General features: G+C 36.1%; 3 protein-coding genes across 6 annotated transcripts in view; 1 reads left to right on the top strand and 2 right to left on the bottom strand.

The window, feature by feature from the left end:
* The first annotated feature begins 50,900 nt into the window (after window positions 1-50,900).
* On the top strand, window positions 50,901-96,514 carry LOC146726308 (uncharacterized). Of its 2 annotated transcripts, none has more exons than XM_085496249.1 (6): window positions 50,901-51,030; window positions 51,312-51,494; window positions 53,331-53,375; window positions 86,873-86,993; window positions 93,446-93,567; window positions 94,894-96,514. In XM_085496249.1, the coding sequence occupies exons 1-6, from the start codon at window positions 51,007-51,009 to the stop codon at window positions 95,470-95,472; spliced, it is 1,074 nt and encodes a 357-aa protein (XP_085352375.1). In that variant the 5' UTR covers window positions 50,901-51,006; the 3' UTR covers window positions 95,473-96,514. The 2 variants fall into 2 exon arrangements, with proteins under 2 accessions (XP_085352375.1, XP_085352376.1); XM_085496250.1 differs by having other exon boundaries at window positions 50,941-51,026.
* Window positions 96,515-100,146: 3,632 nt separating this feature from the next.
* Window positions 100,147-126,440, bottom strand: LOC102800955 (uncharacterized). Of its 3 annotated transcripts, none has more exons than XM_085496246.1 (16): window positions 126,325-126,440; window positions 122,378-124,335; window positions 119,473-119,550; window positions 118,504-118,560; window positions 117,488-117,523; window positions 117,257-117,295; window positions 114,030-114,132; window positions 110,230-110,345; window positions 107,680-107,782; window positions 105,282-105,352; window positions 104,908-104,937; window positions 104,015-104,117; window positions 102,904-103,013; window positions 102,320-102,422; window positions 100,833-100,948; window positions 100,147-100,465 (listed from the first exon to the last, which is right to left on the bottom strand). In XM_085496246.1, the coding sequence occupies exons 2-16, from the start codon at window positions 124,319-124,321 to the stop codon at window positions 100,202-100,204; spliced, it is 3,273 nt and encodes a 1,090-aa protein (XP_085352372.1). In that variant the 5' UTR covers window positions 124,322-124,335; window positions 126,325-126,440; the 3' UTR covers window positions 100,147-100,201. The 3 variants fall into 3 exon arrangements, with proteins under 3 accessions (XP_085352372.1, XP_085352373.1, XP_085352374.1); XM_085496247.1 differs by having other exon boundaries at window positions 105,282-105,349; XM_085496248.1 differs by lacking the exons at window positions 100,147-100,465; window positions 100,833-100,948; window positions 102,320-102,422; window positions 102,904-103,013 and having other exon boundaries at window positions 104,063-104,614.
* A 15,225-nt stretch (window positions 126,441-141,665) lies between these two features.
* LOC102809179 (lysosomal alpha-glucosidase-like) overlaps window positions 141,666-144,179 on the bottom strand; it is an 8,058-nt gene continuing 5,544 nt past the window's right edge. The window contains exon 7 of the mRNA XM_085496257.1: window positions 141,666-142,770. Within this exon, the coding sequence (XP_085352383.1) occupies window positions 142,585-142,770 (186 nt within the window). The 3' untranslated portion in view covers window positions 141,666-142,584. The remainder of the gene's footprint in view (window positions 142,771-144,179) is intronic.

Genomic DNA, 144,179 nt, shown 5'->3' with positions numbered 1-144,179 from the left:
AAAGCACTGAAAAGTGTGGCAAAGTACTGAAAAGTTGTGGCAAAGTGCTGAAAAGTTGTGGCAAAGTGCTGAAAGTAGTGGCAAATAGAGAAAAGTAGTGGCAAAGTGCTGAAAAGTGTGGCAAAATACTGAAAAGTTGTGGCAGAGTGCTTAAAAGTAGTGGCAAAGTGCTGAAAAGTGTGGCAAAGTACTGAAAAGTTGAGGCAAAGTACTGAAAAGTGTGGCAAAGTACTGAAAAGTTGTGGCAAAGTGCTGAAAAGTAGTGACAAAGTACTGACAAGTGTGGCAAAGTACTGAAAGTTGTGGCAGAGTGCTTAAAAGATAGTGGCAAAGTGCTGAAAAGTGTGGCAAAGTACTGAAAAGTTGTGGCAAAGTAGTGGCAAAGTACTGAAAAGTGTGGCAAAGTACTGAAAAGTTGTGGCAAAGTGCTGAAAAGTAGTGACAAAGTACTGACAAGTGTGGCAAAGTACTGAAAAGTTGTGGCACAGTGCTCAAAAAGTAGTGGCAAAGTACTGAAAAGTGTGGCAAAGTACTAACAAGTTGTGGCAAAGTACTGAAAAGTTGTGGCAAAGTGCTGAAAAGTAATGGCAAAGTACTGAAAACTAGTGGCAAAGTGCTGAAAAGTGTGGCAAAGTACTGACAAGTTGTGGCAAAGTAGTGGCAAAGTACTGAAAAGTGTGGCAAAGTACTGAAAAGTTGTGGCAAAGTAGTGGCTAAGTACTGAAAAGTGCGGCAAATTACTGAAAAGTTGTGGCAAAGTGCTGAAAAATAAAGGCAAAGTACTGAAAACTAGTGGCAAAGTGCTGAAAAGTGTGGCAAAGTACTGAAAAGTTGTGGCAAAGTAGTGGCAAAGTACTGAAAAGTGTGGCAAAGTACTGAAAAGTTGTGGCAAAGTACTGAAAAGTCGTGGCAAAGTGCTGAAAAGTAATGGCAAAGTACTGAAAACTAGTGGCAAAGTGCTGAAAAGTGTGGCAAAGTACTGACAAGTTGTGGCAAAGTAGTGGCAAAGTACTGAAAAGTGTGGCAAAGTACTGAAAAGTTGTGGCAAAGTATTGAAAAGTAGTGACAAAGTACTGAAAAGTAGTGGTAAAGTGCTGAAAAGTGTGGCAAAGTACTGAAAAGTTGTGGCAAAGTGCTGAAAAGTACTGGCAAAGCACTGAAAAGTGTGGCAAAGTATTGAAAAGTAGTGGCAAAGTGCTGAAAAGTGTGGCATAGTACTGAAAAGTTGTGGCAAAGTAGTGAAAAGTAGTGGCAAAGTGCTGAAAAATGTGGCAAAGTACTGAAAAGTTGTGGCAAAGTAGTGGCAAAGTACTGAAAAGGGTGACAAAGTACTGAAAAGTTGTGGCAAAGTGCTGAAAAGTAGTGGCAAAGTACTGAAAAGTAGTGGCAAAGTGCTGAAAAGTGTGGCAAAGTACTGAAAAGTTGTGACAGAGTACTGAAAAGTAGTGGCAAAGTGCAGAAAAGTGTGGCAAAGTACTGAAAAGTTGTGGCAAAGTAGTGGCTAAGTACTGAAAAGTGCGGCAAAATACTGAAAAGTTGTGGCAAAGTGCTGAAAAATAAAGGCAAAGTACTGAAAACTAGTGGCAAAGTGCTGAAAAGTGTGGCAAAGTACTGAAAAGTTGTGGCAAAGTAGTGGCAAAGTACTGAAAAGTGTGGCAAAGTACTGAAAAGTTGTGGCAAAGTGCTGAAAAGTAGTGACAAAGTACTGACAAGTGTGGCAAAGTACTGAAAAGTTGTGGCACAGTGCTCAAAAAGTAGTGGCAAAGTACTGAAAAGTGTGGCAAAGTACTAAGAAGTTGTGGCAAAGTACTGAAAAGTTGTGGCAAAATGCTGAAAAGTAATGGCAACGTACTGAAAACTAGTGGCAAAGTGCTGAAAAGTGTGGCAAAGTACTGACAAGTTGTGGCAAAGTAGTGGCAAAGTACTGAAAAGTGTGGCAAAGTACTGAAAAGTTGTGGCAAAGTATTGAAAAGTAGTGACAAAGTACTGAAAAGTAGTGGTAAAGTGCTGAAAAGTGTGGCAAAGTACTGAAAAGTTGTGGCAAAGTGCTGAAAAGTAGTGGCAAAGTACTGAAAAGAAGTAGCAAAGTGCTGAAAAGTGTGGCAAAGTACTGAAAAGTTGTGGCAAAGTAGTGGCAAAGCACTGAAAAGTGTGGCAAAGTACTGAAAAGTTGTGGCAAAGTGCTGAAAAGTTGTGGCAAAGTGCTGAAAAGTAGTGGCAAATTAGAGAAAAGTAGTGGCAAAGTGCTGAAAAGTGTGGCAAAATACTGAAAAGTTGTGGCAGAGTGCTTAAAAGTAGTGGCAAAGTGCTGAAAAGTGTGGCAAAGTACTGAAAAGTTGAGGCAAATTACTGAAAAGTGTGGCAAAGTACTGAAAAGTTGTGGCAAAGTGCTGAAAAGTAGTGACAAAGTACTGACAAGTGTGGCAAAGTACTGAAAAGTTGTGGCAGAGTGCTTAAAAGTAGTGGCAAAGTGCTGAAAAGTGTGGCAAAGTACTGAAAAGTTGTGGCAAAGTAGTGGCAAAGTACTGAAAAGTGTGGCAAAGTACTGAAAAGTTGTGGCAAAGTGCTGAAAAGTAGTGACAAAGTACTGACAAGTGTGGCAAAGTACTGAAAAGTTGTGGCACAGTGCTCAAAAAGTAGTGGCAAAGTACTGAAAAGTGTGGCAAAGTACTAACAAGTTGTGGCAAAGTACTGAAAAGTTGTGGCAAAGTGCTGAAAAGTAATGGCAAAGTACTGAAAACTAGTGGCAAAGTGCTGAAAAGTGTGGCAAAGTACTGACAAGTTGTGGCAAAGTAGTGGCAAAGTACTGAAAAGTGTGGCAAAGTACTGAAAAGTTGTGGCAAAGTATTGAAAAGTAGTGACAAAGTACTGAAAAGTAGTGGTAAAGTGCTGAAAAGTGTGGCAAAGTACTGAAAAGTTGTGGCAAAGTGCTGAAAAGTACTGGCAAAGCACTGAAAAGTGTGGCAAAGTATTGAAAAGTAGTGGCAAAGTGCTGAAAAGTAGTGGCAAAGTACTGAAAAGAAGTAGCAAAGTGCTGAAAAGTGTGGCAAAGTACTGAAAAGTTGTGGCAAAGTAGTGGCAAAGCACTGAAAAGTGTGGCAAAGTACTGAAAAGTTGTGGCAAAGTAGCGGTAATGTACTGAAAAGTGTGGCAAAGTACTGAAAAGTTGTGGCAAAGTGCTGAAAATATGTGGCAACGTACTGAAAAGTAGTGGCAAAGTGCTGAAAAGTGTGGCAAAGTACGGAAAAGTTGTGGCAAAGTACTGAAAAGTAGTGGCAAAGTACTGAAAAGTAGTGGCAAAGTGCTGAAAAGTGTGGCAAAGTACTGAAAAGTTGCGGCAAAGTATTGAAAATTAGAGACAAAGTACTGAAAAGTAGTGGTAAAGTGCTGAAAAGTGTGGCAAAGTACTGAAAAGTTGTGGCAAAGTGCTGAAAAGTACTGGCAAAGCACTGAAAAGTGTGGCAAAGTATTGACAAGTAGTGGCAAAGTGCTGAAAAGTGTGGCAAAGTACTGAAAAGTAGTGGCAAAGTACTGAAAAGTGTGGCAAAGTACTGAAAAGAGTGGCAAAGTACTGAAAAGTTGTGGCAAAGTAGTGGCAAAGTACTGAAAAATGTGACAAAGTACTGAAAAGTTGTGGCAAAGTATTGAAAAGTAGTGACAAAGTACTGAAAAGTAGCGGTAAAGTGCTGAAAAGTGTGGCAAAGTACTGAAAAGTTGTGGCAAAGTGCTGAAAAGTATTGGCAAAGCACTGAAAAGTGTGGCAAAGTATTGACAAGTAGTGGCAAAGTGCTGAAAAGTGTGGCAAAGTACTGAAAAGTAGTGGCAAAGTACTGAAAAGTGTGGCAACGTACTGAAAAGAGTGGCAAAGTACTGAAAAGTTGTGGCAAAGTGCTGAAAAGTAGTGGCAAAGTACTGAAAAGTTGTGGCAAAGTAGTGGCAAAGTACTGAAAAGTGTGACAAAGTACGGAAAAGTTGTGGCAAAGTGCATAAAAGTAGTGGCAAAGTACTGAAAAGTAGTGGCAAAGTGCTGAAAAGTGTGGCAAAGTACTGAAAAGTTGTGACAGAGTACTGAAAAGTAGTGGCAAAGTGCAGAAAAGTGTGGCAAAGTACTGAAAAGTTGTGGCAAAGTAGTGGCTAAGTACTGAAAAGTGTGGCAAAATACTGAAAAGTTGTGGCAAAGTGCTGAAAAGTAAAGGCAAAGTACTGAAAACTAGAGGCAAAGTGCTGAAAAGTGTGGCAAAGTACTGAAAAGTTGTGGCAAAGTAGTGGCAAAGTACTGAAAAGTGTGGCAAAGTACTGAAAAGTTGTGGCAAAGTGCTGAAAAGTAGTGGCAAAGTAGTGAAAAGTAGTGGCAAAGTGCTGAAAAGTGTGGCAAAGTACTGAAAAGTGTGGCAAAGTACTGAAAAATTGTGGCAATGTGCTGAAAAGTAGTGGCACATACTGAAAAGTACTGGCAAAGCACTGAAAAGTGTGGCAAAGTATTGAAAAGTAGTGGCAAAGTGCTGAAAAGTGTGGCAAAGTACTGAAAAGTTGTGGCAAAGTAGCGGTAATGTACTGAAAAGTGTGGCAAAGTACTGAAAAGTTGTGGCAAAGTGCTGAAAATATGTGGCAAAGTACTGAAAATTAGTGGCAAAGTGCTGAAAAGTGAGGCAAAGTACGGAAAAGTTGTGGCAAAGTACTGAAAAGTAGTGGCAAAGTACTGAAAAGTAGTGGCAAAGTGCTGAAAAGTGTGGCAAAGTACTGAAAAGTTGTGGCAAAGTAGTGGCAAAGCACTGAAAAGTGTGGCATAGTACTGAAAAGTTGTGGCAAAGTGCTGAAAAGTAGTGGCAAATTAGTGAAAAATAGTGGCAAAGTGCTGAAAAATGTGGCAAAGTACTGAAAAGTTGTGGCAAAGTAGTGGCAAAGTACTGAAAAGTGTGACAAAGTACTGAAAAGTTGTGGCAAAGTGCTGAAAAGTAGTGGCAAAGTACTGAAAAGTAGTGGCAAAGTGCTGAAAAGTGTGGCAAAGTACTGAAAAGTTGTGACAGAGTACTGAAAAGTAGTGGCAAAGTGCAGAAAAGTGTGGCAAAGTACTGAAAAGTAGTGGCAAAGTAGTGGCTAAGTACTGAAAAGTGCGGCAAAGTACTGAAAACTAGTGGCAAAGTGCTGAAAAGTGTGGCAAAGTACTGAAAAGTTGTGGCAAAGTAGTGGCAAAGTACTGAAAAGTGTGGCAAAGTACTGAAAAGTTGTGGCAAAGTGCTGAAAAGTAGTGGCAAAGTACTGAAAAGTAGTGGCAAAGTGCTGAAACGTGTGGCAAAGTACTGAAAAGTTGTGACAGAGTACTGAAAAGTAGTGGCAAAGTGCAGAAAAGTGTGGCAAAGTACTGAAAAGTTGTGGCAAAGTAGTGGCTAAGTACTGAAAAGTGCGGCAAAGCACTGAAAAGTGTGGCAAAGTATTGAAAAGTAGTGGCAAAGTGCTGAAAAGTGTGGCATAGTACTGAAAAGTTGTGGCAAAGTGCTGAAAAGTAGTGGCAAAGTAGTGAAAAGTAGTGGCAATGTGCTGAAAAATGTGGCAAAGTACTGAAAAGTTGTGGCAAAGTAGTGGCAAAGTACTGAAAAGTGTGACAAAGTACTGAAAAGTTGTGGCAAAGTGCTGAAAAGTAGTGGCAAAGTACTGAAAAGTAGTGGCAAAGTGCTGAAACGTGTGGCAAAGTACTGAAAAGTTGTGACAGAGTACTGAAAAGTAGTGGCAAAGTGCAGAAAAGTGTGGCAAATTACTGAAAAGTTGTGGCAAAGTAGTGGCTAAGTACTGAAAAGTGCGGCAAAATACTGAAAAGTTGTGGCAAAGTGCTGAAAAATAAAGGCAAAGTACTGAAAACTAGTGGCAAAGTGCTGAAAAGTGTGGCAAAGTACTGAAAAGTTGTGGCAAAGTAGTGGCAAAGTACTGAAAAGTGTGGCAAAGTACTGAAAAGTTGTGGCAAAGTGCTGAAAAGTAGTGACAAAGTACTGACAAGTGTGGCAAAGTACTGAAAAGTTGTGGCACAGTGCTCAAAAAGTAGTGGCAAAGTACTGAAAAGTGTGGCAAAGTACTAAGAAGTTGTGGCAAAGTACTGAAAAGTTGTGGCAAAGTGCTGAAAAGTAATGGCAACGTACTGAAAACTAGTGGCAAAGTGCTGAAAAGTGTGGCAAAGTACTGACAAGTTGTGGCAAAGTAGTGGCAAAGTACTGAAAAGTGTGGCAAAGTACTGAAAAGTTGTGGCAAAGTATTGAAAATTAGTGACAAAGTACTGAAAAGTAGTGGTAAAGTGCTGAAAAGTGTGGCAAAGTACTAAAAAGTTGTGGCAAAGTGCTGAAAAGTACTGGCAAAGCACTGAAAAGTGTGGCAAAGTATTGAAAAGTAGTGGCAAAATGCTGAAAAGTGTGGCAAAGTACTGAAAAGTAGTGGCAAAGTACTGAAAAGTGTGGCAAAGTACTGAAAAGAGTGGCAAAGTACTGAAAAGTTGTGGCAAAGTGCTGAAAAGTAGTGGCGAAGTACTGAAAAGTAGTGGCAAAGTGCTGAAAAGTTTGGCAAAGTACTGAAAAGTTGTGGCAAAGTGCTGAAAAGTAGTGGCAAAGTACTGAAAAAAAGTAGCAAAGTGCTGAAAAGTGTGGCAAAGTACTGAAAAGTTGTGGCAAAGTAGTGGCAAAGCACTGAAAAGTGTGGCAAAGTACTGAAAAGTTGTGGCAAAGTGCTGAAAAGTTGTGGCAAAGTGCTGAAAAGTAGTGGCAAATTAGAGAAAAGTAGTGGCAAAGTGCTGAAAAGTGTGGCAAAATACTGAAAAGTTGTGGCAGAGTGCTTAAAAGTAGTGGCAAAGTGCTGAAAAGTGTGGCAAAGTACTGAAAAGTTGAGGCAATGTACTGAAAAGTGTGGCAAAGTACTGAAAAGTTGTGGCAAAGTGCTGAAAAGTAGTGACAAAGTACTGACAAGTGTGGCAAAGTACTGAAAAGTTGTGGCAGAGTGCTTAAAAGTAGTGGCAAAGTGCTGAAAAGTGTGGCAAAGTACTGAAAAGTTGTGGCAAAGTAGTGGCAAAGTACTGAAAAGTGTGGCAAAGTACTGAAAAGTTGTGGCAAAGTGCTGAAAAGTAGTGACAAAGTACTGACAAGTGTGGCAAAGTACTGAAAAGTTGTGGCACAGTGCTCAAAAAGTAGTGGCAAAGTACTGAAAAGTGTGGCAAAGTACTAACAAGTTGTGGCAAAGTACTGAAAAGTCGTGGCAAAGTGCTGAAAAGTAATGGCAAAGTACTGAAAACTAGTGACAAAGTGCTGAAAAGTGTGGCAAAGTACTGACAAGTTGTGGCAAAGTAGTGGCAAAGTACTGAAAAGTGTGGCAAAGTACTGAAAAGTTGTGGCAAAGTATTGAAAAGTAGTGACAAAGTACTGAAAAGTAGTGGTAAAGTGCTGAAAAGTGTGGCAAAGTACTGAAAAGTTGTGGCAAAGTGCTGAAAAGTACTGGCAAAGCACTGAAAAGTGTGGCAAAGTATTGAAAAGTAGTGGCAAAGTGCTGAAAAGTGTGGCATAGTACTGAAAAGTTGTGGCAAAGTAGTGAAAAGTAGTGGCAAAGTGCTGAAAAATGTGGCAAAGTACTGAAAAGTTGTGGCAAAGTAGTGGCAAAGTACTGAAAAGTGTGACAAAGTACTGAAAAGTTGTGGCAAAGTGCTGAAAAGTAGTGGCAAAGTACTGAAAAGTAGTGGCAAAGTGCTGAAAAGTGTGGCAAAGTACTGACAAGTTGTGACAGAGTAGTGGCTAAGTACTGAAAAGTGCGGCAAAATACTGAAAAGTTGTGGCAAAGTGCTGAAAAATAAAGGCAAAGTACTGAAAACTAGTGGCAAAGTGCTGAAAAGTGTGGCAAAGTACTGACAAGTTGTGGCAAAGTAGTGGCAAAGTACTGAAAAGTGTGGCAAAGTACTGAAAAGTTGTGGCAAAGTATTGAAAAGTAGTGACAAAGTACTGAAAAGTAGTGGTAAAGTGCTGAAAAGTGTGGCAAAGTACTGAAAAGTTGTGGCAAAGTGATGAAAAGTAGTGGCAAAGTACTGAAAAGAAGTAGCAAAGTGCTGAAAAGTGTGGCAAAGTAATGAAAAGTTGTGGCAAAGTAGTGGCAAAGCACTGAAAAGTGTGGCAAAGTACTGAAAAGTTGTGGCAAAGTGCTGAAAAGTTGTGGCAAAGTGCTGAAAAGTAGTGGCAAATTAGAGAAAAGTAGTGGCAAAGTGCTGAAAAGTGTGGCAAAATACTGAAAAGTTGTGGCAGAGTGCTTAAAAGTAGTGGCAAAGTGCTGAAAAGTGTGGCAAAGTACTGACAAGTTGAGGCAAAGTACTGAAAAGTGTGGCAAAGTACTGAAAAGTTGTGGCAAAGTGCTGAAAAGTAGTGACAAAGTACTGACAAGTGTGGCAAAGTACTGAAAAGTTGTGGCAGAGTGCTTAAAAGTAGTGGCAAAGTGCTGAAAAGTGTGGCAAAGTACTGAAAAGTTGTGGTAAAGTAGTGGCAAAGTACTGAAAAGTGTGGCAAAGTACTGAAAAGTTGTGGCAAAGTGCTGAAAAGTAGTGACAAAGTACTGACAAGTGTGGCAAAGTACTGAAAAGTTGTGGCACAGTGCTCAAAAAGTAGTGGCAAAGTACTGAAAAGTGTGGCAAAGTACTAACAAGTTGTGGCAAAGTACTGAAAAGTTGTGGCAAAGTGCTGAAAAGTAATGGCAAAGTACTGAAAACTAGTGGCAAAGTGCTGAAAAGTGTGGCAAAGTACTGACAAGTTGTGGCAAAGTAGTGGCAAAGTACTGAAAAGTGTGGCAAAGTACTGAAAAGTTGTGGCAAAGTATTGAAAAGTAGTGACAAAGTACTGAAAAGTAGTGGTAAAGTGCTGAAAAGTGTGGCAAAGTACTGAAAAGTTGTGGCAAAGTGCTGAAAAGTACTGGCAAAGCACTGAAAAGTGTGGCAAAGTATTGAAAAGTAGTGGCAAAGTGCTGAAAAGTGTGGCATAGTACTGAAAAGTTGTGGCAAAGTAGTGAAAAGTAGTGGCAAAGTAGTGGCAAAGTACTGAAAAGTGTGACAAAGTACTGAAAAGTTGTGGCAAAGTGCTGAAAAGTAGTGGCAAAGTACTGAAAAGTAGTGGCAAAGTGCTGAAAAGTGTGGCAAAGTACTGAAAAGTTGTGACAGAGTACTGAAAAGTAGTGGCAAAGTGCAGAAAAGTGTGGCAAAGTACTGAAATTGTGGCAAAGTAGTGGCTAAGTACTGAAAAGTGCGGCAAAATACTGAAAAGTTGTGGCAAAGTGCTGAAAATAAAAGCAAAGTACTGAAAACTAGTGGCAAAGTGCTGAAAAGTGTGGCAAAGTACTGAAAAGTTGTGCAAAGTAGTGGCAAAGTACTGAAAAGTGTGGCAAAGTACTGAAAAGTTGTGGCAAAGTGCTGAAAAGTAGTGACAAAGTACTGACAAGTGTGGCAAAGTACTGAAAAGTTGTGGCACAGTGCTCAAAAAGTAGTGGCAAAGTACTGAAAAGTGTGGCAAAGTACTAAGAAGTTGTGGCAAAGTACTGAAAAGTTGTGGCAAAATGCTGAAAAGTAATGGCAACGTACTGAAAACTAGTGGCAAAGTGCTGAAAGTGTGGCAAAGTCCTGACAAGTTTTGGCAAAGTAGTGGCAAAGTACTGAAAAGTGTGGCAAAGTACTGAAAAGTTGTGGCAAAGTATTGAAAAGTAGTGACAAAGTACTGAAAAGTAGTGGTAAAGTGCTGAAAGTGTGGCAAAGTACTGAAAAGTTGTGGCAAAGTGCTGAAAAGTACTGGCAAAGCACTGAAAAGTGTGGCAAAGTATTGAAAGTAGTGGCAAAGTGCTGAAAAGTGTGGCAAAGTACTGAAAAGTAGTGGCAAAGTACTGAAAGTGTGGCAAAGAACTGAAAAGAGTGGCAAAGTACTGAAAAGTTGGGGCAAAGTGCTGAAAAGTAGTGGCGAAGTACTGAAAAGTAGTGGCAAAGTGCTGAAAAGTTTGGCAAAGTACTGAAAAGTTGTGGCAAAGTGCTGAAAAGTAGTGGCAAAGTACTGAAAAGAAGTAGCAAAGTGCTGAAAAGTGTGCAAAGTACTGAAAAGTTGTGGCAAAGTAGTGGCAAAGCCACTGAAAGTGTGGCAAAGTACTGAAAAGTTGTTGCAAAGTGCTGAAAAGTTGTGGCAAAGTGCTGAAAAGTAGTGGCAAATTAGAGAAAAGTAGTGGCAAAGTGCTGAAAAGTGTGGCAAATACTGAAAAGTTGTGGCAGAGTGCTTAAAAGTAGTGGCAAAGTGCTGAAAAGTGTGGCAAAGTACTAACAAGTTGTGGTAAACCTAGTGGCAAAGTACTGAAAAGTGTGGCAAAGTACTGAAAAGTTGTGGCAAAGTAGCGGTAATGTACTGAAAAGTGTGGCAAAGTACTGAAAAGTTGTGGCAAAGTGCTGAAAATATGTGGCAAAGTACTGAAAAGTAGTGGCAAGTGCAGAAAAATGTGGCAAAGTACGGAAAAGTTGTGGCAAAGTACTGAGAAGTAGTGGCAAGTACTGGAAAAGAAGTGGCAAAGTGCTGAAAGTGTGGCAAAGTACTGAAAAGTTGTGGCAAAGTAGTGGCAAAGCACTGAAAACTGTGGCATAGTACTGAAAAGTTGTGGCAAAGTGCTGAAAGTAGTGGCAAAGTAGTGAAACGTAGTGGCAAAGTGCTGAAAAGTGTGGCAAAGTACTGACAAGTTGTGGCAAAGTAGTGGCAAAACACTGAAAATTGTCGCAAAGTACTGAAACATTGTGGCAAAGTGCTGAAAAGTAGTGGCAAACTACTGAAAAGCAGTGGCAAGTGCTCAAAAGTGTGGCAAAGTTCTGTAAAGTTGTGGCAAAGTGCTGAAAAGTAGTGGCAAAGTAATGAAAAGTAGTGGCAAAGTGCTGAAAAGCAGTGTGGCAAAAGTGCTCAAAAGTGTGGCAAAGTACTGAAAAGTTGTGGCAAAGTGGTGGCAAAGTACTGAAAAGTGTGGCAAAGTACAGAAAAGTTGTGGCAATGTGCTGAAAAGTAGTGGCAAAGTACTGAAAGCAGTGGCAAAGTGCTGAAAGTGTGGCAAAGTACTGAAAGGTTGTGGCAAAGTAGTGGCAAAGCACTGGAAATGTGTGGCAAAGTACTGAAAAGTTGTGGCAAAAGTATTGAAAAGTAGTGGCAAAAGTACTGAAAAGTAGTGGCAAAGTGCTGGAAAGTGTGGCATAGTACTGACAAGTTGTGGCAAAGTAGTGGCAAAGCACTGAAAAGTATGGCAAAGTAATGAAAAGTTGTGGTAAAGTGCTGAAAAGTAGTGGCAAACTACTGAAAAGCAGTGGTAAAGTGCTGAAAAAGTGTGGCAATGTAATGAAAAGTTGTGGCAAAGTGCTGAAAAGTAGTGGCAAAGTACTGAAAATTGTGGCAAAGTTCTGTAAAGTTTGTGGCAAAGTGCTGAAAGTAGTGGCAAAGTACTGAAAAGTAGTGGCAAAGTGCTGAAAAGCAGTGGCAAAGTGGTCAAAAGTGTGGCAAAGTACTGAAAAGTTGTGGCAAAGTGGTGGCAAAGTACTGAAAAGTGTGGCAAAGTACTGACAAGTTGTGGCAATGTGCTGAAAAGTTGTGGCAAAGTACTGAAAAGCAGTGGCAAAGTGCTGAAAAGTGTGGCAAAGTACTGAAATGTTGTGGCAAAGTAGTGGCAAAGCACTGAAATGTGTGGCAAAGTACTGAAAAGTTGTGGCAAAGTATTGAAAAGTAGTGGCAAAGTACTGAAAAGTAGTGGTAAAGTGCTGGAAAGTGTGGCATAGTACTGACAAGTTGTGGCAAAGTAGTGGCAAAGCACTGAAAAGTATGGCAAAGTATTGAAAAGTTGTGGTAAAGTGCTGAAAAGTAGTGGCAAACTACTGAAAAGCAGTGGTAAAGTGCTGAAAAGTGTGGCAATGTAATGAAAAGTTGTGGCAAAGTGCTGAAAAGTAGTGGCAAAGTACTGAAAAGTAGTGGCAAAGTGCTGAAAAGTGTGGCATAGTACTGACAAGTTGTGGCAAAGTAGTGACAAAGCACTGAAAAGTGTGGCAAAGTACTGACAAGTTGTGGCAAAGTGCTGAAAAGTAGTGGCAAACTATTTTAAAGGAGTGGTAAAGTTCTGAAAAGTGTGGCAAAGTACTGAAAAGTTGTGGCAAAGTAGTGGCAAAGTACTGAAAAGTAGTGGCAAAGTACTGAAAAGTGTGGCAAAGTACTGAAAAGTTGTTGCAAAGTCCTGGCAAAGTACTGAAAAGTATGGCAAAGTACTGAAAAGTTGTGGCAAAGTAGTGGCAAAGCACTGAAAAGTGTGGCAAAGTACTGAAAAGTTGAGGCAAAGTGCTGAAAAGTGGTGGCAAACTACTGAAAAGCAGTGGCAAATTGCTGAAAAGTGTGGCAAAGTACTGAAAAGTTGTGGCAAAGTCGTGGCAAAGTACTGAAAAGTGCGGCAAAGTGCTGAAAAGTAGTGGCAAGTACTGAAAAGTTGTGGCAAAGTAGTGGCAAAGCACTGAAAAGTGTGGCAAAGTACTGAAAAGTTGCGGTAAAGTGCTGAAAAGTAGTGGCAAACTACTGAAAAGCAGTGGTAAAGTGCTGAAAAGTGTGGCAAAGTAATGAAAAGTTGTGGCAAAGTAGTTGCAAAGCACTGAAAAGTGTGGCAAAGTGCTGAAAAGTAGTGGCAAAGTGCTGAAAAGTGTGGCATAGTACTGACAAGTTGTGGCAAAGTAGTGGCAAAGCACTGAAAAGTGTGGCAAATTACTGACAAGTTGTGGCAAAGTGCTGAAAAGTAGTGGCAAACTATTTTAAAGGAGTGGTAAAGTACAGAAAAGTGTGGCAAAGTACTGAAAAGTTGTGGCAAAGTGCTGAAAAGTAGTGGCAAAGTACTGAAAAATGTGGCAAAGTACTGAAAAGTAGTGGCAAAGTGAAGAAAAGTGTGGCACAGTACTGAAAAGTTGTGGCAGTGTACTGAAAAATGTGGCAAAGTACTGAAAAGTTGTGGCAAAGTGCTGAAAAGTAGTGGCAAAGTACTGAAAAGTTGTGGCAAAGTGCTGAAAAGTAGTGGCAAAGTACTGAAAAGTAGTGGCAAAGCACTGAAAAGTGTGGCAAAGTACTGAAAAATTGTTGCAAAGTGCTGAAAAGTAGTGGCAAAGTACTGAAAAGTTGTGGCAAAGTGCTGAAAAGTAGTGGCAAAGTACTGAAAAGTAGTGGCAAAGTGCTGAAAAGTGTGGCAAAGTACTGACAAGTAGTGGCAAAGTAGTGGCAAAGCACTGAAAAGTATGGCAAAGTACTGAAAAATTGTGGCAAAGTGCTGAAAAGTAGTGGCAGTGTACTGAAAAATGTGGCAAATTACTGAAAAGTTGTGGCAAAGTGCTGAAAAGTAGTGTCAAAGTACTGAAAAGTTGTGGCAAAGTGCTGAAAAGTAGTGGCAAAGTACTGAAAAGTAGTGGCAAAGTGCTGAAAAGTGTGGCAAAGTACTGACAAGTTGTGGCAAAGTAGTGGCAAAGCACTGAAAAGTGTGGCAAAGTACTGAAAAATTGTGGCAAAGTGCTGAAAAGTAGTGGCAAAGTAGTGGCAAAGCACTGAAAAGTGTGGCAAAGTACTGAAAAGTTGAGGCAAAGTGCTGAAAAGTGGTGGCAAACTACTGAAAAGCAGTGGCAAATTGCTGAAAAGTGTGGCAAAGTACTGAAAAGTTGTGGCAAAGTCGTGGCAAAGTACTGAAAAGTGCGGCAAAGTGCTGAAAAGTAGTGGCAAGTACTGAAAAGTTGTGGCAAAGTAGTGGCAAAGCACTGAAAAGTGTGGCAAAGTACTGAAAAGTTGCGGTAAAGTGCTGAAAAGTAGTGGCAAACTACTGAAAAGCAGTGGTAAAGTGCTGAAAAGTGTGGCAAAGTAATGAAAAGTTGTGGCAAAGTAGTTGCAAAGCACTGAAAAGTGTGGCAAAGTGCTGAAAAGTAGTGGCAAAGTGCTGAAAAGTGTGGCATAGTACTGACAAGTTGTGGCAAAGTAGTGGCAAAGCACTGAAAAGTGTGGCAAATTACTGACAAGTTGTGGCAAAGTGCTGAAAAGTAGTGGCAAACTATTTTAAAGGAGTGGTAAAGTACAGAAAAGTGTGGCAAAGTACTGAAAGTTGTGGCAAAGTGCTGAAAAGTAGTGGCAAAGTACTGAAAATGTGGCAAAGTACTGAAAAGTAGTGGCAAAGTGAAGAAAAGTGTGGCACAGTACTGAAAAGTTGTGGCAGTGTACTGAAAAATGTGGCAAAGTACTGAAAAGTTGTGGCAAAGTGCTGAAAAGTAGTGGCAAAGTACTGAAAAGTTGTGGCAAAGTAGTGGCAAAGCACTGAAAAGTGTGGCAAAGTACTGAAAAGTTGCGGTAAAGTCGTGGCAAGTACTGAAAAGTGCGGCAAGTGCTGAAAAGTAGTGGCAAGTACTGAAAAGTTGTGGCAAAGTAGTGGCAAAGCACTGAAAAGTGTGGCAAAGTACTGAAAAGTTGCGGTAAAGTGCTGAAAAGTAGTGGCAAACTACTGAAAAGCAGTGGTAAAGTGCTGAAAAGTGTGGCAAAGTAATGAAAAGTTGTGGCAAAGTAGTTGCAAAGCACTGAAAAGTGTGGCAAAGTGCTGAAAAGTAGTGGCAAAGTGCTGAAAAGTGTGGCATAGTACTGACAAGTTGTGGCAAAGTAGTGGCAAAGCACTGAAAAGTGTGGCAAATTACTGACAAGTTGTGGCAAAGTGCTGAAAAGTAGTGGCAAACTATTTTAAAGGAGTGGTAAAGAACAGAAAAGTGTGGCAAAGTACTGAAAAGTTGTGGCAAAGTGCTGAAAAGTAGTGGCAAAGTACTGAAAAATGTGGCAAAGTACTGAAAAGTAGTGGCAAAGTGAAGAAAAGTGTGGCACAGTACTGAAAAGTTGTGGCAGTGTACTGAAAAATGTGGCAAAGTACTGAAAAGTTGTGGCAAAGTGCTGAAAAGTAGTGGCAAAGTACTGAAAAGTTGTGGCAAAGTGCTGAAAAGTAGTGGCAAAGTACTGAAAAGTAGTGGCAAAGCACTGAAAAGTGTGGCAAAGTACTGAAAAATTGTTGCAAAGTGCTGAAAAGTAGTGGCAAAGTACTGAAAAGTTGTGGCAAAGTGCTGAAAAGTAGTGGCAAAGTACTGAAAAGTAGTGGCAAAGTGCTGAAAAGTGTGGCAAAGTACTGACAAGTAGTGGCAAAGTAGTGGCAAAGCACTGAAAAGTATGGCAAAGTACTGAAAAATTGTGGCAAAGTGCTGAAAAGTAGTGGCAGTGTACTGAAAAATGTGGCAAATTACTGAAAAGTTGTGGCAAAGTGCTGAAAAGTAGTGTCAAAGTACTGAAAAGTTGTGGCAAAGTGCTGAAAAGTAGTGGCAAAGTACTGAAAAGTAGTGGCAAAGTGCTGAAAAGTGTGGCAAAGTACTGACAAGTTGTGGCAAAGTAGTGGCAAAGCACTGAAAAGTGTGGCAAAGTACTGAAAAATTGTGGCAAAGTGCTGAAAAGTAGTGGCAAACTATTTTAAAGCAGTGGTAAAGTGCTGAAAAGTGTGGCAAAGTACTGAAAAGTTGTGGCAAAGTAGTGGCAAATTGCTGAAAAGTGTGGCAAAGTACTGAAAAGTGTGGCAAAGTACTGAAAAGTATAGCAAAGTACTGAAAAGTTGTGGCAAAGTGCTGAAAAGTAGTGGCAAAGTACTGAAAAATGTGGCAAAGTACTGAAAAGTTGTGGCAAAGTACTGAAAAGTAGTGGCAAAGTGAAGAAAAGTGTGGCACAGTACTGAAAAGTTGTGGCAAAGTACTGAAAAATGTGGCAAAGTACTGAAAAGTTGTGGCAAAGTAGTGGCAAAGCACTGAAATGTGTGGCAAAGTACTGAAAAGTTGTGGCAAAGTATTGAAAAGTAGTGGCAAAGTACTGAAAAGTAGTGGCAAAGTGCTGGAAAGTGTGGCATAGTACTGACAAGTTGTGGCAAACTAGTGGCAAAGCACTGAAAAGTATGGCAAAGTACTGAAAAGTTGTGGTAAAGTGCTGGAAAGTAGTGGCAAACTACTGAAAAGCAGTAGTAAAGTGCTGAAAAGTGTGGCAAAGTAATGAAAAATTGTGGCAAAGTGCTAAAAAGAAGTGGCAAAGTACTGAAAAGTAGTGGCAAAGTGCTGAAAAGTGTGGCATAGTACTGACAAGTTGTGGCAAAGTAGTGACAAAGCACTGCAAAGTGTGGCAAAGTACTGACAAGTTGTGGCAAAGTGCTGAAAAGTAGTGGCAAACTATTTTAAAGGAGTGGTAAAGTGCTGAAAAGTGTGGCAAAGTACTGAAAAGTTGTGGCAAAGTAGTGGCAAATTGCTGAAAAGTGTGGCAAAGTACTGAAAAGTGTGGCAAAGTACTGAAAAGTATAGCAAAGTACTGAAAAGTTGTGGCAAAGTGCTGAAAAGTAGTGGCAAAGTACTGAAAAATTGTGGCAAAGTGCTGAAAAGTAGTGGCAAACTATTTTAAAGGAGTGGTAAAGTGCTGAAAAGTGTGGCAAAGTACTGAAAAGTTGTGGCAAAGTAGTGGCAAATTGCTGAAAAGTGTGGCAAAGTACTGAAAAGTGTGGCAAAGTACTGAAAAGTATAGCAAAGTACTGAAAAGTTGTGGCAAAGTGCTGAAAAGTAGTGGCAAAGTACTGAAAAATGTGGCAAAGTACTGAAAAGTTGTGGCAAAGTACTGAAAAGTAGTGGCAAAGTGAAGAAACGTGTGGCACAGTACTGAAAAGTTGTGGCAAAGTACTGAAAAATGTGGCAAAGTACTGAAAAGTTGTGGCAAAGTGCTGAAAAGTAGTGGCAAAGTACTGAAACGTAGTGGCAAAGTGCTGAAAAGTGTGGCAAAGTACTGACAAGTTGTGGCAAAGTAGTGGCAAAACACTGAAAAGTGTGGCAAAGTACTGAAAAGCAGTGGCAAAGTGCTGAAAAGTGTGGCAAAGTACTGAAACGTTGTGGCAAAGTAGTGGCAAAGCACTGAAATGTGTGGCAAAGTACTGAAAAGTTGTGGCAAAGTATTGAAAAGTAGTGGCAAAGTACTGAAAAGTAGTGGCAAAGTGCTGGAAAGTGTGGTATAGTACTGACAAGTTGTGGCAAAGTAGTGGCAAAGCACTGAAAAGTATGGCAAAGTACTGAAAAGTTGTGGTAAAGTGCTGGAAAGTAGTGGCAAACTACTGAAAAGCAGTAGTAAAGTGCTGAAAAGTGTGGCAAAGTAATGAAAAATTGTGGCAAAGTGCTAAAAAGAAGTGGCAAAGTACTGAAAAGTTGTGGCAAAGTGCTGAAAAGTAGTGGCAAACTATTTTAAAGGAGTGGCAAAGTACTGAAAAGTGTGGCAAAGTACTGAAAAGTTGTTGCAAAGTCGTGGCAAAGTACTGAAAAGTATGGCAAAGTACTGAAAAGTTGTGGCAAAGCGCTGAAAAGTAGTGGCAAAGTACAGAAAAGTTGTGGCAAAGTGCTGAAAAGTAGTGGCAAAGTACTGAAACGTAGTGGCAAAGTGCTGAAAAGTGTGGCAAAGTACTGACAAGTTGTGGCAAAGTAGTGGCAACGCACTGAAAAGTGTGGCAAAGTACTGAAAAATTGTGGCAAAGTGCTGAAAAGTAGTGGCAAACTACTGAAAAACAGTGGCAAAGTGCTCAAAAGTGTAGCAAAGTACTGAAAAGTTGTGGCAAAATGGTGGCAAAGCACTGAAAAGTGTGGCAAAGTACTGAAAAGTTGTGGCAAAGTGCTGAAAAGTAGTGGTAAAGTACTGAAAAGTAGTGGCAAAGTGCTGAAAAGTGTGGCAAAGTACTGACAAGTAGTGGCAAAGTAGTGGCAAAGCACTGAAAAGTGTGGCAAAGTACTGAAAAATTGTGGCAAAGTGCTGAAAAGTAGTGGCAGTGTACTGAAAAATGTGGCAAATTACTGAAAAGTTGTGGCAAAGTACTGACAAGTAGTGGCAAAGTAGTGGCAAAGCACTAAAAAGTGTGGCAAAGTACTGAAAAATTGTGGCAGTGTACTGAAAAATGTGGCAAATTACTGAAAAGTTGTGGCAAAGTGCTGAAAAGTAGTGTCAAAGTACTGAAAAGTTGTAGCAAAGTGCTGAAAAGTAGTGGCAAAGTACTGAAAAGTAGTGGCAAAGTGCTGAAAAGTGTGGCAAAGTACTGACAAGTTGTGGCAAAGTAGTGGCAAAGCACTGAAAAGTGTGGCAAAGTACTGAAAAATTGTGGCAAAGTGCTGAAAAGTAGTGGCAAACTATTTTAAAGGAGTGGTAAAGTGCTGAAAAGTGTGGCAAAGTACTGAAAAGTGTGGCAAAGTACTGAAAAGTATAGCAAAGTACTGAAAAGTTGTGGCAAAGTGCTGAAAAGTGGTTGCGAAGTACTGAAAAATGTGGCAAAGTACTGAAAAGTTGTGGCAAAGTACTGAAAAGTAGTGGCAAAGTGAAGAAAAGTGTGGCACAGTACTGAAAAGTTGTGGCAAAGTACTGAAAAATGTGGCAAAGTACTGAAAAGTTGTGGCAAAGTGCTGAAAAGTAGTGGCAAAGTACTGAAACGTAGGGCAAAGTGCTGAAAAGTGTGGCAAAGTACTGACAAGTTGTGGCAAAGTAGTGGCAAAACACTGAAAAGTGTGGCAAAGTACTGAAATATTGTGGCAAAGTGCTGAAAAGTAGTGGCAAACTACTGAAAAGCAGTGGCAAGTGCTCAAAAGTGTGGCAAAGTTCTGTAAAGTTGTGGCAAAGTGCTGAAAAGTAGTGGCAAAGTAATGAAAAGTAGTGGCAAAGTGCTGAAAAGTGAGGCAAAGTACTGAAACGTTGTGGCAAAGTAGTGGCAAAGCACTGAAATGTGTGGCAAAGTACTGAAAAGTTGTGGCAAAGTATTGAAAAGTAGTGGCAAAGTGCTGAAAAGTAGTGGCAAACTACTGAAAAGCAGTGGCAAAGTGCTCAAAAGTGTAGCAAAGTACTGAAAAGTTGTGGCAAAATGGTGGCAAAGCACTGAAAAGTGTGGCAAAGTACTGAAAAGTTGTGGCAAAGTGCTGAAAAGTAGTGGTAAAGTACTGAAAAGTAGTGGCAAAGTGCTGAAAAGTGTGGCAAAGTACTGACAAGTAGTGGCAAAGTAGTGGCAAAGCACTGAAAAGTGTGGCAAAGTACTGAAAAATTGTGGCAAAGTGCTGAAAAGTAGTGGCAGTGTACTGAAAAATGTGGCAAATTACTGAAAAGTTGTGGCAAAGTACTGACAAGTAGTGGCAAAGTAGTGGCAAAGCACTAAAAAGTGTGGCAAAGTACTGAAAAATTGTGGCAGTGTACTGAAAAATGTGGCAAATTACTGAAAAGTTGTGGCAAAGTGCTGAAAAGTAGTGTCAAAGTACTGAAAAGTTGTAGCAAAGTGCTGAAAAGTAGTGGCAAAGTACTGAAAAGTAGTGGCAAAGTGCTGAAAAGTGTGGCAAAGTACTGACAAGTTGTGGCAAAGTAGTGGCAAAGCACTGAAAAGTGTGGCAAAGTACTGAAAAATTGTGGCAAAGTGCTGAAAAGTAGTGGCAAACTATTTTAAAGGAGTGGTAAAGTGCTGAAAAGTGTGGCAAAGTACTGAAAAGTGTGGCAAAGTACTGAAAAGTATAGCAAAGTACTGAAAAGTTGTGGCAAAGTGCTGAAAAGTGGTTGCGAAGTACTGAAAAATGTGGCAAAGTACTGAAAAGTTGTGGCAAAGTACTGAAAAGTAGTGGCAAAGTGAAGAAAAGTGTGGCACAGTACTGAAAAGTTGTGGCAAAGTACTGAAAAATGTGGCAAAGTACTGAAAAGTTGTGGCAAAGTGCTGAAAAGTAGTGGCAAAGTACTGAAACGTAGGGCAAAGTGCTGAAAAGTGTGGCAAAGTACTGACAAGTTGTGGCAAAGTAGTGGCAAAACACTGAAAAGTGTGGCAAAGTACTGAAATATTGTGGCAAAGTGCTGAAAAGTAGTGGCAAACTACTGAAAAGCAGTGGCAAGTGCTCAAAAGTGTGGCAAAGTTCTGTAAAGTTGTGGCAAAGTGCTGAAAAGTAGTGGCAAAGTAATGAAAAGTAGTGGCAAAGTGCTGAAAAGTGAGGCAAAGTACTGAAACGTTGTGGCAAAGTAGTGGCAAAGCACTGAAATGTGTGGCAAAGTACTGAAAAGTTGTGGCAAAGTATTGAAAAGTAGTGGCAAAGTACTGAAAAGTAGTGGCAAAGTGCTGGGAAGTGTGGCATAGTACTGACAAGTTGTGGCAAAGTAGTGGCAAAGCACTGAAAAGTATGGCAAAGTACTGAAAAGTTGTGGTAAAGTGCTGGAAAGTAGTGGCAAACTACTGAAAAGCAGTAGTAAAGTGCTGAAAAGTGTGGCAAAGTAATGAAAAATTGTGGCAAAGTGCTAAAAAGAAGTGGCAAAGTACTGAAAAGTAGTGGCAAAGTGCTGAAAAGTGTGGCATAGTACTGACAAGTTGTGGCAAAGTAGTGACAAAGCACTGAAAAGTGTGGCAAAGTACTGACAAGTTGTGGCAAAGTGCTGAAAAGTAGTGGCAAACTATTTTAAAGGAGTGGTAAAGTGCTGAAAAGTGTGGCAAAGTACTGAAAAGTTGTGGCAAAGTAGTGGCAAATTGCTGAAAAGTGTGGCAAAGTACTGAAAAGTGTGGCAAAGTACTGAAAAGTTGTTGCAAAGTCGTGGCAAAGTACTGAAAAGTATGGCAAAGTACTGAAAAGTTGTGGCAAAGTGCTGAAAAGTAGTGGCAAAGTACAGAAAAGTTGTGGCAAAGTGCTGAAAAGTAGTGGCAAAGTACTGAAACGTAGTGGCAAAGTGCTGAAAATTGTGGCAAAGTACTGACAAGTTGTGGCAAAGAAGTGGCAGAGCACTGAAAAGTGTGGCAAAGTACTGACAAATTGTGGCAAAGTGCTGAAAAGTAGTGGCATACTACTGAAAAGCAGTGGCAAAGTGCTCAAAAGTGTAGCAAAGTACTGAAAAGTTGTGGCAAAATGGTGGCAAAGCACTGAAAAGTGTGGCAAAGTACTGAAAAGTTGTGGCAAATTGCTGAAAAGTAGTGGCAAAGTACTGAAAAATAGTGGCAAAGTGCTGAAAAGTGTGGCAAAGTACTGACAAGTAGTGGCAAAGTAGTGGCAAAGCACTGAAAAGTGTGGCAAAGTACTGAAAAATTGTGGCAAAGTGCTGAAAAGTAGTGGCAGTGTACTGAAAAATGTGGCAAATTACTGAAAAGTTGTGGCAAAGTGCTGAAAAGTAGTGTCAAAGTACTGAAAAGTTGTGGCAAAGTGCTGAAAAGTAGTGGCAAAGTACTGAAAAGTAGTGGCAAAGTGCTGAAAAGTGTGGCAAAGTACTGACAAGTTGTGGCAAAGTAGTGGCAAAGCACTGAAAAGTGTGGCAAAGTACTGAAAAATTGTGGCAAAGTGCTGAAAAGTAGTGGCAAACTATTTTAAAGGAGTGGTAAAGTGCTGAAAAGTGTGGCAAAGTACTGAAAAGTTGTGGCAAAGTAGTGGCAAATTGCTGAAAAGTGTGGCAAAGTACTGAAAAGTGTGGCAAAGTACTGAAAAGTATAGCAAAGTACTGAAAAGTTGTGGCAAAGTGCTGAAAAGTAGTGGCAAAGTACTGAAATATGTGGCAAAGTACTGAAAAGTTGTGGCAAAGTACTGAAAAGTAGTGGCAAAGTGAAGAAAAGTGTGGCACAGTACTGAAAAGTTGTGGCAAAGTACTGAAAAATGTGGCAAAGTACTGAAAAGTTGTGGCAAAGTGCTGAAAAGTAGTGGCAAAGTACTGAAACGTAGTGGCAAAGTGCTGAAAAGTGTGGCAAAGTACTGACAAGTTGTGGCAAAGTAGTGGCAAAACACTGAAAAGTGTGGCAAAGTACTGAAAAATTGTGGCAAAGTGCTGAAAAGTAGTGGCAAACTACTGAAAAGCAGTGGCAAGTGCTCAAAAGTGTGGCAAAGTTCTGTAAAGTTGTGGCAAAGTGCTGAAAAGTAGTGGCAAAGTAATGAAAAGTAGTGGCAAAGTGCTGAAAAGCAGTGGCAAAGTGCTCAAAAGTGTGGCAAAGTACTGAAAAGTTGTGGCAAAGTGGTGGCAAAGTACAGAAAATTGTGGCAATGTGCTGAAAAGTAGTGGCAAAGTACTGAAAAGCAGTGGCAAAGTGCTGAAAAGTGTGGCAAAGTACTGAAACGTTGTGGCAAAGTAGTGGCAAAGCACTGAAATGTGTGGCAAAGTACTGAAAAGTTGTGGCAAAGTATTGAAAAGTAGTGGCAAAGTACTGAAAAGTAGTGGCAAAGTGCTGGAAAGTGTGGCATAGTACTGACAAGTTGTGGCAAAGTAGTGGCAAAGCACTGAAAAGTATGGCAAAGTACTGAAAAGTTGTGGTAAAGTGCTGGAAAGTAGTGGCAAACTACTGAAAAGCAGTAGTAAAGTGCTGAAAAGTGTGGCAAAGTAATGAAAAATTGTGGCAAAGTGCTAAAAACAAGTGGCAAAGTACTGAAAAGTAGTGGCAAAGTGCTGAAAAGTGTGGCATAGTACTGACAAGTTGTGGCAAAGTGTGACAAAGCACTGAAAAGTGTGGCAAAGTACTGACAAGTTGTGGCAAAGTGCTGAAAAGTAGTGGCAAACTATTTTAAAGGAGTGGTAAAGTGCTGAAAAGTGTGGCAAAGTACTGAAAAGTTGTGGCAAAGTAGTGGCAAATTGCTGAAAAGTGTGGCAAAGTACTGAAAAGTGTGGCAAAGTACTGAAAAGTATAGCAAAGTACTGAAAAGTTGTGGCAAAGTGCTGAAAAGTAGTGGCAAAGTACTGAAAAATTGTGGCAAAGTGCTGAAAAGTAGTGGCAAACTATTTTAAAGGAGTGGTAAAGTGCTGAAAAGTGTGGCAAAGTACTGAAAAGTTGTGGCAAAGTAGTGGCAAATTGCTGAAAAGTGTGGCAAAGTACTGAAAAGTGTGGCAAAGTACTGAAAAGTATAGCAAAGTACTGAAAAGTTGTGGCAAAGTGCTGAAAAGTAGTGGCAAAGTACTGAAAAATGTGGCAAAGTACTGAAAAGTTGTGGCAAAGTACTGAAAAGTGTGGCAAAGTACTGAAAAGTTGCGGTAAAGTGCTGAAAAGTAGTGGCAAACTACTGAAAAGCAGTGGTAAAGTGCTGAAAAGTGTGGCAAAGTAATGAAAAGTTGTGGCAAAGTAGTTGCAAAGCACTGAAAAGTGTGGCAAAGTGCTGAAAAGTAGTGGCAAAGTACTGAAAAGTAGTGGCAAAGTGCTGAAAAGTGTGGCATAGTACTGACAAGTTGAGGCAAAGTAGTGGAAAGCACTGAAAAGTGTGGCAAATTACTGACAAGTTGTGGCAAAGTACTGACAAGTAGTGGCAAAGTAGTGGCAAAGCACTGAAAAGTGTGGCAAAGTACTGAAAAATTGTGGCAAAGTGCTGAAAAGTAGTGGCAGTGTACTGAAAAATGTGGCAAATTACTGAAAAGTTGTGGCAAAGTGCTGAAAAGTAGTGTCAAAGTACTGAAAAGTTGTGGCAAAGTGCTGAAAAGTAGTGGCAAAGTACTGAAAAGTAGTGGCAAAGTGCTGAAAAGTGTGGCAAAGTACTGACAAGTTGTGGCAAAGTAGTGGCAAAGCACTGAAAAGTGTGGCAAAGTACTGAAAAATTGTGGCAAAGTGCTGAAAAGTAGTGGCAAACTATTTTAAAGGAGTGGTAAAGTGCTGAAAAGTGTGGCAAAGTACTGAAAAGTTGTGGCAAAGTAGTGGCAAATTGCTGAAAAGTGTGGCAAAGTACTGAAAAGTGTGGCAAAGTACTGAAAAGTATAGCAAAGTACTGAAAAGTTGTGGCAAAGTGCTGAAAAGTAGTGGCAAAGTACTGAAATATGTGGCAAAGTACTGAAAAGTTGTGGCAAAGTACTGAAAAGTAGTGGCAAAGTGAAGAAAAGTGTGGCACAGTACTGAAAAGTTGTGGCAAAGTACTGAAAAATGTGGCAAAGTACTGAAAAGTTGTGGCAAAGTGCTGAAAAGTAGTGGCAAAGTACTGAAACGTAGTGGCAAAGTGCTGAAAAGTGTGGCAAAGTACTGACAAGTTGTGGCAAAGTAGTGGCAAAACACTGAAAAGTGTGGCAAAGTACTGAAAAATTGTGGCAAAGTGCTGAAAAGTAGTGGCAAACTACTGAAAAGCAGTGGCAAGTGCTCAAAAGTGTGGCAAAGTTCTGTAAAGTTGTGGCAAAGTGCTGAAAAGTAGTGGCAAAGTAATGAAAAGTAGTGGCAAAGTGCTGAAAAGCAGTGGCAAAGTGCTCAAAAGTGTGGCAAAGTACTGAAAAGTTGTGGCAAAGTGGTGGCAAAGTACAGAAAATTGTGGCAATGTGCTGAAAAGTAGTGGCAAAGTACTGAAAAGCAGTGGCAAAGTGCTGAAAAGTGTGGCAAAGTACTGAAACGTTGTGGCAAAGTAGTGGCAAAGCACTGAAATGTGTGGCAAAGTACTGAAAAGTTGTGGCAAAGTATTGAAAAGTAGTGGCAAAGTACTGAAAAGTAGTGGCAAAGTGCTGGAAAGTGTGGCATAGTACTGACAAGTTGTGGCAAAGTAGTGGCAAAGCACTGAAAAGTATGGCAAAGTACTGAAAAGTTGTGGTAAAGTGCTGGAAAGTAGTGGCAAACTACTGAAAAGCAGTAGTAAAGTGCTGAAAAGTGTGGCAAAGTAATGAAAAATTGTGGCAAAGTGCTAAAAACAAGTGGCAAAGTACTGAAAAGTAGTGGCAAAGTGCTGAAAAGTGTGGCATAGTACTGACAAGTTGTGGCAAAGTGTGACAAAGCACTGAAAAGTGTGGCAAAGTACTGACAAGTTGTGGCAAAGTGCTGAAAAGTAGTGGCAAACTATTTTAAAGGAGTGGTAAAGTGCTGAAAAGTGTGGCAAAGTACTGAAAAGTTGTGGCAAAGTAGTGGCAAATTGCTGAAAAGTGTGGCAAAGTACTGAAAAGTGTGGCAAAGTACTGAAAAGTATAGCAAAGTACTGAAAAGTTGTGGCAAAGTGCTGAAAAGTAGTGGCAAAGTACTGAAAAATTGTGGCAAAGTGCTGAAAAGTAGTGGCAAACTATTTTAAAGGAGTGGTAAAGTGCTGAAAAGTGTGGCAAAGTACTGAAAAGTTGTGGCAAAGTAGTGGCAAATTGCTGAAAAGTGTGGCAAAGTACTGAAAAGTGTGGCAAAGTATTGAAAAGTATAGCAAAGTACTGAAAAGTTGTGGCAAAGTGCTGAAAAGTAGTGGCAAAGTACTGAAAAATGTGGCAAAGTACTGAAAAGTTGTGGCAAAGTACTGAAAAGTGTGGCAAAGTACTGAAAAGTTGCGGTAAAGTGCTGAAAAGTAGTGGCAAACTACTGAAAAGCAGTGGTAAAGTGCTGAAAAGTGTGGCAAAGTAATGAAAAGTTGTGGCAAAGTAGTTGCAAAGCACTGAAAAGTGTGGCAAAGTGCTGAAAAGTAGTGGCAAAGTACTGAAAAGTAGTGGCAAAGTGCTGAAAAGTGTGGCATAGTACTGACAAGTTGAGGCAAAGTAGTGGAAAGCACTGAAAAGTGTGGCAAATTACTGACAAGTTGTGGCAAAGTGCTGAAAAGTAGTGGCAAACTATTTTAAAGGAGTGGTAAAGTACAGAAAAGTGTGGCAAAGTACTGAAAAGTTGTGGCAAAGTGCTGAAAAGTAGTGGCAAAGTGCTGAAAAGTAGTGGCAAAGTACTGAAAAGTAGTGGCAAAGTGAAGAAAAGTGTGGCACAGTACTGAAAAGTTGTGGCAGTGTACTGAAAAATGTGGCAAAGTACTGAAAAGTTGTGGCAAAGTGCTGAAAAGTAGTGGCAAAATACTGAAAAGTTGTGGCAAAGTGCTGAAAAGTAGTGGCAAAGTACTGAAAAGTAGTGGCAAAGTGCTGAAAAGTGTGGCAAAGTACTGACAAGTAGTGGCAAAGTAGTGGCAAAGCACTGAAAAGTGTGGCAAAGTACTGAAAAATTGTGGCAAAGTGCTGAAAAGTAGTGGCAAAGTACTGAAAAGTTGTGGCAAAGTGCTGAAAAGTAGTGGCAAAGTACTGAAAAGTAGTGGCAAAGTGCTGAAAAGTGTGGCAAAGTACTGACAAGTAGTGGCAAAGTAGTGGCAAAGCACTGAAAAGTATGGCAAAGTACTGAAAAATTGTGGCAAAGTGCTGAAAAGTAGTGGCAGTGTACTGAAAAATGTGGCAAATTACTGAAAAGTTGTGGCAAAGTGCTGAAAAGTAGTGTCAAAGTACTGAAAAGTTGTGGCAAAGTGCTGAAAAGTAGTGGCAAAGTACTGAAAAGTAGTGGCAAAGTGCTGAAAAGTGTGGCAAAGTACTGACAAGTTGTGGCAAAGTAGTGGCAAAGCACTGAAAAGTGTGGCAAAGTACTGAAAAATTGTGGCAAAGTGCTGAAAAGTAGTGGCAAACTATTTTAAAGGAGTGGTAAAGTGCTGAAAAGTGTGGCAAAGTACTGAAAAGTTGTGGCAAAGTAGTGGCAAATTGCTGAAAAGTGTGGCAAAGTACTGAAAAGTGTGGCAAAGTACTGAAAAATTGTGGCAAAGTGCTGAAAAGTAGTGGCAAAGTGCTGAAAAGTGTGGCAAAGTACTGAAACGTTGTGGCAAAGTAGTGGCAAAGCACTGAAATGTGTGGCAAAGTACTGAAAAGTTGTGGCAAAGTATTGAAAAGTAGTGGCAAAGTACTGAAAAGTAGTGGCAAAGTGCTGGAAAGTTGTGGCAAAGTAGTGGCAAATTGCTGAAAAGTGTGGCAAAGTACTGAAAAGTGTGGCAAAGTACTGAAAAATTGTGGCAAAGTACTGAAAAGCAGTGGCAAAGTGCTGAAAAGTGTGGCAAAGTACTGAAACGTTGTGGCAAAGTAGTGGCAAAGCACTGAAATGTGTGGCAAAGTACTGAAAAGTTGTGGCAAAGTATTGAAAAGTAGTGGCAAAGTACTGAAAAGTAGTGGCAAAGTGCTGGAAAGTGTGGCATAGTACTGACAAGTTGTGGCAAAGTAGTGGCAAAGCACTGAAAAGTATGGCAAAGTACTGAAAAGTTGTGGTAAAGTGCTGGAAAGTAGTGGCAAACTACTGAAAAGCAGTAGTAAAGTGCTGAAAAGTGTGGCAAAGTAATGAAAAATTGTGGCAAAGTGCTAAAAACAAGTGGCAAAGTACTGAAAAGTAGTGGCAAAGTGCTGAAAAGTGTGGCATAGTACTGACAAGTTGTGGCAAAGTAGTGACAAAGCACTGAAAAGTGTGGCAAAGTACTGACAAGTTGTGGCAAAGTGCTGAAAAGTAGTGGCAAACTATTTTAAAGGAGTGGTAAAGTGCTGAAAAGTGTGGCAAAGTACTGAAAAGTTGTGGCAAAGTAGTGGCAAATTGCTGAAAAGTGTGGCAAAGTACTGAAAAGTGTGGCAAAGTACTGAAAAGTATAGCAAAGTACTGAAATGTTGTGGCAAAGTGCTGAAAAGTAGTGGCAAAGTACTGAAAAATTGTGGCAAAGTGCTGAAAAGTAGTGGCAAACTATTTTAAAGGAGTGGTAAAGTGCTGAAAAGTGTGGCAAAGTACTGAAAAGTTGTGGCAAAGTAGTGGCAAATTGCTGAAAAGTGTGGCAAAGTACTGAAAAGTGTGGCAAAGTACTGAAAAGTATAGCAAAGTACTGAAAAGTTGTGGCAAAGTGCTGAAAAGTAGTGGCAAAGTACTGAAAAATGTGGCAAAGTACTGAAAAGTTGTGGCAAAGTACTGAAAAGTGTGGCAAAGTACTGAAAAGTTGCGGTAAAGTGCTGAAAAGTAGTGGCAAACTACTGAAAAGCAGTGGTAAAGTGCTGAAAAGTGTGGCAAAGTAATGAAAAGTTGTGGCAAAGTAGTTGCAAAGCACTGAAAAGTGTGGCAAAGTGCTGAAAAGTAGTGGCAAAGTACTGAAAAGTAGTGGCAAAGTGCTGAAAAGTGTGGCATAGTACTGACAAGTTGAGGCAAAGTAGTGGAAAGCACTGAAAAGTGTGGCAAATTACTGACAAGTTGTGGCAAAGTGCTGAAAAGTAGTGGCAAACTATTTTAAAGGAGTGGTAAAGTACAGAAAAGTGTGGCAAAGTACTGAAAAGTTGTGGCAAAGTGCTGAAAAGTAGTGGCAAAGTGCTGAAAAGTAGTGGCAAAGTACTGAAAAGTAGTGGCAAAGTGAAGAAAAGTGTGGCACAGTACTGAAAAGTTGTGGCAGTGTACTGAAAAATGTGGCAAAGTACTGAAAAGTTGTGGCAAAGTGCTGAAAAGTAGTGGCAAAATACTGAAAAGTTGTGGCAAAGTGCTGAAAAGTAGTGGCAAAGTACTGAAAAGTAGTGGCAAAGTGCTGAAAAGTGTGGCAAAGTACTGACAAGTAGTGGCAAAGTAGTGGCAAAGCACTGAAAAGTGTGGCAAAGTACTGAAAAATTGTGGCAAAGTGCTGAAAAGTAGTGGCAAAGTACTGAAAAGTTGTGGCAAAGTGCTGAAAAGTAGTGGCAAAGTACTGAAAAGTAGTGGCAAAGTGCTGAAAAGTGTGGCAAAGTACTGACAAGTAGTGGCAAAGTAGTGGCAAAGCACTGAAAAGTATGGCAAAGTACTGAAAAATTGTGGCAAAGTGCTGAAAAGTAGTGGCAGTGTACTGAAAAATGTGGCAAATTACTGAAAAGTTGTGGCAAAGTGCTGAAAAGTAGTGTCAAAGTACTGAAAAGTTGTGGCAAAGTGCTGAAAAGTAGTGGCAAAGTACTGAAAAGTAGTGGCAAAGTGCTGAAAAGTGTGGCAAAGTACTGACAAGTTGTGGCAAAGTAGTGGCAAAGCACTGAAAAGTGTGGCAAAGTACTGAAAAATTGTGGCAAAGTGCTGAAAAGTAGTGGCAAACTATTTTAAAGGAGTGGTAAAGTGCTGAAAAGTGTGGCAAAGTACTGAAAAGTTGTGGCAAAGTAGTGACAAATTGCTGAAAAGTGTGGCAAAGTACTGAAAAGTGTGGCAAAGTACTGAAAAATTGTGGCAAAGTGCTGAAAAGTAGTGGCAAACTATTTTAAAGGAGTGGTAAAGTGCTGAAAAGTGTGGCAAAGTACTGAAAAGTTGTGGCAAAGTAGTGGCAAATTGCTGAAAAGTGTGGCAAAGTACTGAAAAGTGTGGCAAAGTACTGAAAAGTATAGCAAAGTACTGAAAAGTTGTGGCAAAGTGCTGAAAAGTAGTGGCAAAGTACTGAAAAATGTGGCAAAGTACTGAAAAGTTGTGGCAAAGTACTGAAAAGTAGTGGCAAAGTGAAGAAAAGTGTGGCACAGTACTGAAAAGTTGTGGCAAAGTACTGAAAAATTGTGGCAAAGTGCTGAAAAGTAATGGCAAAGTGCTGAAAAGTAGTGGCAAAGTACTGAAACGTAGTGGCAAAGTGCTGAAAAGTGTGGCAAAGTACTGAAAAGTTGTGGCAAAGTGCTGAAAAGTAGTGGCAAAGTACTGAAAAATGTGGCAAAGTACTGAAAAGTTGTGGCAAAGTACTGAAAAGTAGTGGCAAAGTGAAGAAAAGTGTGGCAAAACACTGAAAAGTGTGGCAAAGTACTGAAAAATTGTGGCAAAGTGCTGAAAAGTAATGGCAAACTACTGAAAAGCAGTGGCAAGTGCTCAAAAGTGTGGCAAAGTTCTGTAAAGTTGTGGCAAAGTGCTGAAAAGTAGTGGCAAAGTAATGAAAAGTAGTGGCAAAGTGCTGAAAAGCAGTGGCAAAGTGCTCAAAAGTGTGGCAAAGTACTGAAAAGTTGTAGCAAAGTGGTGGCAAAGTACAGAAAATTGTGGCAATGTGCTGAAAAGTAGTGGCAAAGTACTGAAAAGCAGTGGCAAAGTGCTGAAAAGTGTGGCAAAGTACTGAAACGTTGTGGCAAAGTAGTGGCAAAGCACTGAAATGTGTGGCAAAGTACTGAAAAGTTGTGGCAAAATATTGAAAAGTAGTGGCAAAGTACTGAAAAGTAGTGGCAAAGTGCTGGAAAGTGTGGCATAGTACTGACAAGTTGTGGCAAAGTAGTGGCAAAGCACTGAAAAGTATGGCAAAGTACTGAAAAGTTGTGGTAAAGTGCTGGAAAGTAGTGGCAAACTACTGAAAAGCAGTAGTAAAGTGCTGAAAAGTGTGGCAAAGTAATGAAAAATTGTGGCAAAGTGCTAAAAAGAAGTGGCAAAGTACTGAAAAGTAGTGGCAAGTGCTGAAAAGTGTGGCATAGTCCTGACAAGTTGTGGCAAAGTAGTGACAAAGCACTGAAAAGTGTGGCAAAGTACTGACAAGTTGTGGCAAAGTGCTGAAAAGTAGTGGCAAACTATTTTAAAGGAGTGGTAAAGTGCTGAAAAGTGTGGCAAAGTACTGAAAAGTTGTGGCAAAGTAGTGGCAAATTGCTGAAAAGTGTGGCAAAGTACTGAAAAGTGTGGCAAAGTACTGAAAAGTATAGCAAAGTAATGAAAAGTTGTGGCAAAGTGCTGAAAAGTAGTAGCAAAGTACTGAAAAATTGTGGCAAAGTGCTGAAAAGTAGTGGCAAACTATTTTAAAGGAGTGGTAAAGTGTTGAAAAGTGTGGCAAAGTACTGAAAAGTTGTGGCAAAGTAGTGGCAAATTGCTGAAAAGTGTGGCAAACTACTGAAAAGTATAGCAAAGTACTGAAAAGTTGTGGCAAAGTGCTGAAAAGTAGTGGCAAAGTACTGAAAAATGTGGCAAAGTACTGAAAAGTTGTGGCAAAGTACTGAAAAGTAGTGGCAAAGTGAAGAAAAGTGTGGCACAGTACTGAAAAGTTGTGGCAAAGTACTGAAAAATGTGGCAAAGTACTGAAAAGTTGTTGCAAAGTGCTGAAAAGTAGTGGCAAAGTACTGAAACGTAGTGGCAAAGTGCTGAAAAGTGTGGCAAAGTACTGACAAGTTGTGGCAAAGTAGTGGCAAAACACTGAAAAGTGTGGCAAAGTACTGAAAAATTGTGGCAAAGTGCTGAAAAGTAGTGGCAAACTACTGAAAAGCAGTGGCAAGTGCTCAAAAGTGTGGCAAAGTTCTGTAAAGTTGTGGCAAAGTGCTGAAAAGTAGTGGCAAAGTAATGAAAAGTAGTGGCAAAGTGCTGAAAAGCAGTGGCAAAGTGCTCAAAAGTGTGGCAAAGTACTGAAAAGTTGTGGCAAAGTGGTGGCAAAGTACAGAAAATTGTGGCAATGTGCTGAAAAGTAGTGGCAAAGTACTGAAAAGCAGTGGCAAAGTGCTGAAAAGTGTGGCAAAGTACTGAAACGTTGTGGCAAAGTAGTGGCAAAGCACTGAAATGTGTGGCAAAGTACTGAAAAGTTGTGGCAAAGTATTGAAAAGTAGTGGCAAAGTACTGAAAAGTAGTGGCAAAGTGCTGGAAAGTGTGGCATAGTACTGACAAGTTGTGGCAAAGTAGTGGCAAAGCACTGAAAAGTATGGCAAAGTACTGAAAAGTTGTGGTAAAGTGCTGGAAAGTAGTGGCAAACTACTGAAAAGCAGTAGTAAAGTGCTGAAAAGTGTGGCAAAGTAATGAAAAATTGTGGCAAAGTGCTAAAAAGAAGTGGCAAAGTACTGAAAAGTAGTGGCAAAGTGCTGAAAAGTGTGGCATAGTACTGACAAGTTGTGGCAAAGTAGTGACAAAGCACTGAAAAGTGTGGCAAAGTACTGACAAGTTGTGGCAAAGTGCTGAAAAGTAGTGGCAAACTATTTTAAAGGAGTGGTAAAGTGCTGAAAAGTGTGGCAAAGTACTGAAAAGTTGTGGCAAAGTAGTGGCAAATTGCTGAAAAGTGTGGCAAAGTACTGAAAAGTGTGGCAAAGTACTGAAAAGTTGTTGCAAAGTCGTGGCAAAGTACTGAAAAGTATGGCAAAGTACTGAAAAGTTGTGGCAAAGTGCTGAAAAGTAGTGGCAAAGTACAGAAAAGTTGTGGCAAAGTGCTGAAAAGTAGTGGCAAAGTACTGAAACGTAGTGGCAAAGTGCTGAAAAGTGTGGCAAAGTACTGACAAGTTGTGGCAAAGTAGTGGCAAAGCACTGAAAAGTGTGGCAAAGTACTGAAAAATTGTGGCAAAGTGCTGAAAAGTAGTGGCAAACTACTGAAAAGCAGTGGCAAAGTGCTCAAAAGTGTAGCAAAGTACTGAAAAGTTGTGGCAAAATGGTGGCAAAGCACTGAAAAGTGTGGCAAAGTACTGAAAAGTTGTGGCAAAGTGCTGAAAAGTAGTGGCAAACTACTGAAAAGTAGTGGCAAAGTGCTGAAAAGTGTGGCAAAGTACTGACAAGTAGTGGCAAAGTAGTGGCAAAGCACTGAAAAGTGTGGCAAAGTACTGAAAAATTGTGGCAAAGTGCTGAAAAGTAGTGGCAGTGTACTGAAAAATGTGACAAATTACTGAAAAGTTGTGGCAAAGTGCTGAAAAGTAGTGTCAAAGTACTGAAAAGTTGTGGCAAAGTGCTGAAAAGTAGTGGCAAAGTACTGAAAAGTAGTGGCAAAGTGCTGAAAAGTGTGGCAAAGTACTGACAAGTTGTGGCAAAGTAGTGGCAAAGCACTGAAAAGTGTGGCAAAGTACTGAAAAATTGTGGCAAAGTGCTGAAAAGTAGTGGCAAACTATTTTAAAGGAGTGGTAAAGTGCTGAAAAGTGTGGCAAAGTACTGAAAAGTTGTGGCAAAGTAGTGGCAAATTGCTGAAAAGTGTGGCAAAGTACTGAAAAGTGTGGCAAAGTACTGAAAAGTATAGCAAAGTACTGAAAAGTTGTGGCAAAGTGCTGAAAAGTAGTGGCAAAGTACTGAAAAATGTGGCAAAGTACTGAAAAGTTGTGGCAAAGTGCTGAAAAGTAGTGGCAAAGTAATGAAAAGTAGTGGCAAAGTGCTGAAAAGCAGTGGCAAAGTGCTCAAAAGTGTGGCAAAGTACTGAAAAGTTGTGGCAAAGTGGTGGCAAAGTACAGAAAATTGTGGCAATGTGCTGAAAAGTAGTGGCAAAGTACTGAAAAGCAGTGGCAAAGTGCTGAAAAGTGTGGCAAAGTACTGAAACGTTGTGGCAAAGTAGTGGCAAAGCACTGAAATGTGTGGCAAAGTACTGAAAAGTTGTGGCAAAGTATTGAAAAGTAGTGGCAAAGTACTGAAAAGTAGTGGCAAAGTGCTGGAAAGTGTGGCATAGTACTGACAAGTTGTGGCAAAGTAGTGGCAAAGCACTGAAAAGTATGGCAAAGTACTGAAAAGTTGTGGTAAAGTGCTGGAAAGTAGTGGCAAACTACTGAAAAGCAGTAGTAAAGTGCTGAAAAGTGTGGCAAAGTAATGAAAAATTGTGGCAAAGTGCTAAAAAGAAGTGGCAAAGTACTGAAAAGTAGTGGCAAAGTGCTGAAAAGTGTGGCATAGTACTGACAAGTTGTGGCAAAGTAGTGACAAAGCACTGAAAAGTGTGGCAAAGTACTGACAAGTTGTGGCAAAGTGCTGAAAAGTAGTGGCAAACTATTTTAAAGGAGTGGTAAAGTGCTGAAAAGTGTGGCAAAGTACTGAAAAGTTGTGGCAAAGTAGTGGCAAATTGCTGAAAAGTGTGGCAAAGTACTGAAAAGTGTGGCAAAGTACTGAAAAGTTGTTGCAAAGTCGTGGCAAAGTACTGAAAAGTATGGCAAAGTACTGAAAAGTTGTGGCAAAGTGCTGAAAAGTAGTGGCAAAGTACAGAAAAGTTGTGGCAAAGTGCTGAAAAGTAGTGGCAAAGTACTGAAACGTAGTGGCAAAGTGCTGAAAAGTGTGGCAGAGTACTGACAAGTTGTGGCAAAGTAGTGGCAAAGCACTGAAAAGTGTGGCAAAGTACTGAAAAATTGTGGCAAAGTGCTGAAAAGTAGTGGCAAACTACTGAAAAGCAGTGGCAAAGTGCTCAAAAGTGTAGCAAAGTACTGAAAAGTTGTGGCAAAATGGTGGCAAAGCACTGAAAAGTGTGGCAAAGTACTGAAAAGTTGTGGCAAAGTGCTGAAAAGTAGTGGCAAACTACTGAAAAGTAGTGGCAAAGTGCTGAAAAGTGTGGCAAAGTACTGACAAGTAGTGGCAAAGTAGTGGCAAAGCACTGAAAAGTGTGGCAAAGTACTGAAAAATTGTGGCAAAGTGCTGAAAAGTAGTGGCAGTGTACTGAAAAATGTGACAAATTACTGAAAAGTTGTGGCAAAGTGCTGAAAAGTAGTGTCAAAGTACTGAAAAGTTGTGGCAAAGTGCTGAAAAGTAGTGGCAAAGTACTGAAAAGTAGTGGCAAAGTGCTGAAAAGTGTGGCAAAGTACTGACAAGTTGTGGCAAAGTAGTGGCAAAGCACTGAAAAGTGTGGCAAAGTACTGAAAAATTGTGGCAAAGTGCTGAAAAGTAGTGGCAAACTATTTTAAAGGAGTGGTAAAGTGCTGAAAAGTGTGGCAAAGTACTGAAAAGTTGTGGCAAAGTAGTGGCAAATTGCTGAAAAGTGTGGCAAAGTACTGAAAAGTGTGGCAAAGTACTGAAAAGTATAGCAAAGTACTGAAAAGTTGTGGCAAAGTGCTGAAAAGTAGTGGCAAAGTACTGAAAAATGTGGCAAAGTACTGAAAAGTTGTGGCAAAGTACTGAAAAGTAGTGGCAAAGTGAAGAAAAGTGTGGCACAGTACTGAAAAGTTGTGGCAAAGTACTGAAAAATGTGGCAAAGTACTGAAAAGTTGTGGCAAAGTGCTGAAAAGTAGTGGCAAAGTACTGAAACGTAGTGGCAAAGTGCTGAAAAGTGTGGCAAAGTACTGACAAGTTGTGGCAAAGTAGTGGCAAAACACTGAAAAGTGTGGCAAAGTACTGAAAAATTGTGGCAAAGTGCTGAAAAGTAGTGGCAAACTACTGAAAAGCAGTGGCAAGTGCTCAAAAGTGTGGCAAAGTTCTGTAAAGTTGTGGCAAAGTGCTGAAAAGTAGTGGCAAAGTAATGAAAAGTAGTGGCAAAGTGCTGAAAAGTGTGGCAAAGTACTGAAACGTTGTGGCAAAGTAGTGGCAAAGCACTGAAATGTGTGGCAAAGTACTGAAAAGTTGTGGCAAAGTATTGAAAAGTAGTGGCAAAGTACTGAAAAGTAGTGGCAAAGTGCTGGAAAGTGTGGCATAGTACTGACAAGTTGTGGCAAAGTAGTGGCAAAGCACTGAAAAGTATGGCAAAGTACTGAAAAGTTGTGGTAAAGTGCTGGAAAGTACTGGCAAACTACTGAAAAGCAGTAGTAAAGTGCTGAAAAGTGTGGCAAAGTAATGAAAATTGTGGCAAAGTGCTAAAAAGAAGTGGCAAAGTACTGAAAAGTAGTGGCAAAGTGCTGAAAAGTGTGGCATAGTACTGACAAGTTGTGGCAAAGTAGTGACAAAGCACTGAAAAGTGTGGCAAAGTACTGACAAGTTGTGGCAAAGTGCTCAAAAGTAGTGGCAAACTATTTTAAAGGAGTGGTAAAGTGCTGAAAAGTGTGGCAAAGTACTGAAAAGTTGTGGCAAAGTAGTGGCAAATTGCTGAAAAGTGTGGCAAAGTACTGAAAAGTGTGGCAAAGTACTGAAAAGTTGTTGCAAAGTCGTGGCAAAGTACTGAAAAGTATGGCAAAGTACTGAAAAGTTGTGGCAAAGTGCTGAAAAGTAGTGGCAAAGTACAGAAAAGTTGTGGCAAAGTGCTGAAAAGTAGTGGCAAAGTACTGAAACGTAGTGGCAAAGTGCTGAAAAGTGTGGCAAAGTACTGACAAGTTGTGGCAAAGTAGTGGCAAAGCACTGAAAAGTGTGGCAAAGTACTGAAAAATTGTGGCAAAGTGCTGAAAAGTAGTGGCAAACTACTGAAAAGCAGTTGCAAAGTGCTCAAAAGTGTAGCAAAGTACTGAAAAGTTGTGGCAAAATGGTGGCAAAGCACTGAAAAGTGTGGCAAAGTACTGAAAAGTTGTGGCAAAGTGCTGAAAAGTAGTGGCAAAGTACTGAAAAGTAGTGGCAAAGTGCTGAAAAGTGTGGCAAAGTACTGAAAAAATGTGGCAAAGTGCTGAAAAGTAGTGGCAGTGTACTGAAAAATGTGGCAAATTACTGAAAAGTTGTGGCAAAGTGCTGAAAAGTAGTGTCAAAGTACTGAAAAGTTGTGGCATAGTGCTGAAAAGTAGTGGCAAAGTACTGAAAAGTAGTGGCAAAGTGCTGAAAAGTGTGGCAAAGTACTGACAAGTTGTGGCAAAGTAGCGGCAAATCACTGAAAAGTGTGGCAAAGTACTGAAAAATTGTGGCAAAGTGCTGAAAAGTAGTGGCAAACTATTTTAAAGGAGTGGTAAAGTGCTGAAAAGTATGGCAAAGTACTGAAAAGTTGTGGCAAAGTGCTGAAAAGTAGTGGCAAAGTACAGAAAAGTTGTGGCAAAGTGCTGAAAAGTAGTGGCAAAGTACTGAAACGTAGTGGCAAAGTGCTGAAAAGTGTGGCAAAGTACTGACAAGTTGTGGCAAAGTAGTGGCAAAGTAGTGGCAAAGCACTGAAAAGTGTGGCAAAGTACTGAAAAATTGTGGCAAAGTGCTGAAAAGTAGTGGCAAACTACTGAAAAGCAGTGGCAAAGTGCTCAAAAGTGTAGCAAAGTACTGAAAAGTTGTGGCAAAATGGTGGCAAAGCACTGAAAAGTGTGGCAAAGTACTGAAAAGTTGTGGCAAAGTGCTGAAAAGTAGTGGCAAAGTACTGAAAAGTAGTGGCAAAGTGCTGAAAAGTGTGGCAAAGTACTGACAAGTAGTGGCAAAGTAGTGGCAAAGCACTGAAAAGTGTGGCAAAGTACTGAAAAATTGTGGCAAAGTGCTGAAAAGTAGTGGCAGTGTACTGAAAAATGTGGCAAATTACTGAAAAGTTGTGGCAAAGTGCTGAAAAGTAGTGTCAAAGTACTGAAAAGTTGTGGCAAAGTGCTGAAAAGTAGTGGCAAAGTACTGAAAAGTAGTGGCAAAGTGCTGAAAAGTGTGGCAAAGTACTGACAAGTTGTGGCAAAGTAGTGGCAAAGCACTGAAAAGTGTGGCAAAGTACTGAAAAAATGTGGCAAAGTGCTGAAAAGTAGTGGCAAACTATTTTAAAGGAGTGGTAAAGTGCTGAAAAGTGTGGCAAAGTACTGAAAAGTTGTGGCAAAGTAGTGGCAAATTGCTGAAAAGTGTGGCAAAGTACTGAAAAGTGTGGCAAAGTACTGAAAAGTACAGCAAAGTACTGAAAAGTTGTGGCAAAGTGCTGAAAAGTAGTGGCAAAGTACTGAAAAATGTGGCAAAGTACTGAAAAGTTGTGGCAAAGTACTGAAAAGTAGTGGCAAAGAGAAGAAAAGTGTGGCACAGTACTGAAAAGTTGTGGCAAAGTACTGAAAAATGTGGCAAAGTACTGAAAAGTTGTGGCAAAGTGCTGAAAAGTAGTGGCAAAGTACTGAAACGTAGTGGCAAAGTGCTGAAAAGTGTGGCAAAGTACTGACAAGTTGTGGCAAAGTAGTGGCAAAACACTGAAAAGTGTGGCAAAGTACTGAAAAATTGTGGCAAAGTGCTGAAAAGTCGTGGCAAACTACTGAAAAGCAGTGGCAAGTGCTCAAAAGTGTGGCAAAGTTCTGTAAAGTTGTGGCAAAGTGCTGAAAAGTAGTGGCAAAGTAATGAAAAGTAGTGGCAAAGTGCTGAAAAGCAGTGGCAAAGTGCTCAAAAGTGTGGCAAAGTACTGAAAAGTGTGGCAAAGTACTGAAAAGTTGTTGCAAAGTCGTGGCAAAGTACTGAAAAGTATGGCAAAGTACTGAAAAGTTGTGGCAAAGTGCTGAAAAGTAGTGGCAAAGTACAGAAAAGTTGTGGCAAAGTGCTGAAAAGTAGTGGCAAAGTACTGAAACGTAGTGGCAAAGTGCTGAAAAGTGTGGCAAAGTACTGACAAGTTGTGGCAAAGTAGTGGCAAAGTAGTGGCAAAGCACTGAAAAGTGTGGCAAAGTACTGAAAAATTGTGGCAAAGTGCTGAAAAGTAGTGGCAAACTACTGAAAAGCAGTGGCAAAGTGCTCAAAAGTGTAGCAAAGTACTGAAAAGTTGTGGCAAAATGGTGGCAAAGCACTGAAAAGTGTGGCAAAGTACTGAAAAGTTGTGGCAAAGTGCTGAAAAGTAGTGGCAAAGTACTGAAAAGTAGTGGCAAAGTGCTGAAAAGTGTGGCAAAGTACTGACAAGTAGTGGCAAAGTAGTGGCAAAGCACTGAAAAGTGTGGCAAAGTACTGAAAAATTGTGGCAAAGTGCTGAAAAGTAGTGGCAGTGTACTGAAAAATGTGGCAAATTACTGAAAAGTTGTGGCAAAGTGCTGAAAAGTAGTGTCAAAGTACTGAAAAGTTGTGGCAAAGTGCTGAAAAGTAGTGGCAAAGTACTGAAAAGTAGTGGCAAAGTGCTGAAAAGTGTGGCAAAGTACTGACAAGTTGTGGCAAAGTAGTGGCAAAGCACTGAAAAGTGTGGCAAAGTACTGAAAAATTGTGGCAAAGTGCTGAAAAGTAGTGGCAAACTATTTTAAAGGAGTGGTAAAGTGCTGAAAAGTGTGGCAAAGTACTGAAAAGTTGTGGCAAAGTAGTGGCAAATTGCTGAAAAGTGTGGCAAAGTACTGAAAAGTGTGGCAAAGTACTGAAAAGTATAGCAAAGTACTGAAAAGTTGTGGCAAAGTGCTGAAAAGTAGTGGCAAAGTACTGAAAAATGTGGCAAAGTACTGAAAAGTTGTGGCAAAGTACTGAAAAGTAGTGGCAAAGTGAAGAAAAGTGTGGCACAGTACTGAAAAGTTGTGGCAAAGTACTGAAAAATGTGGCAAAGTACTGAAAAGTTGTGGCAAAGTGCTGAAAAGTAGTGGCAAAGTACTGAAACGTAGTGGCAAAGTGCTGAAAAGTGTGGCAAAGTACTGACAAGTTGTGGCAAAGTAGTGGCAAAACACTGAAAAGTGTGGCAAAGTACTGAAAAATTGTGGCAAAGTGCTGAAAAGTCGTGGCAAACTACTGAAAAGCAGTGGCAAGTGCTCAAAAGTGTGGCAAAGTTCTGTAAAGTTGTGGCAAAGTGCTGAAAAGTAGTGGCAAAGTAATGAAAAGTAGTGGCAAAGTGCTGAAAAGCAGTGGCAAAGTGCTCAAAAGTGTGGCAAAGTACTGAAAAGTTGTGGCAAAGTGGTGGCAAAGTACAGAAAATTGTGGCAATGTGCTGAAAAGTAGTGGCAAAGTACTGAAAAGCAGTGGCAAAGTGCTGAAAAGTGTGGCAAAGTACTGAAACGTTGTGGCAAAGTAGTGGCAAAGCACTGAAATGTGTGGCAAAGTACTGAAAAGTTGTGGCAAAGTATTGAAAAGTAGTGGCAAAGTACTGAAAAGTAGTGGCAAAGTGCTGGAAAGTGTGGCATAGTACTGACAAGTTGTGGCAAAGTAGTGGCAAAGCACTGAAAAGTATGGCAAAGTACTGAAAAGTTGTGGTAAAGTGCTGGAAAGTAGTGGCAAACTACTGAAAAGCAGTAGTAAAGTGCTGAAAAGTGTGGCAAAGTAATGAAAAATTGTGGCAAAGTGCTAAAAAGAAGTGGCAAAGTACTGAAAAGTAGTGGCAAAGTGCTGAAAAGTGTGGCATAGTACTGACAAGTTGTGGCAAAGTAGTGACAAAGCACTGAAAAGTGTGGCAAAGTACTGACAAGTTGTGGCAAAGTGCTGAAAAGTAGTGGCAAACTATTTTAAAGGAGTGGTAAAGTGCTGAAAAGTGTGGCAAAGTACTGAAAAGTTGTGGCAAAGTAGTGGCAAATTGCTGAAAAGTGTGGCAAAATACTGAAAAGTGTGGCAAAGTACTGAAAAGTATAGCAAAGTACTGAAAAGTTGTGGCAAAGTGCTGAAAAGTAGTGGCAAAGTACTGAAAAATTTATGGCAAAGTGCTGAAAAGTAGTGGCAAACTATTTTAAAGGAGTGGTAAAGTGCTGAAAAGTGTGGCAAAGTACTGAAAAGTTGTGGCAAAGTAGTGGCAAATTGCTGAAAAGTGTGGCAAAGTACTGAAAAGTGTGGCAAAGTACTGAAAAGTATAGCAAAGTACTGAAAAGTTGTGGCAAAGTGCTGAAAAGTAGTGGCAAAGTACTGAAAAATGTGGCAAAGTACTGAAAAGTTGTGGCAAAGTGCTGAAAAGTAGTGGCAAAGTAATGAAAAGTAGTGGCAAAGTGCTGAAAAGCAGTGGCAAAGTGCTCAAAAGTGTGGCAAAGTACTGAAAAGTTGTGGCAAAGTGGTGGCAAAGTACAGAAAATTGTGGCAATGTGCTGAAAAGTAGTGGCAAAGTACTGAAAAGCAGTGACAAAGTGCTGAAAAGTGTGGCAAAGTACTGAAACGTTGTGGCAAAGTAGTGGCAAAGCACTGAAATGTGTGGCAAAGTACTGAAAAGTTGTGGCAAAGTATTGAAAAGTAGTGGCAAAGTACTGAAAAGTAGTGGCAAAGTGCTGGAAAGTGTGGCATAGTACTGACAAGTTGTGGCAAAGTAGTGGCAAAGCACTGAAAAGTATGGCAAAGTACTGAAAAGTTGTGGTAAAGTGCTGGAAAGTAGTGGCAAACTACTGAAAAGCAGTAGTAAAGTGCTGAAAAGTGTGGCAAAGTAATGAAAAATTGTGGCAAAGTGCTAAAAAGAAGTGGCAAAGTACTGAAAAGTAGTGGCAAAGTGCTGAAAAGTGTGGCATAGTACTGACAAGTTGTGGCAAAGTAGTGACAAAGCACTGAAAAGTGTGGCAAAGTACTGACAAGTTGTGGCAAAGTGCTGAAAAGTAGTGGCAAACTATTTTAAAGGAGTGGTAAAGTGCTGAAAAGTGTGGCAAAGTACTGAAAAGTTGTGGCAAAGTAGTGGCAAATTGCTGAAAAGTGTGGCAAAGTACTGAAAAGTGTGGCAAAGTACTGAAAAGTTGTTGCAAAGTCGTGGCAAAGTACTGAAAAGTATGGCAAAGTACTGAAAAGTTGTGGCAAAGTGCTGAAAAGTAGTGGTAAAGTACAGAAAAGTTGTCGCAAAGTGCTGAAAAGTAGTGGCAAAGTACTGAAACGTAGTGGCAAAGAGCTGAAAAGTGTGGCAAAGTACTGACAAGTTGTGGCAAAGTAGTGGCAAAGCACTGAAAAGTGTGGCAAAGTACTGAAAAATTGTGGCAAAGTGCTGAAAAGTAGTGGCAAACTACTGAAAAGCAGTGGCAAAGTGCTCAAAAGTGTAGCAAAGTACTGAAAAGTTGTGGCAAAATGGTGGCAAAGCACTGAAAAGTGTGGCAAAGTACTGAAAAGTTGTGGCAAAGTGCTGAAAAGTAGTGGCAAAGTACTGAGAAGTGTGTCAAAGTACAGAAAAGTTGTGGCAATGTGCTGAAAAGTAGTGGCAAAGTACTAAAAAGCAGTGGCAAAGTGCTGAAAAGTGTGGCAAAGTACTGACAAGTTGTGGCAAAGTAGTGGCAAAGCACTGAAAAGTGTGGCAAAGTACTGAAAAGTTGAGGCAAAGTGCTGAAAAGTGGTGGCAAACTACTGAAAAGCAGTGGCAAATTGCTGAAAAGTGTGGCAAAGTACTGAAAAGTTGTGGCAAAGTCGTGGCAAAGTACTGAAAAGTGCGGCAAAGTGCTGAAAAGTAGTGGCAAAGTACTGAAAAGTAGTGGCAAAGTGAAGAAAAGTTTGGCACAGTACTGAAAAGTTGTGGCAAAGTACTGAAAAATGTGGCAATGTACTGAAAAGTTGTGGCAAAGTGCTGAAAAGTAGTGGCAAAGTACAGAAAAGTTGTGGCAAAGTGCTGAAAAGTAGTGGCAAAGTACTGAAACGTAGTGTCAAAGTGCTGAAAAGTGTTGCAAAGTACTGACAAGTTGTGGCAAAGTAGTGGCAAAGCACTGAAAAGTGTGGCAAAGTACTGAAAAGTTTTGGAAAAGTGCTGAAAAGTAGTGGCAAAGTACTGAAAAATGTATGGCAAAGTGCTGAAAAGTAGTGGCAAACTATTTTAAAGGAGTGGTAAAGTGCTGAAAAGTGTGGCAAAGTACTGAAAAGTTGTGGCAAAGTAGTGGCAAATTGCTGAAAAGTGTGGCAAAGTACTGAAAAGTGTGGCAAAGTACTGAAAAGTATAGCAAAGTACTGAAAAGTTGTGGCAAAGTGCTGAAAAGTAGTGGCAAAGTACTGAAAAATGTGGCAAAGTACTGAAAAGTTGTGGCAAAGTGCTGAAAAGTAGTGGCAAAGTAATGAAAAGTAGTGGCAAAGTGCTGAAAAGCAGTGGCAAAGTGCTCAAAAGTGTGGCAAAGTACTGAAAAGTTGTGGCAAAGTGGTGGCAAAGTACAGAAAATTGTGGCAATGTGCTGAAAAGTAGTGGCAAAGTAATGAAAAGCAGTGACAAAGTGCTGAAAAGTGTGGCAAAGTACTGAAACGTTGTGGCAAAGTAGTGGCAAAGCACTGAAATGTGTGGCAAAGTACTGAAAAGTTGTGGCAAAGTATTGAAAAGTAGTGGCAAAGTACCGAAAAGTAGTGGCAAAGTGCTGGAAAGTGTGGCATAGTACTGACAAGTTGTGGCAAAGTAGTGGCAAAGCACTGAAAAGTATGGCAAAGTACTGAAAAGTTGTGGTAAAGTGCTGGAAAGTAGTGGCAAACTACTGAAAAGCAGTAGTAAAGTGCTGAAAAGTGTGGCAAAGTAATGAAAAATTGTGGCAAAGTGCTAAAAACAAGTGGCAAAGTACTGAAAAGTAGTGGCAAAGTGCTGAAAAGTGTGGCATAGTACTGACAAGTTGTGGCAAAGTAGTGACAAAGCACTGAAAAGTGTGGCAAAGTACTGACAAGTTGTGGCAAAGTGCTGAAAAGTAGTGGCAAACTATTTTAAAGGAGTGGTAAAGTGCTGAAAAGTGTGGCAAAGTACTGAAAAGTTGTGGCAAAGTAGTGGCAAATTGCTGAAAAGTGTGGCAAAGTACTGAAAAGTATGGCAAAGTACTGAAAAGTTGTGGCAATGTGCTGAAAAGTGGTGGTAAAGTACAGAAAAGTTGTCGCAAAGTGCTGAAAAGTAGTGGCAAAGTACTGAAACGTAGTGGCAAAGTGCTGAAAAGTGTGGCAAAGTACTGACAAGTTGTGGCAAAGTAGTGGCAAAGCACTGAAGAGTGTGGCAAAGTACTGAAAAATTGTGGCAAAGTGCTGAAAAGTAGTGGCAAACTACTGAAAAGCAGTGGCAAAGTGCTCAAAAGTGTAGCAAAGTACTGAAAAGTTGTGGCAAAATGGTGGCAAAGCACTGAAAAGTGTGGCAAAGTACTGAAAAGTTGTGGCAAAGTGCTGAAAAGTAGTGGCAAAGTACTGAGAAGTGTGTCAAAGTACAGAAAAGTTGTGGCAATGTGCTGAAAAGTAGTGGCAAAGTACTAAAAAGCAGTGGCAAAGTGCTGAAAAGTGTGGCAAAGTACTGACAAGTTGTGGCAAAGTAGTGGCAAAGCACTGAAAAGTGTGGCAAAGTACTGAAAAGTTGAGGCAAAGTGCTGAAAAGTGGTGGCAAACTACTGAAAAGCAGTGGCAAATTGCTGAAAAGTGTGGCAAAGTACTGAAAAGTTGTGGCAAAGTCGTGGCAAAGTACTGAAAAGTGCGGCAAAGTGCTGAAAAGTAGTGGCAAAGTACTGAAAAGTAGTGGCAAAGTGAAGAAAAGTTTGGCACAGTACTGAAAAGTTGTGGCAAAGTACTGAAAAATGTGGCAATGTACTGAAAAGTTGTGGCAAAGTGCTGAAAAGTAGTGGCAAAGTACAGAAAAGTTGTGGCAAAGTGCTGAAAAGTAGTGGCAAAGTACTGAAACGTAGTGTCAAAGTGCTGAAAAGTGTTGCAAAGTACTGACAAGTTGTGGCAAAGTAGTGGCAAAGCACTGAAAAGTGTGGCAAAGTACTGAAAAGTTTTGGAAAAGTGCTGAAAAGTAGTGGCAAAGTACTGAAACGTAGTGGCAAAGTGCTAAAAAGTGGAGCAAGTAATGACAAGTTGTGGCAAAGTAGTGGCAAAGCACTGAAAAGTGTGGCAAAGTACTGAAAAGTTGTGGTAAAGTGCTGAAAAGTAGTGGCAAACTACTGAAAAGCAGTGGTAAAGTGCTGAAAAGTGTGGCAAAGTAATGAAAAGTTATGGCAAAGTAGTTGCAAAGCACTGAAAAGTGTGGCAAAGTGCTGAAAAGTATTGGCAAAGTACTGAAAAGTAGTGGCAAAGTGCTGAAAAGTGTGGCATAGTACTGACAAGTTGTGGCAAAGTAGTGGCAAAGCACTGAAAAGTGTGGCAAATTACTGACAAGTTGTGGCAAAGTGCTGAAAAGTAGTGGCAAACTATTTTAAAGGAGTGGTAAAGTACAGAAAAGTGTGGCAAAGTACTGAAAAGTTGTGGCAAAGTGCTGAAAAGTAGTGGCAAAGTACTGAAAAATGTGGCAAAGTACTGAAAAATAGTGGCAAAGTGAAGAAAAGTGTGGCACAGTACTGAAAAGTTGTGGCAGTGTACTGAAAAATGTGGCAAAGTACTGAAAAGTTGTGGCAAAGTGCTGAAAAGTAGTGGCAAAGTACTGAAAAGTTGTGGCAAAGTGCTGAAAAGTAGTGGCAAAGTACTGAAAAGTAGTGGCAAAGTGCTGGAAAGTGTGGCAAAGTACTGACAAGTAGTGGCAAAGTCGTGGCAAAGCACTGAAAAGTGTGGCAAAGTACTGACAAGTTGTGGCAAAGTGCTGAAAAGTAGTGGCAAACTATTTTAAAGGAGTGGTAAAGTGCTGAAAAGTGTGGCAAAGTACTGAAAAGTTGTGGCAAAGTAGTTGCAAATTGCTGAAAAGTGTGGCAAAGTACTGAAAAGTGTGGCAAAGTACTGAAAAGTTGTTGCAAAGTCGTGGCAAAGTACTGAAAAGTATGGCAAAGTGCTGAAAAGTTGTGGCAAAGTGCTGAAAAGTAGTGGCAAAGTACAGAAAAGTTGTGGCAAAGTGCTGAAAAGTAGTGGCAAAGTACTGAAACGTAGTGGCAAAGTGCTGAAAAGTGTGGCAAAGTACTGACAAGTTGTGGCAAAGTAGTGGCAAAGCACTGAAAAGTGTGGCAAAGTACTGAAAAATTGTGGCAAAGTGCTGAAAAGTAGTGGCAAACTACTGAAAAGCAGTGGCAAAGTGCTCAAAAGTGTAGCAAAGTACTGAAAAGTTGTGGCAAAATGGTGGCAAAGCACTGAAAAGTGTGGCAAAGTACTGAAAAGTTGTGGCAAAGTGCTGAAAAGTAGTGGCAAAGTACTGAGAAGTGTGTCAAAGTACAGAAAAGTTGTGGCAATGTGCTGAAAAGTAGTGGCAAAGTACTAAAAAGCAGTGGCAAAGTGCTGAAAAGTGTGGCAAAGTACTGACAAGTTGTGGCAAAGTAGTGGCAAAGCACTGAAAAGTGTGGCAAAGTACTGAAAAGTTGAGGCAAAGTGCTGAAAAGTGGTGGCAAACTACTGAAAAGCAGTGGCAAATTGCTGAAAAGTGTGGCAAAGTACTGAAAAGTTGTGGCAAAGTCGTGGCAAAGTACTGAAAAGTGCGGCAAAGTGCTGAAAAGTAGTGGCAAAGTACTGAAAAGTAGTGGCAAAGTGAAGAAAAGTTTGGCACAGTACTGAAAAGTTGTGGCAAAGTACTGAAAAATGTGACAATGTACTGAAAAGTTGTGGCAAAGTGCTGAAAAGTAGTGGCAAAGTACAGAAAAGTTGTGGCAAAGTGCTGAAAAGTAGTGGCAAAGTACTGAAACGTAGTGTCAAAGTGCTGAAAAGTGTTGCAAAGTACTGACAAGTTGTGGCAAAGCAGTGGCAAAGCACTGAAAAGTGTGGCAAAGTACTGAAAAGTTGTGGCAAAGTGCTGAAAAGTAGTGGCAAAGTACTGAAACGTAGTGGCAAAGTGCTAAAAAGTGGAGCAAGTACTGACAAGTTGTGGCAAAGCACTGAAAAGTGTGGCAAAGTACTGAAAAGTTGTGGTAAAGTGCTGAAAAGTAGTGGCAAACTACTGAAAAGCAGTGGTAAAGTGCTGAAAAGTGTGGCAAAGTAATGAAAAGTTGTGGCAAAGTAGTTGCAAAGCACTGAAAAGTGTGGCAAAGTGCTGAAAAGTATTGGCAAAGTACTGAAAAGTAGTGGCAAAGTGCTGAAAAGTGTGGCATAGTACTGACAAGTTGTGGCAAAGTAGTGGCAAAGCACTGAAAAGTGTTGCAAATTACTGACAAGTTGTGGCAAAGTGCTGAAAAGTAGTGGCAAACTATTTTAAAGGAGTGGTAAAGTACAGAAAAGTGTGGCAAAGTACTGAAAAGTTGTGGCAAAGTGCTGAAAAGTAGTGGCAAAGTACTGAAAAATGTGGCAAAGTACTGAAAAGTAGTGGCAAAGTGAAGAAAAGTGTGGCACAGTACTGAAAATTTGTGGCAGTGTACTGAAAAATGTGGCAAAGTACTGAAAAGTTGTGGCAAAGTGCTGAAAAGTAGTGGCAAAGTACTGAAAAGTTGTGGCAAAGTGCTGAAAAGTAGTGGCAAAGTACTGAAAAGTAGTGGCAAAGTGCTGGAAAGTGTGGCAAAGTACTGACAAGTAGTGGCAAAGTCGTGGCAAAGCACTGAAAAGTGTGGCAAAGTACTGAAAAATTGTGGCAAAGTGCTGAAAAGTAGTGGCAAACTATTTTAATGGAGTGGTAAAGTGCTGAAAAGTGTGGCAAAGTACTGAAAAGTTGTGGCAAAGTAGTGGCAAATTGCTGAAAAGTGTGGCAAAGTACTGAAAAGCGTGGCAAAGTACTGAAAAGTATAGCAAAGTACTGAAAAGTTGTGGCAAAGTGCTGAAAAGTAGTGGCAAAGTACTGAAAAATGTGGCAAAGTACTGAAAAGTTGTGGCAAAGTACTGAAAAGTAGTGGCAAAGTGAAGAAAAGTGTGGCACAGTACTGAAAAGTTGTGGCAAAGTACTGAAAAATGTGGCAAAGTACTGAAAAGTTGTGGCAAAGTGCTGAAAAGTAGTGGCAAAGTACTGAAACGTAGTGGCAAAGTGCTGAAAAGTGTGGCAAAGTACTGAGAAATTGTGGCAAAGTGCTGAAAAGTAGCGGCAAACTACTGAAAAGCAGTGGCAAGTGCTCAAAAGTGTGGCAAAGTTCTGTAAAGTTGTGGCAAAGTGCTGAAAAGTAGTGGCAAAGTACTGAAAAGTAGTGGCAAAGTGCTGAAAAGCAGTGGCAAAGTGCTCAAAAGTGTGGCAAAGTACTGAAAAGTTGTGGCAAAGTGGTGGCAAAGTACTGAAAAGTGTTGCAAAGTACAGAGAAGTTGTGGCAATGTGCTGAAAAGTAGTGGCAAAGTACTGAAAAGCAGTGGCAAAGTGCTGAAAAGTGTGGCAAAGTACTGAAACGTTGTGGCAAAGTAGTGGCAAAGCACTGAAATGTGTGGCAAAGTACTGAAAAGTTGTGGCAAAGTATTGAAAAGTAGTGGCAAAGTGCTGGAAAGTGTGGCATAGTACTGACAAGTTGTGGCAAAGTAGTGGCAAAGCACTGAAAAGTATGGCAAAGTACTGAAAAGTTGTGGTAAAGTGCTGAAAAGTAGTGGCAAACTACTGAAAAGCAGTGGTAAAGTGCTGGAAAGTGTGGCAAAGTAATGAAAAGTTGTGGTAAAGTGCTGAAAAGTGTGGCAAAGTAATGAAAAGTTGTGGCAAAGTGCTGAAAAGTAGTGGCAAAGTACTGAAAAGTATTGGCAAAGTGCTGAAAAGTGTGGCATAGTACTGACAAGTTGTGGCAAAGTAGTGACAAAGCACTGAAAAGTGTGGCAAAGTACTGACAAGTTGTGGCAATGTGCTGAAAAGTAGTGGCAAACTATTTTAAAGGAGTGGTAAAGTGCTGAAAAGTGTGGCAAAGTACTGAAAAGTTGTGGCAAAGTAGTGGCAAATTGCTGAAAAGTGTGGCAAAGTACTGAAAAGTGTGGCAAAGTACTGAAAAGTTGTTGCAAAGTCGTGGCAAAGTACTGAAAAGTATGGCAAAGTACTGAAAAGTTGTGGCAAAGTGCTGAAAAGTAGTGGCAAAGTACAGAACAGTTGTGGCAAAGTGCTGAAAAGTAGTGGCAAAGTACTGAAACGTAGTGGCAAAGTGCTGAAAAGTGTGGCAAAGTACTGACAAGTTGTGGCAAAGTAGTGGCAAAGCACTGAAAAGTGTGGCAAAGTACTGAAAAATTGTGTCAAAGTGCTGAAAAGTAGTGGCAAACTACTGAAAAGCAGTGGCAAAGTGCTCAAAAGTGTGGCAAAGTACTGAAAAGTTGTGGCAAAGTGGTGGCAAAGCACTGAAAAGTGTGGCAAAGTACTGAAAAGTTGTGGCAACGTACAGAAAAGTTGTGGCAATGTGCTGAAAAGTAGTGGCAAAGTACTGAAAAGCAGTGGCAAAGTGCTGAAAAGTGTGGCAAAGTACTGACAAGTTGTGGCAAAGTAGTGGCAAAGCACTGAAAAGTGTGGCAAAGTACTGAAAAGTTGAGGCAAAGTGCTGAAAAGTGGTGGCAAACTACTGAAAAGCAGTGGCAAATTGCTGAAAAGTGTGGCAAAGTACTGAAAAGTTGTGGCAAAGTGCTGAAAAGTAGTGGTAAAGTACTGAAAAGTAGTGGCAAAGTGAAGAAAAGTGTGGCACAGTACTGAAAAGTTGTGGCAAAGTACTGAAAAATGTGGCAATGTACTGAAAAGTTGTGGCAAAGTGCTGAAAAGTAGTGGCAAAGTACAGAAAAGTTGTGGCAAAGTGCTGAAAAGTAGTGGCAAAGTACTGAAACGTAGTGTCAAAGTGCTGAAAAGTGTGGCAAAGTACTGACAAGTTGTGGCAAAGTAGTGGCAAAGCACTGAAAAGTGTGGCAAAGTACTGAAAAATTGTGGTAAAGTGCTGAAAAGTAGTGGCAAACTACTGAAAAGCAGTGGCAAAGTGCTCAAAAGTGTGGCAAAGTACTGAAAAGTTGTGGCAAAGTGGTGGCAAAGCACTGAAAAGTGTGGCAAAGTACTGAAAAGTTGTGGCAAAGTGCTGAAAAGTAGTGGCAAAGTACTGAGAAGTGTGTCAAAGTACAGAAAAGTTGTTGCAAAGTAGTGGCAAAGCACTGAAATGTGTGGCAAAGTACTGAAAAGTTGTGGCAAAGTCGTGGCAAAGTACTGAAAAGTGTGGCAAAGTACTAAAAGGTTGTGGCAAAGTTCTGAAAAGTGTGGCAAAGTACTGAAAAGTTGTTGCAAATTAGTGGCAAAGCACTGGAATGTGTTGCAAAGTACTGAAAAGTTGTGGCAAAGTCGTGGCAAAGTAATGAAAAGTGTGGCAAAGTACAGAAAAGTTGTGGCAAAGTGCTGAAAAGTAGTGGCAAAGTACTGAAAAGTGTGGCAAAGTGCTGAAAAGTAGTGGCAAAGTAGTGAAAAGTGTGGCAAAGTACTGAAAAGCAGTAGCAAAGTACTGAAAAGTGTGGCAAAGTACTGAAAAGTTGTGGTAAAGTGCTGAAAAGTAGTGGCAAACTACTGAAAAGCAGTGGTAAAGTGCTGAAAAGTGTGGCAAAGTAATGAAAAGTTGTGGCAAAGTAGTTGCAAAGCACTGAAAAGTGTGGCAAAGTGCTGAAAAGTAGTGGCAAAGTACTGAAAAGTAGTGGCAAAGTGCTGAAAAGTGTGGCATAGTACTGACAAGTTGTAGCAAAGTCGTGGCAAAGTACTGAAAAGTATGGCAAAGTACTGAAAAGTTGTGGCAAAGTGCTGAAAAGTAGTGGCAAAGTACTGAAAAATGTGGCAAAGTACTGAAAAGTTGTGGCAAAGTGCTGAAAAGTGTGGCAAAGTACTGAAAAGTTGTTGCAAAGTAGTGGCAAAGCACTGGAATGTGTGGCAAAGTACTGAAAAGTTGTGGCAAAGTCGTGGCAAAGTAATGAAAAGTGTGGCAAAGTACTAAAAAGTTGTGGCAAAGTGCTGAAAAGTAGTGGCAAAGTACTGAAAAGTTGTTGCAAAGTAGTGGCGTAGTTTCAAACATCGTCATTCTTTGTCCACTCGCCAGAGAACATCGATTGGCCAGAAACTACCCCCAGATTTCGAAGAGAAGGTTATTTTATTTCACCGATTCGTTATCAGACTCAGAGAACACACCAATATCCTTTGTCTGATATTTACAACATGGATGAGACCCCGCTCCGTTTTGATATGCCGGGAAACAAAACTCTTGAACACACAGGCGTAAAGACCGTGCACATCAAAACAACTGGAAATGAAAAAAAAGGTTTCACTGTGGTGCTCACAGCTGCTGCCGATGGGACAAAGTTGAAGCCAGTTATCATTTTTAAGGGAAAACGTGACCAGAGCCATTTATCAACAAATGCAGTTCAAGTCAGGGTACACCAGAAAGGCTATATCGACGAACCAGGTAAATACTATTTTATCGTTTTTACCTCCATGATTTGATTTATGGTGTCGTCTGCCTTGGGGCCAGTCAGGGAAATATTTTAATCAAGACGGTTTCAATGTTCACATTTCTATAAACGCACGAAATATATAAAAGGGGTGCCATGAAACCAGTACATGAATATTCATTATTGTTAACAATTTTGCAACGTCATACATAAAGGTTCAACGCGCATGTGTGTAATGCTTTTCACGATCACATGTTTGCTTTCTTTTGATAGTTTCGTTATTATTATTTTGTTTACATGTAGGATGTTTAGATTATATCAGGCGAACGTTTCCTCACCGGGAAGGCGACAGCAGAAGGTTATTGGTTTGGGATTCCTGCACAGTTCACCTCACGGACAATGTGAAGGCTGCACTCCGGGAGCGGAATATCGATGTGGCTGTAATTCCCGGAGGTCTTACGTCCATTCTACAGCCTCTCGATATCGGCATAAATAAGCCAATAAAAGAAACCATGCATGATCTATGGGACCTATGGATGAAAGAAGGGGAAGCTGAATTTACCCCAGCTGGCAAAAGAAAGTGTCCATCGAGAGAAATGGTGGTTCAGTGGGTGTCCAAGGCTTGGGAAAAATTGTCTGAAACCACTATTCAGCGATCATTTCTGAAGCCTGGGATATCAAACAATCTCGATGGCACGGAAGATGACCTTCTTTTTGACGACCTCCAGTCCGAGGACGACGACGATGACTACGATACTGAAGCTATTGCGGAAGAAATTGCGAATATATTCGATGACAGTGACGACGAAGACTGAATACCGAGACAATACCCAAACCAAACGGCCCTTTTCAGGGCCACACACATCCTCCAAAAAGAGATATTCCGTATAATAAACATGCATGTCTGTGTCCGTGATCGAGTGGGTGAATGGGTGTTTTTTTTCCTTTTTATTGCAATTCCGTTCGATGGTATTGCATCGACGGTCTTACTCGGAATTTAGACAACTTTTACCGCTGATAATATGACCACGCCCATTTGAGATTTTCCAAAAGTACGTAATAGAAGCCGCACCCCAAACTTGCAGCTCTCACTCCACTGCTTAATTTGCATAATTGTAATAGAAGCCGCGGCTTGTAATAGGACTTTAACGGTAGTCTGACTCATTGCTATGTATTAGTCTGACTCATTGTGTTTACTTACTCAGAACAGAGACACAAGACCACAGTTAGCTGCAGGAGCAAAACGCAAACCTGACCAGAGAATTCAGGATAAAAGCAGAGAAAGAAAAGTGCCAAAGAAAGATGAAAAAGGGAAAACTGAAGGACAGCCCAAAAAAACGCCAGTGGCAGCACAAAGTGAAAAAACACCAAGTGAAAAATCTGATAGGGTAAGAAATACATGTATTTCAATTGTGGTGATAAATATATACATATTACTATTTTGCATTAATTATTCGAATCAGAATTTATGATGATTAACATATTCATATATTCAAAATATTTTATTTTCACTAGTTTATTTTTCGCTATTTTTAAAGGAAGATTCAGTGAAAATAAAATCAAGAGAATATACATTTTAATCTATATTTTACATAAAAAATTGGTGAAAATTCACTAAATATATAAAACACAATGAATATGCACAATAACAAATGTATGGTTTCCATTCAAAAACCTTCACTAAATTTAAATTTGATTTTATTAGTCCCCGTTCGAACGCAGTTTTGACCTCCGTGCTTCCGTCCGTGCGGACCTGCATCTTAGAAATGCCTGGACCAATCACAATCAAACTTCACACATACATCATACATGATATTATACATATGCACATCAATTTGTTTCACTATCTGATTCAAGGTGGCCGAATGGCGACCATTTTTGTTCTAAAAATCATCAAAATCAAGCATTTCTCGGCTGTTTACAGATGGATTTTGTTCAAACTTGGTATATACGTTGGACATTATAGGACCTTGATGCACATCATTTTGTTTTCAGATAAGATTCAAAATGGCCGACTGGTGGCCATTTTGTTTTAATAAATGTGGTTCTAGTGCCATATCTCTGACTTGCTGTGACTGATTATGTTCAAATTTTAAATATTCATTATACATCATGTCATAGATATACAGATATATTGGTTTGACAATCCTATTAAAAATGGCTGTCTGTGCGTGCATCCGTACTGATTCATATTTCAGAATCTTTTGGACCAATTTTGTTCATTCTTTGCATGTGCCTAGTACTTTATGTGGGACATATGCACATGCAGTGGTTTAGCGATTCAATTCAAAATGGTCGACTGGCAGCCATCTTGTTTTTAGCTCCGCTGTCGAGCGAAGCTTACAATGTATCATATGAGTGATTGTGATATTTTGTAAAAAGTGATATTTTCAACTTCTTGTTAAAAACCGCAAGTCCAATTGCTTTGATATTACATATATAGGTACTACATGTGGACCTTTCTCAGATTTGTTCATTTTGTAATGATATCTTTAATTCTCTAATTTTGGTGAATATTTTTGTCATTTTTGGTAAAAAGTGATATTTTCGACTTCTTGTTGAAAACCGTAAGTCCAATTGCTTTGATATTACATATATAGGTACTACATGTGGTTCTAACTCAGATTTGTTCATTTCATGATGATATCTTCAGTTCTCTAAATTTGATGAATATTTTTGTCATTTTTGGTAAAAAGTGATATTTTCTAATGATATCTTCTGTTCTTTAATTGAAATGTGCATTGCTAACAGTGGAGCTATCTCAGCTGAGAGGCTGCTTGTTTTAATTAATGCTGTTCCAGAGCAATATCTCTCAATACTCATTTGACGATCAGATACAAATGTCAATCATTTAAATGTTAAACAATCATCATAATCATATTCCTGACATGTTTATATTCCAGCTATATTACTATAAACAAAACTATATATCTTAAATTCGATAATTAACGGGGACTGTGCCATGCATGGCTTGTTTAAATGGTGTCTCTCCATCATCTCTGTTCAAAATACCATGATTACATCGGTCAGTAGAGCGGTGAACGCGATGACGAGAGAGATTTGAATACTATTTTTATGAGCAAAAACAAGTCTTGTGGAGCTTTTCTTCACAAGATATCAGCGGCCGTTAACGTCTAAGACCTGTTTCTGTCCCTCAACAAGATATCAGCGGCCGTTAATGTCTAAGACCTGTTTATTAACTAGATATATTTTTCACTTGACAGCTGTGGTATTGTAAACTGTGTGAGCGAACACTGGAGTCCACTCAGGTAAGCAGATTGCTCAATTTAATGCTATATTCTCACTTCATATTGTGGCATTCTATCCAGGTTAATAACATAGTAACATAGAAAAATGTTGTGGTATTTGCATAATATAAAATTTATATGTAATATATTATTTTCATAATGTCTAATTTACATCTTAGATGCTTGTTAATTACGACTGCATAGTTTCTGTTAATTCTCACTAATTATGGACAAGGTGAAATATACATATTTATATTTTTTTACGTATGAGCGATGTAACTATGTTGTCATATTGGAGTTCTATTTATTTACGTATGAGCGATGTAACTATGTTGTCATATTGGAGTTCTATTTATTTACGTATGAGTGATCTAACTATGTTGTCATATTGGAGTTCTATTTATTTACGTATGAGTGATCTAACTATGTTGTCATATTGGAGTTATATTTATTTACGTATGAGTGATGTAACTATGTTGTCATATTGGAGTTATATTTATTTACGTATGAGCGATGTAACTATGTTGTCATATTGGAGTTCTATTTATTTACATATGAGCGATGTAACTATGTTGTCATATTGGAGTTCTATTTATTTACGTATGAGCGATGTAACTATGTTGTCATATTGGAGTTCTATTTATTTACGTATGAGCGATGTAACTATGTTGTCGTATTGGAGTTCTATTTATTTACGTATGAGTGATCTAACTATGTTGTCATATTGGAGTTATATTTATTTACGTATGAGCGATGTAACTATGTTGTCATATTGGAGTTATATTTATTTACGTATGAGCGATGTAACTATGTTGTCATATTGGAGTTCTATTTATTTACGGATGAGCGATGTAACTATGTTGTCATATTGGAGTTCTATTTATTTACGTATGAGTGATCTAACTATGTTGTCATATTGGAGTTATATTTATTTACGTATGAGCGATGTAACTATGTTGTCATATTGGAGTTCTATTTATTTACGTATGAGTGATCTAACTATGTTGTCATATTGGAGTTATATTTATTTACGTATGAGTGATGTAACTATGTTGTCATATTGGAGTTCTATTTATTTACGTATGAGCGATGTAACTATGTTGTCATATTGGAGTTCTATTTATTTACGTATGAGCGATGTAACTATGTTGTCGTATTGGAGTTCTATTTATTTACGTATGAGTGATCTAACGATGTTGTCATATTGGAGTTATATTTATTTACGTATGAGCGATGTAACTATGTTGTCATATTGGAGTTATATTTATTTACGTATGAGCGATGTAACTATGTTGTCATATTGGAGTTCTATTTATTTACGTATGAGCGATGTAACTATGTTGTCATATTGGAGTTCTATTTATTTACGTATGAGTGATCTAACTATGTTGTCATATTGGAGTTATATTTATTTACGTATGAGCGATGTAACTATGTTGTCATATTGGAGTTATATTTATTTACGTATGAGCGATGTAACTATGTTGTCATATTGGAGTTATATTTATTTACGTATGAGTGATCTAACTATGTTGTCATATTGGAGTTATATTTATTTACGTATGAGTGATCTAACTATGTTGTCATATTGGAGTTATATTTATTTACGTATGAGCGATGTAACTATGTTGTCATATTGGAGTTCTATTTATTTACGTATGAGCGATGTAACTATGTTGTCATATTGGAGTTCTATTTATTTACGTATGAGCGATGTAACTATGTTGTCATATTGGAGTTCTATTTATTTACGTATGAGTGATCTAACTATGTTGTCATATTGGAGTTATATTTATTTACGTATGAGCGATGTAACTATGTTGTCATATTGGAGTTCTATTTATTTACGTATGAGTGATCTAACTATGTTGTCATATTGGAGTTATATTTATTTACGTATGAGCGATGTAACTATGTTGTCATATTGGAGTTCTTTTTATTTACGTATGAGTGATCTAACTATGTTGTCATATTGGAGTTATATTTATTTACGTATGAGTGATGTAACTATGTTGTCATATTGGAGTTCTATTTATTTACGTATGAGCGATGTAACTATGTTGTCATATTGGAGTTCTATTTATTTACGTATGAGTGATGTAACTATGTTGTCATATTGGAGTTCTATTTATTTACGTATGAGTGATCTAACTATGTTGTCATATTGGAGTTATATTTATTTACGTATGAGCGATGTAACTATGTTGTCATATTGGAGTTCTATTTATTTACGTATGAGCGATGTAACTATGTTGTCATATTGGAGTTCTATTTATTTACGTATGAGTGATCTAACTATGTTGTCATATTGGAGTTATATTTATTTACGTATGAGCGATGTAACTATGTTGTCATATTGGAGTTATATTTATTTACGTATGAGCGATGTAACTATGTTGTCATATTGGAGTTCTATTTATTTACGTATGAGTGATCTAACTATATTGTCATATTGGAGTTATATTTATTTACGTATGAGCGATGTAACTATGTTGTCATATTGAAGTTCTATTTATTTACGTATGAGTGATCTAACTATGTTGTCATATTGGAGTTATATTTATTTACGTATGAACGATGTAACTATGTTATCATATTGGAGTTCTATTTATTTACGTATGAGTGATCTAACTATGTTGTCATATTGGAGTTATATTTATTTACGTATGAGTGATCCAACTATGTTGTCATATTGGAGTTATATTTATTTACGTATGAGCGATGTAACTATGTTGTCATATTGGAGTTCTATTTATTTACGTATGAGCGATGTAACTATGTTGTCATATTGGAGTTCTATTTATTTACGTATGAGCGAAGTAACTATGTTGTCATATTGGAGTTCTATTTATTTACGTATGAGCGATGTAACTATGTTGTCATATTGGAGTTCTATTTATTTACGTATGAGCGATGTAACTATGTTGTCATATTGGAGTTCTATTTATTTACGTATGAGCGATGTAACTATGTTGTCATATTGGAGTTCTATTTATTTACGTATGAGTGATCTAACTATGTTGTCATATTGGAGTTATATTTATTTACGTATGAGCGATGTAACTATGTTGTCATATTGGAGTTCTTTTTATTTACGTATGAGTGATCTAACTATGTTGTCATATTGGAGTTATATTTATTTACGTATGAGTGATGTAACTATGTTGTCATATTGGAGTTCTATTTATTTACGTATGAGCGATGTAACTATGTTGTCATATTGGAGTTCTATTTATTTACGTATGAGTGATGTAACTATGTTGTCATATTGGAGTTCTATTTATTTACGTATGAGTGATCTAACTATGTTGTCATATTGGAGTTATATTTATTTACGTATGAGCGATGTAACTATGTTGTCATATTGGAGTTCTATTTATTTACGTATGAGCGATGTAACTATGTTGTCATATTGGAGTTCTATTTATTTACGTATGAGTGATCTAACTATGTTGTCATATTGGAGTTATATTTATTTACGTATGAGCGATGTAACTATGTTGTCATATTGGAGTTATATTTATTTATGTATGAGCGATGTAACTATGTTGTCATATTGGAGTTCTATTTATTTACGTATGAGTGATCTAACTATATTGTCATATTGGAGTTATATTTATTTACGTATGAGCGATGTAACTATGTTGTCATATTGAAGTTCTATTTATTTACGTATGAGTGATCTAACTATGTTGTCATATTGGAGTTATATTTATTTACGTATGAACGATGTAACTATGTTGTCATATTGGAGTTCTATTTATTTACGTATGAGTGATCTAACTATGTTGTCATATTGGAGTTATATTTATTTACGTATGAGTGATCTTACTATGTTGTCATATTGGAGTTATATTTATTTACGTATGAGCGATGTAACTATGTTGTCATATTGGAGTTCTATTTATTTACGTATGAGCGATGTAACTATGTTGTCATATTGGAGTTCTATTTATTTACGTATGAGCGATGTAACTATGTTGTCATATTGGAGTTCTATTTATTTACGTATGAGTGATCTAACTATGTTGTCATATTGGAGTTATATTTATTTACGTATGAGTGATCTAACTATGTTGTCATATTGGAGTTATATTTATTTACGTATGAGCGATGTAACTATGTTGTCATATTGGAGTTCTATTTATTTACGTATGAGCGATGTAACTATGTTGTCATATTGGAGTTCTATTTATTTACGTATGAGCGATGTAACTATGTTGTCATATTGGAGTTATATTTATTTACGTATGAGTGATCTAACTATGTTGTCATATTGGAGTTATATTTATTTATGTATGAGCGATGTAACTATGTTGTCATATTGGAGTTCTATTTATTTACGTATGAGTGATCTAACTATGTTGTCATATTGGAGTTATATTTATTTACGTATGAGCGATGTAACTATGTTGTCATATTGGAGTTCTATTTATTTACGTATGAGTGATCTAACTATGTTGTCATATTGGAGTTATATTTATTTACGTATGAGTGATCTAACTATGTTGTCATATTGGAGTTATATTTATTTACGTATGAGTGATCTAACTATGTTGTCATATTGGAGTTATATTTATTTACGTATGAGCGATCTAACTATGTTGTCATATTGGAGTTATATTTATTTACGTATGAGTGATCTAACTATGTTGTCATATTGGAGTTATATTTATTTACGTATGAGCGATGTAACTATGTTGTCATATTGGAGTTCTATTTATTTACGTATGAGTGATGTAACTATGTTGTCATATTGGAGTTCTATTTATTTACGTATGAGTGATGTAACTATGTTGTCATATTGGAGTTCTATTTATTTACGTATGAGTGATCTAACTATGTTGTCATATTGGAGTTCTATTTATTTACGTATGAGTGATCTAACTATGTTGTCATATTGGAGTTATATTTATTTACGTATGAGCGATGTAACTATGTTGTCATATTGGAGTTGTATTTATTAACGTATGAGCGATGTAACTATGTTGTCATATTGGAGTTCTATTTATTTACGTATGAGCGATGTAACTATGTTGTCATATTGGAGTTATATTTATTTACGTATGAGTGATCTAACTATGTTGTCATATTGGAGTTATATTTATTTACGTATGAGCGATGTAACTATGTTGTCATATTGGAGTTCTATTTATTTACGTATGAGTGATCTAACTATGTTGTCATATTGGAGTTATATTTATTTACGTATGAGCGATGTAACTATGTTGTCATATTGGAGTTCTATTTATTTACGTATGAGTGATCTAACTATGTTGTCATATTGGAGTTATATTTATTTACGTATGAGTGATCTAACTATGTTGTCATATTGGAGTTATATTTATTTACGTATGAGTGATCTAACTATGTTGTCATATTGGAGTTATATTTATTTACGTATGAGCGATGTAACTATGTTGTCATATTGGAGTTATATTTATTTACGTATGAGTGATCTAACTATGTTGTCATATTGGAGTTATATTTATTTACGTATGAGTGATCTAACTATGTTGTCATATTGGAGTTATATTTATTTACGTATGAGCGATGTAACTATGTTGTCATATTGGAGTTCTATTTATTTACGTATGAGTGATGTAACTATGTTGTCATATTGGAGTTATATTTATTTACGTATGAGCGATCTAACTATGTTGTCATATTGGAGTTATATTTATTTACGTATGAGCGAAGTAACTATGTTGTCATATTGGAGTTCTATTTATTTACGTATGAGCGATGTAACTATGTTGTCATATTGGAGTTCTATTTATTTACGTATGAGCGATGTAACTATGTTGTCATATTGGAGTTCTATTTATTTACGTATGAGCGATGTAACTATGTTGTCATATTGGAGTTCTATTTATTTACGTATGAGTGATCTAACTATGTTGTCATATTGGAGTTATATTTATTTACGTATGAGCGATGTAACTATGTTGTCATATTGGAGTTCTATTTATTTACGTATGAGCGATGTAACTATGTTGTCATATTGGAGTTCTATTTATTTACGTATGAGTGATCTAACTATGTTGTCATATTGGAGTTATATTTATTTACGTATGAGCGATGTAACTATGTTGTCATATTGGAGTTATATTTATTTACGTATGAGCGATGTAACTATGTTGTCATATTGGAGTTCTATTTATTTACGTATGAGCGATTTAACTATGTTGTCATATTGGAGTTCTATTTATTTACGTATGAGCGATGTAACTATGTTGTCATATTGGAGTTATATTTATTTACGTATGAGCGATGTAACTATGTTGTCATATTGGAGTTCTATTTATTTACGTATGAGCGAAGTAACTATGTTGTCATATTGGAGTTCTATTTATTTACGTATGAGCGATGTAACTATGTTGTCATATTGGAGTTCTATTTATTTACGTATGAGCGATGTAACTATGTTGTCATATTGGAGTTCTATTTATTTACGTATGAGCGATGTAACTATGTTGTCATATTGGAGTTCTATTTATTTACGTATGAGTGATCTAACTATGTTGTCATATTAGAGTTATATTTATTTACGTATGAGCGATGTAACTATGTTGTCATATTGGAGTTCTTTTTATTTACGTATGAGTGATCTAACTATGTTGTCATATTGGAGTTATATTTATTTACGTATGAGTGATGTAACTATGTTGTCATATTGGAGTTCTATTTATTTACGTATGAGCGATGTAACTATGTTGTCATATTGGAGTTCTATTTATTTACGTATGAGTGATGTAACTATGTTGTCATATTGGAGTTCTATTTATTTACGTATGAGTGATCTAACTATGTTGTCATATTGGAGTTATATTTATTTACGTATGAGCGATGTAACTATGTTGTCATATTGGAGTTCTATTTATTTACGTATGAGCGATGTAACTATGTTGTCATATTGGAGTTCTATTTATTTACGTATGAGTGATCTAACTATGTTGTCATATTGGAGTTATATTTATTTACGTATGAGCGATGTAACTATGTTGTCATATTGGAGTTATATTTATTTACGTATGAGCGATGTAACTATGTTGTCATATTGGAGTTCTATTTATTTACGTATGAGTGATCTAACTATATTGTCATATTGGAGTTATATTTATTTATGTATGAGCGATGTAACTATGTTGTCATATTGAAGTTCTATTTATTTACGTATGAGTGATCTAACTATGTTGTCATATTGGAGTTATATTTATTTACGTATGAACGATGTAACTATGTTGTCATATTGGAGTTCTATTTATTTACGTATGAGCGATGTAACTATGTTGTCATATTGGAGTTCTATTTATTTACGTATGAGCGATGTAACTATGTTGTCATATTGGAGTTATATTTATTTACGTATGAGCGATGTAACTATGTTGTCATATTGGAGTTCTATTTATTTACGTATGAGCGATGTAACTATGTTGTCATATTGGAGTTCTATTTATTTACGTATGAGCGATGTAACTATGTTGTCATATTGGAGTTATATTTATTTACGTATGAGCGATGTAACTATGTTGTCATATTGGAGTTCTATTTATTTACGTATGAGCGATGTAACTATGTTGTCATATTGGAGTTCTATTTATTTACGTATGAGCGATGTAACTATGTTGTCATATTGGAGTTCTATTTATTTACGTATGAGCGATGTAACTATGTTGTCATATTGGAGTTCTATTTATTTACGTATGAGCGATGTAACTATGTTGTCATATTGGAGTTCTATTTATTTACGTATGAGTGATCTAACTATGTTGTCATATTGGAGTTATATTTATTTACGTATGAGCGATGTAACTATGTTGTCATATTGGAGTTCTTTTTATTTACGTATGAGTGATCTAACTATGTTGTCATATTGGAGTTATATTTATTTACGTATGAGTGATGTAACTATGTTGTCATATTGGAGTTCTATTTATTTACGTATGAGCGATGTAACTATGTTGTCATATTGGAGTTCTATTTATTTACGTTTGAGTGATGTAACTATGTTGTCATATTGGAGTTCTATTTATTTACGTATGAGTGATCTAACTATGTTGTCATCTTGGAGTTATATTTATTTACGTATGAGCGATGTAACTATGTTGTCATATTGGAGTTCTATTTATTTACGTATGAGCGATGTAACTATGTTGTCATATTGGAGTTCTATTTATTTACGTATGAGTGATCTAACTATGTTGTCATATTGGAGTTATATTTATTTACGTATGAGCGATGTAACTATGTTGTCATATTGGAGTTATATTTATTTACGTATGAGCGATGTAACTATGTTGTCATATTGGAGTTCTATTTATTTACGTATGAGTGATCTAACTATATTGTCATATTGGAGTTATATTTATTTACGTATGAGCGATGTAACTATGTTGTCATATTGAAGTTCTATTTATTTACGTATGAGTGATCTAACTATGTTGTCATATTGGAGTTATATTTATTTACGTATGAGCGATGTAACTATGTTGTCATATTGGAGTTCTATTTATTTACGTATGAGTGATCTAACTATATTGTCATATTGGAGTTATATTTATTTACGTATGAGCGATGTAACTATGTTGTCATATTGAAGTTCTATTTATTTACGTATGAGTGATCTAACTATGTTGTCATATTGGAGTTATATTTATTTACGTATGAACGATGTAACTATGTTGTCATATTGGAGTTCTATTTATTTACGTATGAGTGATCTAACTATGTTGTCATATTGGAGTTATATTTATTTACGTATGAGTGATCTTACTATGTTGTCATATTGGAGTTATATTTATTTACGTATGAGCAATGTAACTATGTTGTCATATTGGAGTTCTATTTATTTACGTATGAGCGATGTAACTATGTTGTCATATTGGAGTTCTATTTATTTACGTATGAGCGATGTAACTATGTTGTCATATTGGAGTTATATTTATTTACGTATGAGCGATGTAACTATGTTGTCATATTGGAGTTCTATTTATTTACGTATGAGCGATGTAACTATGTTGTCATATTGGAGTTCTATTTATTTACGTATGAGCGATGTAACTATGTTGTCATATTGGAGTTCTATTTATTTACGTATGAGCGATGTAACTATGTTGTCATATTGGAGTTCTATTTATTTACGTATGAGTGATCTAACTATGTTGTCATATTGGAGTTATATTTATTTACGTATGAGCGATGTAACTATGTTGTCATATTGGAGTTCTTTTTATTTACGTATGAGTGATCTAACTATGTTGTCATATTGGAGTTATATTTATTTACGTATGAGTGATGTAACTATGTTGTCATATTGGAGTTCTATTTATTTACGTATGAGCGATGTAACTATGTTGTCATATTGGAGTTCTATTTATTTACGTATGAGTGATGTAACTATGTTGTCATATTGGAGTTCTATTTATTTACGTATGAGTGATCTAACTATGTTGTCATATTGGAGTTATATTTATTTACGTATGAGCGATGTAACTATGTTGTCATATTGGAGTTCTATTTATTTACGTATGAGCGATGTAACTATGTTGTCATATTGGAGTTCTATTTATTTACGTATGAGTGATCTAACTATGTTGTCATATTGGAGTTATATTTATTTACGTATGAACGATGTAACTATGTTGTCATATTGGAGTTATATTTATTTACGTATGAGCGATGTAACTATGTTGTCATATTGGAGTTCTATTTATTTACGTATGAGTGATCTAACTATATTGTCATATTGGAGTTATATTTATTTACGTATGAGCGATGTAACTATGTTGTCATATTGAAGTTCTATTTATTTACGTATGAGTGATCTAACTATGTTGTCATATTGGAGTTATATTTATTTACGTATGAACGATGTAACTATGTTGTCATATTGGAGTTCTATTTATTTACGTATGAGTGATCTAACTATGTTGTCATATTGGAGTTATATTTATTTACGTATGAGTGATCCAACTATGTTGTCATATTGGAGTTATATTTATTTACGTATGAGCGATGTAACTATGTTGTCATATTGGAGTTCTATTTATTTACGTATGAGCGATGTAACTATGTTGTCATATTGGAGTTCTATTTATTTACGTATGAGCGATGTAACTATGTTGTCATATTGGAGTTCTATTTATTTACGTATGAGTGATCTAACTATGTTGTCATATTGGAGTTATATTTATTTACGTATGAGTGATCTAACTATGTTGTCATATTGGAGTTATATTTATTTACGTATGAGCGATGTAACTATGTTGTCATATTGGAGTTCTATTTATTTACGTATGAGCGATGTAACTATGTTGTCATATTGGAGTTCTATTTATTTACGTATGAGCGATGTAACTATGTTGTCATATTGGAGTTCTATTTATTTACGTATGAGTGATGTAACTATGTTGTCATATTGGAGTTCTATTTATTTACGTATGAGTGATCTAACTATGTTGTCATATTGGAGTTATATTTATTTACGTATGAGCGATGTAACTATGTTGTCATATTGGAGTTCTATTTATTTACGTATGAGTGATCTAACTATGTTGTCATATTGGAGTTATATTTATTTACGTATGAGCGATGTAACTATGTTGTCATATTGGAGTTATATTTATTTACGTATGAGCGATGTAACTATGTTGTCATATTGGAGTTCTATTTATTTACGTATGAGTGATCTAACTATATTGTCATATTGGAGTTATATTTATTTACGTATGAGCGATGTAACTATGTTGTCATATTGAAGTTCTATTTATTTACGTATGAGTGATCTAACTATGTTGTCATATTGGAGTTATATTTATTTACGTATGAACGATGTAACTATGTTGTCATATTGGAGTTCTATTTATTTACGTATGAGTGATCTAACTATGTTGTCATATTGGAGTTATATTTATTTACGTATGAGTGATCTTACTATGTTGTCATATTGGAGTTATATTTATTTACGTATGAGCGATGTAACTATGTTGTCATATTGGAGTTCTATTTATTTACGTATGAGCGATGTAACTATGTTGTCATATTGGAGTTCTATTTATTTACGTATGAGCAATGTAACTATGTTGTCATATTGGAGTTATATTTATTTACGTATGAGCGATGTAACTATGTTGTCATATTGGAGTTCTATTTATTTACGTATGAGCGATGTAACTATGTTGTCATATTGGAGTTCTATTTATTTACGTATGAGCGATGTAACTATGTTGTCATATTGGAGTTCTATTTATTTACGTATGAGCGATGTAACTATGTTGTCATATTGGAGTTCTATTTATTTACGTATGAGCGATGTAACTATGTTGTCATATTGGAGTTCTATTTATTTACGTATGAGTGATCTAACTATGTTGTCATATTGGAGTTATATTTATTTACGTATGAGCGATGTAACTATGTTGTCATATTGGAGTTCTTTTTATTTACGTATGAGTGATCTAACTATGTTGTCATATTGGAGTTATATTTATTTACGTATGAGTGATGTAACTATGTTGTCATATTGGAGTTCTATTTATTTACGTATGAGCGATGAAACTATGTTGTCATATTGGAGTTCTATTTATTTACGTATGAGTGATGTAACTATGTTGTCATATTGGAGTTCTATTTATTTACGTATGAGTGATCTAACTATGTTGTCATATTGGAGTTATATTTATTTACGTATGAGCGATGTAACTATGTTGTCATATTGGAGTTCTATTTATTTACGTATGAGCGATGTAACTATGTTGTCATATTGGAGTTCTATTTATTTACGTATGAGTGATCTAACTATGTTGTCATATTGGAGTTATATTTATTTACGTATGAGCGATGTAACTATGTTGTCATATTGGAGTTATATTTATTTACGTATGAGCGATGTAACTATGTTGTCATATTGGAGTTCTATTTATTTACGTATGAGTGATCTAACTATATTGTCATATTGGAGTTATATTTATTTACGTATGAGCGATGTAACTATGTTGTCATATTGAAGTTCTATTTATTTACGTATGAGTGATCTAACTATGTTGTCATATTGGAGTTATATTTATTTACGTATGAACGATGTAACTATGTTATCATATTGGAGTTCTATTTATTTACGTATGAGTGATCTAACTATGTTGTCATATTGGAGTTATATTTATTTACGTATGAACGATGTAACTATGTTATCATATTGGAGTTCTATTTATTTACGTATGAGTGATCTAACTATGTTGTCATATTGGAGTTATATTTATTTACGTATGAGTGATCCAACTATGTTGTCATATTGGAGTTATATTTATTTACGTATGAGCGATGTAACTATGTTGTCATATTGGAGTTCTATTTATTTACGTATGAGCGATGTAACTATGTTGTCATATTGGAGTTCTATTTATTTACGTATGAGTGATCTAACTATGTTGTCATATTGGAGTTATATTTATTTACGTATGAGTGATCTAACTATGTTGTCATATTGGAGTTATATTTATTTACGTATGAGCGATGTAACTATGTTGTCATATTGGAGTTCTATTTATTTACGTATGAGCGATGTAACTATGTTGTCATATTGGAGTTCTATTTATTTACGTATGAGCGATGTAACTATGTTGTCATATTGGAGTTATATTTATTTACGTATGAGTGATCTAACTATGTTGTCATATTGGAGTTATATTTATTTATGTATGAGCGATGTAACTATGTTGTCATATTGGAGTTCTATTTATTTACGTATGAGTGATCTAACTATGTTGTCATATTGGAGTTATATTTATTTACGTATGAGTGATCTAACTATGTTGTCATATTGGAGTTATATTTATTTACGTATGAGCGATGTAACTATGTTGTCATATTGGAGTTCTATTTATTTACGTATGAGCGATGTAACTATGTTGTCATATTGGAGTTCTATTTATTTACGTATGAGCGATGTAACTATGTTGTCATATTGGAGTTCTATTTATTTACGTATGAGTGATGTAACTATGTTGTCATATTGGAGTTCTATTTATTTACGTATGAGTGATCTAACTATGTTGTCATATTGGAGTTATATTTATTTACGTATGAGCGATGTAACTATGTTGTCATATTGGAGTTCTATTTATTTACGTATGAGTGATCTAACTATGTTGTCATATTGGAGTTATATTTATTTACGTATGAGCGATGTAACTATGTTGTCATATTGGAGTTATATTTATTTACGTATGAGCGATGTAACTATGTTGTCATATTGGAGTTCTATTTATTTACGTATGAGTGATCTAACTATATTGTCATATTGGAGTTATATTTATTTACGTATGAGCGATGTAACTATGTTGTCATATTGAAGTTCTATTTATTTACGTATGAGTGATCTAACTATGTTGTCATATTGGAGTTATATTTATTTACGTATGAACGATGTAACTATGTTGTCATATTGGAGTTCTATTTATTTACGTATGAGTGATCTAACTATGTTGTCATATTGGAGTTATATTTATTTACGTATGAGTGATCTTACTATGTTGTCATATTGGAGTTATATTTATTTACGTATGAGCGATGTAACTATGTTGTCATATTGGAGTTCTATTTATTTACGTATGAGCGATGTAACTATGTTGTCATATTGGAGTTCTATTTATTTACGTATGAGCAATGTAACTATGTTGTCATATTGGAGTTATATTTATTTACGTATGAGCGATGTAACTATGTTGTCATATTGGAGTTCTATTTATTTACGTATGAGCGATGTAACTATGTTGTCATATTGGAGTTCTATTTATTTACGTATGAGCGATGTAACTATGTTGTCATATTGGAGTTCTATTTATTTACGTATGAGCGATGTAACTATGTTGTCATATTGGAGTTCTATTTATTTACGTATGAGCGATGTAACTATGTTGTCATATTGGAGTTCTATTTATTTACGTATGAGTGATCTAACTATGTTGTCATATTGGAGTTCTATTTATTTACGTATGAGCGATGTAACTATGTTGTCATATTGGAGTTCTTTTTATTTACGTATGAGTGATCTAACTATGTTGTCATATTGGAGTTATATTTATTTACGTATGAGTGATGTAACTATGTTGTCATATTGGAGTTCTATTTATTTACGTATGAGCGATGTAACTATGTTGTCATATTGGAGTTCTATTTATTTACGTATGAGTGATGTAACTATGTTGTCATATTGGAGTTCTATTTATTTACGTATGAGTGATCTAACTATGTTGTCATATTGGAGTTATATTTATTTACGTATGAGCGATGTAACTATGTTGTCATATTGGAGTTCTATTTATTTACGTATGAGCGATGTAACTATGTTGTCATATTGGAGTTCTATTTATTTACGTATGAGTGATCTAACTATGTTGTCATATTGGAGTTATATTTATTTACGTATGAGCGATGTAACTATGTTGTCATTGTCGCGCGCAGTTATCTAACATGAACAAATTTTACTTTCTGTATGATGTTCTCCAAGCTAGTTTGTAATTTCAGACATTGTTTTGATAACCACGAGTTGAGTCCTGAGAGACTAGATCGGTTTCTGTAGCAACCGTGACGCTATATCCAAACGTTCGCTACATTGTTTCCCATTGCGTTCTCGCGGTACTTGTCTGTTTACCGCCCAAAATTCCCACCAAAGTTCTGCCTCGTGTTAGTCGCGTGTCACACCTAATATGGAATGACAGCGTTATGTTTCGTTTGTATGCGCCAATCATTAGCGTTGTTTTATTTTCGGAACGTTTTGACATGATATATTCTAGAGTACAAACACGTGTTTGGCTCTTCTCCGATTAGCTGTCACCGAGACAAATGCCGCTCTAACGTTGACAATTACATTAACCAGGCAAAGCGCTGTCGTGAGAAGTCCGATTCAGGCCGTCGCTGTAATTCCTTCTATGGTAGCTTCGCAACTTGATGCTCGTTATGCACACCCTCCTTTCTATGCTCTCTACGATGCCAACTCCTCATGAAGCTATTATTTAGCGATCTATATTTTATACCAAGAAGTATTTGCTGTACAACGTATTGATGTTCATGTTGAGTACAAATAAACCAATTTGAATTATATCTCACGTCTGTTCAACTCAAGAAAACACAACGCAATCGATGTCCGTTTCAATAACAATTCCGCATGATTAGTCAGTTCGTTTTATGTGACGAAAAGAACACCCCAACGCCTAGTTTTGCGATATAAACTTATCCACCACATAAATTTGGTGCCGAGACCAGGATATCCAATACTGATTCATCATGCCTCGAAGAATCCTAAATAAAGCAATAGATAGACTGAACAAAGTTGTGACTCAATTAAATATCGCGTTGACACTTGCTGAGGATAGAATCCAAGACTTTGAAGTCACTGACAACAAATCTGAAGTATATCGGCTGATCAAAGTAAGCATACTAGCACTTGACAATCGTATCTCAAACTTACAAAAGGCCTGCGACGAAGTCAGAAATTACGCCGATGTTCTGGACGCAGAGTTTACGGAAACTGAAGAAATCGAACTCAAATTACTAGAGAGGTTTAGTTCGATCAATTTATTCCTGACAGAAAACAAGCCAGCGAAGCAAGAATTACATCCAGTCCCACAACTTGGTCAACACGAAGTAAATCAACAACCAATCCCTCCAGATGATCAACAAGCACCGGTCCAACAGCTCGTACTGCCGCCGACACCTCAAGTCGTACCGCCGCCGACACCTCAAGTCGTACCGCCGCCGACACCTCAAGTCGTACTGCCGCCGACACCTCAAGTCGCACCGCCGCCGACACCTCAAGTCGTACTGCCGCCGACACCTCAAGTCGCACCGCCGCCGACACCTCAAGTCGTACCGCCGCCGACACCTCAAGTCGCGCCGCCGTCGACACCTCAAGTCGCGCCCCCAGTACCGACGTTTCAAGTCGCGTTTCAACCACCTGTACAACAGTTCGATCAACCCGCTAATGCACCAGTGCCTCAAGTAGAAGTTACACAAAATAACTTTTTGAACAATTCAATTCCAACAGCTCATATTTCAGGTATGAATCCACAATACACTCAATTTAATTCTGTTCAATTGCCACGTATTGATTTGCCCGTCTATTCAGGCGAGTATACGGGGTGGGCTGAATTTTGGGATATGTTCAATGCTGCTGTAGGTTTAAATCCACAACTTAGTCCTATAATCAAATTTGCTTATTTGAAAAGGTCGTTAGAGGGGGAGGCTCTAGAAGTAATAACCGGCTTAGATCTTACTATAGTAAATTACAGTTTGGCACTCCAGCTTTTGACCGAACGATTCGGCCAGCCACATCAAATTATCGCTGCTCACATGCGTGCATTACGCACAGCAGACGCACCCAATTATGATGCCAATTCTTTACGGAAATATCATGATACCCTGGAAAAGCACATCAGGGCACTTCGTTTATTAGGTGTACCAGAGGCGGGCTATGAGAAACTCCTCATACCCATGATACTGGATACATTCCCAGTTCAATTTCAACAAAGTTTAGCGCGATCCAACCCAAGCGGGGAATGGACGTTAGTCACACTCAGTCAGCACATGTTACATGAGGTTAAAATCCTCGCCATAGGTCAAGTAGATTACGACACAAACCCTTCAGCAATACATGCTTTCACCCAGAGTACACATGACTCAACACAGTTCAAGTCCAAACGATATGGGCGTCGTAATTACAATAATACTGACAAATCTTACAGTGGTACCACATATTCTGATCAACAGAAACAAAACCATGTCACACAAACTGATCACACTCATGGTAGAACACAAATTGGTGACAGAACCCCACATTGCATATATTGCAAAGGCAAGCATTACACCACAAATTGTACAAATATTTCAACTAGGAAGGATCGAGTCGAATTTATTACCCAAAATAAACGATGCTTTAATTGTTTGGGAAAGCACATGTTGTCTCAATGTAAGTCGCATTTCACTTGCCGTGTTTGTATGAGTAAACATCATACGTCAATTCATTTTGATAAATCTGGAACTGCGCAAACAAATTCAACGAATTCTAGAACGGCAAACTCGCATTTTTCACATTCAGCAAATACTGGTGAACAATCGCGTTTTACCGGTAGTGACTCAAAAATTAACTCTGACAGTCCGCGACGCGCAATGCTTCAAACCGCACGAGTTAGTACGCATTTTCGAGGTACTAACTGTGTTGCTACCCTCCTATTTGACAATGGCAGTGATAGAAGCTTTGTCACAAACTCTTTCGCACGTAAACTAGGTGTAATCCCAAATTATAACGAATTATTGAGTCTGAATTCGTTCTCCAATCCGCGTTCCGGTGTGCAGTCCATACCGAGAACCACGCTGTCACTACAAAGCAAAGGTGGCATTAAATCCCCGATCGATGTACTGATGGTCGACTGTATTTCCGAGGGATTGGAGAACACTGTAACTTACGATATTGCACGTTTGCCACATTTGAGAGGTCTATCGTTGGCCTATCCGCCGTCAAATCGATCCACATTAAACATCGATATTTTGATAGGCGCCGATCACTATTGGGATTTTGTTACACACAACTCACGCATAGTTAGGGGCAAACCAAACGCTATACCGACTGTCTTTGGGTACCTACTGTCAGGGCCTTTCACTACGCACAACAGGACAAACAAAACAAATTCATTCACCATTGCTTCTATCCGAGCACATGACAGTGTAATGGATAAAATGATTGCTAGTTACTGGGACCTGGAGTCAGTGGGTGTTAAAGATACGATTACAAGACAGCAGGCACTCAACATTACACATGAACAACAATACAAAGAATATACCGAAAAATCCAAAATTGAAAATAATATTTCGACCCCAAAAGTGTCCGAGAAATGTGCCCAGTGTCCGACCACTGGTACGAGTGACACAGTTAGCGATCGACCGCTACTTTGTACGCCCCCAAGTCAATCCAGAGGACATGTCAATTCGGAGAACGAAATTAGTCCTCATTTCCATAAATCAGCAGAAGATTTCATAAAAACTGCTGAAACAGTGTCAGGAGATATCATCGATACAAACCGCGAACCTCCTGAGCTACAAAACTCCAAAATTAATGATCAGATCGTTTCGTTACATGTCGCCTCTGAATCTGACAATTTACTCGGCCACCATTTTGAACTTCACAATGAACCAAACATCTCACCGAAGGAGATTATTCACGCAACTGAATCAAACTCAGAACCTAGTCTTGAAAAGATTATCGATATTCGCCGTTTCAACGATCTACATCGTCTGTTGAAAGCAACTGCTTATATATTTCGTTTCATTTCGAAACTCAAATCCAAATTGCACCACACTCCGAGTAATTTGTCAAGTAGACTTGCTCTCTCAACACAGGAGATATACGACGCGGAACACGCTTGGTTGACATCGATTCAGTCAACACATTTCGGAGACGTTGTCAGTTCTATTCGGAGACAACAATTTAGACATGGCGTACTTCAAAAACAACTTAAACTATTTCTTGACGATAAGTCAATACTGCGAATTGGTGGTCGGCTTCAGAATACCGACTTTCCTTTCGAAACCATGCATCCAATACTCCTTCCTGGTAAACATCGGTTTACTACGCTCATAATTCTTGATGCTCATCATTTATTAAACCACGGTGGGCCGTTAACCACAGTTAACAAAATTCGGGAAAAATATTGGATCACCGCGATTCGCAGACATGTAAATTCTACATCGAGATCTTGTGTCGTTTGTAAGAAGGTCGATGGAACTCCATTTCCCCTTCCTACTCAAGCTCCACTTCCTGATTTTCGAGTGAAGGAAGCAGTCCCATTCGAATTCTGCGGAACAGATTACACGGGACATTTGTTCGTTAGGGACCAACACACTGGTCTTTCTAGTAAAGTTTATGTACTAATTTTTACGTGCGCCTCAACTCGATGTATTCACTTAGAATTAACTCAAGATTTGACCGCCGCATCATTCATTTTGGCTATGCGACGTTTCACTGCTCGACGGTCAACGCCCCGGAAAATGATCTCAGATAACGGTTCCACATTTATAGCCGCCGCTAAGATTTTGAAAGGACTCGAGTCCAGTCCTGAGGTACAAAACTATCTTACCAAAAATCGTATATCGTGGCGTTTTAATCCTAAACGAATGGCGTGGGCCGGAGGCCTATTCGAGAGAATGATAGCCATAACAAAAAATTGCTTGAAGAAAATTCTAGGTCGTGCCAACGTGACTTTTACCGAACTATCCACAATTTTAGTCGAAGTCGAGTCGTCAATAAATGACCGCCCATTAACTCATCTCTCCGCAAGTGTCGAAGATTTAGCTCCACTGACTCCATCCCACTTGTTAAATGGACGTCAGATTAGAATGTTACCCCCAGCTATTCCTAGTGTTTCTGAACCCAATTTTGAGATTGATAATATTACTGCAAATAAAAGAGCTATGTATTTATCCTCCCTTCACAATGCTTTTAGTAAGAGATGGCAAAGAGAATATTTGACGTCACTTACTGAGCGTCACTTGAATCAAATCAAAGGGACAACCAATAATTGTATAAAGGTGGGGGATATTGTCCAATTACACCAGGACATCAAAAAACGATGTCATTGGTTACTAGGTCGTGTAACTAAATTGCTTCCAGGCAAGGACGGTATCGTCCGAGTAGTAGAAATACAGACCAAAAACGGCTCAACAAATCGTTCTATACACCATCTTTATCCACTCGAACTTAATGCAGAAACACTAGAGAATACACTCTCAATTCCCGAAGAAGTTATTGGTAGTCCGTCCGTTGAAAATGAATTTTCTAGTCAAATCCACGACTTTTCTAGTCGGCCCGAACCAAGGGCTTCAGCACTCAAAGCGAGCGAAAGTATACGGCAAATGTGCCGTGATGGTGTTGTATAACTTTGTAGAATTTTGAACTTTGTATTGCACTGTAACTTTATTTCAAGTTTTCAATGAGAATCATTTGTTCCGTGCAGTAAAGCAAAATCTGCAATGTGTTCATGATATACTGTATTGATATACCGTGTTATTTGCTGTTTAGCTAAGATTGAAACTCACAATTCATATCTGATGTTCAATGTGATTGACATGTGTTTATTGTTGAGAGTCTGTCATTTAAATTTCAGAGATTTATTCAAGTTAATTTTAAAATTTATCATGTTCGATTCAGGTTATCCCGAGATCTTCTCGTGATTTTTGCGCCCCGGAGTATGTCGCGCGCAGTTATCTAACATGAACAAATTTTACTTTCTGTATGATGTTCTCCAAGCTAGTTTGTAATTTCAGACATTGTTTTGATAACCACGAGTTGAGTCCTGAGAGACTAGATCGGTTTCTGTAGCAACCGTGACGCTATATCCAAACGTTCGCTACATTGTTTCCCATTGCGTTCTCGCGGTACTTGTCTGTTTACCGCCCAAAATTCCCACCAAAGTTCTGCCTCGTGTTAGTCGCGTGTCACACCTAATATGGAATGACAGCGTTATGTTTCGTTTGTATGCGCCAATCATTAGCGTTGTTTTATTTTCGGAACGTTTTGACATGATATATTCTAGAGTACAAACACGTGTTTGGCTCTTCTCCGATTAGCTGTCACCGAGACAAATGCCGCTCTAACGTTGACAATTACATTAACCAGGCAAAGCGCTGTCGTGAGAAGTCCGATTCAGGCCGTCGCTGTAATTCCTTCTATGGTAGCTTCGCAACTTGATGCTCGTTATGCACACCCTCCTTTCTATGCTCTCTACGATGCCAACTCCTCATGAAGCTATTATTTAGCGATCTATATTTTATACCAAGAAGTATTTGCTGTACAACGTATTGATGTTCATGTTGAGTACAAATAAACCAATTTGAATTATATCTCACGTCTGTTCAACTCAAGAAAACACAACGCAATCGATGTCCGTTTCAATAACAATTCCGCATGATTAGTCAGTTCGTTTTATGTGACGAAAAGAACACCCCAACGCCTAGTTTTGCGATATAAACTTATCCACCACAGTCATATTGGAGTTATATTTATTTACGTATGAGCGATGTAACTATGTTGTCATATTGGAGTTCTATTTATTTACGTATGAGTGATCTAACTATATTGTCATATTGGAGTTATATTTATTTACGTATGAGCGATGTAACTATGTTGTCATATTGAAGTTCTATTTATTTACGTATGAGTGATCTAACTATGTTGTCATATTGGAGTTATATTTATTTACGTATGAACGATGTAACTATGTTATCATATTGGAGTTCTATTTATTTACGTATGAGTGATCTAACTATGTTGTCATATTGGAGTTATATTTATTTACGTATGAACGATGTAACTATGTTATCATATTGGAGTTCTATTTATTTACGTATGAGTGATCTAACTATGTTGTCATATTGGAGTTATATTTATTTACGTATGAGTGATCCAACTATGTTGTCATATTGGAGTTATATTTATTTACGTATGAGCGATGTAACTATGTTGTCATATTGGAGTTCTATTTATTTACGTATGAGCGATGTAACTATGTTGTCATATTGGAGTTCTATTTATTTACGTATGAGTGATCTAACTATGTTGTCATATTGGAGTTATATTTATTTACGTATGAGTGATCTAACTATGTTGTCATATTGGAGTTATATTTATTTACGTATGAGCGATGTAACTATGTTGTCATATTGGAGTTCTATTTATTTACGTATGAGCGATGTAACTATGTTGTCATATTGGAGTTCTATTTATTTACGTATGAGCGATGTAACTATGTTGTCATATTGGAGTTATATTTATTTACGTATGAGTGATCTAACTATGTTGTCATATTGGAGTTATATTTATTTATGTATGAGCGATGTAACTATGTTGTCATATTGGAGTTCTATTTATTTACGTATGAGCGATGTAACTATGTTGTCATATTGGAGTTCTATTTATTTACGTATGAGTGATCTAACTATGTTGTCATATTGGAGTTATATTTATTTACGTATGAGTGATCTAACTATGTTGTCATATTGGAGTTATATTTATTTACGTATGAGCGATGTAACTATGTTGTCATATTGGAGTTCTATTTATTTACGTATGAGCGTTGTAACTATGTTGTCATATTGGAGTTCTATTTATTTACGTATGAGCGATGTAACTATGTTGTCATATTGGAGTTCTATTTATTTACGTATGAGTGATGTAACTATGTTGTCATATTGGAGTTCTATTTATTTACGTATGAGTGATCTAACTATGTTGTCATATTGGAGTTATATTTATTTACGTATGAGCGATGTAACTATGTTGTCATATTGGAGTTCTATTTATTTACGTATGAGTGATCTGACTATGTTGTCATATTGGAGTTATATTTATTTACGTATGAGCGATGTAACTATGTTGTCATATTGGAGTTATATTTATTTACGTATGAGCGATGTAACTATGTTGTCATATTGGAGTTCTATTTATTTACGTATGAGTGATCTAACTATATTGTCATATTGGAGTTATATTTATTTACGTATGAGCGATGTAACTATGTTGTCATATTGAAGTTCTATTTATTTACGTATGAGTGATCTAACTATGTTGTCATATTGGAGTTATATTTATTTACGTATGAACGATGTAACTATGTTGTCATATTGGAGTTCTATTTATTTACGTATGAGTGATCTAACTATGTTGTCATATTGGAGTTATATTTATTTACGTATGAGTGATCTTACTATGTTGTCATATTGGAGTTATATTTATTTACGTATGAGCGATGTAACTATGTTGTCATATTGGAGTTCTATTTATTTACGTATGAGCGATGTAACTATGTTGTCATATTGGAGTTCTATTTATTTACGTATGAGCGATGTAACTATGTTGTCATATTGGAGTTATATTTATTTACGTATGAGCGATGTAACTATGTTGTCATATTGGAGTTCTATTTATTTACGTATGAGCGATGTAACTATGTTGTCATATTGGAGTTCTATTTATTTACGTATGAGCGATGTAACTATGTTGTCATATTGGAGTTCTATTTATTTACGTATGAGCGATGTAACTATGTTGTCATATTGGAGTTCTATTTATTTACGTATGAGTGATCTAACTATGTTGTCATATTGGAGTTCTTTTTATTTACGTATGAGCGATGTAACTATGTTGTCATATTGGAGTTCTATTTATTTACGTATGAGCGATGTAACTATGTTGTCATATTGGAGTTCTTTTTATTTACGTATGAGTGATCTAACTATGTTGTCATATTGGAGTTATATTTATTTACGTATGAGTGATGTAACTATGTTGTCATATTGGAGTTCTATTTATTTACGTATGAGCGATGTAACTATGTTGTCATATTGGAGTTCTATTTATTTACGTATGAGTGATGTAACTATGTTGTCATATTGGAGTTCTATTTATTTACGTATGAGTGATCTAACTATGTTGTCATATTGGAGTTATATTTATTTACGTATGAGCGATGTAACTATGTTGTCATATTGGAGTTCTATTTATTTACGTATGAGCGATGTAACTATGTTGTCATATTGGAGTTATATTTATTTACGTATGAGCGATGTAACTATGTTGTCATATTGGAGTTCTATTTATTTACGTATGAGCGATGTAACTATGTTGTCATATTGGAGTTCTATTTATTTACGTATGAGCGATGTAACTATGTTGTCATATTGGAGTTCTATTTATTTACGTATGAGCGATGTAACTATGTTGTCATATTGGAGTTCTATTTATTTACGTATGAGCGATGTAACTATGTTGTCATATTGGAGTTCTATTTATTTACGTATGAGCGATGTAACTATGTTGTCATATTGGAGTTCTATTTATTTACGTATGAGCGATGTAACTATGTTGTCATATTGGAGTTCTATTTATTTACGTATGAGCGATGTAACTATGTTGTCATATTGGAGTTCTTTTTATTTACGTATGAGTGATCTAACTATGTTGTCATATTGGAGTTATATTTATTTACGTATGAGTGATGTAACTATGTTGTCATATTGGAGTTATATTTATTTACGTATGAGCGATGTAACTATGTTGTCATATTGGAGTTCTATTTATTTACGTATGAGTGATGTAACTATGTTGTCATATTGGAGTTCTATTTATTTACGTATGAGTGATCTAACTATGTTGTCATATTGGAGTTATATTTATTTACGTATGAGCGATGTAACTATGTTGTCATATTGGAGTTCTATTTATTTACGTATGAGCGATGTAACTATGTTGTCATATTGGAGTTCTATTTATTTACGAATGAGTGATCTAACTATGTTGTCATATTGGAGTTATATTTATTTACGTATGAGCGATGTAACTATGTTGTCATATTGGAGTTATATTTATTTACGTATGAGCGATGTAACTATGTTGTCATATTGGAGTTCTATTTATTTACGTATGAGTGATCTAACTATATTGTCATATTGGAGTTATATTTATTTACGTATGAGCGATGTAACTATGTTGTCATATTGAAGTTCTATTTATTTACGTATGAGTGATCTAACTATGTTGTCATATTGGAGTTATATTTATTTACGTATGAACGATGTAACTATGTTGTCATATTGGAGTTCTATTTATTTACGTATGAGTGATCTAACTATGTTGTCATATTGGAGTTATATTTATTTACGTATGAGTGATCCAACTATGTTGTCATATTGGAGTTATATTTATTTACGTATGAGCGATGTAACTATGTTGTCATATTGGAGTTCTATTTATTTACGTATGAGCGATGTAACTATGTTGTCATATTGGAGTTCTATTTATTTACGTATGAGCGATGTAACTATGTTGTCATATTGGAGTTCTATTTATTTACGTATGAGTGATCTAACTATGTTGTCATATTGGAGTTATATTTATTTACGTATGAGTGATCTAACTATGTTGTCATATTGGAGTTATATTTATTTACGTATGAGCGATGTAACTATGTTGTCATATTGGAGTTCTATTTATTTACGTATGAGCGATGTAACTATGTTGTCATATTGGAGTTCTATTTATTTACGTATGAGCGATGTAACTATGTTGTCATATTGGAGTTATATTTATTTACGTATGAGTGATCTAACTATGTTGTCATATTGGAGTTATATTTATTTATGTATGAGCGATGTAACTATGTTGTCATATTGGAGTTCTATTTATTTACGTATGAGCGATGTAACTATGTTGTCATATTGGAGTTCTATTTATTTACGTATGAGTGATCTAACTGTGTTGTCATATTGGAGTTATATTTATTTACGTATGAGTGATCTAACTATGTTGTCATATTGGAGTTCTATTTATTTACGTATGAGTGATCTGACTATGTTGTCATATTGGAGTTATATTTATTTACGTATGAGCGATGTAACTATGTTGTCATATTGGAGTTATATTTATTTACGTATGAGCGATGTAACTATGTTGTCATATTGGAGTTCTATTTATTTACGTATGAGTGATCTAACTATATTGTCATATTGGAGTTATATTTATTTACGTATGAGCGATGTAACTATGTTGTCATATTGAAGTTCTATTTATTTACGTATGAGTGATCTAACTATGTTGTCATATTGGAGTTATATTTATTTACGTATGAACGATGTAACTATGTTGTCATATTGGAGTTCTATTTATTTACGTATGAGTGATCTAACTATGTTGTCATATTGGAGTTATATTTATTTACGTATGAGTGATCTTACTATGTTGTCATATTGGAGTTATATTTATTTACGTATGAGCGATGTAACTATGTTGTCATATTGGAGTTCTATTTATTTACGTATGAGCGATGTAACTATGTTGTCATATTGGAGTTCTATTTATTTACGTATGAGCGATGTAACTATGTTGTCATATTGGAGTTATATTTATTTACGTATGAGCGATGTAACTATGTTGTCATATTGGAGTTCTATTTATTTACGTATGAGCGATGTAACTATGTTGTCATATTGGAGTTCTATTTATTTACGTATGAGCGATGTAACTATGTTGTCATATTGGAGTTCTATTTATTTACGTATGAGCGATGTAACTATGTTGTCATATTGGAGTTCTATTTATTTACGTATGAGCGATGTAACTATGTTGTCATATTGGAGTTCTATTTATTTACGTATGAGTGATCTAACTATGTTGTCATATTGGAGTTCTTTTTATTTACGTATGAGCGATGTAACTATGTTGTCATATTGGAGTTCTATTTATTTACGTATGAGCGATGTAACTATGTTGTCATATTGGAGTTCTTTTTATTTACGTATGAGTGATCTAACTATGTTGTCATATTGGAGTTATATTTATTTACGTATGAGTGATGTAACTATGTTGTCATATTGGAGTTCTATTTATTTACGTATGAGCGATGTAACTATGTTGTCATATTGGAGTTCTATTTATTTACGTATGAGTGATGTAACTATGTTGTCATATTGGAGTTCTATTTATTTACGTATGAGTGATCTAACTATGTTGTCATATTGGAGTTATATTTATTTACGTATGAGCGATGTAACTATGTTGTCATATTGGAGTTCTATTTATTTACGTATGAGCGATGTAACTATGTTGTCATATTGGAGTTATATTTATTTACGTATGAGCGATGTAACTATGTTGTCATATTGGAGTTCTATTTATTTACGTATGAGCGATGTAACTATGTTGTCATATTGGAGTTCTATTTATTTACGTATCAGCGATGTAACTATGTTGTCATATTGGAGTTCTATTTATTTACGTATGAGCGATGTAACTATGTTGTCATATTGGAGTTCTATTTATTTACGTATGAGCGATGTAACTATGTTGTCATATTGGAGTTCTATTTATTTACGTATGAGCGATGTAACTATGTTGTCATATTGGAGTTCTATTTATTTACGTATGAGCGATGTAACTATGTTGTCATATTGGAGTTCTATTTATTTACGTATGAGCGATGTAACTATGTTGTCATATTGGAGTTCTTTTTATTTACGTATGAGTGATCTAACTATGTTGTCATATTGGAGTTATATTTATTTACGTATGAGTGATGTAACTATGTTGTCATATTGGAGTTATATTTATTTACGTATGAGCGATGTAACTATGTTGTCATATTGGAGTTCTATTTATTTACGTATGAGTGATGTAACTATGTTGTCATATTGGAGTTCTATTTATTTACGTATGAGTGATCTAACTATGTTGTCATATTGGAGTTATATTTATTTACGTATGAGCGATGTAACTATGTTGTCATATTGGAGTTCTATTTATTTACGTATGAGCGATGTAACTATGTTGTCATATTGGAGTTCTATTTATTTACGAATGAGTGATCTAACTATGTTGTCATATTGGAGTTATATTTATTTACGTATGAGCGATGTAACTATGTTGTCATATTGGAGTTATATTTATTTACGTATGAGCGATGTAACTATGTTGTCATATTGGAGTTCTATTTATTTACGTATGAGTGATCTAACTATATTGTCATATTGGAGTTATATTTATTTACGTATGAGCGATGTAACTATGTTGTCATATTGAAGTTCTATTTATTTACGTATGAGTGATCTAACTATGTTGTCATATTGGAGTTATATTTATTTACGTATGAACGATGTAACTATGTTGTCATATTGGAGTTCTATTTATTTACGTATGAGTGATCTAACTATGTTGTCATATTGGAGTTATATTTATTTACGTATGAGTGATCCAACTATGTTGTCATATTGGAGTTATATTTATTTACGTATGAGCGATGTAACTATGTTGTCATATTGGAGTTCTATTTATTTACGTATGAGCGATGTAACTATGTTGTCATATTGGAGTTCTATTTATTTACGTATGAGCGATGTAACTATGTTGTCATATTGGAGTTCTATTTATTTACGTATGAGTGATCTAACTATGTTGTCATATTGGAGTTATATTTATTTACGTATGAGTGATCTAACTATGTTGTCATATTGGAGTTATATTTATTTACGTATGAGCGATGTAACTATGTTGTCATATTGGAGTTCTATTTATTTACGTATGAGCGATGTAACTATGTTGTCATATTGGAGTTCTATTTATTTACGTATGAGCGATGTAACTATGTTGTCATATTGGAGTTCTATTTATTTACGTATGAGCGATGTAACTATGTTGTCATATTGGAGTTCTATTTATTTACGTATGAGCGATGTAACTATGTTGTCATATTGGAGTTCTATTTATTTACGTATGAGTGATCTAACTATGTTGTCATATTGGAGTTATATTTATTTACGTATGAGCGATGTAACTATGTTGTCATATTGGAGTTCTTTTTATTTACGTATGAGTGATCTAACTATGTTGTCATATTGGAGTTATATTTATTTACGTATGAGTGATGTAACTATGTTGTCATATTGGAGTTCTATTTATTTACGTATGAGCGATGTAACTATGTTGTCATATTGGAGTTCTATTTATTTACGTATGAGTGATGTAACTATGTTGTCATATTGGAGTTCTATTTATTTACGTATGAGTGATCTAACTATGTTGTCATATTGGAGTTATATTTATTTACGTATGAGCGATGTAACTATGTTGTCATATTGGAGTTCTATTTATTTACGTATGAGCGATGTAACTATGTTGTCATATTGGAGTTCTATTTATTTACGTATGAGTGATCTAACTATGTTGTCATATTGGAGTTATATTTATTTACGTATGAGCGATGTAACTATGTTGTCATATTGGAGTTATATTTATTTACGTATGAGCGATGTAACTATGTTGTCATATTGGAGTTCTATTTATTTACGTATGAGTGATCTAACTATATTGTCATATTGGAGTTATATTTATTTACGTATGAGCGATGTAACTATGTTGTCATATTGGAGTTCTATTTATTTACGTATGAGCGATGTAACTATGTTGTCATATTGGAGTTCTATTTATTTACGTATGAGCGATGTAACTATGTTGTCATATTGGAGTTCTATTTATTTACGTATGAGCGATGTAACTATGTTGTCATATTGGAGTTCTATTTATTTACGTATGAGTGATGTAACTATGTTGTCATATTGGAGTTCTATTTATTTACGTATGAGTGATCTAACTATGTTGTCATATTGGAGTTATATTTATTTACGTATGAGCGATGTAACTATGTTGTCATATTGGAGTTCTTTTTATTTACGTATGAGTGATCTAACTATGTTGTCATATTGGAGTTATATTTATTTACGTATGAGTGATGTAACTATGTTGTCATATTGGAGTTCTATTTATTTACGTATGAGCGATGTAACTATGTTGTCATATTGGAGTTCTATTTATTTACGTATGAGTGATGTAACTATGTTGTCATATTGGAGTTCTATTTATTTACGTATGAGTGATCTAACTATGTTGTCATATTGGAGTTATATTTATTTACGTATGAGCGATGTAACTATGTTGTCATATTGGAGTTCTATTTATTTACGTATGAGCGATGTAACTATGTTGTCATATTTGAGTTCTATTTATTTACGTATGAGTGATCTAACTATGTTGTCATATTGGAGTTATATTTATTTACGTATGAGCGATGTAACTATGTTGTCATATTGGAGTTATATTTATTTACGTATGAGCGATGTAACTATGTTGTCATATTGGAGTTCTATTTATTTACGTATGAGTGATCTAACTATATTGTCATATTGGAGTTATATTTATTTACGTATGAGCGATGTAACTATGTTGTCATATTGAAGTTCTATTTATTTACGTATGAGTGATCTAACTATGTTGTCATATTGGAGTTATATTTATTTACGTATGAACGATGTAACTATGTTGTCATATTGGAGTTCTATTTATTTACGTATGAGTGATCTAACTATGTTGTCATATTGGAGTTATATTTATTTACGTATGAGTGATCCAACTATGTTGTCATATTGGAGTTATATTTATTTACGTATGAGCGATGTAACTATGTTGTCATATTGGAGTTCTATTTATTTACGTATGAGCGATGTAACTATGTTGTCATATTGGAGTTCTATTTATTTACGTATGAGCGATGTAACTATGTTGTCATATTGGAGTTCTATTTATTTACGTATGAGTGATCTAACTATGTTGTCATATTGGAGTTATATTTATTTACGTATGAGCGATCTAACTATGTTGTCATATTGGAGTTATATTTATTTACGTATGAGCGATGTAACTATGTTGTCATATTGGAGTTCTATTTATTTACGTATGAGCGATGTAACTATGTTGTCATATTGGAGTTCTATTTATTTACGTATGAGCGATGTAACTATGTTGTCATATTGGAGTTATATTTATTTACGTATGAGTGATCTAACTATGTTGTCATATTGGAGTTATATTTATTTATGTATGAGCGATGTAACTATGTTGTCATATTGGAGTTCTATTTATTTACGTATGAGTGATCTAACTATGTTGTCATATTGGAGTTATATTTATTTACGTATGAGTGATCTAACTATGTTGTCATATTGGAGTTATATTTATTTACGTATGAGCGATGTAACTATGTTGTCATATTGGAGTTCTATTTATTTACGTATGAGCGATGTAACTATGTTGTCATATTGGAGTTCTATTTATTTACGTATGAGCGATGTAACTATGTTGTCATATTGGAGTTCTATTTATTTACGTATGAGTGATCTAACTATATTGTCATATTGGAGTTATATTTATTTACGTATGAGCGATGTAACTATGTTGTCATATTGAAGTTCTATTTATTTACGTATGAGTGATCTAACTATGTTGTCATATTGGAGTTATATTTATTTACGTATGAACGATGTAACTATGTTGTCATATTGGAGTTCTATTTATTTACGTATGAGCGATGTAACTATGTTGTCATATTGGAGTTCTATTTATTTACGTATGAGCGATGTAACTATGTTGTCATATTGGAGTTCTATTTATTTACGTATGAGCGATGTAACTATGTTGTCATATTGGAGTTCTATTTATTTACGTATGAGTGATGTAACTATGTTGTCATATTGGAGTTCTTTTTATTTACGTATGAGTGATGTAACTATGTTGTCATATTGGAGTTATATTTATTTACGTATGAGCGATGTAACTATGTTGTCATATTGGAGTTCTATTTATTTACGTATGAGCGATGTAACTATGTTGTCGTATTGGAGTTCTATTTATTTACGTATGAGTGATCTAACTATGTTGTCATATTGGAGTTATATTTATTTACGTATGAGCGATCTAACTATGTTGTCATATTGGAGTTCTATTTATTTACGTATGAGTGATCTAACTATGTTGTCATATTGGAGTTCTATTTATTTACGTATGAGTGATCTAACTATGTTGTCATATTGGAGTTATATTTATTTACGTATGAGTGATCTCACTATGTTCTCATATTGGAGTTATATTTATTTACGTATGAGCGATGTAACTATGTTGTCATATTGGAGTTCTATTTATTTACGTATGAGCGATGTAACTATGTTGTCATATTGGAGTTCTATTTATTTACGTATGAGCGATGTAACTATGTTGTCATATTGGAGTTCTTTTTATTTACGTATGAGTGATGTAACTATGTTGTCATATTGGAGTTCTATTTATTTACGTATGAGTGATGTAACTATGTTGTCATATTGGAGTTCTTTTTATTTACGTAAGTGATGTAACTATGTTGTCATATTGGAGTTCTATTTATTTACGTATGAGCGATGTAACTATGTTGTCATATTGGAGTTCTATTTATTTACGTATGAGCGATGTAACTATGTTGTCATATTGGAGTTCTATTTATTTACGTATGAGCGATGTAACTATGTTGTCATATTGGAGTTCTATTTATTTACGTATGAGTGATGTAACTATGTTGTCATATTGGAGTTCTTTTTATTTACGTATGAGTGATGTAACTATGTTGTCATATTGGAGTTATATTTATTTACGTATGAGCGATGTAACTATGTTGTCATATTGGAGTTCTATTTATTTACGTATGAGCGATGTAACTATGTTGTCGTATTGGAGTTCTATTTATTTACGTATGAGTGATCTAACTATGTTGTCATATTGGAGTTATATTTATTTACGTATGAGCGATCTAACTATGTTGTCATATTGGAGTTCTATTTATTTACGTATGAGTGATCTAACTATGTTGTCATATTGGAGTTCTATTTATTTACGTATGAGTGATCTAACTATGTTGTCATATTGGAGTTATATTTATTTACGTATGAGTGATCTCACTATGTTCTCATATTGGAGTTATATTTATTTACGTATGAGCGATGTAACTATGTTGTCATATTGGAGTTATATTTATTTACGTATGAGCGATGTAACTATGTTGTCATATTGGAGTTCTATTTATTTACGTATGAGCGATGTAACTATGTTGTCATATTGGAGTTCTATTTATTTACGTATGAGTGATGTAACTATGTTGTCATATTGGAGTTCTATTTATTTACGTATGAGTGATGTAACTATGTTGTCATATTGGAGTTCTTTTTATTTACGTAAGTGATGTAACTATGTTGTCATATTGGAGTTATATTTATTTACGTATGAGCGATGTAACTATGTTGTCATATTGGAGTTATATTTATTTACGTATGAGTGATGTAACTATGTTGTCATATTGGAGTTATATTTATTTACGTATGAGTGATCTAACTATGTTGTCATATTGGAGTTCTATTTATTTACGTATGAGCGATGTAACTATGTTGTCATATTGGAGTTCTATTTATTTACGTATGAGCGATGTAACTATGTTGTCATATTGGAGTTCTATTTATTTACGTATGAGTGATCTAACTATGTTGTCATATTGGAGTTATATTTATTTACATATGAGTGATGTAACTATGTTGTCATATTGGAGTTATATTTATTTACGTATGAGTGATCTAACTATGTTGTCATATTGGAGTTCTATTTATTTACGTATGAGCGATGTAACTATGTTGTCATATTGGAGTTCTATTTATTTACGTATGAGCGATGTAACTATGTTGTCATATTGGAGTTCTATTTATTTACGTATGAGCGATGTAAATATGTTGTCATATTGGAGTTCTATTTATTTACGTATGAGCGATGTAACTATGTTGTCATATTGGAGTTATATTTATTTATGTATGAGTGATGTAACTATGTTGTCATATTGGAGTTATATTTATTTACATATGAGTGATGTAACTATGTTGTCATATTGGAGTTCTATTGTTTCCATTAATTATGGAGAAATGTGAAGGTGACAAAGTTTTGGAGAATCAGAAACAACTTAATTCTTAAATTAATTTTAATTCTGTAGTTGGTTGAAATTCTAGAAGCCAATAATTTATCAATTTATTAGGTGGTACAATTTATAGAGTTAGTTTTCAAGGTATTTATCCTTGTATTGCAGCTGTATTTCCTGCATCTTACATCTAACAAACACAGACGATTAAAAAGTCTTGCATGGAAAGAAAAGAAGTTACCTGAAAAAGACGAAGATGACAATAAGATAATTTCAGATGTTCCAATAGGTAAGTGATATGAATGTTTGGTAAACTACTTTGCAGTGATAAAATCCTCTTTCAGTGTGCATTTTTGACTCCCATGTGCGAAGCACAAAATGGGAGTCTTTGCAGTTAGTGTGTCTGTATGTGTGTGTGTGTGTATGTGTGTATGTGTGTCCGACTGTTCCACTGCTATCTCAAGAACCATACATCGGTTTTTGATGAAACTTGGTGCATAGATGCTCTGGGTCAATGCGCAGATTTGATTAGGTTTTGGTAAAAATCCATGCTCGTTAATTACCTAATTTGCATGATAATTAGCTAATTTTTAGCTGTTCTATGACTGTTCCATTGATATCTAAAGAACCACTCATTGGATTTTGATGAAACTTGGTACATAGATGCTCTGAACTTATGCGCAGATTTGATTAGTTTTTGGTAAAAATCCGTGCATATTAATTATCTAATTTGCATAATGATTAGTCAATTTTCGATTTTTCCACTGATATCTCAAGTACTAATCATCACATTTCAATGAAACTTGGTACATAGATGTCATATGACACTGCACAGACCTGATAGTTTTTATGGTAATATCAGTACATGTAATTACCTAATTTGCATAATTAATTAATTTTCAGCTTTTGATATAAGTAGTGAGCATTACATTTCAATGAAACTTGGTACTTACATACTCAAGGACTATGCAGAGATTGATTGTTTCGGATAAATATTTGTGCATATTAATCACCTAATTTGCATAATTAGTTAATTGTCAGCTTTTCCACGGGTATCTCAAGTACTAATCATCGCATTTCAATGAAACTTGGTTCATAGATCCTTTAGGACTATGCAGAGACCTGATTAGTTTCAGGGTAAATAATTGTGCATATTAATTACCTAATTTGCATAATTAATTTTCAGCTTTTCTACTGATATCTAAAGTACTAATCATCACATTTCAATGAATCTAAAATTATGCAGAGACCCAATTAGTTTTTGGTAATTATTTGTGCATATTAATCACCTAATTTGCATAATTAACCAATTTCCAACTTTCACACTGATATCTCAGGTACTACCATAAAAACCCTCAAATAAGAGCCACTTTGTAACACTTTCATTTCTGGGTGGTGCTTATTTGAGGTAACATGTTGACAACCTTGTAGCCAGTGGCTCTTTTCATTGTGAAATAGGGAAGGGGATAGGTAAACACACACACAACCAAAACAGACAAGTAATTATTAATGATGTATCATTGCAATTAATTTATTCTGTAAAAATACTGTTATGGGAATAACAAATGTCAAATAAATACGACGATTCGACGTTTCATGGACAATGTGTAGCAATGCCTGAAGTCACGTTTCACTGACAATGCGTAGCGATGCCTGAAGTCGGATTTTGTAGCACTCTCAGTGTCTGACCCAACACTCAAATCACTTGTACAATTGTTTACCAAGTTTGGTATGGCAAACTTTTTTCTTGAAAACTGGGAATAACTTACGTGGCTGTGGCTGGCGTGGTGGTTGATTTGGTGACAATATACCGTAAAAGCTCAATCAATTCGGCCACTAAAATAGTTCGGCCACCTATTTTTTGCGACATGGTTAATTTTAAAATGTATCCGTTTAGTTCGGCCATCTGTTCAGTCAGTCTATTGTTTGTATTCAATTAGTTCGCCCGGTGATGACACCGCCCAATTTTTACGTCACTCTCTCAACAAAGGTATATTTTCACACATCTATCACGTAAATACAATGTACATGTATAAGCATTTACATCCATGGTATAAGCAATCGGGATATCCGCCAGATGTGCAGTCATGGTGTCAACCGTGGTTGTACAAAAGACGTGTGAAATCTCTAGTACGTCCATGGTGAAATATACTCTGTTGATTGTCATTACAAATTACCCAGTACATCAGTTGTAAATAATCGCTAAGAAAATTCTCATCACGACGCCAAAAATATCGACAACGAACAAATATTTTAAGTCATTGCATCACTGACGAAACGAAGCTCCATGGTTTAGGGACAACAAAATTCAGGCCGACACTTGATTCTCGTCTTTGGAATTTCAAGCAAGTCATACAAAGTCGCAAATGTGTTACGTGAAAGCGTCATTATTATTGGACGTAGTTTTGTTTACACAGTCACGCAGCACGTCAAAATATCTTCTTTTTTTCGGTTGACCCAAATAAAATTATCTGCTGGATTGTTTCAGCACAGTCGTTTCAGTAATGTTCGAAACATTGTCCTCCAGGGTTGTTTGTTTAAAAGTCAAGTAGATTATTAATGTTAACGGGGTAACAAATTAATTAATGCCGACTTAATTAAAGTCGCCAATGTGTAGCGTGAAAGCGTCATTTTTATTGGACATGGTTTTGTTTACACAGTAACGCAGCACGTCAAAATATCTTCTTTTTTTTTGGTTGACCCAAATAAAATCACCGGCTGGATTGTTTCGACGCAGTCGTCCCAGTTATGTTCTAAACTTCCTCTTGCAACGTTGTTCGTTTAAAAGTCGGGTGGATTTTTTGTTTTGTTTTAACTGTGGGTAAAAAAACATGACCGTGAAGTGAAGACTGCGCTCTCATAGAAGCGGTTTCAGTAGCGGTGCGTGGTTACGGTAAAGTGGCAGACGAGACGACGTGAGGTGTGAATCCTGGGCCTATCATTTCGACATTGTACGTCAGACCGAGTACTGACTGATGTACATCCTTTACGGTAATTTCAAAAGAATATGCGATAATGTTGTGGCTGGTCAGAGTATCATGCTATAAAAGTGGCGATTTCTCTGGGGAAAGACACTCACTTTTAGTTTTCCCACAAGCTATTAGTACTTATTTTGTCGCTCGCTAGCCATGTCTCGAATCGATTCATTTTTTACTAAGGCAACTGCCGAGGTCCCAGCTGTACCTGCTTCTATGTACCGGACAACACCTTTACTCCAATCCTGCAAAAGATATATTTATTCAGTTTTTCACGTTACCATGTTTGTTTACATTTACGGGGAGCGTGACATAAAACTGTCGTCTCCACGGCAACAAAACAGCAGGTGGCCTGGTTGCGTCAGATTTCTTGAACGCGCTCGTAGTTTGTTTTAAAATTGGGTCAAGTCTCAGACTAGTACTACACCTTTACTCTAATCTCGGGAAAACGATATATTTATTCAGTTACCGGTGATACACACTTCGAACCCAGTTTTAAAACGTTGAAAAATTATTCAAACAAATCGACCACTTCGGAAACATATTTTCTATATTTATTCAATCAATTGGCCCACCCCCAAAAATATTTATTTTTACATGGCCGAATTGATTGAGTTTTTACGGTAAAATAGTTTCGGATAGAATTGATCTGATCAGCAGCGACAGGAGAGGACATACTTGCAAAGGAAGCATGGAACGAATGATAAAAATGATGCCCAATCACTTGTATTTATGGCAAAAACAATAAATAAAAACACGTTTTTCTATAGATTTGTACAGCTTGGGTACTTGGGCATTGTTTTAATTGCGCTAGACGTCTGACAGTACAGCTTTGGTTTATATTTCCTGTTTCATAATCAAGCCAGCTTATAATGATATTCACGTACTTCACAGTCCACGCAAACAGGGTCAAACTATAGCCCCACCCCTATATAACCAAATACGAAACGATACCGAGAAAGTAACAATTACATGTATTAAAAATAATTTCCTGTGACCAATCGGAGAGACGAAATCATTCACGAAAGCCCAGGCCTGTTACAAGGCATTTTCTGATTGGTACAAGTTCAGATTATTTTCAATTCTCACAAATAGCTAATTTAAATATTTGGGTCAGGCGGGTCACGTAGACTTCACTTTGCTGTAAGACAAGTTGATCCCACAAGTTTGTGGAACTAATCCATTCGACTTCAATTTTGATTATTTTCGGCAAGAGAGTCCTCTCCAAACTAATGCCAGTTATTTTGTTACTTCCCTGAACATTTTGTCTCGAATCATCCAAAAACGAACGTCTCAAATAAAATGCAAAAAATAACCCAAAATCACGATCAGCGAGAGTGGGCTGCGTAATCATTACATTCTCACATTCGGAGCTACGTCACAATCCCTCAAACGTTGCCAGGACCGGATTAACACCTCTGTTTTCCCCCACGCTAACCAAATTCCCCCACGCTAAGGAAAAAAATCTTTTGTTTTCTGCTGACTTCCTGTTCCGGTCCGTCTGTGAAAATGTATTTTCGATACCTCCGATTTTCCGATAAAGGCGTTCTAAAATCGTGACGTTCTTTACTTGGTTATAAAGACAACATTGACAATGAATATCTCAACGTGTCCTTCGGTGTTTCGGCAAAAAACATACTAGTAGTTACTACTGAATAGTTTGTGAATTGGTCGATTGTGTGTCAGAAATATAAAATGGACAAGTTGACAGTCACATTCACGCTCTCTCAGTGCATTTCTTTCGTCTATCATTCTTCCGTTCTCAATTACACAGGACATCAGGCAAGTTATGGGGATAATCTTTATTTGTCTCACACCTTCTGTGGGGCAATAAACAATGCAGGTGGAAGTGAGGCATGACAAGCTCGGTGTCTGCCTGATTGTAAACAACCGGGCGGCTGGCGCTTATTTCAGGGTTCTTATTGACAAAACCACTCAATTCTTGGTGGCTCTTAATTTATTTATTTATTTATTTATTTTATTTATTTATTTATTAACACACAACATCCCTCGGAGGGGATGAAAAGGGTTACAAATCAGATATTAGTAAAAGAAAAATAACCACATAAAGAGTAAGGGAACAAAAAGGCATAAAAAAAAAAAAAGATAATAAGTTGAATACAAGGAATGTATTACTGGCTTAGTTTATGTAGGTGCTGCTGTCTTGTATTAAAACAGTTTTTTAAATATTGCGCTAAAGGAATTGACATTTTCTCGTCACTTAGTAATGATATGAATTTATTTTCATTACTAAATTTGTCAAAATTTGGTATACGTTTATTAGCTACAATGTAAAGTTTTGATCTTATTTCATTGTAATGAGGACAATTTGTGACAAAATGTTGTTCATCTTCAACATGGTCATTGTCGCACATATTGCAGACTCTGTCTTTAAAATCCAATCCTGTATGCCGGCCTGTTTCAATTTTCAGACAGTGGTTGCCAAGTCTAAATTTTGTTAAGGATTTGCGAAGTTCACTGTTTTTCATAATTGTTAAGTAGTTTTCTTGTTCTATTTTGGTTTTAAAAAGTTTGTAGGTTCTTAGTTTATTTTTAGAATTTGATTTTTTCCTATTGTCATTATTTATTTCATTTTTCCACTCAGTTGTAAACTCTTCTTTTAATTTCTCATCAATTGTTTGGAGGGTCAAATGTAACAAATTTTCACTGAGTGGCTCTTAATTGAGGGTGGCGCTTATTTGCGGGTTTTTACGGTAATCATCACATATCAATGAATGTTTATACATGGATGCTGTAGGACAATAGACAGACCTGGATAATTGTGGGTTAAAATCTGTACATATTAATTACCCAATTTTCATAATTAACCAATTTTAAGCTTTCACACTGATATCTAAAGTACTAATTTCCATTTTAATGAAACTTAGTACAAAGATGCTCTAGGACAATGTACAAACCTAATTAGTTTGGGGTAAAACTCTGTTCATATTATTTCCCCAATTAGCATAATAATTCATAATTTTTTGGTTCTAATCACATTTCAATTAAACTTGGTACATAGAGTTTTTGTTACATTGCGCAGACCTCATTAGTTTTACAATCAAATCTGTTCATGTTAATTTTCTGATTTGCATAATTAGTTTTCAGCTAAGTAATTTCAAATTATATTTAATGTGTCTCCAATACTCTCAGCACATGGGAGTTCTTTCTAAGCTTTCTTTGATTGTTGTTGTAAATGTTGGCAACATGCTCTCAGTGCTGTGTTCTGAGATGAAAATTTGAGATCGCCAAATGCAGCAAACTGAACAAGATTTCTGAATAAAAACAATTCAGTATAACCTTCTGACCCTCTTGTAACAAGAGCATGTTTATATGCATTTTAACATCGATATCAATATGTGACTTTTAGTGAACTCTAAACCTGAACTCCAATCGCTGTCATGGCATTTTTCGATCTACGTTTTTTTTTTTACCACAAGTATATGAAAACTTTGGGGATTTTTTGTTCAATGTCTGAAGAAAACAGATTAAAATTAACGGAGGTAACATGTACTTTGTGCTCTATGGCTCTGGATTGAAGGCATCCATTTGTGTAATTTGCCATGGAAATAACAAGAATTATTACATAGACTATTAGTTGATTTATCCTTGTTCAAAATTTGTATTCAAATTATACAACCATAGCATTAAATATATAAATGGAGTGTATGCACCATGGCAATTCAACCAATACCAAAAAGCGTATTTGTAACTATAAATATTAAAGTACATATGTGATAATATTTGATACCATTTTATGTTTCAGGTCAACAGTATTTAATGGAAGCATTTTGCTGTTCAGTATGTCGTGGTATGGGTGTGTTTCCTAGTGCTGACATCACTCTGAATAAACACTGTAAAACAGAGGGTCACTACTGGGCTGTTCAGGTATGTATACTTACAGCAAGTCTCAGAAGTATTGGGGCAGCCAATTTGCAAACTAGCTAGCAAATTGGCTAACTGCTTGGGTTTTTGACTAAACAGTTGGCTTTCAAATCTCACTGGCGCCGACTCGTGGTCGCGTTCACTCTGGGCGAGCCTATATTGCATTAGGGGACATAGAATGCTTTTACGTACGTAGCCAGGTACATGTTTGGATTCCCCTGAATGATTTGCTTTGCGAGGAGTAATAATGTATAAGTAGTTTTCCTGGTAAGTCTGAGAATAGCCACAGTCAGCTAACGTACAAGTAATAATATGATAAGCGATTAATCCACCGATATTTACTATATATATGGGGGTAGCCATCTTGAAAACTGATTGAAACTAAATAAAGAGACAAATTGAGAAACAGATTCCTACAAATCAGGGAGAAAACAAACTTGCACATCCAAACAATTAGTTGGGGTAACATTAAGCCAACCGCTAATAAAATTCGACATCACTTCATTACACAAAGAACACAGAACACTTCCCCTGGTATATTTGAAAGCGAAATCGCCATCCAACTGTAAGGTCGTCGCTGACGAGCTTCTAAAGTATGACGGCCGTCCCTACTAGGGTCCCTGCTGTTATATAGATTCACCCAAAGTGGGCGTGACTACAAGACGGTGCCAGCGAGATTCGAAAGCCAACCGTTTAGTCAAAACCAAAGCAGTTAGCCAATTCGCTAGCGAGTTTGCAAATTTGCTGCCCCAATATTTCTGAGATTTGTTGTAATGACATGAATACAGGAGGATCAAATAGTTTTGTCAGTGTCTAAAATGTGTATACAATATTGTACTGGTTTTGAATATTTCAACATTGTTAGTCAAGTGTTTACCGAAAGTCAAGAAAATATTTTAAATTCTTGGGATTCATTGATGTTTCAATGGTGAATTATTTTATGCAAAATAAAGTGAATACCATATGTACCATGCGTAATATTAAATTTTACTTTTTACTATAATATAATAAACTCTGGGCAGCGCACGTCGATCTCATTATTCATGTACATTTTGACTGAAGTCTAATAACCACTTGTTTGTATTAGGTGTGACCATGGGCAATGACCTCCAGAGCTCGCGCACTGTGACATTAAAATTTGGGCCACCCAGCTTGACACAAATCAATGCAATGCAAATCAATTTGTACAAGTATGTCACAATCAGTCATTGACTGTGATTACATTACTTGTTCAAATTTAGTATGTCTGTATACTTGTTGGTTGCAAATATTACATTGGACAATTTTGATGATTGTTACTTCACAACTTACTTTTGTTTTGCTTCCCAGAGACGCAAGAAAAAAGAGGAAGAGAAAACAAAAAAGGATGTTGACGACACCAAAAAGGAAGCTGAGAAGAGTGAAAGTGATAAGAAAGAGGAGACGACTGAAATGGAAACTGATGCCAAGGAAACTGAGAAGGAAGATAAAGAAGTGAAGGAGAAAGGAGATGCAGAAATGAAAGAATCACCAACTGAAGAAGAGAAAAAGATAGATGAGAAAGAAGCTGTTGGGAAGACAGAAAAAGATGGGGATAAAGAAGAGACGGTTGAGGGAGGGCTGGAGGAGGAACTGTTGTTAGGAGATGATGGAGAAGATGATGCTGACTTGTCAATTAAAGAGGAAGATGAGGTAATCTTGAAAAAAGAAGATGAATTAACAGCAGAAGAAGAAGACACAATTCTTGGTAAAGTAGATGAAGAGGAATCTAAGAAGGATGTTGAACCTGTGAAAGCAGAGGAAAAACCAGAGGAGGAACCCCAAGATGGTACTGATGAAATCGCTGGTGAAGAAAGTCCTGCGGCTGAGGAAAAGAAAACTGGAACTAGGTCAGCTAGAAGGGGACGTGGAAGAGGACGAAAGAAGTAAAAACTTTTTGTCTTCATTCTTTTTAATATTTGATCATTTATACACCTCTTAACAAAGGCTGATAAATTCCCCCACTTTCTATTCTTACTTTTTGAACTGAGCTTTCCATATGTTCAGTTCAGATGAATACAGAAAGGAACCAGCTGCCAGTTTATTACAAGCGCCATTGAGAATACCATAGTGATAATTTTGTGTCTTAGTTAGTGCCATCTTTTTATTACTTTAATCTGATAAGTTCTTAAGTACATATTATTCCTGTTTGGAATATGAATTGATATCTTGTAAAATGTGTAATTGGGACAGCAAGTTTATTTAAAGCATAGTTGATTATTTTTAGAAATCATGCCCCATTTTCTTTATTAACCTTTTCACCACTAGTTCCCTATTTTCATCACAAATTCACAAAATAGGTCCTGTTTATAGTCGGCACTTTCTTCAGAAGATTAAGACAAAAATGCTAATATAAAACCATTTTTTTTAAAGTAAAAACTGAAAATTTACTTAAACTTGGCTCTGAAATTAGGGTTCATTTCCAGAAATATTGAAGAATATAAAAAACAAGTGCAGATAATTTTTTGGCCAAGTAAGTCTTGTGGTGAAAAGGTCAAGTAATTAGCCAAGTGTTTTTTACATATTGGTTGTGCATTGTGGAATGTAGCATACCTGCAACGAAAATTTGATTTATTCCTGAGTCTGAACTTTCATAAAAATTACATGACATTTAATTTCACTGTGAGCATTCCTGAATATTCAGTATAAGATGCATTTTTAAATTAGACTGAGGTCTCAATTATGTATTTTATGCTCTACTCCCTCTATAGTCACATGTATTGGGTTTTTGATGTCTTTCTAATTCCAATGAAAACCAGTGATAAATTTAGATGTGCTTGATTAAAAAAATAAGTCCAGTGACTAGTTACCTGGATATAATTATTATGAAATCATTGATTTTCTGTTTCTCAATTGTGTATTTTCTGATTTGTATCGTATACCAACATGTATCTGGTTGTGTATGTATGAATTAAAATAGTTTCAGTAACAATTTGTTTTTTTTTGCTTTCATTTTACAAGGAGGGAATTATGTGTTACAGGGGCATCTCAATCCAAGCCTAATCTCACAAAAAATTTGCTTTTTGGATAAAAATTACAATGGATAACATAAACAATAGTGTCCCATGATTCCTTGGTGCAATCCCTGGGTTTGGCAGGTTCCCCTTTAAACTGTTGTACATTTCGTACAGGGTTCGCCCCAGGGCATTAAAGAGTAGAGGTTTCAGACTGTTTAATTTTAGATAAACAATAGAAACAATTTAGCATAACAATGAATGCAGAAGAGGTAATTAATATGTACATGTATTATTAAAGGGCGACATTTATGTTGATAAACATTGATTTTCCCATAATCCAATTTGCTCTTCTAATGAAATCACAAGTATGAGGTTTGACCTGGGCGCAACTTGTACTAATTACCACCGGTAACAGTCAAAATTGCCATCTTTGTTCATACGAGACCCATATATCTTGTGCATGCTTGGCGCAATGGCTTTCGCCCTTTAATCTAATTAGCCGATACAGGTTTTCTAGGGAGAACACTGATGTATTAGTTTATGATAAATCATATTAGAATTTGATCATAAACGTGCATGGAGTATCGGGTATAATGTGATCTATTGGTACACTACAATGTTAAGAAGTAATCATAACAAATATAGATACTGGTTCAGTAGCCCATGGGGGTCACGACCTCGCTGCAAGCAAAATGCACCATGATATTTCGACAAGTTTTGATATTGTCATATATTGAGAATCTGTGTTAATGACTGACCTAACAGCAAGCGTCCTGAAAACTACATCACAATAGACTGCAAATAAAGGGGCATATACAATTAAATTGAGTGTGCTGGAGTTGCATTCTCGGACAATGACATTCGAAGTGTGAAATACTGACCGGGATTGAATATACGGCACACATCCTGCTTGACAACAGCACCCTTACAGAACGCCCGGACGCCCCTTTGTTAATAAACTGATAAACGTTGTGTGAAAGTTTCACTTAAAATAAACAAGAATTGTGTGAGCTATTTAGATTTGAACTTCCATGGTAAACTGAAAAACACAAGTGGAGATAATGGCTAATTTGCATAACCATTCACTCAGTAAGAAGTTTGCTAATGCTCATAATTAAAATGGCTGTAACAGTTCCAAATTTAAACCTATTATCGTTTTGTTAAAAGTTACATATAGTGCACAACATGGAGATCCCGTCATTACTTTTTTTTTCACCATGTTTCTTTTTGATTATTTATGTACAGCCTTGCTAAATCTTGCTAAGCATTCAAAAGAGAGAATATTTGTACCCGTTTTCTATATTTTAAAATCGTTTTTTGAGCATGTTCCACTATTCATAATGCTGTGAAATTTTAACAGTCTATAGCCAAAACTGTTTGGATAATAAAAAGCAAAAAAAAGAAAATTCACTTCCAAGTGCCCACGAACCTGCATCTATACCTTAAAAGTACATGCACTTCCTAACACTATGAGTATGGTATGGGTTAACTCCATATTAAATTTTGCAAAGAATTGTTGGATAGAAAATTGAACTATAGGGTTGTAGGGTTGTATATGGCTGTATAGAACAGATATGAGCTCAACCCCCAAACACCCTCTGTAGTTCAATTTTCTATCCCACAAAATCCAATATGGAGTTAACGCATTTCTTTCCTGTACATTATATCAGATGACCCCTATTCAGGAAAACTAGTTAGTTCCTTCAAGAAAAATCTGTACAATCGATCCCGTTATTTTGCTTTTGAATTAATTATGTGAATCTCATAAATTGTATTGTTATGGGGATTAAATTTTATTAGCTCCACTGTCAACATAACAGAACTTTTTTCTTAGTACTTATTGTCTGTCGTCTGTCGGTGTTAACTTTAGAACTTTATCTTTGACTTCTTGGAAACACCCAGTCTGTTAGTTTTCATACTTGGTATATATGTACCAAAAAAGAAAATTCACTCCCAAGTGCCCACGAACCTGCATCTATACCTTAAATGCTGCAGGCATTCACTTATATGGGGAATTGTCAACGATTTGATTAAAATACGCCAATATAAGGGCCGGAATGGTAAATTTAGTACTTTTTATCATTATAGAGGAAGTGAACTTTAAATAATTTGCTCTACTATTATTATATTTATCATAGCAGTATTTCCCTTAACTTCCAAACTTAACATGATTGTAATGATTTGAGGCTATGACGTTTAGTTTAGTTATTTGCATAATGATATTGATACATTGTCGTGGAACATCTCGTGAGTATTTAGACTCAGTTTCAGGCCTAGCAGTTGAGCAATAAACACCTACAAGTGCTGCTCTCCAGTGCGCTATTATTCCCCTCCGGATTTGGTGACCAATACTCACTTGGTTTACTCTACCTTGAGAAGTCTGTTCTCAGTTTACATATGGTGGCAGCGATGGGATGTTAAGTCAAAATAATGACAAAGGAGAAGAACATCCCATAGTATACATCAGTAGGAAGTTGTTGCCTCGTGAAATGAATTATGCAACTATCAAGAAGGAATGTTTGGCCATTGTTTGGGCAGTGGAAGCATTATACCCATATTTGTATGGTAGAGCATTTACTGTTCAGAGTGACCATCATCCTTTAAAATGGCTGAATCAATTGCGCGAACAAAATCGTAGACTGATGCATTGGAGTCTGACCCTGCAAGGGTACCAGATAAATTTTCAACATAAAAAAGGGGTCGAAAATGGCAATGCTGATGGCTTGTCAAGAGCATGGCAGTCAGATGTGGATTGACTTCCCAAATTAGTTGTCAGCAAATGATGAGTGTTGTGTGCGGCTTGGTGCTTTTCTATCACCTAAATATCATGTGCTAGATATTAAGTTTATCCAGGTACTGCAGCACAGCCATATTTTGGAATTGTTTGTTGGTTTTTATGGTTATATATTTAACTTGTTATTATTGAGTTCAAAGTATTTTCAAGTGTATCTCAAAGTTTTTAAAAATAGAGTTTTCATCCTCTATAAGGGGAAAGGAATGTAATGATTTGAGGCTATGACGTTTAGTTTAGTTATTTGCATAATGATATTGATACATTGTATGGAACATCTAGACTCAGTTCCAGGCCTAGCAGTTGAGCAATAAAACACCTTGGCTACAAGTGCTCCTCTCCAGTGTGTTATTCTCCTCCCGGATATGGTGATCAATACTCACTTGGTTCACTCTACCTTGAGAAGTCTGTTCTCAGTTTACATGATATTCCTTCCTAATAATGATTTTTTAAGTTGGGGTTCGGCTCGGGTTTAGCTGATTATTTGGATTGAATCTAACTTGGTACACATTGTCACAGACCAGTTGTTGAGAAATAACAGTACAGGTATGATGTATTCAATGGTATTACATTTACGTGTAATACTCACTCCAGTGGTGTTAGATTTGTAATAATATTTATTATAGACATCCAAGAAACATAGGTTATAAATCACTCTAGTGATAATAAAACTGAAATGGACAAAAAAGTGAGAAACATATTTTTTATATATATATATATATATATATATATATATACGGTATATAATAATCAAGTTCCTTCCGAATGTTCAGGTGTCATATTTTTCTTACCACGAAACTACAATCAAACAGTCACTCAAATTTTTCAGTGTGTTTATTAAATCTTTCCCAACATCACATTAATGCTATCTTTATTTTGTATCTATGGTAACATCTTCTTCCTCATCACTCGAAGCATACATCACTAATGGTTTTAACAGACTGTCATCTACAATTTTACTCTTCGTGACATTAGCTCCATCGTTTGTGGTTTCAACTTTCATCTTGGTTTTCCTTAGAATTTGTTTTGGTTTTACAAAACAAATGTTTTTCTTTTTTTCTGCAACAGGTTCTTTTACATACTTGTTCCGTGATTGTGTTTCATGTTCCAATCTATGTCCATGTTGTACTCGATCCTGAAAGAATGAAAAAATTTTGTAAATTCAAATACATCACCACTATTAGAAATACCGGTAGTGTTGTGGAAATCAATGACGATGCAATTAATTTGTCAATTTAATTTTCATCTAAGTGGCGTAATATTTCCCCTAAGCTGGCACACTTTGAAGTAAAATTATCTTTTGCATAATTATTCAAGCAGGGTACTGGTCTAAGCACCGTCCACCCTAAACATATGATTTCTGGAGTATCTAAGTCAAACAAGTATGATAAGTAGACATACACCCACCACTATCCAGACACACACACACACCAGTATGACATTAACTTGCCATTGTAGTACTGCTACACACAGGGGGCCAAAATAGTGTTAAGATATGTTACCTGAATTTCAGATTCTGTGCTTTGAGCTATTAACTTTTCAATTCTCTGCCTAGCATCATTTATTTGTTCTTCTGTACCATTTATCCAGAGACATCGTGTTTGATTCTTAGAAGTCACTGATAAATAAAATAAACACTTGATAATTTTGCTCAGATTGTGGCTGTGAATAATCTCATTGCAGTGAAATACATTATACTTGTTAAAATGCTATTAAGGTAGAGATGCAGGTTCGTGGGCACGTTGGGAGTGAAATTTTTTGTTTTTGCTTTTTATTATCCAAACAGTCTTGGCTATAGACTGTGAAAATTTTGGAGAATTGTGAATAGTGGAACATACTCAAAAAACGATTTTAAAATATTGATAACCGGTGCAAACATTCTCTCTTTTGAATGCTTAGCAAGATTTAGCAAGGCTGTAAATAAATAATAAAAAAGAAACATGGTGAAAAAAAAGAAATGACGGGATGTCCATATTATGAACTATATTTAACTTTTTACAAAACGAAAATACATTTAAATTTGGAACTGTTACAGCCATTTTAATTATGAGCATTAGCAAACTTCTTACTGAGTGAAATTGTTATGCAAATTAGCAATTATCTCAGCTTCTTTTTAGTGCACATCCCAGAACTTAAAAAAAAAATAGCTCCTAGACGCTTTGACCTTTTGTTTTGAAATTTTCACAAATGATTGACAATGTGTTTATCTTCAAAACGCCGTCGGGGCATTGTTTTTGGTTGAACAGTGTTACAACAATCGAACAGACAACTGGCCTGGGTGTTAATTTATGCATAAACTTGAAGTAGTGAAATTTTAGCTGCTGCCCTGCAAAATTGACAACTGGTAGACAGTTTTCAAGACGGCACTTTCTTCATAGTATACAGATGTACCCATAAATCAATTTTGACAGGAAACAGAAGCATGGTTTAGAAGCAAATTTTTTTTAAATCACTTTTGACCAAAAAAGCACATTTTTGTGCATATTTCAAACTACAGTGTCCATAAAAAAAAATACTAAACAATTTTTAAAATTCATACAATGAGATTTCCGAAAATATATAGTTTCCTAATTAACTAATTAAAATACCTGTCAGGTAAACTGCATCTCTACCTTAAGGCAATCTCAAGTGATCTTGAATTGTTGACCAGCTCAAGTGACCCTTGCCAAGCTAAGATGATAAAAACTCCACACACAAATATGAGTGGAGAAAACGCAGATCTGACATATAGTCACAACAATGAACCTATTCAAGCTGTTAGATACAATAACCTGATTCAAATTGGACAGTGTAACCAATCCCTTGATTTTCACAAAGTTACACATTGCTATGAAAAAGGTTTCAAAACGAACTTGATCAAAGCGGAAATAACATACTCAACCATGGATCATTTAAATGTGATTCAAATCCCTGTTAAAAATAATTGTCACATTCTGACCCAGTCTTTTTACACAAATATTAACCCCCCATCGTGTACATGATAACTCACCTGTGTCCAGTTTTATACAAGCACCAGTTTCTCTCCGCACCCTGTTAATCTTTACCCCATTAAATCCAACAATATTACCAGTGGCCTCCTCTGGGACAAGTATCTATAAAGAAAACAGTTTGTTTCAAAGGTTTATATGTGAGTATAAAAGAAGCTTAGAGATAGGTAAGCATGTGTCAAAATGGGTCCAAGACGTCATCCAGCAAATTGGGGGATACACGCAATATTGGCGATCACTGCATTCTATTTACACAGTATTCCCAATAGAGAATTCAAAATTTGCTTCACTGTTTAATTTGGACTGCCATTTTTGTTTGATCTTGCATGATGATAGCAATTTTTTTCTGTTCTGTTTTGTTTTGTTTTTATATTTGCATATTTTATTTGGTATATAAATATATTTATTCAAATCGTCTTTATGTTTATATTATTAAATGATATTGTAGATAGTAACTGTATGTGTTGTAATAGGTAATACTTCCTGCTGTGTCTGTATAATAGACATGAGTGAAAAAAAGGATGATGAAATTCAAGTTTTTATAGATTAGATGAAATAAGCAAAGTTAATAAAGTGTATATGTCACCTTAATTTCAATGGTTGTCTCTATAATGTTTTGAATTCTTCGTCTTGCATCGTTTCTTTGACTTTCTGTTCCACTAATTTGGAGACTTTGTGTTTCATTTGAGAAATTCTCTGATAAATAAAAAAACAAAACAACAATTTTGTTTAAAGCTAAATGTAATATATGCACATAGCAAGATAAGCAATATATATTACTTTAAAATATTTGCTGAAAAGACATTAACACTTTTTTGTACGAAATTTATTTTCATTGATGAGTTGAATGTAAAATATAGGAAAAAGATATTTTCGATTTTATTTTATTTGATTCATCCCTTCAGCGAAAATGAAGTACTTCACAGCAATAGAACCACTTAAAGTCTTAATATGAAAATGAATTAGAATGCATTTGTAAGCAAATTCATTGGTGTTATGACTGTAATATTTAAATTAGCTTGATTGAGTTGCAAATAATAAAGAGATGATAAAGAGATATATTCAGGTCTCCAACCATCCTGGTGTTCTTTTTAAATTTTGAACTATCAGCCAAAAAGACAAAGTATAGATGACATCATTTTTGGATAAAAAAGAAATTCTGTGATCGATCTAAATTTTGAATGTAAAAATAGCTAACTATTTACATGGCTGTTTTGTTTTGAGGGGACACAGCCATGCTGACAAATTGCTCACTAACCGTAAAATCATTTATTTTCACAAATTTGTCAAGGAAACAATGAGTTTTATTGTTGTTTTACCTGTCAGCGAAAATAGCAAAATTTAAACCCAGTGAATAATTAACACATTTACAGTATATAATAACAGAAAGCTAATAATTTGATGGCAAATATAAGGTTAATTAACATATGTTAATTTGCATAGTAATAAATATTGATAACATTTGAAATACTTCATACGATGACATGCATTAATTAATTAATGTTACAATAAATTATAACAAAAAATAGCAAACTGAAAATGAACAAATCTGACAGAGGTCAACTCAAGTACTTGCATGCCAAAAAACAAATTGGGTTGGTAGTTTTCAAAAAGAAGTTGATGAGATCATTTTTTACCAACAATGACAAGAATATTTGATAAAATACACAATGTTGGCAACATGGCTGACAACTTACCTTTGTTTAATTTTATGTAAGCACCTGTTTCTTCCTCTATCCTGTGAATTGTTTTTCCATTATGCCCAATAATTGCACCAGTGGCTATCTTTGGAACAAGCATCTATCATGAATAAAATTATTTTCAAACGAAGAAACATCTTTAGCGAGATCAAGAAGAAAAGTACAAATGCTCTCTTAAATTATATGGAACACAAATCTCAATACAATCACTGGGCACCACATCACACACCTCTCAATTAATTATACAGTCTGCAAATGTATTCAAGCTAGCATCAACCTTGCTAATATAGCTCTGCTATTGGAAGTCACCACATCACATCCATCTCTTAGTTAACACATATGGGTGAGACAAAAATATAAAAAGTCAAAAGACATCGATAGACATGCAACCCGGAAAGAGTCAGCGGCATATTTTAACAAGTTTTTAGAGATAGCGGAGTGAGTGCAGGTGGGTACAAACGTGGGCAGCTAGAAGAACTATTTAAGACAGCTGGGAAACGATGATTTTTCAGAGAAAATAGACTAAAATTGAGATGGTACGTGTGTGTTTCACAGAGTAAATATGACCATGACATAGTTTTCCAACTTCCAAAATACCTGCAAAAAATATGAAAATATCATGTGAAAACCAAAGATAATTTGCATGCTCGTTATTCTTGCTTAGACAGAATGGTGTGGAAATTGTCAGAGGCTGGTACGAGTTAGTTGAAAGATGATGACAGTTTGAAACATAGATGTTCGATGTACTGTGATGAACACGCAAATGCTGGGAATTTGGCATTTGAAGTTTGTGGTCTGTTGAAATTGAAATCTGTGAAGTGAATGGGATATCTGTGGAATAACCAGTGCAAATCAGTCAATTATTGTGACATAAGTAATAACAGACATACCTCTGTTTTGTACTCTGAATCTGTGTCCAGCTATTATTGATAACAAAAATAAAATGTAATTATTAGCAAAACAAATTTTCAATATAAAAACAATAAAGGATTACGATATAAGACAATTGTTTTATGAATTCTGAGAGACTACCTGTAGGCTAACATGTAATATTATGACAGGAAAAAGTGTCCAAGTGTTGGGAAAGAAAACCCCATTATTTAACTAACAATACACTAATTCAAATAATTACATGTGTCTATACCAAGAACTCCCCCACATGTATGCACTGAATAAACTAGAGTCAGTACAAGTCAACACCCACAGCATGTTTTTGTGAGACTGTTTCATAGTGCAAAAGTGTTCAAATTAACATAAATGTTACCTGAATTTTAGATGTTGTGACTAGTGTTATCAGCTTTTGAAGTTTTCGTTCAGCATTTTCTAATTGATCTGCTGTTCCATAAATTTTAAAAATTCGTGATTTATGAAAAAAATAAAAATAATAAAAAAAATAAAAATTTTAAATACAAAAATCCTAAAGTTAAAATAATATCATGCAACCACAGATAAAAACAACAATCTAGTATTAAAATTGTGTTAATAGTGCAAAGATTTTCAAAAGTCAATAATTTCATCAAATAAGCATAGTTACACTCTATAGTGACCATAAATACACTAGTTATATAATCCTGTTCTCTTGATCACACAATGTGACCATGAATATCGTACTCGTCCGACTTAGCAACTATGCTTGACTTAGAGCCCACCCAAAATACTCCAGATTTGAATGTCTAGTCATAAGACCTTTGACGAATAAATAATTAAATTTATATAATACAATGTGCATATTGACCACCCTGAATATTGTGTGAATATTACAGATTATGGCAACCGTGTTTCATGTCATTTTTTGTCAAAATTATTTTTAATAGATCACACTTTGACATTGATAATTCACTTCCGCATTGCGTTACAGGAATGCTTTCAGGAATTCCCAGAGAATTGCATCGGTGAAACACTGCATTCTCATTGGTTAATAAATTTGACATATTATTCTACATGATGTATAGCAAATCTATAAACTTCTGTAAATTACTTTCTTTTCACTTAGAATTTATTTATTTCGCCTTTTTCGTTGAAGGGATGATATCTTTTTCCTATGTTTTACATTCAAAATTCTCCAAAATCAGCGAAAGTTATCTTTCTACATATAACAGCCAAAAGTTGATTACTGCAAAATAAGAGAACTGCATGTTAATTAGTGACTTTTTATTTGTAAGACAAGTTGAATCTACACATGCTAGACAGAGATCTGATTCTGCAATGGCCAATATTAATTGATTTTGATGAATTTTCAGTGTTAAAATGGCCAACTTGCATCCAACTGTAATTGGATCAAATAGATCTACATAACTGTACCTGTATGTGTGACATGGTTTTTAATGTAGGTGAGTTGAATATGACCAGTCAGGTATGTCAGAGATATACTCAAACCAGTCAGGTATGTCAGAGATATACTCAAACCAGTCAGGTATGTCAGAGATATACTCAAACCAGTCAGGTATGTCAGAGATAAACTCAAACCAGTCAGGTATGTCAGAGATATACTCAAACCAGTCAGGTATGTCAGAGATATACTCAAACCAGTCAGGTATGTCAGAGATTTACTCAAACCAGTCAGGTATGTCAGGTATGTCAGAGATAAACTCAAACCTCATTTATTAACTTCTTTCACCACCAGACTTTTTCGCCCAAATTTGTCTGCATTTTTTTTTATATTCTTCAATATTAGTTTTTACTTGAGAAATTTGTCTTTTTTTGTCCCACTCTTCTAAAGGAATATGCAGACTATAGATGGGACTATTTTGTGATGAAAAGTGGGAACTGGTGGTGAAAAGGTTGAAGCAAAATGATCGCTAGTCAAATGTGATTTGTAAAACAAAAAGCCATGCATGGCAGTCCCCGTTATCAAATTTAAGATATATAGTTTTGTTTATAGTAAAATAGTTGGAACATAAATGTGTCAGAAGTATGGATCCAGAAGATGATGCTTGATTATGATGATTTTTTAACATTAAAATGATTGACATCTTGTATCTGATCGTCAAACGAGTACTTGTCTATATTGAGAAATATTGCTTTGGAACAGCATTAATTAAAACAAAATGGCCATTTTGAATACATCTATATATCTATAATTTGATGTAAAACGAATATATAAAATTTGAACATAATCAGTCAAAGCATATCAGAGATATGGCTCTAGAAACGCATTCATTTAAACAAAGTGGCTGCTAGTCAGCCATTTTGAATTCGATCTGAAAAATAAAATGACGTGCATCAGGAACCCATAATCTCTAATGTATGTACCAAGTTTGAACAAAATCCATCCATAAACGCCAACATTCAGTTCTAGAATGCCAGAAATGTTTGATCTTCAAAAACGTTACATGCATCAAAGTCCTATTATGTTAATGTATGTACAAAATGAGATCCGGTTCTGGAATGGAAAAAATGCTTGATTTTGATGAATTGAATTGTCAAACAAATGCACATGAATGATGTGTGTGAGTTTGAATATAGCAGGAACTGGAACTGTCTCACACACTCACAGAGCAGTTTTTAAATTAAGTACCTAGTGTCAGACTTCATCTGAACAGAACAAATAATAGTGAATCTTTCATTTTTTCTGTCAATCATGTGTATTTCACATATTTTAAAACCATAGACTCTATAGTCCATGGTTACACATACTAATACTACCATGGTTAACAACTCACCTTCGTCAAATGTTATAAAAGCACCAGTTTCTTCTTGAATCTTGGCAATTCTTTCCCCACGGCGACCAATAATGGCACCAGCATTTCTCATTGGGACAACCACCTATTATGAACAAAAATAGTTTCAAACATTTAGTAACGACATAAATGTCACAATTCTAAATTATGAAAAATAATCATAACATATAATTTCAAATTTTTGTTTTTGTTAATAGTGTGAATAATATATATTTGTAATTGAAAATTTTGGAAAATTAAAAGAATTGATTATGTAAATTGTATACATAAAATCGTACACTGCAACTATAATAATAACAAAATTTACTTCCAATCGCCATTATGCCGAAGATCTCAGAAACTGTTTTGTATAGATTAGAATATATAGTTCCAGGAGGCATTACTTCAATTTCAGAGATTCATAAGGTCTCATTTATTTCAGCACACCATAGTACTTCAAAGTCAAAACAAGAACTACTCCCTCGAAACATTTTCTCAAAGCACATTATTAGGATTGGTTCAATTCAAAGTGGAAGAATCCATTTTCATAGCAATGTACATTGTAATACACTGTTATACAATACAAGTAAACAGTAGAAATCCAAACCATTCATGTAAATAAATTTGAATTGTTGATTGCAAAGATCTCTCAGCACTAGAAACTGCCGACAGTACCACACAATATTCTGAATGGTTAATTGCATTCTTGGCCCAAAAGATCCAAGTTCACATGGTAGGTCATGCTCAAGAAAATATGGTGGAACGCAGCAATTGTACTAAATTGATTAAGTGTTTAAAATATTCTTTTACGATAAAATAAACTTAAAGTTCCACATCAAACCAACTGAATAATAAACAATGCTGTAAAAGAACCTCAAAAAAGTAAGTTATTTTTGCATGCACGTCTGTAGTCACAGACATCACATTCATTTCAATCGTTTTTGTTGCCTGTAATTGAAGCATAAATTTGAATCATTGGTCCCAAACAAATTTTCCAAACCTAAAACAGCACAACACTGTGACTGTTCAAAATTTTATAAGCGAATAATTTCTTAAAAATCACTTAAATGAATATTTCCAATAATACAGAAAATATGAATGTGAAACAAGTCATTGTCAATGACACGTCCCCGTTCCGTTCATATTTGAGTGACATATACATTCAAAGCAGATCATGACCGAAATGCACCTGCATATGTACAACACATTGTGCTAAATCTGAACAAAATCCATCCATGCATGACTGAGATCCGGTTCTGGAATTGTGAAAATACGTGATTTTGATGCATTTTCGGCCTTAAAATGGCCATCATTCCACTATTGTTAAGCAGATCATAAAACAAATGCACATATCTATTTGTGACATGATGTACCATGTGTGTGTGAAGTTTGAACTTGATCAATCCCGACATGTCTTGGATACGGATCCAGAACTGAATTCTTTAACAAAATGGCCGCCAGTCGGCCATTTCGAACTTGATTCGAAAAAAAAAAAGACGTGCATCAAGGTCCTATTATGTTTAATGTATGTACCAAATTTGAACAAAATCCATCCATGCATAACTGAGATACGGGTCCAGAATGGTGAAAATGTGCGATTTCAATGCATTTTCGGCCTTAAAGCGGCCGCCATTTGGCTATCGTTAATGAGATCATGAAACAAATGCACATACATATTTGTGACATGATGTACCTTGTGTGTGTGAAGTTTGAACTCGATCAATCCAAGCATGTCTCAGATATGGATCCAGAACTGAATTCTTTAAAACAAAATGGCCGCCAGTCGGCCATTTCAAACCCGATCCAAAAAAAAAAATGACGTGCATCAAGGTCCTATTATGTTTAATGTATGTACCAAATTTGAACAAAATCCGTCCATGCATAACAGAGATCCGGGTCCGGAATGGTGAAAATGTGCGATTTTGATGCATTTTCGGCCTTAAAATGGCCGCTATTCGGCTAGCATTAATCATATCATGAAAAAAATGCATGTGCATATGTCCCATATAATGTGTGATGTATGAGTGAAGTTTGAACTTAATCGGTCCATGCATGTTCGAGATACAGGTGATCACGGACGCACGGACGGACGGACGGACGGACGCACACAGGGCAAAACATAAGTCCCCGTTTTCGGACTACGTCCGAACGGGGACTAACAAAGCTAAATTGAACTTGGTCAGGAGTTCATACTGAATAATAACATTTTTATATATGACAAAATCCTAATTTTTATGATGGCAGGGCTTCACATTGAGGGATAGAATAAATGAAGATAAGATGAAACAAATATTGTAATGTACAGGCAACTCCTAAATGTCATACATCCTGGTACTTTTGTTGCTATGACAGCACCACAAACATACACAATTGGGGCATTTTAATGAATATTTTTGTTCCCAACAGAAATATTTCACTTTAATAACTGAAAATAAATATTGGTCTCTGGAATTGTGCTGAAATATCAATAAAATATATTTATACTTTTGATTTTCATACCAATGAAAACACCAGGATGTGAAACCTTCAAAGGTCAAAGTGACCCATAGTTACCTCAATATTGCACTGAGTTATGACATCCATTATTTTGTGAATTCTCTTTCGTGCATTTTTTACTTGATCTTCTGTTCCATCAATCCGAACAACTTGCACCTGACTCTTATGATCCTCTGAGATATAAACAAATAATAATTTTAGTATAAATAAACAAATAATAATTTTAGTATAGATAAACAAATAATAATTTTTGTATAGATAAACAAATAATAATTTATGTATAGATAAACAAATAATAATTTTTGTATAAATAAACAAATAATAATTTTAGTATAAATAAACAAATAATAATTTTTGTATAAATAAACAAATAATAATTTTTGTATAGATAAACAAATAATAATTTTTGTATAAATAAACAAATAATAATTTTAGTATAAATAAACAAATAATAATTTTTGTATTGATAAACAAATAATAATTTTTGTACAAATAAACAAATAATAATTTTAGTATAAATAAACAAATAATAATTTTTGTATAGATAAACAAATAATAATTTTAGTATAAATAAACAAATAATAATTTTAGTATAAATAAACAAATAATAAGTTTAGTATAAATAAACAAATAATAATTTTTGTATAGATAAACAAATAATAATTTTTGGATAAATAAACAAAAATAATTTGTGTACAAATAATAATTTTTGTATAGATAAACAAATAATAATTTTAGTATAAATAAACAAATAATAATTTTTGTATAGATAAACAAATAATAATTTTTGTATAGATAAACAAATAATAATTGTATAGATTAACAAATAATATTTTTAGTATAAATAAACAAATAATAATTTTAGTATAAATAAACAAATAATAATTTTAGTATAGATAAACAAATAATAATTTTAGTATAGATAAACAAATAATAATTGTTGTATAGATAAACAAATAATAATTTTAGTATAAATAAACAAATAATAATTTTTGTATAAATAAACAAATAATAATTTTTGTATAAATAAACAAATAATAATTTTAGTATAAATAAACAAATAATAATTTTAGTATAGATAAACAAATAATAATTTTAGTATAGATAAACAAATAATAATTGTTGTATAAACAAATAATAATTTTAGTATAAATAAACAAATAATAATTTTTGTATAAATAAACAAATACTAATTTTTGTATAAATAAACAAATAATAATTTTTGTATAAATAAACAAATAATAATTTTAGTATAAATAAACAAATAATAATTTTAGTATAAATAAACAAATAATAATTTTAGTATAAATAAACAAATAATAATTTTAGTATAAATAAACAAATAATAATTTTTGTATAAATAAACAAATAATAATTTTAGTATAAACAAGCCATGGCACAGTCCCCATTAGTTATCGAATTTAAGATATATAGTTTTGTTTATAGTAATATAGCTGGAATATAAACATGTCAGGAATATGATTATGATGATTGTTTAACATTTAAATGATTGACATTTGTATCTGATCATCAAACGAGTATTGAGAGATATTGCTCTGGAACAGCATTAATTAAAACAAAATCAGCCATTTTGAATACATGTATAATGAATATATAAAATTTGAACATAGTCAGTCAAAGCATGTCAGAGATATGGCTCTAGAAGCCCATTAATTAAAACAAAATGGCCACTAGTCAGTCATTCTGAATCTGATCTAAAAAATAAAATAACGTGCATCAGGAACCCGTAATGTCTAATGTATGTACCAAGTTTGAACAAAATCCATCCATAAATGCCTGAAATTTTTTTTTTCGGCCATTTTTAATAAGATCGTCAAACCAATATATCTGTATATCTATGACATGATGTATAAATGAATATTTAAAATTTGAACATAATCAGTCACAGCAAGTCAGAGATATGGCACTAGAACCACATTTATTAAAACAAAATGGCCGCCAGTCGGTCGTTTTGAATCTTATCTGAAAACAAAATGATGTGCATCAAGGTCCTATAATGTCCAACGTATATACCAAGTTTGACTGTGTCCGAACAGGGACTAATAAACAAATAATAATTTTAATACACATATCAAGGTGAAAACGTAGTGTGGTAGTGAGTACTGTGAATTATTACATATGTACTGCAGTTTATTTTGATTCGTCCCTGAAATCAAAATCGGTATTTCCACAACCCATATGCAAATGAGGTTTGAGAGCAAACAAAGTATTCCCTTCAGGAGTACAGTTTTTCGAAATAAACAATATTTAGAAGTATGATATTTTCCCCTTGGGGTACATGAATATACTTGCCGAGTGAAATGAAATTTGAACAACAGTAACGGTACTTTTAGGCAGTCACTTATTTTGGCCCAAACTAATTTGCATATCACCCATGCAATAATGTTTTCGGTATTTTCACGGTCGATATGCAAATGAACATGGTATTTTCATTGGCTACCGAACTATTTTTATTTTGTAAACACATTTTCGTCTGCTATTTCTATCCAGTTCAAATCGTTCAACAACATTTTTGGCATGTCAGGTGTACATCACATGGAATACTACGATTGGGAGAACTTAATGTATGTTGACCACCTGGAAACTGAGTTTTATAAACCTTGAAGGGCTCTCAGAAGATCCACCAGCAGTAAAATCAGCGATTACCATGCAGCTGCAACCATCAGCATCGAGATACCAGGTTTCTGCTGGCGACGTTGCGGCGTTACTCAGTTCCAAATAAAAAATACCAACGCCAAAAGAGCAACATTTTAACCGGTAATCAAGACTCAGTCAATCCACGACCAGCAAGCAACATCACACACGAAGTTGTAGCGTGCAGCTCAGCGACAACCGCTGTCGACGAAAGTCATCCCGTCAGAGGAGTACCGCAGTTGCACGGCATGTTTGTCAATGCACAATTCTGTGGCGTAACTTTTAACTTCAACATAAACTGTGTATCATAGTCGTCCAGTTCAAGTTCTGGTTCTGCCGTGGTCCCAACTAAACGTCAACGAGTTATTTATTCGAACAGTGACTCAGATTAGACGTCTGATTATTTTAATTTCAAACAAACAGTGACACGCGTTCTCCGGGCGCGTTCTACACTGACACGCGCTGCTAGGGCGTAACACTTATATTGGAACATATTAATGGGCAATGGGGTTCCCCGACCTAAATTCCATCCCGGTTTGCACGTTCTTTCTTTAATACGAAATAATCAAGTATGGAACATATGTAATAATAACAGAACCCCACACCCTCCCCGTGGCTTTCGTTGCGTATGGAAGTTATTTTCACTCGAGATGCGGTGTATTCTGCTGTACTTTCACTCGCTTCGCTCGTGAAAGTACGGCCGCAGGATACACCGCATCACTCGTGAAAATAACTTCCATACGCAACGAAAGCCACGGGAAGGGTGTGGGGTTCTGTCATAGTCTCTTTTAAAAGCTGTATCCCTAATAGAATTCACACCTATTTTTTTGAACCATTGAGAACCACCAATTCAACATCACTCATACATGTATGTGTAGATGCTCTAATAAAAGCTGCATCTTCTCTCTTGCATTGTACCATTTTAATAGAAGTCATAGCTTCTAATACAGATTTTACAGTACTGCCAAAATGTGTTACATTTCACCAGATCTACTGACCAGTGGACTCTTGATCTGTTTATGAGATCCTTAACTTTTCTTTTCACGATGAATTTTCCTGTGGATATATTTTTTCATTTCAGCACCCACTACAAGCTTCTAATGGTCCACTCCTTAATTCTGAAATGTTAACAAGGTCATGTGACAGAGACACCATGAATTTTTTTACAGAGCTAAAAAAAAAATTATCTCTCTACAACTTACGTGGGTCAAACTGTATAGAAGCACCTGTTTCATCCTGTATTTTGTGAACTACTGCCCCACCCCGACCAATAACAAGACGAACAGCTTTTCTTGGGACAAACATCTATAAAGAAATGCATTGAAACATGTTATGATGGCAATGGCACCAATGGCAATATACAGGAATACCACAACTACAGGGCTTCTACTTCAAGGGGGCATAAAAGGCAATTAGTTTCTTTTGAGATTCCTCAAATGTGCCATTCTGTTCAAAAACAATATGGCAGATACATTAATGTGTGTTATACTACTTTTTGTCTCGTCGCCATTGTTCTAACTATGTTTCTTACTTTCATTAGCGGACAGTTTCAACCTAATTAATTATGCATTCCTGTTAACGGTACTGTTTTATCAATGGATTAACAAGCCGGGACTGTTAATAATGAATGGGTTAATTTAAATAGTCATGAGCACAACAGGAGTGGAAAGCTGATTAACATAACAGGTGGCCACTGAATGAAAACAAAGAACAAGGTGGAATTTTCATTTAATTAATTAAATACGCAATGACGATTATACGATACATTTTAAAAACGTATTTCAAGTTTCATATTTCCTTTTACAAAATTCACGGACACTTGGGAAGAATCGGTTATGACAGTGGTATTAGATTTGTCCTCGTCTGTTGGGGTGGTGGATATGTCATGCGTTTTCGCTTCTTTCACCGTTTTTTCGGTTTGGGTGGCTGCAATGCGTCCGACACTGCTTTCGTCTGCTCGTCGCTTGTCCGCTTGTAGCTTCTAATTGCTAGACTGGAGTGACCTGTTCTTTCTGCTATTAGCTGCTCGTCGAAATTTGCTGGAACAGCGTGGTTGCCTGTGTAATCTGTTTAATTAAAATAAAATACAATGTATTAATATGAAAGTACAATAGCTTGTAACAGTCCACCTCATAGCAATTTAAAATATCAATATATTGTTATAGTACGTTCAATCGTTCAGCTTTTTTAAAACACGTCAAAGCCGTTTGCATTAAATCTTTATCGCGTGAAATGAATCCGACATATCGTGCCAGTGAATATAATATTTAAATGGTATTCCACCAAACAGTTTGCATGAAAAAATGGAGTTAACGAGTAGTGATTATTTTCGACATAAAGTTATGACTATTTCTTGTCAGCGGGGAAATCGAACATTGCATTACTAAAGTGCAAATTCTAATACGTACCTTTCCTGAATGCCCAGTATGATAACCTTTTATCCCAGCGAGATCAGTCATCTGCTTACTGTATCCCTGCAATGTATGAACACCAAGCTTTTGTGCAGAGAACTTTATTTCGTCATTCTTTGACTTCAGTGGTCTTCTATAGAATGGCCCGCTGTTTGGGATATATGACAGATATGTCCGAAACAAGTTTACAACACAGCGCGAGTTTTCTGGTTGCGCGTAGTGTTTTTGTCCTGGTTTGCGTTAGAATCCTCCCTGGTCAGTTTTCGATGGTTTTCCCTGGAATACCATTTACTCCCCCATATCGTCGCTGTGCATGGTGAGTTGGTCTACCGTTAGTGTTGAATGTTCATCAGCGGCACGCAGTCCAAACATTTTACACATGTAAAAGTAGGTTGCATAACTCATGCCTAATGCGGTATTTGTACCAAACACATGTGCCCATAGCTTTTCTTCATCATTTAGCGAAAATGGCTCGGCTTGTTTTTTTCAGATACCAATACCAGAGTGAGAGAGTGTCTTCATGACACCATCCAGCGTATTTCTGAAACCTAAGAAGTCGTGGAGGCCCTGGTCCATAAAATTTAGGTCAGGGCGGTTACAATCATCGCGCAGATAGCGGTAAATGGCACAGAACATTTGTCTTAATGAGTCTGGCGGATACTGTTGGCCATCTTGTCTCCGACTTTCAATGGCAAATTTATATAGCCAGAAATCAAATTCCTTCTGGACTAAATTGTCATCTAGAGACGGAACCAAATGATACACTTCTTCATCAGATTTATCATACTCAACTTTAACATTACGTTGCTCTTTCCACTCATTCCATGTTTTGACGCCCCATTTTGTAGCGCTGCGAGTTGTCTTGGGTATGCGTGACTGCTGGTATTTGGTGACTTGTTTGCTGTCAACTGGAGGCAAAAAACGGAATTCTTTCTGAATATCGCTCAGTTTAAAGTCCTCGGCGTCGTCCACATCAATTTGGGACAACCAGTTTTCCAAATCCCAGTCAATTTCCGGAGCAGCAAATTCTTGAGCCGACATGATTCTGACGGATCTCCGGAGTTCACCCAACAACGTGCTACACTGTTCTCACAAATGAGCACCAAATTCACGTGATCGAATGTTTTTTATGCAATTCTACGTGGTCCAATCAGTGTTGGTTATGGTAATACAATAAAGTCCACTGTTGGTGGATTCTAGTGTTAAACAAAACAAACTCTACTGAGTAAATGCCGATTGGCTAGAGCTTTTCAACACATCTGTTATAGCCAATGAGCACGGCTGATAATTGCGGTTGACTACACCTGGTTTAGAATTGCGATTTACGCAATAGCGCTGTAAACATCCGCCATGACCACAGGATTTAAAATAAGCCGTGCAAAACTCGTCAAATTCGCAGTATAACTTTGTTATAACTTCGTTATACTACCCCTCCTCGTAGATTAACGGGAAATAGCGGCTCCTTTTGGATTTCCCGTTAATCTACTCGTATCAGTTAATTACTGTAAAATACTTTATTTAAGCTGGAATTAATTTTTGCTGAAAAGGCTTTTTGGATGTTTTGTATGGAATTTATTTTCACTGATTTTTGACGAGTTGAATGTAAAATATAGGAAAAAAGGTATCGGTATATTCACTGGATTTCATTTTCACTGAATCATTCCTTCAGCGAAAATTAATTCCAAGCGAAAATAAAGTATTTTAAAGTATTAAACTGAATGGCAATTTGCTTGCTCAAAAACTTGACTGACATATTTTTGACAAAATTGTTGGTAAATAAATGTTTATGGTGCCAGAACTGATTATCATATTTTGTGACAAATAGACTCATGAAATATTGCCCTCTGTTGATGAAATGGTAAAACCTGCAAAATTAGTGTGCTGTTGAATGTATTAGGAAAACAAATAGTCTAAACACCCCATTTTTGAGAATGCAATCTGAGAAACATTTTTTTTATTTGCTTGTGTGATGGCGTCAATGATCACATCATAGATAACAAATCAATTTCAACTCTTACCTTTCTTAAATTATGATTTTTTCTTTGTCTTCTGTCAGACTGAAAATGGTAAAAAAAATCACTGCTTATGAAAAATTCTGTCATAATTTATAGGAAAGCAATAAATGTGAAAATAGGATATTTGCCCAGCAAACAAACTCAAGCTCTGGTTCGGCCTTGGACAAATACATCCAGAAGTCAGAGAAGTTCAGGTTACTGAAAACACACTACCAGTACTTTATAAAAACTTACCTCTCTATTATCATATCGTCTATGTTTCCTTTCAGACTGAAACAGTTAAAACAAGTAATTGCATCATTAGAATATCCCAGTGAATTATGATGTATGTTTCATGGAAAAAAAATAGCTGCCAGTCAGCCATTTTGAACTTGATTCGGAAAATGAAATGACGTGCATCAAGATCCTCTTGTGCATAATGTACACGTATATAGCAAGTTTAAACTAACCCACACACGACTGAGATCTAGTTCATAAAATGGTGAAATGTTTTATTTTGATACATTTTGGCCTTAAAATGGCAGCCATTCGACCATCTTAAATCTGAAAATGAAACAAATGCATGTGCATATGTCTGATGTAAGAAAGAAGTTTGAGCTTGATTGGTCAAAGCAAGTGTAAGACACTGCTGGATATGAACGAACACATGCACGAACAGATGCACACATGAAGGTCAATCCATTAGTCCATGTTTCCGTCTTAAAGGATATTATTTATGAGTATACATGTACTACTTGAGCACAAACTTTCAACTAAATTGGGAAAAATATTAGTGAGGAATCAGCATAGAAATAAATAAAAACAAATTCATCACAAATCGAACATTTTTGTCTGAATCTCAACAAAAATATGATCTGCACCTGCAAACAAATATGCATGTTTGAATGAAATCGCCTTGTTCATCTCAGAGAAACGATTCTGGACATGTTTAACCATGAGAAATGCACATTTGATGACTAAAATGGCCGTCAGCCAGCCATATTTGATGACTAAAATGGCCGTCAGTCAGCCATATTTGATGACTAAAATGGCTGTCAGTCAGCCATATTTGATGACTAAAATGGCCGTCAGTCAGCCATATTTGACTGAATGACAAAGATAATTGGCATGTACATGTGAAGTTTGAATGAGATTACATAAAGCATGTCTGAGAAACTATTCCAGATGCATGGATGGACATACAGGACTAAAAATGCCAAATTCTGATAAACCAGACTGATGGATGATAACAGTTCAAATTTTTTTCTTACCTGATATTTAGTGGAAATATGCATAGTAGTTTTCAAATGAAGTGAAGCTGTCATTTCCTAGAAAAAATAGAAGCAAATATAGCATAACTGTTAAAAAAATAATAATTAAATATACACATATTTCACATTATATTATACCTGGTATATCGACAAGTTGAAACCATTGATTGGTCAATTAGTATACAATTTAGCTAATTAAGAAATGCAGATTAATTCCAAAGTAGTGATTCGGAAAATTATGTGCATCAATTTCCCATTGTGTACCAAGTATGTAGTGTTAGACAATCAACTACAAAAACAGTACACATCTAGCATGTTTTAACCCTTGAAATACAGCACAAAAAATTAAAATCACATCGTCACATTATTTTTCTATTTAACCAGGGATGAGAAGATCCTTTTTTTTGACAGCCACAATAAATACTTTTATTAGTAGTTTATACAGAAGATAACAATGACAATATGTACTTTTGACTCATAAACCGAATCTTCCACTTTTGATACTAATACAATTTACTTTTTTCCCAAATGAATGTGAATCTTTGGCAGAAACTGTCACACTGCCAAGTGTACAGTACCACATACTGGATATTTAAGTATTTGTATTTAACCATCACTTAGGAACATTTCACTGTTACATTCAAGATTGTGCAGCAACATTGTCAAATCATTTTCACATTGCAGCATTTGTTACACCTTGAAAATGAGTAATTTATTTACTTGTGAAACATTGTGACAAGATTATACTACTGTGATCATTGGTTCTATGCTTTTTCATTCCCAACAAAATAACCAGTGCATATTATATTAAAATCACAAGGTATTTTGTTGTTGTGTTGAAATACCAAAATTTGTTTGTTGTTAGACTGTAAACTGTTTGTGATATCTCTTTTAGAATCACATTGAAGTAGAGTGATGCCAACATGTAAATTAGAATACTTATGATAATTACCCGGTACATGTATTCACATCTTTTGCAGGAACTGGTTCTTTGCAAAGTGTGCAGTGCCACATGCGTGCATTACGTCTCACCAGAACACCATCATCCTAGAAATAATATTCATAATTATTTTGATTTGAACAATTATTCATAAATTACAGAGTACATGTCTCACTATGAATTTTCACTGAACCAATATTTATTATTATTATTTATTATTATTGAACGCAACACGGATGAGATTTGTTGATGCTGTAGTGCGATCTTTTGGCTTGGACTTTGATGGGAAAACGGCATGATTTTTTTCTTCAAAAAATTGGTTGTTTTCAAATTATAAACTGAAGAATATTTGAAGAATAATTTAACATTGTTTACAGCTCATTGTCGAAACGAAGCTTACCCATTCACGCTAGTCACTTGAATAGCCATCAATGACTACGGTAAAACTTAGGCATCAGGAAATTTAAAATAACACCTTAAAAAACTGCCGAAAAATTGCCCTTGGCAATTTCTTTGTCCCATTTTATTTTTTTAAAAACCCAAACTGCCAATTAACGGCCCAGAGTGAATTTACAACAGAATCAAGGTTAACTCAAATCAGTAGCATAATATGAGGTTATTGCAAGGATACCTCAAAGTATGTTCGAAGACAGTACAGCGAGGTTATCAACCGAAGTGCAGCAGAGGTCGATGCAACGGTGTAATGTCTCAGTGCATACTTTAAGGTATCCTCAAAATAACCATTATTATTATACATCTTTACCAAGGATACATCATGGGAATGCCGAAATTCAAGTTTATAACAGAAACAGCAAACTTCTTTGTGTGGATTCCGGTCAAACCCTGGTGGCAGCCATGTTAGTTTTTATTATTAGAGGATGTGCGTAATCATTCCATATTTGGAATTCGCATTTTCTAATATGATAGGATGAAAATACCCCGTAAAATACCACAAAATTACGGCACGCTGTAACTTATGGCATTACGGTGACAGATGTATAATAATATTTATTATATCAAGTTTAACTCAAATCAGCAACCTAATATTTATTATTATTATATCAAGTTTAACCCAAATCAGCAGCATAATATTTATTATAATTATATCAAGTTTAACCCAAATCAGCAACCTAATATTTATTATTATTATATCAAGTTTAACTCAAATCAGCAACCTAATATTTATTATTATTATATCAAGTTTAACCCAAATCAGCAAACCCAATATTTATTATTATTAAATCAAGTTTAACCCAAATCAGTAGCCTAATATTTATTATTATTATATCAAGTTTAACCCAAATCAGCAGCCTAATATTTATTATTATTATATCAAGTTTAACCCAAATCAGCAGCATAATATTTATTAGTATTATATCAAGTTTAATCCAAATAAGCAACCTAATATTTATTATTATTATATCAAGTTTAACCCAAATCAGCAACCTAATATTTATTATTATTATATCAAGTTTAACCCAAATCAGCAACCTAATATTTATTATTATTATATCAAGTTTAACCCAAATCAGCATCATAATATTTATTATTATTATCTCAAGTTTAATCCAAATAAGCAACCTAATATTTATTATTATTATATCAAGTTTAACCCAAATCAGCAGCATAATATTTATTAGTATTATATCAAGTTTAATCCAAATAAGCAACCTAATATTTATTATTATTATATCAAGTTTAACCCAAATCAGCAGCATAATATTTATTAGTATTATATCAAGTTTAATCCAAATAAGCAACCTAATATTTATTATTATTATATCAAGTTTAACCCAAATCAGCAGCATAATATTTATTAGTATTATATCAAGTTTAATCCAAATCAGCAACCTAATATTTATTATTATTATATCAAGTTTAACCCAAATCAGCAACCTAATATTTATTATTATTATATCAAGTTTAACCCAAATCAGCAACCTAATATTTATTATTATTATATCAAGTTTGCATGCTAAATCATTGAAATACATCTTATTTTTACCACAGACTTTTTGTCATTTACAGTAAGCAGATGTGCTTCTAATAAAGCAAATACAGAATTTTAAAAACATAACTGCAAGCAATGATTAGGGTGGTTCCAAATAGATATGATTTAACAATTACTTTATATATTTAATGAAATACAGTGTATATGATGACTAGATAATTTGGTCATATATTTTGTCAGACAACAAAATTATCTGCAACAGTGTTTGCAGCAGTGTTTAGTACATTACAGTTATGCATATTAAGGACACATGAAACTATTTATACTAAACCTGTAATTAATATGCATGGATGTCAGCCCTGAAGTAATCAGATCCGTGGATTATCAAAAACCAACCATGTATATAGTTTCATTATTATTATTATTCATCATTATTACTCAAGTTATCTGTGGAACACCTTTTAATTGGTTAATTTATGCAAATTATGTTATCGGTAAGTACATAATTTAACCCTAAACTATTTTTCCAGAGCATCTATGTAGCAAGTTTTATTAAATATGATGTGTGGTTAATATATTGGTGAAAAAGCTAAATATTGGCTAATTAATATACAAATTAGGTCATTAATATGAATGAATTTCAACTAATCAGGTTTGCATATTATCGCAGAGCTTCTATGTTCCATGTTTCATTAAAATCTGTTGAATGGTACTTGAGAAACAAGTGGATCATTAATATGCAAATTAGGTCAATAATTATGCATGGTTTTCAACCAAAAACTAATGAGGTATGTACATTGCTCCAGAACATCTATGTAAGTTTTATTGAAATATGTTGAATGGTTTTAATATGCAAATTTGGTAATAAATAAGCACAGATTTCAACCCAAAACTAATCAGTTCACATACACACACACAGACACACAATCTGCAAAGACTCCCATTGTGTGCTCCGCACACAGAGGCAATAAAAACATTCCTACCGACTGCCTTTGCTTTTTTCTATTTGGACTATACAAGCGTTGATGTGTAGGCGATCGATTGTCATTGCTTGGAAAATAGGATTTTTCTTTGCTGGCTGACCTTTTAGTTCCTTGAGAAAAATGAGCATTGCCAGATGCAAAATTATCAACAGTGGAAGGGAGAAGGTGCAGCTCAGGATCAATCCTATGTCTTGAATTATTTTGTTCATCAAAGCTTGATGTTGTATGGGAATGGTCATCACTGAATGGTGTTTCATTGTGCAAAGGGCTAGACAAGCCACTACCACCAGGAGGCTCTTTCTGCCGAACACACATATATTTTAACCAAATTTTTTCTAAAGCTGTTGTGCTATCATCTTTGTTAATTGCTTCAAACAACTTAATAATTGATGCTTCTGTCTTGTAACCAGTATTTGGACTATCCCACTGATCATGTTCAACCAGCTTATCCTGAGGTATGTAATCTAATCTATTTAAGTCTTGGCTTAATGAACATCTACGCTGAGTAGACATGGACAATGATATTTCCTGTTGAGACTTTGGAAGTGTATCATGATGTCGGGAGTGCAAATCACCAGTTGATACAGATGAGAAAACTGGTTTTCCTTGCTGAGAATATTGATCAATGATAACAGGTGAATGCAGTGGGTCTTGCCCTGGATAAATCCCTCTTCTAGAATCATCTTGTTCTATTTGTTGGGATATGTGATAACCAATTTGTGATGCTGTGGAATAATGGTCACCATGCAAAGATGATGTTTCACTAGGCAAAGTATCAAAAAATCCACTTTCAATAGATGGCTTTTTTTGATGTGTATGCCAAACATGCATATATTTTAACCAAGCCTTCTCCAATGGTGTTGTGCTGTCATCTTTATTAATTGCTTCCAACAGCTTATCGGCTAATGCTTCTTTTTTGCTATCAGTCTGTGGACTATCCCACTGCTTGTGTTCAACCAGCTCTTCCTGAGGAAAGTGATTTAATTGCTGTCCTAGCCTAGAAACTCTCTGTTGAGAAGAAGGATTTTGATCAGATGAGAAACCTGGTGTATCGTGCTGAGAGTATTGATCATAGTCAGATATGAATGGTACCCTCTGCAAAGAATAGGGATCAAGTTTGGGATCATCATCTTGATCTTGCGGTTGTGGCTCATGTAGAGAAAGTTCAGAAGCAGGCACTCCAGTTGGTGTTCTCTCTCGAGAATGGGGGTGTGGGAGATGAAACACATCTCTGAAAATAGACCAGGCATCAGATGTCAATTTGGATATTGATTTTGTTTGTTCAGAATCTGTAACACAAGCTAAAAATTGAAACTCTCGTTGAGTAAATTCAGTAGATTCTCTCTGTTGGTTGTAGGGTCCCAGTGTAGATGAAGCCATAAATTCTCTCTGTTGGGAATAGGGGTCGAGAATAGTCGAAGTCATAGATTCCCTCTCATGGAAGTAGGGTCCAGGAGAAGATGGAGCCATAGATTCCCTTTGTTGAGAGTAGGATCCAGGAGTAGACGAAGGCATACATTCCCCGTGATGCAAGTAGGGTCCAGGAGTAGATGGAGCCATAGATTCCCTCTCATGGGAGTAGGGTCCAGGAGTAGACGAAGGCATAGATTCCCTCTCATGGGAGTAGGGTCCAGGAGTAGACGAAGGCATAGATTCCCTGTGATGCAAGTAGGGTACAGGAGTAGATGGAGCCATAGACTCCCTCTCATAGGAGTAGGGTCCAGGAGTAGACGAAGGCATAGATTTTCTTTGATGGGAGTAGGGTCCAAAAGCAGAAAAACCAGGTGACTGACTCGACTGGAATTGGGATACATATGAAGGGACCCCTACTCCACTATGTTGACTTGATTTCAATGGTGCTTGATGCCTACAATTTAATCTAATGGGGTCTCCAAATGCATCTGCCATCTGTTGATGTAAGTCCTCTGGATGATATTCTGTCATATTGCTCTGCTTACCTGAAATTACAAAGATTTTAGTTAAAGCCATCAAAGAATGTTGATGTAAATTACATATGCTGATTGTTACAATGTGATTAAAATGCCAGGTTGTTACTGTTAATATAAATGTGTATTTTCTATTTACACACTGTATTTTACACTCAGTCATGGAAGGTCTGTTTTTCCCTGCTGTTTCAGCTAAGGGTTGTGACCCCAAGGGTAATGTGTTTTATGTTTTACAAAATGTATTTAGTCTACATCTGGTAGTGAACATTATCAGGCATGTTTTTTTCCTCTAACTCAATGAAGTTCTGCTCAGTCCGAGTGTGTAGTTTTATAGACATTTTCCATGTCAATTTCTATCATTACTGGAAAGAAGCCTGCATGTACATGTACACATGTTTTTTTAAGGTTTCATAAAAATTCCTTTGTACACGAAATAGGAAATATGTTAATTTCATATAGAATACCATGAATTTTAAATATTGCATTTGATCTGCATTTTAGAGCAGATCACTGGTTACTTGATGTATCATCATGCACACACTCAAGAACATGCGACCACTAGGTGAATAATAAACAGATAGTAACTAAAGTGGAGGTCAATATGCAGTTTTAAACCAGTAAAAGCAATTATTGACCAGACGCAGCCTCTGTGGGTTACTGATATACAAATACATGTAGTTATCAAGATTATTATGTAATAATTATCTAGTTATTACCGAGAAATGCTTGATTTCAATGATTTGTCAGTACAAAAAATGGCCCCCATTCGGCCATCTTGTATCAGATTATGAAACAAATTGATGTGCATGTGTATAATATTATGTATGATGTATGTGTGAATTTTGAATGTAATCGGTCCAGGCATGTCGCACGTGTAGAACTGACAATGTAAACATTCAACACAATTATTTAGTTCATACATACATGTGTGTTAATCACATTAGATAATAGAGAATCCAGTATTACTAATCTTTTCTAATAGTTTTGTGAAGGTATGTGTACACCAGTACCCCCCCTCCCCCATATGCGCATACTGTATACTGTGGGATACTTTATTTTCGCTCGAATTAATTTTCGCTGAAAAGGCTTTTTGGGCGTTTTGTATGGAATTTATTTTCACTGATTTTTGATGAGTTTAATGTGAAATATAGGAAAAAAAGTATATTCGCTAGATTTTATTTTCAACGAAAATATATAAAATATATAAAATGTTATGTAGTTTTATGATCAATATTTTATTATGGACACATTTTACATGTATCTCTATTAATAAACCATTACTATATGTCACTATTCCTTAGACCATCAAGCATCAGTAAGTAAGTGTATGAGATAGGCAGCTGAGACAAAACAATACAAGATAGCACAGCCAGTCTGGTTGCAGAAATAAGACTTTTGTTTAATGCTGAAAAGGTGAAGTAAATGGCCTCAGTTTGGAGCATTTTTTTTTTTAACAATTTTGACTTTGAAGGAAGGGAAAATTCATTATTTGCGATTTTTTCCTCATCACTCTCATGAGAGCGGTCAATTTTTTTCCTCATATAGTGTTTCTCTCTACTTGTAGATTTTATGAAAATGCAGAGTGTAAATTTGTAAAAGTTCAAATGTTAGACCCCTCACACTATACATGAACCTGTAGCTTCTTGGCCATAAGGCACCAACCATTTGAAATCGTGGGGGTGGCTGGAAGCTGTCACGCTGTCTTGTCTGCACCTTTTATTTTTCTAGAATGCGCCAACACTGTTTCCCTGCAACACCTTACTTGCAATTTGTTTTTCACTCGTTGACTACCGTAGCTTGTATTTTTTTAAACAAATCTTCTACCCCCGAGTTTAAATGGTCTAACCCTAACGTCGCCTTGTTTACTGCAACCATGGAAGGTACCTTCCATGCTGCAACATTGCAAGTATGTGAATTGTTTTCACACACCTGATAGACACACTAAGCAAAATAACACTGCTTATACATTCAAATAAAGATTGAAAATTGAGTTACACTCACCGATTGGACTTCACAAATTCCCCGTCCACTATTTCAACCCCCAAATCAAAGCAAAACAAGGCTATACATTTCGCCGTTACGGCCCTGAACTAGTCACAAAATAACGCGGATGGTGAAACAATGTGAAATTACCGAACTGTAATTTGAGTTTTAAGTTCTAGTAATTATCTGTATCAATGCGATCTTCGTGTCTTCGCAGTATTTTACGTCTGTGTCCAATCGACATGCCAGAAATGTTTCTCATGGACGCCATCTTGTATTCTTCACTATTAGTTTCGGATTCGTATTCGGTTCCGCGAAGCGTGAATACAAATAAAATAAACAACGAAAATGAACTGAACAACGAAATGTTAGTTCATTTCATATCACAATATTCCTAATCAATGAAAACAAAATTAATGTATTTAGGATATACTGAAATGCAAACACACACAATTAACGCAGTAAAAAAAAAAGAAATTAGCCACGCTAGTTTGATTCAAAGGGAGGTGGTCACCGCGCCACGCATGCGTGAGATGATGATGGGACTCATAACTATAACTATAACTATAACTATAACTTTATTGACATTATTCATTTTGAATCTATAACTAAATAACAATTCCTAAATACATAAACAAAAACATACTAAAACAGTTTAACAAAAGAGCTTGGAAAAATCAGGGAATTGATAATTACTGTATCACATTACCATACTTTCTTTTATAAAAATGCCAAGCTGTATTGATTTGTATCTTATGAACAAAGATGGCGATTTTGACCGTTACGCAGCCCAACGAGTAAAAACTCGGACGTCACTAATATGACATTTCCTTTGTGATTGGAAGATATCGAAGGAGTCACCGGCGGTAATTTGTGCATGTAGCACCCAGGTCACAACTCGTACTCGTGATTTCCATTAGAAGAGCGCATTGGATTGTGGGAAAATCAATGTTTATCAATTAACACAAATGTCGCACATGCGCGGCGCGACGATCACCGCCCTTTAAGGTTAGCCCGCACCAAATCAGATTCACAGTCAATTCGTCCCAATTCACATTCGTCCCACAAGTCGATTCGTCCCATTTCACACTCGTTCTACGAGTTGATTCGTCCCAATTCACATTCGTCCCATTTTTTTAAATTTTTGGTCAGCATTACGATCTTGAGCAGGGTCAATTTCTATGTTTGTGTGCAAGAGGTTGACATCGACGTGCGGTATATCCTATGTCTTGTCGGTTTACGTTGCAGGTTCGGCCAACTGTTACTGACACGCTAAATAATAACTAATAACTCCACGTTGCGTGTACGGTGAATTTGTATTTATTAACGAATATCTTGTACGTTGCGTGTATTTGTATGAATGCTATGAATTATAGGCAACAGATGTAACTTGCATTTCAATTTATTTTGAGCATTCCATCATTCTACTACTTCTACCGAATTATTACATTATGTTCACGCGTCGGCTGTCAACCATGGTATTGAATACAACTAGTTGTTGCTTGTGGTTAATATTAATAATGTATTTTTCGTGTGATAAATATTCGGATGTAACTTTGTCTGTAACTTTTATATTTTATTTTCACGTTCGAATATGTCCGAGAAAGTTGGTGTGATTTGTTTTAAGGATGTAGTAATGTAAGATGTGGGCAAAACAGAAAAAGCTTGATAAAAGAAATAATAATGATTAATGACTAACAATTTTTACATGTTATTGTAGCCCTTGCAACACTCTATCCAAAAATAACACTAATGTCAACATTAATTAAGTCACGTGACTGCTAAATAAACAAAAACGATTGTTCTGCTATTTTTACTGTTACTAAAAAACGAAAACACATGAGAAAAGGAAAACGAGAATGTTCCCAAACATAATGTAAAATAGATAGTTTCTGAATTGTTTGGTTCGTTTACAAAGTGGCGGAGAAGAATTCTGTAATAAATTAGAGTGCTCTGTTTTCACAGGTCAATTAGTCATGAAGTATTACTGATACTTGAAAAAGATTTTATATTTTGTTTTCAATTGATCTTGAGTTCAATCTCTGAAAAAAATCAATGAAATCGGACAAGAACTGTTTGCGTAATCGTGATTTTTGTGGTTTTAGACACGTTACTTTTCAAAGGGCTGAAAAGACTAAAAAACCAAAAGTAGCACAGTCGAGAGGATATTTTCTGTCCGGCGCATCGTATTCAGTTATTTGTTGTTTAAGACAGCTATTGTGTTGGTTTTATAAAAATCAAAACAACCCGTTTGGTACATGGCCGATAAAATTATAAAAAAATCGATAATTTGAAAAAAGCAACGTGAAAACGAAGTATGGCCGCCCTTGAATAAACAGTGTAATCAATTTAAGTTTATTTGCTTGACAAGCTTAGTTTCGAGTGTTATACCATATCACAACAAACTTGGCAATTGTTTATGTACAAAACGTGTGACCGTTAAACTTGAACACTGTCATGTCACGCTCCCTTTCTCGTAAGCCACGGCACCTGAACCAAGCGAAAATGTCATCAGAGCAGAACTACATAATGAGATGCGAGTACTCGGTTAAGCTACGCTTTTTTTATTTTTTACTAAATACCGCCGATGAAACTTTTGTTGTTGAATATCGATTAAAAATCGTAATTCAAGTAAAAACAAGGGCCTACTATTTGCTGACTGAATCCGCTTGGAAGCAAGTCAGTCAAGCTTGCAGACAGCACTGTTGTGAATTACACGTCGTCGTTTTTGCTCTATAACTCGTTACAATCGGAGTTTCGTTTAGTTTATTTTTGTCGACTTGCAGTACGATTGTTATACAATTATTACCAGCACAAAACAGTTTTCATTTCCAAGAGCTATGAATGTACGTGTAACTTTTACGTGTAGCTTTGTCTACGAGCCACTGACGAGTCACTCAAATTCACTTGAAATCTGCCGTCCCACATGACACAATGGACCTGATTAGACTATTTTTGACTACCTCGTATTCTTAGCCAATCCGCGTGCATGTGTTATGTTCGAAAGGCCACATGTACACCGGAGACTAAAGTGAGATCCCCAGCCATAACGAGATTCTTCATGGATATATATTTTTCCCTTTTTACACCGAGAACATTTACAGTGGTCAGCCAGATTCGAAATCAATATATCCAGGTCGACGAGCCTCGTGTTATTCGCTTCACCGCAAGCGTTGCCAGATACTGCAGACTTCGCTGGCGATATTTGTCGTTTCGACATGCTCATCCTGTGTGTTGATGTCGTGTCGTTCAGTCTCCAGTGACAGTATATTGGCGTCATCATTCGAGGTGGTTACTATGGTGTTATCAGGGGGTAAAATTCTCTTCTCTCTGGGGGTTCTCCACAATTGCCAGGGGGGAACTCGTCTCGTCTCTCTATCTCGTCCCCTTGAGGTACGGGATCGGGAAAGTCACTTTAACTGTACAGTCAAATAAGGCACACACAACGAAATACGTTTCAGCTCTCGTCTTAGTCGATCTTTTGGAGCACTCTATAAGACACAGCGCCCTGGGGAAAAGTCCCCAAGACTCTCACAAGGCTGAACCAAGACTCGCCCAAGACTGGACTCTCTCAAGGCTCGCCCCTGGACTCTCTCGGACTGCGTCTGTCGTGGAGTATTCGCCAAGACCAACTCAAACTCTCTTTATTCATTTTCAAAACTCTGACCAATTACAATGCAGTAAAAAGACTCTAGGGCGTAACCTTCAATCATAAAGCCAATCACACTAAGTACTGAATACGTCATATCTTTTGATTAATCGTTCACTACATTAATAACTACGGATGTCAGAATAGCGACGGTATCTTGTAATTAGTTCCAAATCACTGAGCCAAGTTCCGTCCAAAACTTCAAATAGACCTACACGATGACAGAAATAACACAGCAATTCGCTAATAATCAACTAATTAAGTCGGTTAACAGATACGCAAAAACAAATTTATGACAAAGGAAAAAAAAATCACCACGAAAGTCTACTACATCCTTAATATGACAACTTCCGTGGACGTTCCGTGCATGGAAGATAGTAGGGGAAGAGAGAGGAAATACTTTAATCCAGATTTCACTCTTTTTTTTCCAAGTCTCATAATCTGACGAATCTAATTGTGGGACAAATCGACTTGGGACGAATGTGATTTGGGACGAATCGACCCCCCCTCCCCAAATCCAACTCGGCCGAAATTAACTCGCTTGATACCAGACTGAAATCTACAACACCGGTATTTTTTTTACGTTGAAATCAACAACACCGGTTGAAAACGAAATACTGTTTGTTTCGGGCGAGTTGGTTTAGGAACCCCGTTTGAACAACATAAAATACCGAGATTCACTTTCAAGTCATGTTTTTCCAGAAACTGTTGAAACAAATGAAAACCTTTTTTCAAACTATTTCCATAGAAATCCATAGTAAAACATTATTTCATAGGAAATAATTTGCAAAAAAACATATAAGTACATTCTTAACGACATTGTTTTATCGTCGCGAGTTACTGAAAAAGATTTCGGAGATATGGCATATAAACCGTTGCTTAAGGAAATAGAAAAAGAAATGGTTCCATGAGACATTTTTTGCGCGAAGTAGTTCGGTGACTATATGTTTTATGTAATTTTACTGTTTCGATCCACAATAAAACGAAATCATTTTAAAATTGAACGTCAAGAAAAAACTGATGATATGGTATAAAATCGGCATAAAATGATTTCTCGATATGTTTTGATATTTTTATTTATTTATTTATTTATTTATTTATTTATTTATTTATTTATTTATTTATTTATTTATTTATTTATTTATTTATTTATTTATTTATTTATTTATTTATTTATTTATTTATTTATTTATTTATTTATTTATTTATTTATTTATTTATTTATTTATTTATTTATTTATTTATTTATTTATTTATTTATTTATTTATATAGCATATATCTGAATGCACGTCGATACATTCATATGAAAATTTGTGCTTACAACTGGTTTTTAATCCGTGTCGAAAACGTGCACAGAATGGTCGTTTTGTGCACGTTTTCGACACGGCTTATCAGCTACCTCAAGTGCCAAATCCATGAAATAAACAACCAATGTCAATAGAGTAGCCTAGGTGTTAAAAATGGATTAAGTACTGGCAAACCAACTTCTGCATAGGTATGTTTCTAAACGCTTGCTTTTTAGCTGATTTAGTCATCATTTTTGAACTCAGAAGCCCGCAAAACCTGATATTACATGTGAGAACGAAACAAATCCGTCGAGATTTCACGTTTTCCCGTAAAAGGGATGCTGGCTGTTCCCTCTCTGGACTCCCTCCCCGCGTATGCTAGTACTGGTACTACCAACTCTAACCATGTCCCCATTTGGTGACGCATGTCAACTATAAATGGGCATCAATACTCATTTCGCCCAATATTTCGCTTTTATAACATTTTATAACATATCACTTAATTTCCGACCGGAAACACGACCATGTTTTTATCCCTTTATTTTTCTCACTCGCTTACTAAAAACACTGACCGCTTGTTCAAACACTGAAGACTGGCACATGAGTTGTCGAAATGGTTGTTTTAGTGCTAAAGTTTGAGGATTCAATGAGTATTAACTATTATTTAATTTCGAACGACACTTCCAAACCATCATACTTTGTTTCGTTCACGAACGTACAGCGGGACTGTGTTCCGTTTGAATCCTGGGCTGCTATATCGTTTCAACAACATGATTATCGAGACAATTACGTGATACAGGCAATGCTAATTCCTTAGGACAGAGAGCAGATACACCAGGAACATATTGATGCCGCGGCCATGTATTTAAAATGCGAGCATGCAGACGGGCGATATTTCTGGGTTCGCGCGCTCGAAAAAATAAGCGAAAATTATTCAACAAGCGGTTGCAAAAGCGATTAAAAATGATAATCGAAAAGCAGAAGCGAGCAGGAGGTTGGGTGAAATTAGTGCTGTACATTCAGGTCCTTTGTAAAAATACGATCGGCCAAGATCTATATCATTCTGAGGCACGCTAGAGACAGACAAAATGCAGTTTTAAATATTGACACCGTTCGTATTTTTTAAATGAGTCAAAAAATAAATAAATTGTATGCTGCTTAAGCGATGATGGATCGAAACAAACTCGTTTTAACGGCTACGTTCTGCTGAAGATATAAGACTTCACTTTCGGAGTTATTACCGAAGATAATTTACAACAGCAAAAAAACAACAACATTTGGTTACTTATGTGAAATAGAGTAGCATTCATGTAGGTCCAATCAGTACTGTTGTATCCACAGTCACTTGGGGGCTGAAAAATCAATAAATACTAATTTTCAAAAAAAATCATCCGCTATACGTATATAAATAAACAAGTTGTGAAACACGGCACCTAGTAAATCGACACCCTGTCGGTTTCAAATGTTGATTTCTTACCTTAAAATGCGAAACAAAAAGTGCAGAGGGGGTCAGGTGTTATGTTAATAACCATTGTTCATAATCGCTAACTAGGTTTTATTCAAAACTGCACAAATCGCGCGTTTTCTGGTGATATCCGACGATTTCATGATCGAAAATGGCCAGCAGCCAGAATCAAGGGGGATTCGCACAGAGTTGTGGGTAAATCAAGTGCGCATACTCATTTTCAGCTAATCAGGCGTGCCGTAACAGCGAGTATTTCCTTCATTTACCCAGAACTCTGTGCGAATCCCCCTTGATTCTGGCTGCTGGCCATTTTCGTTCATGAAATCGTCGGATATCATCAGAAAACGCGGGATTTGTGCAGTTTTGAATAAAACCAAGTTAGCGATTATGAACAATGGTTATTAACGTAACACCTGACTCCCTCTAAAATTTTTGTTTCGCATTTTAAGGTAAGAAATCGACATTTGAAACCGACAGGGTGTCGATTTACTAGGTGCCGTGTTTCACAACTTATATACGTATAGCGGATGATTTTTTTTGAAAATTAGTATTTATTGATTTTCAGCCCCCAAGTGACTGTGGTTGTATCGTCTATTTCGTCAACCGAACGTACTACCCGTACCTGCTCGTCGATTATTATTGCAAATGTCATTTTTTCCAGAATCAATTGGGTATAAGTACGTTATTTTAGAATGAATTTCATTTGGTTTCACCAAAGACAATTGTCTTTGGTTTCACGTGATAGTTAATCTGATTTATCATATAGCATTACAAACAGGAAGTCCTCGGCATGGGTCAGAGTACTAGTATACCCCAGACCACTCGTTTTGATGAATGGTCTGGGTGTGGCTTGTGGGTAAGAATAGAAAATGAATTTCGGTGAGGTTGTGATTATTTGGATTTTTGAGAACGGATTTTTACTATTGAAATGAAATTATCACGTCTAGGGGTGAATTGTTAATAGGTGAAGTGATGTTAAAAACATAAGTAGTTCATCTTCTTGCGTACACCGCAACAACAAAGGTTTATTTTCTAACGCAGATCTCCAGTCAAGAGGGTGGCGTTTGGACGTAACCCCGGAGTTAAACCATAGACAATATAGTAGGAAGGACAAGCAACTCCAGCGATTCTATTGTAGCGGGGTAGGCTGGAAAAAAGTTAAACTGATTTAAACTAACCGTTAACATAAACTAAATATTTATTTCCATTTCTCGTTAAGGTAGAGATGCCTGACAGGTATTTTAATTAGTTAATTAGGCAACCAAGATGACCTCCCTTGTCCACAAAACTATATACAACCAAAACAAAGTCAGCTTGGACATTCAGTTGTGAGACATGACAAAATAAACGGTGCCAGTGATAGATTTCGCGAATGAAAGAACAAAATAAACGCAATCAAAGGCGCCGACCACGCGCGTTCGAAATACATAGAACTGACGAGAAATTTCGCCAGCATCTTTCACTCACGCAAACGCACACACATCCTATTTCCGTATATTGAATACGTTGGTAACCGAAGGGACAAGTTTAAATCATCTTTGTATTAACACAACTTGAAAGCAACAGTCTCACACTGAATATATGATTATAAATTATCAAACTAAACAATAAATGAAGCGGACTGCGTAATTTCGTTGATGAGAGTCGCCTAAGGTATTCCATCGGTACTCTAAATGGCCGTTGCTGATCACGAGTTCCCGTGTGTAGATGATTTGCTCGATGTTTTTTTTTCGGATTTTGATGATGGTGGAAATGATAGTGAAGAAGATCCAAACGCAGTAGACACAGCAATTCATGTTAACAACTCTGTGTGTGTGATTCAGAGCCCGGGCATCAACATCGAAAATAGCGAAGATTTGCGTTTTCTTGATCGTCACGTAAAAAAAACCCTTTGAAACGCTAACAAAAACCCGAAAATAGTGAAAATAAAATAATAAAGACAATCGTGCCTCATTTATTCACAAGTATTCGAGTTATTAATAATAAAAACAGGGTATAACGTAGGTAGACGTGCATTCAGGCTGAAAGACTGGACGTGTAGTCAAGATGGCGACAGACGTGAAAACGGAAAACGGAATGAAAGTCTATTAAAAAAATGCGAGGCAGACAACAACAAAAAACAAGTGTAGTCATTGAAAATAACAAAATTTGACGATTCATGCATCATGAAAACAATAATATTCGTGTATTTTGTCGAATACGGGGTACAAACTTACACATGCATTCCGTTTGAAAGAGTGTGAATAAGTAGTCAAGATGACGACAGACATGAAAACGGACGGATTGAAAGTTAATTTCAAAATAAGTGCAAGACAGAGAACAACAAAAACCGAGCACAGTCGGTGGAAAATAACATAATAAGAAGATTCATGCATCAGGAAAACTAAAATATTCGAGTATTTTGTCGAAAACGGGGTACAACCTTAGACATGAATTCCGGTTGAAAGAGTGTGAGCTATTGTCAAGATGGTGACAGACGAGAGAACATACGGATTCAAAGTCTGTTTGAAACAAAATGCGTGGCAGAGAAAATAAAAAAACGAGCATAGTCGGTAAACAATAACATAATAAGATTCATGCCCCATGAAAACAAAAAATATTCAAATATTTTGTCGAAAATGGGGTACAGACTGAATATAACATGTACGGAAACATTACTGCCGTCTGAAACTAACTTTTAATTTTATTCAATTAATTAGTGACATCGCATGGAAGTAAATATGACGTCATTGTTTACTTGCTCATCATAATATTCCAGCTCTGCCTAAGTTTGGCATTGGTGTTACTATACTACTATACTGTCTATGGTTAAACAGGGCCCAAATTGATAGGGAGTAAAACACGGAAGTGGAAGAGCTGTCCATGCATTGACCAATCACACAAGAGCTCACAAACACCAACGAAATATTTGTTGTTGTACTTAACAAAGGGGTTTGGCACTAAAAACAATGGAACGTTTATAGGCTTAACGTTGGATTTAGATCGCGTTATAATCCAAATCCCCTACTAAGACTTGTAGCACCAATTTTCATATGTTATGCCATAACGTTTGAATTCAAAACTCGTTTAGATTTGTACCGGATTGTTTGAACGATTTAAGTTTTGCCCGCACCAAACTCAACTCGTCCGAAATTACGGTAACTCGCCCGATACCAACCCGAAATTGACAACACCGGTATTTTTTGCGTTGAAATCGACAACGCCGGTTGAAAACGAAATCGAGTTGGTTTAGGGCGAGTAGGTTTCAGGTGCGACTTGACCGGAACCTCGTTGGAACGGCTTCTGGTCAACTCGACCCCCATTTAAGTGTAGGTATTGTCCATAAGTCGATGTCGGTGACACACTGCGTTGTCGATTTCACCGACTTTTGTGCGCTATCCTCGTGTGCGCTATGGTTAATGGCTAGCACGTTGTAAATTTCACTAACTTACGCTATACCTACGTGGGTGGCCCCAAAGTACACTACAGCGAGCGAACAAACAACATTGCGCCCGTCCTCGCAGCTTCACAGTCGTACACGTGATGATCGTGCAACGGAAGTTGGGCGGTGATCGACCATCTCCTATCGTTATACTATGCTACCTCATAGAAAAAATAATGTAATTTTCTTTATTTTAAGATATGTGACATTTTATATTACAAGAAATAGTTTCAAAACATGTTACCATGGTTACCCATGACAAGGATGTATATATATATCTCAACGCAAAGTTTTAAAATGGTTACAAATGGTACTACTTATCTTACAATGTACTTGTTCATTTCTAGAAGTATTTAAAAATAAATAATTTTATGAATATTATTTTTCTAAAAACAAAACAAAACCATATTTAAAAAATTCTATATACTATTGACTATCATACATTCAAACCTGTATCAATGACCACCTCTATATAAATATTGTTTATAATGACAACTTTTTAGCATCCCATGGCATAACATAGCATCGTGTGTATAAAGACCAACCTTTCAAGAATAATTTTGCTGATTTGTTTCAAGTCATACTTGTTTGATTACTTTGTGTGGTCACTATACACAGGTTTGACTATACCTTGTGTGGTCACTATACACGTTTGACTGTACCTTGTGTGGTCACTATACACAGGTTTGACTGTACCTTGTGTGGTCACTATACACAGGTTTGGCTGTACCTTGTGTGGTCACTATACACAGGTTTTATTGTACCTTGTATGGTCACTATACACGTTTGACTGTACCTTGTGTGGTCACTATACACTGGTTTTATTGTACCTTGTGTGGTCACTATGCACGGGTTTGACTACCTTGTGTGGTCACCATACACAGGTTTAACTGTACCTTGAGTGTTCACTATACACGGGTTTGACTGTACCTTGTGTGGTCGCTATACACAGGTTTGACTGTACCTTGTGTGGTCACTATACACTGGTTTGACTGTACCTTGTGTGGTCACTATACACTGGTTTGACTGTACCTTGTGTGGTCACTATACACTGGTTTGACTACCTTGTGTGATCACTATACACAGGTTTGACTGTACCTTGAGTGATCACTATACACAGGTTTGACTGTACCTTGTGTGGTCACTATACACTGGTTTGACTGTACCTTGTGTGGTCACTATACACTGGTTTGACTGTACCTTGTGTGGTCACTATACACGGGTTTGACTGTACCTTGTGTGGTCACTATACACTGGTTTGACTGTACCTTGTGTGGTCACTATACACTGGTTTTATTGTACCTTGTGTGATCACTATACACTGGTTTGACTGTACCTTGTGTGGTCACTATACACTGGTTTGACTGTACCTTGTGTGGTCACTATACACAGGTTTGACTGTACCTTGTGTGGTCACTATACACTGGTTTGACTGTACCTTGTGTGGTCACTATACACAGGTTTGACTGTACCTTGTGTGGTCACTATACACTGGTTTGACTGTACCTTGTGTGGTCACTATACACTGGTTTTATTGTACCTTGTGTGGTCACCATGCAAGGGTTTGACTACCTTGTGTGGTCACCATACACAGGTTTGACTGTACCTTGAGTGATCACTATACACGGGTTTGACTGTACCTTGTGTGGTCACTATACACTGGTTTGACTGTACCTTGTGTGGTCACTATACACGTTTGACTGTACCTTGTGTGGTCACTATGCACGGGTTTTATTGTACCTTGTATGGTCACTATACACGTTTGACTGTACCTTGTGTGGTCACTATACACTGGTTTTATTGTACCTTGTGTGGTCACTATGCACGGGTTTGACTACCTTGTGTGGTCACCATACACAGGTTTAACTGTACCTTGAGTGTTCACTATACACGGGTTTGACTGTACCTTGTGTGGTCGCTATACACAGGTTTGACTGTACCTTGTGTGGTCACTATACACTGGTTTGACTGTACCTTGTGTGGTCACTATACACTGGTTTGACTGTACCTTGTGTGGTCACTATACACTGGTTTGACTGTACCTTGTGTGATCACTATACACAGGTTTGACTGTACCTTGAGTGATCACTATACACAGGTTTGACTGTACCTTGTGTGGTCACTATACACTGGTTTGACTGTACCTTGTGTGGTCACTATACACTGGTTTGACTGTACCTTGTGTGGTCACTATACACGGGTTTGACTGTACCTTGTGTGGTCACTATACACTGGTTTGACTGTACCTTGTGTGGTCACTATACACTGGTTTTATTGTACCTTGTGTGATCACTATACACTGGTTTGACTGTACCTTGTGTGGTCACTATACACTGGTTTGACTGTACCTTGTGTGGTCACTATACACAGGTTTGACTGTACCTTGTGTTGTCACTATACACTGGTTTGACTGTACCTTGTGTGGTCACTATACACAGGTTTGACTGTACCTTGTGTGGTCACTATACACTGGTTTGACTGTACCTTGTGTGGTCACTATACACTGGTTTTATTGTACCTTGTGTGGTCACCATGCAAGGGTTTGACTACCTTGTGTGGTCACCATACACAGGTTTGACTGTACCTTGAGTGATCACTATACACGGGTTTGACTGTACCTTGTGTGGTCACTATACACTGGTTTGACTGTACCTTGTGTGGTCACTATACACGTTTGACTGTACCTTGTGTGGTCACTATACACTGGTTTTATTGTACCTTGTGTGGTCACTATGCACGGGTTTGACTACCTTGTGTGGTCACCATACACAGGTTTGACTGTACCTTGAGTGTTCACTATACACGGGTTTGACTGTACCTTGTGTGGTCGCTATATACAGGTTTGACTGTACCTTGAGTGATCACTATACACAGGTTTGACTGTACCTTGTGTGGTCACTATACACTGGTTTGACTGTACCTTGTGTGGTCACTATACACTGGTTTGACTGTACCTTGTGTGGTCACTATACACAGGTTTGACTGTACCTTGTGTGGTCACTATACACTGGTTTGACTGTACCTTGTGTGGTCACTATACACTGGTTTTATTGTACCTTGTGTGATCACTATACACTGGTTTGACTGTACCTTGTGTGGTCACTATACACAGGTTTGACTGTACCTTGTGTGGTCACTATACACAGGTTTGACTGTACCTTGTGTGGTCACTATACACTGGTTTGACTGTACCTTGTGTGGTCACTATACACAGGTTTGACTGTACCTTGTGTGGTCACTATACACTGGTTTGACTGTACCTTGTGTGGTCACTATACACTGGTTTTATTGTAACTTGAGTGATCACTATACACAGGTTAGGCTGTTTTAACATGATTATTTGCATTTGTCGAAAACACACAAGTGGCATTCTGTCTTAATTTTCCAGATATGCGGTTATTAATACAGCAAAGTATGTACAAAGGCAGTGCAGTAATCATATCCACTAATCGATATTCTGTACTACCTTAATTCCTGCATGTACATTCTCCAAACCTTTACTGATTTCTGCCATTGGTGGCGTGGTTGAGGGTCCAGAATCAGTCTCTGCCACAGACAGCTTACACCTCAAGGGATTACACATTTTTTCATATATGCTATATTACTCAGTTTTCTGTAAGGCTTGGGGTGACACCATCATAATCACAATTCAACTGCTGCCCTGTAAATTGGTTTTGGCTTTAATTCCAGAACTGGTCAAACTAATTAGTTTGCATGCATGTGTAGTGATATGAAGTATAGATTCCTTGTAGCACCACGAAGTCGGGCCAGAAATTAGGGGAGTGTGTGAAAAATGGAACTTCTTACGACAGGTTGTTGAGTAAATGCAGCGAGAGAGAACGAAGGCACTTCACAAAGTGAGCTCTAGAGATAATGCAAGTATATATAGAATGGTTCACTTACAGTCAATTGGTGGACCTCTATCAGATTTTGTTGATTTGGTGTTGATACCCATAACCTATTTTTAGCGGATATTTTTGAAAACTACCAGCGCAATCGCTTTTATACTTGGTATTTAGGTACTTTGGGTGGCCATTCAGTAAAGTGCACCAATCAGTGATCATAGATGACAGATCAAATCACTGGACGATTTTAATATAGGAAATCATTTTCGCTCTCATGCAATTTACTCGACTCTGACCAAAACTGTACGCTTGTAAAACCATTTTCTGATAATCGTAAATAAAAACATGGCATTACTTTGGATCAGATAAAAGCTGCAATTGCCATCTTTTATTGAGATCAAAAGATTTTTAATAATTAAACGATTTTGAAGTTCAGAGTGAATTGTTTTTGTCTTAACGAATCTGATAACAATTTTCAGTCACGTACAAAGAACAGTTTAGTTTAAAAGTAACCATAATTTTAAACTGAACTAATGGACATGTATAAGTTGCATTATTATACATCGCACATTTACCACTCAATAAAATGCTGTACGGAGTATTCTTCAATCTGTTATCTCTTATTAAATTATTTCTACAAGCAGGGAATAGATGAATAATAACAAGCTTATCACAAAAATACTGGATAGTATGCACTCGAGAAGTACGTGATGTATCGGGTGATATGACTCGCGTTGTGCATACTTTGCAGTATTTTTGTAATAATCTCTAATATTTCGATAGATGCAGTGGATTCTGGGAGCACCTGTCTTCTGCATGGTTGCATAATTGTGCTAAACAATTTACAGCAAACTGTACATACATGTAGGCCTATTTTCACATTGCATAACATTTGGTCTATTTCTACATGGACACCCACATATTTACTAATCATTTATAATGTGGCATATCCATGTATTTTAACTTGCTTTCTTGCAAAAGATAACCACAGTATATGGCATGAAAATAACTTTCACTTACCACAAATGTTACGCTTCCTGTAATAGTATTACAAATAAATAATCACACATTTTAATTTGTTTCTTTAATGTATTACAAATATCAGTTTTTACAATATAATGTTTTATCCAAGACATTTATGGTAAGCACGGTGTCCTACCACCATATCATCTCCTACGCTATGTACAAGTCCGTATAAATACAATAAATGTGTGGATGACATCAAATGTACATAACATGTGTATTCAAATCACACCATTTCACACACTTCAATGCATACACACCACCATTAAATTTATTCAATACCCCTCCCCCACTCATTTAATTAAACCACCCACTGTGGAAACAGAATACAAACAATCTAAAACAATATACAAATATTAAAAAATTATTACAAATAATCAATACTTAAAATATTAAAAAAAAATTATTACAAATAATCAATACTTGAAAATATTAAAAACAAATTATTACAAATAATCAATACTTAAAAATAAAATAAAATAAAACTGTAATTTGAAATATTAAAAATAAAAATATTAAAAATTAAAAAAATAAAAAGATCAAACAAACTAAAAATATCCTCAAATATTAAAAACAAACTGAGCTAATTAAGAATGAAAAGATCAATATGTACTGAACACTGACCCACAAAAAACTAATCAAAACACCCACTGTACCCCCCCATAAACATGTTTATTCACCCCAAGGAAACCCCCTAACTATTCTATTCTACCCCACACACATTCATATTACAATTTAACCCCCTCACACACACCCACACACATTCATATTACAATTTAATCCCCTCATACACATTCATATTACAATTTAACCCCCACATACACCCACACACATATTACAATTTAACCCCCTCACACACATTCATATTGCAATTTAAATCCCCACACACACCCACACAAATTCATATTGCAATTTAAATCCCCACACACACACCCCCACACACACATTCATATTGTAATTTAAATCCCCACACACACGCTTGCATATTACAGTTTAACCCCCCACATACACCCACACACATTCATATTACAATTTAACCCCCTCACACACATTCATATTGCAATTTAAATCCACACACACACACCCACACACATTCATATTGCAATTTAAATCCCCACACACACGCTTGCATATTGGGAATTTAACCCCAAACACATGCTTGTATTTCCAAACACATTTAATTATTATTTACATTACATTACATTATTTACAAAATGTTTTCAACGAAAATATATTAATTAAATAATAAATTGTTGCACAAAAGTACATGGTTTGTGAAAAAAATGGTTCGGTGACAGATCACAAACAATGAATGTCATTGTTGACTTTATGCGCAAATTTGCACCCCTTGTGCAAGTGATAATGGTACATCTAGTATGTCGATATCCTAACAGGGAATAAACGAGTTAAAAATATATCTGTGATTCAAACATTCTCATTTAATGCATAGCAACCAATATACAACATTAGAAAATTTAGATATATGTGAATATATACATATACAATGTTTGTCTAAAAGATATACCTGCATGATAGCAAATTTGACCATTGTACTTTTGTTACTATCCCTACTACTGAAAACACTGTTTTACACTTTCTTGCTGTATTTTGTATCATTAGAAAATACTAGCAGTGTATTGTAAAAATATGTATAACTCACAATCCAGAGTCCATCAAAATGTACTTTTTTATACCATTCTGAAATCATCTGGTACCACCATTCACTAGTTCTAGGATTTATAAAGTCTGGAAACACGGTAACATTGGTCCAAACCTTAAAACAAAAATAATTAAAATGTGCGTCATGTCAACATATTCTCACAAATACAATTCTACACAAATACAAAGCATAATGTAAATAAATTTCCTCGCATAGAATACATACCTTCCCTTCTATGTATTTTCCATCCAGTTTAATAAAGATGTCCATTTTTTTACCAAGATCGAATGGTTCATATATATTTTTAATAGCATTATTCATAATAGAATTCAAAATGTTCTTAACAATAATAATTTCTTACAAGATTCTCAATTTGGATTTAGAAAGAATAGGAGGACAACAGACAACATCTTCATTCAATTATCAATAAACAACAGACAACATCTTCATTCAATTATCAATAAATATACAAATAGCATTGGCAAGAAATATCTTTATGCCTGCTTTGTTGACTTACGCAAAGCTTTTGATAGTGTTTGGCGTGAAGGGCTATTATTTAAATTAGGGAAAGCAGGAGTGACAGGAAAATGTATAAATTTGATTCAATCAATGTATTCAAATACTAGCTATGCTATTAAGACTGGTCAGGGGTGCACCAAACCATTTGTATCATCTAGTGGTGTTAAACAAGGATGCAACTTAAGCCCATTACTATTTAACATATACATCAATGACCTATCTGACAGTCTTAAAAAATCTGAGTCTGTCAGTCTTAATGGCACCAATATTAATTGCCTACTTTTTGCAGATGACATTGTCATTTTTTCAAACACAAGTACAGGACTACAAGATAATCTTAATTTGTTTAAAAGCTACTGTATCAAATGGAGACTTGGAGTTAATATTAACAAAACTAAAATTATCATTTTTAATAACAGGGGAAGAAAGATAGATGGCAAATTTTACTTAGGAGACCAACAGGTAAAAGTTGTCCCAACATATACCTACTTAGGTATCACTTTTCAAAGTAGTGGTAATTTTACAATTGCTATCAATAATCTAGTCAAAAAAGCAATGCGTGCAATAGGTGCATTAAAACAAACACTTAGCCTACACAATTATATAGTTTCGCCAAAAAATGCTATTCAGTTATATCGCAGTACAATCCTACCCATTTTATTATATGGATCTGAGATATGGGGGGCTTTTACTTTCAAACTTGTTAAAACAAAAAATAACGAAATAACTGAAGACAATTTTATACAAAGTCTGTTTAATGACAAAACATACTTTGAACAACTCCACATTAAACTTTGCAAACAGATTTTAGGTAATAATAATAAAGCCAGCAATGCAGCATCTAGAGCTGAACTTGGTAGCTATCCTCTCATTATTGACATTAGTTCACAAACATTGAAAAATTATGAAAAGCTAAAATCAATTAAACATAATCATCTTCTGGACTGTGCTTTTAGTACTGACAATAAAATGAACGGTAATTCATGAACAGCATTTGTTAAAAG

Source organism: Saccoglossus kowalevskii, unplaced genomic scaffold (genome assembly GCF_978046115.1).
Source record: "Saccoglossus kowalevskii unplaced genomic scaffold, keSacKowa6.1 SCAFFOLD_24, whole genome shotgun sequence".
In the NCBI taxonomy this organism is placed as follows: domain Eukaryota; kingdom Metazoa; phylum Hemichordata; class Enteropneusta; family Harrimaniidae; genus Saccoglossus; species Saccoglossus kowalevskii.
This window is presented reverse-complemented; position numbering and strand designations above follow the sequence as displayed.

Bases quoted from the DNA above. Each gene is read 5' to 3' on its own strand.
- LOC146726308 (XM_085496249.1), top strand. From the start codon at position 51,007: ATGTCTGTGTCCGTGATCGAGTGG. The intron at 51,495-53,330 runs GTAAGAAATACA...TTCACTTGACAG, and splicing joins CAAGTGAAAAATCTGATAGG to CTGTGGTATTGTAAACTGTG. The intron at 86,994-93,445 runs GTAAGTGATATG...TTTATGTTTCAG, and splicing joins AATTTCAGATGTTCCAATAG to GTCAACAGTATTTAATGGAA.
- LOC102800955 (XM_085496246.1), bottom strand. From the start codon at position 124,321: ATGACAGAATATCATCCAGAGGACTTACATCAACAGATGGCAGATGCA. The intron at 117,296-117,487 runs GTAAGTTTTTAT...TACCATTTTCAG, and splicing joins GACGATATGATAATAGAGAG to TCTGACAGAAGACAAAGAAA. The intron at 105,353-107,679 runs GTGAGTTGTTAA...TTTATGGAACAG, and splicing joins TTTTATAACATTTGACGAAG to CAGATCAATTAGAAAATGCT.